At 34.3% G+C, this 144179-nt stretch overlaps 5 protein-coding genes, 1 long non-coding RNA gene and 3 pseudogenes across 14 annotated transcripts in view; 4 read left to right on the top strand and 5 right to left on the bottom strand.

The window, feature by feature from the left end:
• Positions 1-17926: 17926 nt before the first annotated feature.
• Positions 17927-20581, bottom strand: LOC132629116 (heavy metal-associated isoprenylated plant protein 9-like; annotated as a pseudogene).
• Positions 20582-36432: 15851 nt separating this feature from the next.
• LOC132627900 (uncharacterized) lies at positions 36433-44742 on the top strand. Of its 2 annotated transcripts, none has more exons than XM_060343510.1 (10): positions 36433-37317; positions 38396-39547; positions 39676-40824; positions 40911-40952; positions 41840-41916; positions 42400-42484; positions 42593-42676; positions 42851-42952; positions 43043-43141; positions 44253-44742. In XM_060343510.1, the coding sequence occupies exons 1-10, from the start codon at positions 36643-36645 to the stop codon at positions 44364-44366; spliced, it is 3579 nt and encodes a 1192-aa protein (XP_060199493.1). In that variant the 5' UTR covers positions 36433-36642; the 3' UTR covers positions 44367-44742. The 2 variants fall into 2 exon arrangements, with proteins under 2 accessions (XP_060199493.1, XP_060199494.1); XM_060343511.1 differs by having other exon boundaries at positions 37179-37317; positions 38439-39547.
• Positions 44743-45513: 771 nt separating this feature from the next.
• LOC132627904 (probable inactive heme oxygenase 2, chloroplastic) lies at positions 45514-66703 on the top strand. 3 transcript variants are annotated; one of them, XR_009577994.1, is made up of 6 exons: positions 45514-46255; positions 46977-47200; positions 48679-48786; positions 48885-49018; positions 65387-65454; positions 66355-66703. XR_009577994.1 is itself a non-coding variant. In XM_060343513.1 (5 exons), the coding sequence occupies exons 1-4, from the start codon at positions 45643-45645 to the stop codon at positions 48978-48980; spliced, it is 1041 nt and encodes a 346-aa protein (XP_060199496.1). In that variant the 5' UTR covers positions 45514-45642; the 3' UTR covers positions 48981-49018; positions 49449-50034. The 3 variants fall into 3 exon arrangements, 2 of the variants coding, with proteins under 2 accessions (XP_060199496.1, XP_060199497.1); XM_060343513.1 differs by lacking the exons at positions 65387-65454; positions 66355-66703 and adding an exon at positions 49449-50034; XM_060343514.1 differs by lacking the exons at positions 65387-65454; positions 66355-66703 and adding an exon at positions 49549-50034.
• Positions 50270-53270, bottom strand: LOC132627903 (alpha-amylase-like; annotated as a pseudogene).
• LOC132623424 (sugar transport protein 1-like) lies at positions 54646-56647 on the bottom strand (annotated as a pseudogene).
• Positions 57621-70744, bottom strand: LOC132627901 (uncharacterized). The gene is made up of 16 exons (XM_060343512.1): positions 70437-70744; positions 69216-69594; positions 68906-69131; positions 68327-68572; positions 68106-68221; positions 67665-67763; positions 67467-67554; positions 63553-63782; positions 62080-62264; positions 61400-61599; positions 60014-60346; positions 59826-59927; positions 59367-59664; positions 58903-59051; positions 58524-58808; positions 57621-58146 (listed from the first exon to the last, which is right to left on the bottom strand). The coding sequence occupies exons 2-16, from the start codon at positions 69512-69514 to the stop codon at positions 57946-57948; spliced, it is 3057 nt and encodes a 1018-aa protein (XP_060199495.1). The 5' UTR covers positions 69515-69594; positions 70437-70744; the 3' UTR covers positions 57621-57945.
• A 13664-nt stretch (positions 70745-84408) lies between these two features.
• LOC132623435 (uncharacterized) lies at positions 84409-85622 on the bottom strand. The gene is made up of 3 exons (XR_009576236.1): positions 85223-85622; positions 84661-84778; positions 84409-84552 (listed from the first exon to the last, which is right to left on the bottom strand). It is a non-coding gene; the product is annotated as an uncharacterized LOC132623435 (long non-coding RNA).
• Positions 85623-90162: 4540 nt separating this feature from the next.
• LOC132627905 (polyadenylate-binding protein RBP47-like) lies at positions 90163-96831 on the top strand. The gene is made up of 6 exons (XM_060343516.1): positions 90163-90617; positions 92949-93429; positions 95133-95197; positions 95276-95406; positions 95495-95591; positions 96421-96831. Exons 1-6 carry the CDS (start codon positions 90249-90251, stop codon positions 96583-96585), a joined length of 1308 nt encoding a protein of 435 aa, XP_060199499.1. The 5' UTR covers positions 90163-90248; the 3' UTR covers positions 96586-96831.
• A 40471-nt stretch (positions 96832-137302) lies between these two features.
• LOC132627906 (uroporphyrinogen-III synthase, chloroplastic) overlaps positions 137303-144179 on the top strand; it is an 8498-nt gene continuing 1621 nt past the window's right edge. For 2 of the 6 annotated variants that reach the window (XM_060343517.1, XM_060343518.1), the window contains exons 1-8: positions 137310-137582; positions 141037-141124; positions 141960-142029; positions 142422-142540; positions 142713-142808; positions 143198-143253; positions 143483-143568; positions 143846-143980. In XM_060343517.1, the coding sequence (XP_060199500.1) occupies positions 137379-137582; positions 141037-141124; positions 141960-142029; positions 142422-142540; positions 142713-142808; positions 143198-143253; positions 143483-143568; positions 143846-143980 (854 nt within the window). In that variant the 5' untranslated portion in view covers positions 137310-137378. Of the gene's footprint in view, positions 137583-141036; positions 141125-141959; positions 142030-142421; positions 142541-142712; positions 142809-143197; positions 143254-143482; positions 143673-143845; positions 143986-144179 lie in introns of those variants that run through there. The other 4 variants (XR_009577995.1, XM_060343520.1, XM_060343519.1 and 1 more) reach the window with 4 other exon arrangements.

The raw sequence follows: 144179 nt of genomic DNA on the forward strand, positions 1-144179 counted from the left end.
GACTCCTTGTTGTCCTGTGATAGAAAATGACAGAACTCTTGTAAATATCTCAAGTAGTGGATGTACATTAACTATCTTGTGCTCATCTTGGAATTCATACGTGTAAGTTTTATGAGTTTACTTGGTGACTAATTCTTTGTATGTTGCTCCTATAAATAGGAAGCACACATGAAATGTTGAGCAGTGAAGTAATATTAATACAAAGAAATAGTTACGTACTATCTTGCCTATTTCATCATTTAGTACCTTTTGTACTTTATGAATTAAGTTAGTCTTTATTTTATATCACGTTATCAGCACGAGACTCTGTTATCTCGAGCTAATACTTTAAAGGCCTCGAAGGTATTGACTTTCTTTTTCCCTTTACTAATGGAAAATCTTACTAAACGTGAATTTGTAGCCTTAGATATATCCGGCAATAGCTATATTGTCATACCCCATTTTAACCGGATCGATTTAGGGGGGTATGACGTATTGGTGATTCCTATTTATTGTTTTTAAAGGAGTCGCCACCTAATTAATTTAACGGTGAATTAGGACACCTAATTTATTAACTAAGGTAAAGCTAACTAAACCTCTGTTAATAGTCTGCTTAACCAGTGTGATTCTAGGTAAGGGCTCTATATTATCCTAAAGGGAAGGGGTTAGGCATCCTTTAGAATCCGTTAACTTACGGTTATCCGACCAGACTTAAGTTAATTAATTGGGATTAAATGTGGATATAATACTTAAGAAAATAATTTCGTAAACTATTACTAAGGTTTAAAAAGGATAAAAATATGATAATGCTATTTTAAAATAATGCTTATTACTAAGGTTTTAAATGAGACGAATAAGATGAATAGAAAATATGATAATTTGTATAGGAAGGGAATTTCAAAATGCCATTTAACAGAGAAGGTTCGAAATGCTAAGTAACACTTAGAAATATGTTGATATAATTTTAAATACTATTTTAAAATAAAACCTGTAAAAAATAATTTGCATATGAGTAATAGTTTTAAAAGAAGATTTCGCGAAAAAATTGAATTTTTTGAATAATGTGATATGAATATGAATATATAGAGAATTTAGACTACTCTTTAATGGAGAGCAAAAGGAAGTGAGTTTTCTTTCTCTTGTATTAATTCTATTTGACTACATTTGATTTAAAACATGTGTGGTTAGAAGAATCTTGGAACAAAGTTTATACGATATATTTAAATTGTTATTTAGTGACGTTTTGAAATTTCTAATAAAATAAGAATAGAAATGTGATCTTAATCCAACGTATATGTTAACGACTTCACGTCTTTGAAAATCAATTGCTTTAATATAGATAAATATTATAGGTACTATAAATAATTTAATGTGAAAAATGAAACTACGAAATTAATTATTGGTTCTTCCTACTCATTTTAATAAAATCAACCCCATTAGTTCCGCTAAGGTTCACCTAATCTAAGCAAATAAAAAATAGGTGAAGTGTTAGTTATGCAATTACAAATTAAATGCACCAAATGGAATAAAACAGAAGAGTAAATGGGCTAAATGGGCTCAGCCGATTTTCAGAATTGCTGCAGCCTGCCACTGATGGACTTCGGCCCAGCGGATTTTATTCATATGTTGCTACAGGCTGTTGGGCTTTGGCCCAGGTGTTTATTCTCCTTGTTTGGCCGCAGTTTGGGCTGATATTATATGGCTGACTTGAGAGAAAATATGTTGTCTTTTAGCCCCACACCGAATGCAGGAGATGACAAGTCCTTCAGACTCGTATGCGATGGTCATGCATAAAAGATACGAGGGGAAAAAGATTAGTATACGATGAATAAGACTTGAACAAGCAAAAGTACGAATCCAAAGCAAACTCCAGAGATTATATATATATATACTATGTATATTTGATGTATACTAACACTTGGACGAGGCAATTGTCTCATTCATCCCTAAAGAGAGCTGAATAATTAGAACAGTAGGGACTGACAAGGAGATGTTGTTCATCAAACATGAGTATAGGCAACATTAAACGAACATAGGCAAAACCAGTAGTGTAAACTTTATTGCACTTAAACATGTTTTTAAAAAAAATCAGATATGTCATGTGGTTCAAACAAAATGAGCACACCAATCTACACATATTTAACAACTTGCGGATTAAGCATGATATGATGAACAATCGCAGAATCTAAGAGAAACAACACATTCTTAAGTGGACAGTTGGAGATGCATAGATGGATATTACTATTTTTAATGTATCAGGCAGAACCAAATCTGGACAGAACTGGTAGTATTCCTCAAGTTATGCTTAATCAAATCATCTTCATTTTTTGGCGAGAAATGACACTAAAGCACACTGATCCAAACAATGCCTATTAAACTGAGATTCACTAAGCTGTTGATTCCTGACAAACTAGGCTCATAGCCATCCCACAACATTAATAACCGATACTGATGTAATTATATCACACGAATAACATTCAATTAAAAGAAATCTAAGACTATCCTACACCTTAAATAAGGAAATTGAGCTAACTGACAGTCATACTAGTAGTGCATCAAGTTCATTGTTTAAGCTAGAATGGAATCAACAATATGTGGTCATACACCTAATGCAACAATAAATAAGCCAGATATACAAAATCCTTCAAAATAAGGTGGCAGTTCAAAGAGAAGGCAATGCTGATTTTAAACAAGAAAACATACATGGGATGCAGACATAACTAGCATAATGGTCAAACCATGTAGATACTTTATCTACAGCAAGAAGTCATGCTTATCAAATAGTCTTATATTTAGGCTGAAACAGGATAGGGGCTTGACAAATTACAGTATAGATGATTAAATGCATAGTGAGAGTGGTTTCAGATGAGGGGTCACACAAGATAAACAAGTGTGCATGAGCAGGCAAGCTGAGATGCGAGAGAGAGGAGGCAGGGTTATTTATGTTCGACTTGACAGATCCTTCATGGCAAATATTTCTCTTTTAGCACAGCCAAAGGGGCAAGGAGAATGGATGGTGCAGTTGCCAACATATAACTAAACAAGATTAAGTAAAAATCTCTAAACACGATAACACCAGTGGATATCCCTATCTGTTAATCAATGCTTATCAACCAACCAAACTAGCATACACAATTCTGTTTAGGATAAAAACTGAGCTGCGCCAAACATAGCTAACATACCTAAGCGACTGAACTGGTGCAACACACATAGACACGTTAATCTACTTAAATTTAACAACAACGTACCAAAGCAGTCAGCTGAACTAACACAGAACATGGCTCAAACTGTACAAAATGAATCAACATATTGCAAAAGCATATCTGAACTCAATATGAATCGAACTTAGCCTACAAACACACGACCACGCGTTAAACTGCTAAAACTGAAATCAACTAAAGGAAGAGTAGCTCACATACTTGAACAAACCAACTACACTATCATAGTTAAACACGCTTAATCGAACAAACAGACCAGTCCAAACATATCTATCAAACTAAAATAATTTATCTAACAGGCTTGAATCACAGAACAATGAACTAAACTAACACAGGGCAACAGAAAAATGCAGCACAGGTAAAAAGAGGGAATGGTGAATTACCTTCTTCGGGCGCAGCGAAGTGAGACCTCGAATCTTTGATCTACTTCGAACACTATCAAATTCGAACTTGCGATGCTCGGATTCGCAATAATACCAAGATAAACGACAACAAAATTGATTCGATATTTTGACTTGATAACAAAACCAGATAAAAAAAACTATTAATCGAACTCGAATTTTATGGGGGTTATGGGCGGTTAAAGGATATAACTTTTAAGGGATTTGTTGCGACTCCTACTTAGTTCGAATTTTTCTCTGTTTCTTGAAGGTAATTTCATGAACCTCAAAAATTCCCCCCCTTTTTTGAACATAGAAATCAATATTTATAGGGGAGATCTAGGGTTTCTTTGTGAAGGAAAGAGAGAGCGGCGTGGGGAACAAAATTGAGTGGGGATGACAGTGGTGTGGGTGTCGTGGTGTAGTGGAGGGTGTCAGAGGAGTGGTGGGAGTGGCGTCAGACGCGTGGTGTAGTGGAGTGATGGGTGTGACAGAGGTGTCGGAGGCGAGTGGGATGTCGGTGGTGAAGTGGGGATCACGTGGTGAAGTGGGGGTATGGGTGTAGTGATGGAGGATGGATGGTTACTGGTGATGGAGGTGGGTGGCGACGGAGATGGGAGATGACGACGAGAGAGGGAGGCGGAGGAAGGTGGGGGGAGGTGAAGCGGCGGTGATGAGGTGGGAAAGAAATGAGGGGAAACCCTAAAAGGGTTCCCCTTATTTTCACTGAAATGGGTCAGACCCGGTTCATTTACGGACCGGGTATTAAAAGAATGGGCTAACGAATTAAAACACGGACTAGTCTAAAAATTAAGGTAAAAAATATAGGCTGGTTAAAAAATATTTATGAATTGATTGGACTTTGATTTGGAATCCGATAAATCAAAATACGGACTGAGTGCAAGAAATAGTTTGGCTTCTAAATTTAAATAAAAGACTTGTTTAAATAACTTCTGTTAAAATATTGCTCAATATGGAATATGTCGTCATTAATGCTTAGATAAAAAATGGCGTTGTAATAGCAGTGCAATAATATTGCGAAAAATCCACAGTAAAATAAATACTATTATTTAATTATGCAAAGATAAATGCGATGCGTGTGCGTAAGCTGGTAAAATACTGAAATGATAAAAATTGTGAACTATAATAATAATAATAATAATTATTATTATTATTATTATTAGTAACTGTAATATAATAATGAAACACCAGCTTTGATAAAAGGCTAATAGTTAAAATATAATATATATATTTTTTTAATTTTCCATAAAAATGTTAGAAACATAAATAGGTATTTTGGAAGAGAGGCGGGACAAAATTGGGTGTCAACATATATGTCTTGGATTCTTGATGCCGAGATTCACCTTAATGCGATGGGTCTGGCAGACACCATCAAAGATAACAATGAGACATCAAACCAAGACCGTGCCAAGGCAATGATATTCCTCCGCCATCATCTTGATGAGAATTTGAAAATGGAATATCTCACGGTTAAAGATCCTCTTACGCTGTGGAATGATCTGAGAGATAGATATGATCAACTGAAGATGGTCATACTACCGCAAGCAAATTATGATTGGCTCCATTTAAGGCTACAAGATTTTAAATCTATTAAGGCATATAATTCTGCAATGTTTAAAATTATTTCTCAGTTAAAATTATGTGGTCAAAATGTTACTGAGCATGATATGTTGCAGAAAACATTCTCCACTTTTCCTGCCTCGAGTATGCTCCTGCAGCAGCAGTACCGAGAAATGAGGTTCAAGAAATATTGTGAACTCATTGCACATCTTTTAGTTGCTGAACAACATAACGAATTATTAATGAAAAATCATGAAAGCCGACCCACTGGTACTGCCCCATTCCCTGAAGTGAATGAGGCAAATTTTTGCCATTCTAGGCGTGGAAGAGGTCGTGGCCCCAGTCGTTGTCATGGTCGTGGTCGAGGAAGGAATTTTAATCATGATTCTCGTCTTGCACCAAATAATACCCTTCACCACCAGCAGTGTAAAAGGAAGGATGAAAAGCATGAAGCTGTGCAAAAGAAAAATTCAGAAAATAAATGCTTCCGATGTGGAGGTAAGGGGCACTGGTCACGTACCTGTCGTACGCCAAAGAACCTAGTTGAGCTGTATCAGGCCTCCCTCAAAAGGGCCGAAAAGAATGCCGAAGCAAATTTCATTTCTGAAGATAATGTTGAACTCATGCATCTAGATGTGGCAGATTTCTTTGAACAGCCTGAAGGGAAAATAGATCATCTGATCGGTGATGGATCTGTAATAACTTAGATATTTCATACATGTTGTTTGTATTAGCTAATGTGGTTATGTTTCCATAGTTATGTAAATGAAGTGTGTGTAATGCTTTGTTTAATAGTAATATATGTAATAAAGCGTGTGTAATGCTTTGTCTAATCATAATATCTACTTCGATGTTTACTTTGTCTATTCTTTCGTGAATATATGAAAAATCCTCAAATATTATTTGGATCAATGACCAATCGTGAAGATATTTGTGTGATTGATAGTGGGACAGCACATGCCATATTCAAAGATGAGAAATACTTTTCTCACTTGCTTAAGAAAAGGGGAAATATTAGTATAATTTCTGGAAATTCGAAATTAATTGAAGGCTCCGGAAAAGCTACTATATTTCTACCTAAGGGGACGAAACTTGTTATAGAAGATGCATTATTCTCTTCTAGATCCCCAAGAAACTTGTTGAGTTTCAAAGATATCCGCCGTAATGGGTATCACGTCGAGACATTAAATGAAACAAATGATGAATATCTTATTATTACAAAGAATGTCTCCGGCCAGAAATATGTTTTGGAGAAATTACCAACTTTGTCTTCTGGCCTGTACTATGCAGAAATTAGTACAATTGAAGCACACTCAATCGTAAACCAGAAGTTTAATGATTCAGGAACTTTTGTGCTTTGGCACGACCGAATGGGTCATCCTGGATCAATAATGATGAGACGAATTATTGAAAATTCAAATGGGCATCCACTTAAGAACCTGAAGATTCTTGAAAGTAGTGAATTTTCATGTGTTGCTTGTCATCAGGGCAAATTGATAACCAGGCCATCACCAATGAAAGTTGACGTTGAATCCCCTGCTTTTCTAGAACGTATACATGGGGATATATGTGGACCTATTCACCCATCTTGTGGGTCATTCAGATATTTTATGGTTCATGCGTCTTCGAGGTGGTCTCATGTATGCCTCATATCGTCTCGCAACCTGGCGTTTGCGAAATTATTGGCACAAATAATACGCTTAAGGGCACAGTTCCCAGATTATCCTATTAAGGCTATACGTCTTGATAATGCTGGAGAATTTACATCCCAAGCTTTTGATGATTATTGTTTATCAGTTGGGATAAAGGTTGAACATCCTGTAGCTCATGTTCATACCCAAAATGGCCTTGCTGAGTCATTTATTAAGCGTTTGCAATTGATAGCAAGACCATTACTTATGAAAACACGGTTGCCTACTACCGTTTAGGGTCATGCTATCTTACATGCAGCATCCCTTATTCGCCTCAGACCGACTCATTATAATAAATACTCCCCGTCACAATTAGTATTTGGTCATAAACCAAATATTGCTCATCTCCGAATCTTTGGTTGTGCTGTGTTTGTGCCAGTAGCACCACCACAACGCACTAAGATGGGCCCCCAAAGAAGGTTAGGAATATATGTTGGGTTTGAATCACCCTCTATTATTCGCTACCTTGAACCATTAACGGGAGATTTATTCACTGCACGATTTGCAGATTGTTGATTTGATGAAACAAATTTCCCACAATTAGGGGGAGAGAGAAAAGAAGAAACCAAAAGAGAAATTGTGTGGAAAGTTTCATCACTATCTTATTTTGATCCACGTGCCCCTATATGTGAGCAGGAGATCCAGAAAATCATCCACTTGCAGAAAATAGCAAATCAAATGCCAGACGGATTTACTGATTTGAAAAGAATAACTAAGTCGCATATCCCAGCAGAGAATGTGCCTATTCGAATTGATGTTCCAAAGGGGCAATCTACTAGTGTCATAGCCTCTGAATCTCATCCACGCCTGAAGCGTGGTAGGACATTGGGCTCCAAGGATAAAAATCCTAGAAAAATAAATACAAACAATGATCAGAATGACACTATGAAAGGATCTCATGAAGAGATTCAAGATCTGATTAATCCTGATATTCCTGAAGAAATCAGCAAACCCGAGACTCCAGTGAGTAAATTTGAATCGTTCGAAAATTGTGGTGAATAGTGTTTTTGCATATAATGTTGCACTAAATATTATGAAAGGCAGTGAGGATCAGGAACCTCAATCTGTTGAAGAATGTCGACGAAGATATGATTGGCCAAAATGGCAAGAAGCAGTTCAATCAGTTGAATTCACTTGCTAAACGTGAGGTTTTTGGACCTGTAGTCCAAACGCCTAATGGTGTAAAACCAGTTGGCCACAAATGGGTCTTTGTACGAAAAAGAAATGAGAGAAATGAAATTGTGCGATATAAAGCACGCCTTGTTGCACAAGGATTCTCTCAAAGACCCGGCGTCGACTATGAAGAAACGTATTCACCAGTTATGGATGCTATAACATTTCGATACCTCATCAGTTTAGCTGTATATGAAACCCTTGAAATACATCTGATGGATGTGGTTATAGCTTATCTTTATGGCTCACTTGATAATGAAATTTATATGAAAATTCCTAAAGGATATAAAATGCCTGAAGCATTTGATTTAAAGTCTCGAGAAATGTATTCAATCAGATTACAAAGATCGTTGTATGGTCTAAAACAATCAGGGCGCATGTGGTACAATCGCCTCAGTAAGTACTTGGTAAATGAAGTTTATATAAATGATGTCATTTGTCCATGTGTTTTTATTAAGAAAACAAAATCAGGATTCATTATACTTGCTGTTTATGTTGATGACATAAATCTCATTGGAACACCCGAAGAGCTCCAAAAGGCGATTGAATATTTGAAGGAAGAATTTGAGATGAAAGATCTCGTAAAAAAAAAAACTCTGTCTTGGTCTACAAATTGAACATTTCGCAAAAGGGATCTTTATCCATCAATCTGCCTATACTGAGAAAGTTTTAAAACGGTTTTACATGGACAATGCGCATCCTTTAAGTACTCCGATGGTTGTTCGCTCACTTGAAGTGAGCAAAGATCCGTTCCGACCTCAGGAAGAAAACGAAGAGCTACTTGGTCCTGAAGTACCATATCTTAGTGCAATAGGTGCACTTATGTATCTTGCTAATGCTACAAGACCTGACATAGCATTTTCTGTTAATTTGCTAGCAAGATATAGCTCTTCTCCTACACGGAGACATTGGAACGGGATTAAGCATATATTGCGATATCTGAAAGGAACTAGCGATATGGGTCTGTTTTATGCTAACAATAGTAGTACAGATCTAGTTGGTTATGCAGATGCAGGTTATTTATCTGATCCACATAAAGCTCGATCTCAAACGGGTTATCTATTTACGTGTAGAGGTACTGCCATATCGTGGCGATCTACAAAGCAGTCTATTGTAGCTACTTTATCAAATCATGCTGAGATAATAGCTATACATGAAGCAAGCAGAGAATGTGTGTGGTTACGATCAGTGATACATTTCATTAGAGAAAGATGTGGCTTGAAATGTGATACCAAAATATCCACGATATTATATGAAGACAATGATGCATGCATAGCTCAACTAAAAGGGGGCTTCATAAAAGGAGATAGAACGAAGCACATTTCACCAAAGTTATTCTTCACACATGATCTCCAGAAGAATGGTGATATTGATGTACAACAAATCCGTTCAAGTGACAATCCTGCAGATTTGTTCACCAAACTTCAACTCTTGAGAAGATGATATTCAAGATTGGAATGCGAAGACTCCAACATCTGAATCGTGGTCTTGATCAGGGGGAGTAGAATACGCGCTGCACTCTTTTTCCCTATGCCAAGGTTTTTGTCCCATTGGGTTTTCTTGGCAAGGTTTTTAATGAGGCAGCCCCCAAAGCGTATTACTAGATATGTGTATTTTTTTTTCCTTCATTGGGATTTTTTTTCCACGGGGTTTTTTCCTAATAAGGTTTTAACGAGGTACACCATCTATTAATGGACATCCAAGGGGAAGTGTTGTAAATATCTCAAGTAGTGGATGTACATTAACTATCTTGTGCTCATCTTGGAATTCATACGTGTAAGTTTTATGAGTTTAGTTGGTGACTAATCCTTTGTATGTTGCTCCTATAAATAGGAAGCACACATGCAATGTTGAGCAGTGAAGTAATATTAATACAAAAAAATAGTTACGTACTATCTTGCCTATTTCATCATTTAGTACCTTTTGTACTTTATGAATTAAGTTAGTCTTTATTTTATATCAACAACAGTTTTAACGCTTTAGTTTTTTGTTTCAACTCCTAGACATCACAGTAATGTATATATTGGATTTACTGATAGATTGCTACTCCCTCCGGATTAAAAAAAAAGTTCATTTAGCCATTTGCACTTTAAAAAAATACTAACTCCAAAACAAAAATAGATAATTTGATTAAACCACCCCTAATTAAATAAGCATTGAGATTTGATCATATAACGCTTAGCAAATCTAGAAAAACAAGGTTAATTCTTTCTTGATTTGATAAGTAGATACTTTTTTTGACCCAAGAAAAAAAGGCTAAGTGAACACTTTTTTTTTATCTGGAGGGAATATTACTCTCCGTCTCAAATTAGTTGTCATGTTTCGATTCTCAAAAGTTAATTATACTTATCTTCGAAGTAGATCAACAACATATCCAGTGTAGTTCCACAAAGTGGGTCTAGGGAGGATTGAGTGTACGCAAACCTAACCCCTATATCGGGAGATAGAGAGGTTGCATCTGATAAACTCTCGGTTCAGAATAAAGCAATAATAAAGCAGGTGAAAACTTGATTAGATCAATTCAATATTTTATAATTAGAATTTAGACATTCAAAAATTTATATAAACAATAGTATAAGTTGCAATGTTTCTCGTGTCAAGTTCGTAAAAAAATTAAAATGTTGGTCAATTTGACTCTAATACAGTTAAACATGACTGCTAATTTTGAACGAGAGAGTAGTAAAATTGTAGCTAGAAATTATACTTGCATTATGTCCACATTAATTGGACATAATGTCAACAAATAGTTAGTAGTGTTTTTGTTTCAGCATAGTGCGGCAAATTTCTAAGATTAAAAGTTTATAAATTTTTATACAATAATAAATAGGTTTAAAATAAAAAAACTTTTAACACATACGGATAATTTGGGCGAAAGCTACTGAATTCTCGTAAATTGAAGCTCTAATTTGGATTTGCCACTATTTCAATAGTATGATGTACCCATATATTTTTAGCATATATGATGAAGTGGTCCAGAATATATGGTAACTACCTTATTATAGGTTCTTACCATTAGTAGCTACCCTTTTCAATATTACGATATGGAGCTACCATTTCATTAGTTTATGTATTTGGACGCGTGTATTTGAAGGTGTTCAAATACACAACTAATTTGTAAACAATAACCAGATCCCTTAAACTTAGGCATTAACGGTGGTGCTTATTAATAGACAGAATTATATATTTTTTTAATATCTTTCTCTCTTCTCTTCTTTTGGTAAGGTAAATTTTGTTTCATAATTTTAGCTTCCATTTCTTTCTCCAATCATTATTTTCCTTCTCAATTCCTTTCTTTTTGTAACTAAATTCAAACTTCAAAAACATTAATAATAGAAGGAAACACAAAAATTGAGACTACGATTATTTGACCGGTAATTCAAAAAATACATGATTTGTAACTTCAAAACACTTAAAAAATAATTGTATTTAAGTTTTTATTGAAAAATTCAAATACACAAATACATTTAAACATTCATAAACGAATTTAAATGACTGTGTATTTGATTCGCAGTTCATCACTATTTCAAATACACAAATACATACAAACAAAATACGTCACTCATTGGTTCAAATACACAAAAACATGCAAACATATACATCACTGGTTCAAATGCACAAATACATAGAAACATTCATAAACAAATTTAAATGACTATGTATTTTATTCGCAGTTGATCATTATTTCAAATACACAAATACATATAACAAAATATGTCACTGTTTCAAATACACCACTACATAATACATTCATATACAAAATTGAACGTATGTGTATTTGATAAACAGTTAATCGCTGGTTCAAATACATAAAAACATGCAAACATATGCATCACTGGTTCAAATACACAAATTACATGCATATTAATTAATGAAAACAAAAATAATTAAGGGTTTAGGGTTTAGCAGAAAAGAAGAAGTTAACAATGATAGCCGTTGTTGAGAAGAAGTTAGTGTTTAGGATTTAGTGGAAGAAGGAAATGGAACACGGTTGAAGAAGAAAAGGGAATAGAGAAAGAGAATCATGGTTGAAGAAGGAAAGAGAAGCTAAAATTATGGAACCATTTTTAATAATAGTCAATGCCTATTATTAAGGGATTTGTTTAACCATGTATGTGTATAGTTATTGATATAGCTATGGATGATAAATTAGAAAAGTATATTAGTTACTAAATATAAATAACTAAAAGGGTAGTTATTATCAACAAATAGGTCTTATAAGAAGTTACATCAAGTAATTATTCTAAATTTGAATCTCTTCTACTACCATAATCTAGAATAATAATGAGCGATAAAAGACTAAGAAAGAACCCATTTTTTTTTTTAAAGTTTGGGTCTTCCAATGGGAACTAAAATGGAGATGGGGTGAATATATTATGAGGTTTCAAGATCAAATCTTAATAAAAACAAAAAGCATCAAATGATGTTTTTCTATACGCTCGAGTCCTAGTGGACAGAATTACATCATACTTAGATAAGTGATAGATAGCATATATCTGACGGAATTAATCGAAATATATACGGAATGACTCAGACACTATCGTCATAAAACAACAATAGAAGGAGCTTTCCAAAGCAAGACTGTAAGTTTTTCTAATTTGAAAGGAAGGCAGCATTAAAGATGATTCCTATTTCCTCTTTATTTAAGGATTTTGGAAAATTTAGTCCTTAAATTGATGTCTATTAACTTATATATTAGAATGTAATGTAAGAGCGTAATTGTTGTAATTTCACTTTACAACTAATTAAATGGTTTCAATTTCACCGATCGACCTTCTTCTCTTTTTGCTTCATTTTCACTATGTTCATGAGCTCATTCCTCTCCCAAGCAAGGATTTAAAAGAATAAGTTGGTACATTGCAAAATACTACTCACTAATTAAGTACACTGCCTAAAATGGTTCATAAACTATAGTGCTTGAATGGAGCAAAAATTTCGTTTGACTAACAATATCTTTCCAAACTATCAAATCTTCTTTAAGTTTGTGACCATTACTTGTTAGAAATCTGTATATTTGTTTGCTTCCTCCTGAAATAAATAATAATCGTCTTGATAATTTTCAATAAATATTTATAATCTTCAATAATAGTTGTAAAAGAATAAAATTATATGTCACGCGTACATGACCACTCGACTAACTTTGGGAGAATCTTATGGAACAAGGAGGGCATCTTTTAAAATTCTTTCCCTGGCTTCAAAATGAAGTCCACTCGACTAACTTTGGGACAATCTTATGGAACAAGGAGGGCATCTTTTAAAATTCTTTCCCTGGCTTCAAAATGAAGTTGAGACACATTTTTGGAGCTAATGTGGAGTTGTGGGGAAATGTTCCAAAGGAAAGAGACACATCTCTGAAACTTAGAGGAATTTTGATAAAATCCTGCCCAATGAAAGAATAAAGGACAGATACATCTTTAACTTCTCAAGGTTTCAAGTATATTGAGTTTATAGCTTTTTATAAATTTATTTTTAATTTTACGTTTTCTTTTTTTATTAAAAGATTTTTAACATATAAAGTATTTGGAAATAATACTTAATAAAATTTTACATGATTCTTTTCTTCTTTTTAAATTATAAGGTGCGATGTTTGTCCACTTGCTCTTTACTAAGGAACCTTTAAAAATGATAGAAGACAAACACAGCAGATGCACTTGGGTAGTGTGCTGTCTACTTGTTAAACTTGGAAATAGCGGACCACAAGCCCAATTTAAGATTTAAAATGCCAAACTTGTCGGGTTCACGATGAACAAAAAAAAAAAAAAAACGAAATTCGGATATAATTCGACTCTAAAAGTTAGATTAAAAGGTGACTATTGTTTAAAGCCCTGATGGGAGACTCAACACTCCTACTTGCCCAAGACTAGACACATAAAGTGTAGAGAATATTAGGGGACTCCTACTTTATTCATGTCATTAGTACGCTTTCCATCTACTTTATTCGTGTCATTAGCATCAACTTTATTCGTGTCATTAGCACCCTTTCCATCTTGAATGAAGATGTTTGCCTGCTAATATCACTTTGATGTGATTTAAGAGTGACGACAATGGAGCTAACTTACAAGTTGACACGTCGCTAGTCTCAAACAGTTTGACCATATCAGTCCCTTTTCGCTTTAGATTAATGTGATTATTTTTTTAAACTAAACTAGATTGGATTAATTTAATAATTTTCAAATTATAAAAGAAATATTTAAAAATTATATGAAAAATATTGTAAATTGCAATTGTTCTTATATTAAAATGATAATTAAATTAAATTAAATTTATTTTCACAAATTAAATTATGTAACTTAATCACATTCTATACGCTACTAGAAACACACAGGGGCGGATTTAGCAAGGGTGCAAGAGTGTCATCCGACACTACTTGGTTGAATTTTCTTACTAAATATGCATATAAATAATACGCAAGAACTTAATCAAACATAGATATATTTTGAAGGTGACACCACTTGAGACTTGAAGCTTCTTACCGCGGTGGCTGAGCTTTACTTTTCGGTGAATCAATTCACGAGTTCGAGCCTCAGTGGCTGCTTAATTTTTTGAAACTTCACCTCAGTTTACAGAAAGATAGAGGTCAGTTTCTATCAATTAGTGGTACAAATAAAATCATTAAACCCGAAATTGCTTTAATCCGATAATCCAAAAAAGAGTTATTAATCATTACAAAAATATTTGTAAATGAGGTTTTTTTTAAGATAGATTTATAATCATAGTTGCTTTATGCTTAAATTCTTATGATATGAATTGTGGTTTTATTTTGTTCATTTTTTATTTTTTTGAAATGTAGCGGTAGATTCAAGATTTCATCTTTATGAGCTCAAAATGTAAGATTTTTAGTGTTAAACCCATTATATTCATATATATCACTTGTTGCAATTTTAACGGATTTTTACGTATAAATTATGCTCCACGCTGAAAGTGCTGAGTTTAGATGAACCCGATGACAACAATGCTTCACCTTTATTAAAATGTCCACTACTTACAAAAAAATCCTGTGAACGCCACTGGAAACACATGGAATTAGCTACGTAATTTGTCGGCAATCTTCAGCTAATCCGTCTTAAATAGCTTCTAGCTAATTGAGTTTTTTTATGATCCGTTATTAATCTGTAGCTAAATGAGATTAGTGTAAATTTTTATTGTTTAGCTTTTTTGTTCATTGCTAATTCCTTATTTTCTAGTAATAGTTACCTCTACTAGTTCGTGACAAAGGTAAGATGTCGCAAGTTGAAATCTTAAAAGGGCAATGATGTTTTTATTTTTTTAAGTAGAAAGGTGAATATCTTTTACTACAAAAATATTATTATGGAACAATACAAAAAGCGCATCTTAAAAAAAACATATTTATCCCATTTAATTATGCTCCACGATACGTAGTATTTGGCTGGCAATGAATGATATATATGCTCAATTAATATTCTCCATTTGACACCAACTGATCAATGATAAGAACCACACAATCACCCAAAAAGATCTTTTCAAAAGTATATGTACCCGAAGATAGAAAGTACTTGGTACGACTTGACTTTTCCTCAGATACTAACCTACAAAAAACATTTTCTACGCCATTGACTATATACTACATGAGTATGTGGATAAAATCATAGCTTTACCAGGGGCAGAGCTAGATTGGGCCGAGAGAGTTCATTCGAATCCCCTTCGATAAAAAATTACACTATATATAAAAGGTTGAAATTATTTTTATGTATATATAATAGATGTTGAAATCCCCTTGATTTCTTTATGTGTTTACCTCTTTATATTTTTTAACTCTCTTAATAAAAAATTTGGCTCCGCCACTAACTTTATCAACACTTCTAATTCAAGTTGGGTTCTTCGAACTGAAGTGATAAAGAGCTACAGCAAAAGGGCCGTCGTACTTTTCAAGCGCAATAAAGAAGTTGGGAGGGGATTGCGATGAGAAGAAATGTTAAGAAAATATGAAGAAGACTATAAAATATTTAAGACTTGAATCTCTTAATTCTTCTGAGATTGCTATGTGATTATATGTAAATAATTATGGAAAAAGGATATTATGTGTCCAGTCAACTAAACTAATCCCACATTTGATCAATATTTGAGCTTAATACCGCAGGCATCCGGGCGGCCCAAATTAATGCCAAAAAATAGCCAGTCGGCCCAAAATAATGCCAAGGCTGGCCGGCCCAACAGCCCAGGAGCTTTAAAAAAAAAGACGTCACAAAAACGTTGCCACTAAAGGGCTGCTACAGAAAATCAGGCTTTTTAGTGGCAATTAAAAAGTCGCTACTAAAGGTTAAATATCTCAAAACATGTATAATATGTGTATATTTAGTAAGAAATATCCCAAAATATGTATAATATGTGTATTTTTATTAAGTATATACAAGAATGATACATTTTTATATGCATATGTTGGAATTATATATACACTTATACAAGAATGATACAGTTTGTTTATATACATATGCTGGAATTAATTATACATTTTATATACAAGAATGATGCAGTTTATACATATGCTGGAATTAATTATACACTTTATATACAAGAATGATACAGTTTATATACACATGCTGGAATTAATCATACATTTATTATACAAAACTATACATTAATTAACATTTATTATACACATATTATACAATAATGATATGATATTTTTTTTACATGTACAATAGTGTTACATATTATATACTACAATGATACAGTTTCTATGATACGTTTTTTATACGTATGATACACTTTCTATACAAGATTGATACGATTTATATACACATGTTGGAATTATATATACACTTCCTATACAAAAATGATACATACTATATACAAAAACGATACAATTTTCTATTCTATAATACACATTATATACACAAATGATACATATTATATACAAAAATGATACATACCTTAGTGATTCATATTTTATACAATTTCTATACATTACAGATAGGTACTGATACATATTTTTATACAAAAATGGTACATATTACATACAAAAATAGCCTCAGAGTTTTTTGGGATATTTCCTACTAAATATACACATATTATACATGTTTTTGGGATGTTTAACCTTTAGTGCCGAATTTTTTAATTGCCACTAAAAACCCTAATTTTTCTGTAGCAGCCTTTTAGTGGCGATTTTTTAAACTGCCAGGGCTTTTAGTGGCGAAATTTCAAATCTTTTGAGGCGAGTTGCTACAGATTTTGGCTAGCGGATGGAAATAGTTTATGGGCTAATTTTTGGGTTTGGGAATAGATGGGCCAGCACGTGAGATTATTTATGGCCCAGCAGCCATTTGTGTCCTTTTCCCAATAACTATAGCGGATATGACAAGCTTTTGTATCTGTACGCTAATAAATAGTGGAAAAAATTTGTCACGACATGAACAACTTTCAACGTTATCTTTTGAACGTAGATTCAAATCCGACCCGACTACGACATAGGATTCAACCCCAACTCAGGACCCGACCCCCGACCTGAACTCAGGATCCTACTCGAGACCCGACCCCAAATTGGGTCCTAGGTTCGGTGTCAGGTCGGGGGCATCTGGGTGAATTTGGTGGTGGCGGCAAAGGTGGTGAGGTTGAAAGATAGTCCCTATTTTTGATATGGAAGTCATTTTCCTTAAATTGGATGAAAATAAGTCTATTCGGAAAATATTTTCCGAAAATTCAATTCATCCAAACACGACATAAATGGATTTTTTTTTTCCAAAAAATGATTTCCATCATACCAAACACACCCTTCATGTACACTTTTTCTCCACACACTCGTGAGTCGAAAACAACTACTGTACTAATTTAAGCCATGAGAAGACTAAAGAAAACCTCAATTGTCAATTGATCATGTTTAGAATTACACCAAGTAACAATTACTAGAGCACATAGAAAATTGGAGAACTAAAATTAAACTTGGCTAATGTTACATGAGTGAGCAAGCATGAGGATTCTCATCACTGAATATCTGAGGGGAATAATTAGCATACTCCATATTACTATTGTAGTAGTACATTTGAGGCAAATATTCACTTCTCTTGATATCTTCTCCTTTTCCTTCCTCTGCACCTTCTTTTTTCTCTTCTTCTTCTTAAGTACTACTATCTTTTTCCTCTTCTTCCTTTTTTTCTTCAATATTATTCTTTACAGCGGAAACTTGTTTCCCGGTCCTCTTATACACATCAGTAACTAGCTTTTCTGGGTCGATCACATCTTTTACAATTACTTGATTTTTTCTAAGATCTGTCGTAACAGATTCTACGCCTGCATGCACGGCGTTATCAAATTAAAGACATCGCCACAAAAGGTATGCATATTAGTTACTAGAAGGTTGTGTATATTTAGAAGCGGAGCTAAGATTTTGAGCTACGATTTTTGAATTTTGAAAAAGAAAAACTACGTTTTGAATAAATTATTATACTATACCTTTGATTTTGTGGATTCGTTTCTGCAATACCTGAGCACAACAATCACAATGCATTTGAATGTTCAACACAATTGTTATAACAGGAGGGGGCTGCCACATAAATATGGCACTTCCATGTTAATTCATTTAATCAATGAACAAATAAAATTATCAGAAAATGTAGAACAGGAGAAGTTTTTGAAATATATATATATATATATATATACACACATATAGGGCAGGTTCTAGACAAAAATCATGATTAAGCGGAAGTACGTACATACAAATGATTAAATACATATATTCATTGCATTGTCTAAGATATAGGCCAAAATATTAACTCAACAACCAAAGAGAATGTACCATTTATTTTTACAGATTAAGTGTCCGTAAACTAACATGGCATCATGATCAAATTGATGCTTAATTTACAGTACCAATTCCACGCTCAAACACTCAAGGAAAAGCTTAGTACTATAATTTGCGCACAAACTTGCGAGAAACCTGAATCACAATTCCCATCAAGTTAGGGTAAACCAACCCAAATTGCGATATTATTCGTTTTAGATCAAAGCTGTAGAATTAGTAGTTTCTTTTTATCAGCTTCCAACATGAAATTTTGTTTTCGGGTGTCATCAGCCTACCAGGCCTTTCTATTGTTTTTGTTCACCTTAACATTTTCGGCCTATGTCTTGTGGTTGTAATTACTAGTACTTCTTATAGTGTGTATAACAGACACAACAGCCCCAAAAACATAACTGTATTGAATGTCGGTCCGACTTGTGAATTCTCCTAGGTCCCATCTCATTTGGCCGACCGAGGTGAATTCAGAATTTTAAATTTATGCATTTTAAACTTTATTATATATATGTATATATTTAATAATCTTCTTAATAAATATTTAGAATTTAGGTTAAATTTAGTAGGTTTGGCCAAACTCGTGTCTTACATTCTAGCTCCATTCTGCTTGACCCCAACTGTGAGGTCAAACTTCTTCACCGATTAACTTCATATAGTTAAACGTGCCCAGTGGGTACCCCAGCATATCCTTTTGCTAACTTTGACGAAAAAAAAAATCCTTTCGTACAATGGTCGGCAAGAAAGTTAAGTAACAATGGTAATTATTAAATTTTGTTTTTGTTTCCATAGCCTATTTCGTGTTCAATAATTTGTAATTTTATATCACTGTTATCTTAACTAAATCTGTCAACTTATAAGTCATAACCATAATTAGAAGTTTAGGGACAAGTATTTGGAAGCAAGTACCAAGGACGAGGAGCCACATTGGTTTGTTCCAGAAATGTCACCTCGCATGTGCTTGGTCGGCAGGTAATTTTAGTCTATTATAAGTACATTTTCCCTCATCAACCAAAAAGATATATGATATTATTACTAATTCCTTAATCAGTTGGTGATCCATGCAAAAACGTGTGTACGGAAATGAACTGAGTTAATAAATGGATGGATTATTAATACAAATTGGATAAGTTATAATTTCATGGACTAATTTTACTACTCCTAAAAATAACTAAAGGTAAATAATAATCTAACTTTGAACAAGTTAAAAGATTTCCAAGTTCAAGACTCAGTCAGCTAACGTATATAGGATTTAAAGTGAATAACTCATTCACGCAATATAGATTCAAGAATTACATTCTAAAGAAGAGATGGTTCTAGAAAAGAACAAATTATATCACTATACAAGCAACAAACTAATGAGACAAGTTATGATTAAATCAGAAGTACTATGGAGAAATGTGATAATAATTACTCAAGTTTTCGACCACTTTTCTTTTCCACCCTTTCACACAATTTAATTGGATCTGCATTTTTGCCTTTCATCACCACTTTACTGGCCTTGTAATCTGCCGTTACTCTCTCTACTCCTGTTTCATTAAGAGATATTTACAGCTATGTAATGCTAGCTTCAATTTAATACTGATAATATAAAATTATTTTCTATTTTCAATGTATAGAACTTAAAATCGTAAAAATTATACCCAGAAAAGCATCAATGTATACCACATAAAGACTTTATTTGTGGAGGCATCCTTCTACGATAGAGTAGAGGCACAGTAATTACAAAAGCCACATACGTCGTTTGACAACGAGGAATTTGTCTTGCATCGCGTCACAGCTGGAAGATTGGAATGACTCAATGGAAATAAAAATCATGTTCTACTTTTTTCACTCTTTGTCGTTAATTTTCTACTCTTTATGATTTATGAAATTCAGTTTTTATAAATGTTAGGGTAGACGTTTATTATTTAATGATCTCAAAAATGTATTCTATTTGTATGCCATAAAATTACATTAGGTGGTATACAATTTGGTGGCATGCATGAAATATGTGGAAAATTATTTTCAAGATAGTAAGATACTTGAAAATTATTCTTGAGATCATGAAAATATATGTATATAGCAATTTGAAAAAAATAATATATATATATATATATATATATATATATATATATATATATATATATATATATATATATATATATATATATATATAATATTAAATTATTTAAATATGTACGGGTTACAAAAGGGTCAGTTAAAAGACCTTTTATATGTATATGTTATTTACTTTCTATGTTGGGAAAGAGTTCCGTGAAGTGTTGCTTGCGGTGGTACCTTTAAATAAATAAGATGAAATTATTTCTGGAAACATATGCATCATTTGAATTGAGAATTTGGAAAAGAAGGTACTGTATGTGTCTAGCCCTTCCGTATTTTGTTTGTGGGAGACTAAATCCTAGTGATTTCTATTTCCGTTTTGGAGACTAAATTCTACGAATTTGCCATTCCACTGTTGAGATTAAAGTCTTCGTGACTTTCTACTTATTTTTTATTCGGTTAAGATATAAAAACTTCACCGAGTAAATGTATTTGGCTTGAAGATATGAAATTTTTGTTGTGTTAAAGTCTGGCTACGGGAATAGAGAGATAAAAAAATAAAAAAAATAAAAACTCTTTTCAACAGATAAAAAGTTACTCTTTTCAAAAAGAAAAAGTACCCTTTTTGGAGACTAAAATCTTTGGGATTTTCTACTCCACAGTTTGGAGATTAAAATCTGTGTGATTTTCTACACCTAAGTTACTACTCGATTCAAAGAATATAAAAAACTTTATCAAGTTAGTAAATTCAGTTTAAAGATTATCAAAACTTTAAATTGTGTTGGTTTGAAGAAATAAAATCTTTGCTGGTTCTCATCGTATATAAAAGTATTTTTTTCCTGAAATAAAAGTACTTTTTCCTGAGATAAAGAAAAAACCTACTTTTTCAGGAACAAAAAGTATTTTTTAGGAGACTAAAATCTTCAGATTTTCAACTCTAGTTTTAAGATTAAATTTTTGGTAACTTTCTACTCATTTGATTACTCGATTTGAAGATATAAAAACTTAGCCGAGTATATATAAATTTCTGCATTCGGTTTGAATATATTAAAACTTCACCGATTTATTAAATTTGTTTGTGTCAGAAATTATTTGGTTTGAAGATATAAAAACTTCAATGTTTTAATCTCTGGTTAAGAGAAGAGAAAGATTATGATCGTAAGGATGTTCATTGCACGGGAACTACGTGCATACATGTTTAATGATGATGTTGCACTGTGAAGGAACAATTTGACATAGATGGTAAATACTTTGTTAATAAGTTCTTGTTTATCCCAAAAATGTGAGGGGAGATGCTATCCTTACAGCGAGCCGAATACTTAATGAGTGCCCTATAGGAAAAGAGCAACCTATTCCATATGAAAAATGGAAAGAAAGAAAGCTTATTTTGGAATACTTCAAAGTATGGGGGTGTTTGGCCGAAGTGCAAGTTCCTAAACCCAAAGGGGTAAAAATAGGACCTAAAACCATTGATTGTGTATTTCATAGGATATGCCACAAATAGTAAAGCATATCGATTTCTAGTTCACAAATCAAAAAATCCCGACATTCATACCAACACGATAATAGAATCAGATAATGCCAAATTTTTGAAACTATTTATCCGTATAACGGTAAATGTGAGTCATCGGGCGAAGGATCTAAACGATCTCGGGAAGAATCAAAGGAAAATATATCAAGTAATGAAAATCCCAGGCATAGTAAACGTCAAAGGACGTCTGCATCCTTTGGATCAAATTTTTTGACATTTTTGTTGGAAAATGAGCCTCAAAATTTCAAAGAAGCTGTGACTTCTTCGGAAGCTCAATATTGGAAAGAGGCAGTCAATAATGAAAATGAATCCATATTAAACAACCATATATAGGAGTTGATTGACCTTCCACTAAGGAACAAACCTTTAGGTTCCAAATGGATATTCAAAAGGAAGATGAATGATGATGGTACTATTGACAAATATAAGGGAAGATTTATTGTCAAAGGATTCAGACGACGAGAAGCTCTATATTATTTTGACACATACTCACCAGTAACAAGAATAATATCTATTCAAGTGTTAATAGCTTTAGCCGCTGTGTATGGCCTTGAAATCCATCAAATTGACGTTAAGACAACTTTCTTAAATGGAGATTTAGATGAAGAAATCTACATGGAACAACCCGAAGGGTTTGAAGTTTCCAGGAAAGAAAAGAAAGTATGTCGACTTGTTAAGTCTCTGTATGGACTAAAACAAGCACCAAAACAATGACACGCAAAATTTGACCAAACGATATTGGCCAATGGATTCAAGATTAATGAATGTGATAAATGTGTTTACATTAAGAATACTCCGAATCATATAGTCATTGTTTGTTTGTATGTTGATGATATGTTGATAATGAGTAAAAATATTGCTGATATAAATGTCACTAAGCGTATGCTAGCTAGCAAATTTGATATGACAGACTTAGGAGTTGCCGACTTAATTTTAGATTAAGATCCATAAGACTCCTCAAGTTTAGCACTGTCTCAGTCTCATTATATTGAAAGATTACTTGAGAAGTTCAAGTATTTAAATTTCAAAACTGCAAAAACTCCAATTGACGTAAACCTTGCTCTTGTAAAGAACAAAGGTGAAAGTGAGTGTCAATTGGACTATGCTAGGGTTGGGAAATTTAATGTATATCGTGAATTGTGCGACCAGATATATCTTGTGCTATAAAGTAAACTAAGCCGATACACGAGTAATCTCAATCAAACGCATTGGATTGCAATGAAATGAGTTCTTGGATATTTAAAACATACCCTAAACTTTGCCTTGCATTACAATAAATATCCCGCAGTTATTGAAGGATACAGTGATGCAAATTAGATCACCGGATCAACAGAATCCAAATCCACAAGTGGATATGTATTCACGATTGGTGGAAGAGCGGTGTCATAGAAGTCGTCCAAACAGACATGTCTTGCTCGCTCTACAATGGAGTCTGAGTTCATAGCTTTAGATAAAGCCGGTGAAGAAGCTGAATGGCTCCAGAATTTCTTAGAAGATATTCCTTTCTGCCCCAAACCTTGCATACATTGTGATAGTCAAGCGGCAATAGGAATGGCAGAGAGCGTTATGTATAACTGTAAATCTCATCACATACGATGGAGACATACCGTTCGACAACTACTCTCTAGTGGAGTTATCACAATTGACTACGTAAAGTCAAGAGATAACGTGTCGGATCCATTTACAAAAGGCCTAACTAGAGAGGCGGTTGAAAAATCATCGAGGGGAGTGGGTTTAAGGCCTAGGATAATTCATTATGGCAGTAACTCTACCTAGTAGACTGGAGATCCCAAGAGCTAAGTTCAAAGAGATCAAACAAAGTTATGAATGACGGTTCAACATTGTCAAATAACTCGACCTATTCTCATGATGAAGACAATGTTCAGAAACAAGGATAAAACATTAAGGCTTTTTAACGAGTTAATAAAGCTTAAGTTTTTAATGGTTTCTAAGTTTGGCAGGTATGACCAGATAGTGTATCTACGGGATGACACGTTTAGGAATAACCTATGTGAGTGTGAAGTTTAAGCCGCTTCAAGGATTATGTTAGGTAAAGGCCCATGCTCTACGCACTCATGAAACCAGACGGTGTTCATGGCTGAAACGAACACAAAAGTGAGAATCAAAGACGGTTAAAGGGTTAATTGTGCTACATGTGGTTGTCTAGGTATACACCAAAGCTCGACGGTTCAAAGATATCAAATCTACCGATTGACTGAGTATATCCGACATATGTTCACTACGGAAAGTTCAAAGGGAAACCTACTTATCCAGATGCAATTAATTCTTACTTACGAATCACACATTTTTTATGCATGTTTTAATCATAGAGTCATTCCCCATTCATGTGGGGGATTGTTGGTGTTAGACCCCGTATTTTATACGTCGAGTTATTCGCGAAAGAATCGACGTGAGATAGAAACCTCGGATTTTTAATTTCTAAACTAGAACTAATCGGTTATAAATTTTACTTAGTATAAGAATGTTGTTGGAGATTAGGAACTACTTAATTGTGGTGTTAAGTAAAAATTAGTGGCAACAAGGAGCCAATATGAACATTAACGTGCCATGTCTAAAAGATGACTCAAAGTCATCAAAAATAAGTCTATTATGGAAGACATACAAATATGCATTTAAATGTTGATTCATCCACTACACTTTCATTATATTGTGGACAACTAAAATACACTTCATAAACAAAGTGAGGTTCGGCCATAGTGCAGGTTGTAGGGGAAAAAGTGTGAAACATGCATTATTTTATGAAGGTATCCATTATTTTATGAAGGCATGCATTATTTTATGAAGGTATACAAGTTGGATGAGTCATTGCACATTTAAATATTGTCCAGTCATCCTTGTATGATTGCAATGGACAAAGGTTAGTGTATGATTCATTCACTACATATGCAATTGTCTTGTAAATAATTAAATGGAAAGGAGGAAAGAAAGTGAGGGTCGGCCATCTAGCCGAAAGTAGAAGGAAAAAGAAATGAAATTAAATGCAAAGTTAATTGAGTGCTCAATGTCATGAGTGGAGCATGTGTTGTGTCCAACTTGTAGGCATCATAGTTTAACCAAATGATGACTAAGGAATCAGCCATTACATTCATTTCAACTTCACAACAAAGAAAGAAAACCTAGAGAGGGAAAGAGGAAGCTCTCGGCCAAAGGGCTGATTTTGAGCTCTTTGTGTGTTGATCAAAAAAATATTTCTTCAAGCATTTCAACCCTTTAGAAGGTCCCTAGAAACGTGAAGATAGTCATTGGAGCAACAAGAACCATTATCATTTCAATTCACAAACTCTAGACAAGTTGAGAAGTCGGATTGTCAAGGTAAGATCTAACTTTCTTTTACATGTGTTAAGGGTGATGTAGATGTGTGAATATAAGTTTCATGCATGAAATGATGTGTGTTGATGTTGGAACATGATAGTAGACATGGAATTATATATGTTGATGTTGAAGTATGGTTGTAACTTGGTGAACATGAATTACATGCATAAGATCATGAATGTTGGTGTTGGAATGTTAATGTGGCCGTAGGGACTGTTTTAGTGGCCATGGTGGACTGTTTTTATTTAGTAATTATGGATGATGCTATCATAGATTGCATGGTAAAAAGAATGAAAAGAATTGGAAGGTTAAAGGTGAAGTTGTGTTAGTATGAATATAAATTGAATCCATGAAATTTTGTGTGTGATGTTGAAGCATGTTGAAACCGTGTAGGGACTGTTTTGTGTGGAAGATAATGAACAAATTTTACTTGATATTTTGATTGTTGTTGTCATGAATTTTATGATGGAAATGAAGGTGTTTAATGGTTAGAGTTAGAACTAAAATCGTTTGTGGGTTGTTGTAAGGATTATGGTGATGACAAGGTAACTTAGTTGCGTATGAATTGATGATGTACATGGTGTGTGGTTGCTGGTCGTAACTTACTGAAATTATATGAAAATAAGACATGAAATAAAGTGTAAGAATCGTATGTGGTTCGCTTAATATGTTCGTAAACGTTTGCAAGAATTCTGAGCATCTTTATGTTGTTGGTTAGGGATTGTTTTGGATGTATTGTTATTTTTGTTAAGTTGGAAAAACTAATTATAATTAAGAGTATACATCATGTAGTCATAGTAATTGGGCTGTTATAGAATCATTTTGATGAAGTATTACGACTATAGACTAATGAGAATAAAATAGAGGTGTCATAACCGCATGTAAACTATTATCGAATGTTGTAAGGTATGGATTGATTTGAAATCGCATACGGACTGTTTTGACACGTTGTTGTTGTTCTTATTGAACTTGGAAGATTAATGATAATTAAGATTATGCATTGTGTTGTATGTTGGATGGGTTGTTATAAAGTTGTTACATGCAAACATTAAAGCTACGAACTATTAGGAATAACTTGAGAATGTAGTAGCCGTATGTGGATCGTTATTGAATGTTGTGAATGTGGGCTATTTGGAATGTTGTGTGGGCTGTCCGGATTGGTATTGAATGTATAATTATTGATGTGGGATTGGTTTTATGTAGTTGGTTTGGCTACAAGAGAAAACGTCGTCTAAACATCTAGAAAGGAGTTACTAACGTTAGAATACATTTTGAATCTCCCCGTAGCTTAACCGTAGTTGTTGGCGTCTTAATATAGGTTGAAGTATTATTGGGCAGCGTATACATATTGTGTGACAAATAAGCGCTAAAGGTATGTGAAGCTAACCCTTCTTTCTTTTTGGCATGATCATTGTGAAATGAATATACGATATATATATGATTCCAAAGGAATTCCTATTCCTAGAACCACTAGGATGGCTAATGATCTTGATTCTCATAACTTACATTATATATATATATATATATATATATATATATATATATATATATATATATATATATATATATATATATATATATATATATTTTGATATGTACATATGATTTCAAAGTTCCATTTTGATATAATCCACAGGGACATCCGAAAGGTAAATGATATGACTATTATTGAATTTGCGAACGATGGTTCGTGTTGACTATTCTATTGAGTCCTTAAAAACGTTTTGAATTGCATATAGTTTCTCACTACTCTGCTCGTGCATACCTCAATATATCTTTCACCGAGTCCCGAGCCGGATATGTTATCGTGCACAGTTTCACTGCATTGTTCACCGAGTCCCTCACTAGAGGGCCGGGACACGTTATATGTATATGTATATGATGATATGATGATACGGTGATGGCGGCCAGGATGGCATATGATGACTTTATCCACCGAGCCCCTCACTAGAGGGCCGAGACACGTTATATATATTTATATATATATATATATATATATATATATATATATATATATATATATATATATATATATATATATATATATGCATGATGATGATATGATTTTATTTACCGAGTCCCTCACTATAGGGCCGGGACATGTTCTATATACATACGTACAAGATGATTATCTAATTATGTTACTACGTCTCAAAACGGGTTGAGTATGATATATGATACGGACATGCATGATTTATGTTTCAAAGGCAAACATCTTGGTATTCTGGATATTGTACTCGTGTTCTGTACTCCTCATTTCAAATATGATCCTGTTTATTGTATTTCACGCTTTACATGCTCAGTACATATTCCGTACTGACCCCCTTTCTTCGGGGGGGTTGCGTTTCATGCCCGCAGGTACGGATACGCGTTTTGGAGAACCGCCAGTTTAAGACTTCCCTTCTGCTATCTTGGAGAGTTTCGTTGTTCCGGAGCCCAGACTTTGGTATAGATCCTTTTTTATCTAAATATATGCATATGTTGTTGAAGGGTACGACGGGGCCCTGTCCCGTCATATGTTACGTTACTGTTGATACTCTTAGAGGTCTGAAGACATATGTGTGGGTTGTGTATGGGTTCTGTTCAGCTGTGTCTATACGATGTGCTGTGGTATGATGATCATCTATAGTGGCAGCCTTGTCGGCTTGCATATGATAATTATATGTGATGGCAGCCATGTCGGCTTGCGTATTATTTCATGATATGATCAGTTGTGACTCCTCAGGAGACAGTGTATCTGGATAGACATATATGATAACGCTATGAACCTTCAGAGTTCTTTTGTAAAGTTCCATATTGCTCGTAGTTTCAGTTTGACTATATTTGATGGGTATGTATACGGGTGCCCAGTTCGGGTACTTAGTCACGGCCTACGGGGTTGGGTCGTGATAGTTGGGATTTTGAGTTGTGAATGAGAAATGAGAAAAGGTACCTTTTGGAGTGCACCCCAAAGGCGCCTTTTGGATTGCACTTATCCATCTCACCCTTTCATTGTCTATAAATTCAAAGGCTTGGCCTCAGATTTAAAACACCAAAAATCTGATTTTTTTTCTCCTCTCTAAATTGTTCTCCGCATTTGGTTTCTATACAAAATATTAGTAGAGTCGTGTGATTTGTTGCCAAATTTGCGTTCGACGAAGTTGGTGGGGTTTGAGGTACCGCTACGCCATCAATAGATATATCTGTTTTATCCTGGGAGGAAGTAATCCGTAACCTCGGGCACAGTGAGGGGATTAAATTCCTTAAGGACACACAGTAAATTCTGTGGACTCGGATATTTTCAATTTTATGCATTTTACGTTTTTTAAGATTAATTCATGTTTCTGGTTTACTGGCTTTGAACAACAAAACTTTCATCAAAAGGTACTTATAAATTATCTCTTAAACTTTAGTTGTAACATAAAAGATAACTGAAGTTGCTACTTTATTCACTAAATTCTTCATCAATGGAAAATTTTGATGCAACTTTTTGCTATTCCATTTTTCTCGTTGCATACATTTGTGGTATGTATGCAATTATAATTGCTACCCCTATTTACTTTTCGACTTGGACATACAATGTTTTTTCCATGTGTTATACCCTATTTAAACGGGTTAAATTAGGAGCACAACATATTGGTGATCCCTATTTATTTTATTTTAAGGAGTTACCACCTAATTAGTTTAATGGTGAATTAGGACACCTAATTTATTAACTAAGGTAAGCCTAACTAAACCTCCGTTAATGGTCTGCTTAATTAGCGTGATTCTAGGTAAGGGTTCTAGATTATCCTAAAGGGAAGGGGTTAGGCATCCTTTAGAATCCGTTAACTACGGTTTACCAGTCAAACTTAGGTTAATTAATTAAGGTTAAAGATGCAAATGTAGCATTTAAATTTTAAGAAAATGACTTGTAAATGTTTGCTAAGGTTTTAAAGGAAAATATAATAATGCTATTTAAAATGAGACTTATAAATATTGCTAAGGCTTTAAATAAAAATGCTATTAAAAATAAGACTTGTAGAATAATTTGCATAAAAGGAGACTTCAAAAAACATATAAGTATTGCTAAGACTTTAAATAACAAGGCTATTTAAAATAAGGCTTAAGAATGTTGCCAAGGCTTTAAATGAAAATATAATAATGCTATTTAAAAATAGACTTATAAATATTACTAAGGCTTTAAATAAAAATGCTATTTAAAATAAGACTTGCAGAAACTATATACTAATTTGCATATAAGTAAAGAAAATGCAGGTTTGTGCAGCGTTTTTATAAATATTTGAAGTAACTCAAATGGCGAGATATTAATTGATTTTTACATTTTAGGAGTATAAACAAAATACAAAAATAGCTAATAAGAGTTTTCTTTATCCTTTTTATTATTTAACTATACTCGGCTAAAAATGCATAATTGGGTGACTCTTAAAAAAATGTTCATAAAATGTACTTGAACTTATATTTACATATATTGATGACGTTTTTTTGAAGTTTCTAAGATGATAACACGTGATTCCTTTAACTCTAGTTATGTAGTCATGCTATTTGAAAAATCAATTATTCTAATGAAAATAATATTGTAGATACTATGAATAATTTAACAAAAGAAAGAGAGAGTAAAAAATCTTATGGAATTAACCATTGGTTTTTCTTAATTTAACTACCCATTATTAAAACTAAACCCCACTAATTTCGCTAAGGTTCATCTAAATTAACAAAACAAAGTGTTAGTCATACAATACAAATTAAATGCAAAAAATAAAATAGAAGAGCAAATAAGTTAAATGGGCTCAGCCCATTTTTTAAGACTGCCATGATCATGCTGCTGTTGGGCTTCGGCCCAGTAATTTTTTTCATTGTATTGTTGCGGACTGTTGCTGCTGTCTGGGCCTCGGCCCAAAATCATTTTACACAACTGATGGGGGGCTGACTCGATAAGAGAGTTTCGTTGGGCTTTAGCCCAACATCGAATGCGGAAGAAGAACGAGTCCCTCGGACTCGTATGCAATGGTCATGCATAAAATGAAAGGAAAAAGATTAGTATCTAATCAATGAATAAGGTCAAACATATAAATGTAAGCTCAAACAGATCAGTAGATTATGTATATACTACGTATATTTAAGTATACCTCATCCCTAGATTACTACAGATCTTAGTTACTAACCATTACTAACCAAACCTTATTAGCTTCCCTAGCAAGGGTCAACTAAAAGCAGTCAGAATGCCATTAAAGAATGGAACAATAAAACTAATAGTCAATTAAAGCAAGCCCAAAAACAACACTAAAAATTTCTATAAAAGTGCACAGCAATGCAAGCCCAGCAAAAAAAAAAAAAAGCAAACTGAATGTCATGCGTATGAAAATTCAGCAAACTATTACCGTGTTTATGAATGTAAGTTAGCAGTTTTTTCTTATACCATCACTAAAGATTCAAAACTAGAATAGTAAACTAAAAGATGGAAGTGTAAAAACTACACAAAAATCTTAGATTATGTATCGAAGGCGACAACTTTTAGAAGATGTACACTTAACTGATTCATGTGATTTCTTAAGTGGCATTAGTGAATAAAGACAGGCTCATACATAACAGAGAATGATTACTTCAGCATGCAACTATCATTTTTTAGTGAACCTCAATATTTCTAAAGGATTCAATCAGGGTACTATACATATGCAAAGATACTAAAACTGAATCTAAAGTGCTCTTTAAACTTATTAAGCATATTTTGTGGTTTATAGAACCATACCAACTATACTAATAACAAATCATTTGCAAGTACTTCATGGGTTGGACAGGAACATTAGAAGAAGCAAACAAATGGCCTGTTCAACTTACTAAATCAAGCTAAATACCATTTTAGTTCAATAAGCTTTATTAAATGCAATCCATGTCTAGATGAGTTCAAGCAAACACAGGGGCAATTTAACATCATGATTTCACAGTGATGGCACATAGACAGAGACTCCAACATTATATTTATTGACAAGATAAGCATCATGTTTGGACTACAAATTCATTAACAGAGGATCAATCAAATATCAGTCCATAACTCATTTAACCATGCTCAGACATTATCAACAGAGGATTAACTAATCTAACGGAGACAAACAAATGCTATCAATCATATACGAACTAATTAATCAATAAACATGCCACGCAAATAAGCATTCAGTAATAATTTTAACTAAATAGCATGCTAAACTTCTTTGTACTCTAATCATGCTCACTATTAACATTCAATAATCTTTCTAACCGAGCAATATAAACATATTAAGGTTTTATCCTAATCATGCTTGCACTAATAATATTAACTAACCAAACTAAACCATAGCAAGACAACACATAAAGATCCGACAAAACATAAAGTAACTAAAGGGAAGAAGTTTACCTTCTTCGGGTGCAGCGAACAGGATGCGGGGGGTATCCGATTCACTCGAACACTATCAAATCCAAGCTTGCGATACTCGGATTCGAAGCAGTACCAAGGCAAACGAAAACAAAAATTGATTTAGTATTTTGACTCGATATCAAAACAAGATTACGACTGCTAAAGGACTGATGTTTTAGGGTATTCTAGGCGGCTAAAACTTATATTTTTTAGGGAGATTTTTTGCAACTGAAGAACTCTCTTGTCCAGGCGGCTCAAACTTCTAATTTTTAGGGGAGTTCCGTGACCAAAAAGAACCTCCTTAAAATGAACCCCGGAAGGATTATTTATATCCCTCCATTAGGGTTTTGCTGGGGGTTCTAAAACGAAAGATTGGGCTGGATTTTTCTAAGTCAAACCCTCCGTTCAAAAACCAAAACGTTAGGATACTCTCTGTCATCGATCAGAAAACCAGAAGAAGAAGAAGACAAAAACCATAAAAACCCTTCGTACCCGAAAGTAAAAGGGAACCGATAAAAGACGATTTGGGTTCATGAACGAACAAAATTCATTAATTGTTTTTCAGATACAAGCAGAGGGAAAGAAGAAGCAAACAAAAATCTTACCCTTCTTCAACCGTTGAAAAACTGACGGGAAAGGGACAAGCATCAATTGCCCTTCCCGATATGGCCATGCACGGCCTGGGGGAATCGAAAGACGACTGCGAATTTGCGATTTTGGTTGTGGAGCGTAGGAGAGAGAGAGAGAGAAGAGGAAGGGAAGAGAGAGAAAGGGGAGGGGGTGCGGCGGATTGAGGAATAGAAACCCTACCTGTTTCATATTTTGTGAAAGGGCGGGTCGGGTCGAATGGTGGGCTGCTGAGTTGGGCCGGTTATTAATGGTAGTGGGCTGGGTTGCGGATTTTAAATTGTGGGCTGAGTTGTTCAAAGGGTAGTGAGTTAAGTGAATTTAAAATATGGGCTGGGCATTGATGGACTGGTCCGAAAATAATTATAAGTTGATTGGGCTTGGATTTGGGTTAGATGAATTAAAATATGGGCTGAATGAAAGAAATAAATTGGGCTTCTAAATTTAAATAAAAGACCTATTTTAATTAATTATATGCTAACGTGTGTTAAAATATTACCTAATATAAAAGTATCTATTTATTAGTAATCAGATAAAAAATAAAATTATATGACGTCGTAATAGCCGTGCAATAATATTTTGAAAGTCAACAGTAAATAAATGCTATTATTTAGTTGTGCGGAAATAAATGCGATGCGTGTGCATAATGCGGTAAAACTGCTGAAATGATAAAAATGCGAATTATAATAATACTGGTAAAAATAATAATAATAATAATAATAATAATAATAATAATAATAATAATAATAATAATAGTAGTAGTGGTAGTAGTAACGGTAATAAAAATAAAAGATGATAACAGTAGTGACTACAACAGGATAATGAAACGCCAGTATTAATAAAAGTTAATAATTATAGTAAAATATAAATAATTATTTCTTAAGTTGTCAAAAATATTAAAAGCGTAAATAGATATTTCGGAGGAAAGGTGGGACAAAATTAGGTGTCAACACCATGTCAAGCATATCTTTTTTATTTTCTTATTTTATTTGTTAATGATATTTGTGATAAAGAATAGGTAAGCAACAGGAGGAGTCAATATTTTTTTTATTTACATTTTGTACTAATTTTTTCTTAAATACCGCTCAATAGTCAATAAAATAGAATAAGATTATATCAAAAAAATTGGGTTTAAATCTTACTGGAGATAAAAGGCGTTGTGTAATTTGTTCACATATATTTAAGTTTTGATGGATAAAATTGTATATTCGGATAACGAGTGAACAAACCCAAACAACACAATTATGACACCAAAATAAAGAAAATAAATAAATGTATGTGGGTAAATACCAATTATTGTAAGAGAATACATTTAAAAACCATAATCATGTTCTCTTATTAAGACCCACTTATGAGCATGAATTATTCGACAAAATTTGATGTCATTTTTGCATTTCTCTCTTACAATTTCTAAATTATAAAAATTCTATATACTTTTATAACACTTTTGTATTGCTTTATTTGTAGCCATGTTGGTAATGACTCAAGTTCTCCCAACAAATGGATTATGTGAATCGCTAGTTCGTGGCCCGTGTAATCCAACAAATCCATTTTGTGAAGGTCCTTGTCTGATTCTGCATGGACCAAATCTTATTAAGACAGAATGTGTGGAGAATATAAATCACGTATTTTTTGTGCGTGTTTCTACCAGAGTGATGAACCATGTCCACCTCTAAAGATTCAGTAGAATTTGCATTACTTTCCGAAATGATGTTATGCAAATAAATAATTTTTTTAATTCCTATCTGATGATATTATCGAGTATGAATGAAAATATTTCAGCAAATGTGGGCTTTTGATTTTGCACCCATGGGTTCACGATATTAAACAATACTCATGTTAGGTTATATAAAAATTCATGTATTTACTTAGGATAGAATATGGACTAGGAATACATTATCGTTTGCCAAAAAACAAGAAAGAAAGAGAATAAACTAAGGGTCAAATTGTAATACATAAAGAATATAATGAAGATTACAAAATAATGTATACACTAGATTGAAAAATGCAAATTAAGAGCTCTGATGGCAAATGAATAACCATTCAATGAGCGTGATGCAATTTTATTCTGAACCATTTTGCACGAAAGTATAAACTAAGGGTCAAATTGTAATACATAAAGAATATAATGAAGATTACAAAATAATGTATACACTAGATTGAAAAATGCAAATTAAGAGCTCTGATGGCAAATGAATAACCATTCAATGAGCGTGATGCAATTTTATTCTGAACCATTTTGCACGAAAGTATATTGGCATAGCCTATTGTTTTGCTACAAATGAAATACATTACGTAGACTATTCGCTATTTTTTTGTTGTCTACATATTTTTTAGCAGCGTCTATTTATTGATTGATACTTTAATGAGAAACCAATGCTTGAATGGCTTGAAAATTAGATAAATAACTTTTTGTCAATTATGTGCTATATATAAAAAGAGCGAAATCAAATTTTGGTTGATGGAAGTATTTATCTATTGAATTTATATACGAGCAAATTGTATTAGAGTTGTGCTAAGAAAATTAATGAAGCATTCCTGACGCAAATAAATAAGCCAAACTAATAGATTGGTCTTCTCCTTATGCAAGTAAAACCGAAATTTAATATCGGTAGCGGCGTGAAGATTCAATTTGCAGGTGCGGTTTTTGGAGAATTTTTTAGCAAAAACCAAGAAAAGTTGATATTGAGATATTAGCGCAAGATGAAATCTACTTCAAGTCTAATTACATATTCGTGGAGCATCAACCAAGATCTCAAATTAGCAAAATAAGGGGTTCAAAAAATTCAGGAGTCGTTTGGTAGCTGGTTAGAGTTATGCGGATATTAGTAATATAAAGATTAATTAGTTACGAGAGAATCTATGTATTTATTTTATAGAGAGATTAGTTATGTAGAGTTTAATTATTTATATATTAGTTATTCCACCTTTTATAATGCATAAAATAATACGTAAATTCTTCCATAACTTAGAGACATGTATTAGTTAATTATGCGGGTTTCTAAATTATAAATCAAACACTTTATGAATTTTATACATGAATAACATATCACCAAACTAACTAACAAATGTGATATTACTTGTGAAAGATTTAACACCCGCATAAGTCACCTCCAAACAACTACCAAATGACCCCTCAAAATGTTGACAGACTGCCTATCAAACTTACCGAAAGAGGAGTCGTCCTCTTAGGGCTATTCTTGAAAACCATAGATATTTACTAACAAAAAATAAAGTCAATATCGATACACATACCAAGAGAGACAAACCAACGTGTCGATTTTTTAATAGAATGAAGGCCACAAACTTGAAGAAAATTTACTAATGACGCCTCAAGTAAATGGAGTTAATCCTCCTCGCATTCTTAAGTTATAACTTACGAAAGATACTACTCCCTCCCTTTATTCCATATTAGTTGTTTTGGTTCGATTTTCGAGAGTTCAGTTGAGTAATTTTTAAAACTAAATTTAATTAGATCAATTTAATATTTAAAAATCATAATTTAGATATTTAAAAATTATACGAGAAATACTATCAGTTGCAATTCTTTTTATATTAATTTGGTGAAAAAATATATCTAAAAATATTGATTAAAGTTTATATAATTTTTTTTTTAAAAAAATGAGCAAGTAATGTGAGACGGAGAGAGTAGTAAGAATTTCTTTTTATTTTTTTCATTTCAATGTACCATAAATAAGAGTAAACTTAATAATTTATTTAAACAATCCATTTAAAGTCATTTGATTAGGACTAATGCTTGACAATTTGAGATTACGTACGTCTCATCCAAACTAGTTTCAAGATTCCGCATAAATTCCCTCTCTTTCTAAACCACTCTTCGTTCCCAAATAGTCCAAATTCATAAACCACCGCTTTCTTCCACCATTATCGCTTTTGCTAATAACCCTTAATCCATAATCCAATAATTTATCTTCTTAATTATTCTTCTCTACAAACAATTAACTCAACCAAATTATGCTTCGAATTCTTTGCAGAACAAGTCGCCGGTGTTGTATACGCCGTCGTTCCCTCTCTTCATCTTCAAATTCAAATCATAGTAATCCCAAGAATATCCCTAACAATATCAATAATCCCCATATTGTCCCTTCCCCAATTAAGCAACCCTACATATTTGCTCTATCTGCAACTCTTTTATCAGCCATTATTGCTTCTTGTGCTGTAATTTCAACACGAGATGACGATGATATTCGAATTTACGATGAAATTGAGAATGTGGTTGAGAAATCGAACGATTCGTTTAAGAAAGTTGTGTATAGGATGAAGAAAACAGGGGCAGCAGCTTCTGTATTATGGAAATCGTTGAGGTCAGTTATGTCTTCGGCTAATCACGAAGTTCGGGTCGGGTTTGAGCTTCGGGTTGCGGCTTTGTTAGCCGACATTGCAGCCGCTAGTGAGAGCCGGAGGGCGGCGCTCGTGGCTGCAGGGGGCGGCGCGGTGGTTGATTGGTTGTTAGAGACAGCTGCGATGACGACGACAGGAGAGAATTGTTGGACACAAGCTGAGTCAGCTAGGGCTTTGGCTTATTTGATCGCTGATCCTAATGTGTGTGAGTATGTTTTAGGAAGACCTCATGCTGTTCCGTATCTTCTTAGGTTTATTTTCTCTGCTCAGCCTCGGAGATCGAAAAAGGTGAGGCGTTTTTCGTGGTTTTTTAATTTTGTTTTTTCGTTATGATTGAAAGGGAGGGATAAGGTCTGCGTACACACTGGTTGTGGTATTTGATTGATAAGTAGAGGGGAGATATATGGACATACTGCCCTCACCGGACCCCACTTGTGTATTACATTGGAATGTTGTTGTTTTATGATTTAAAAGTAGGGGTAAGATATCTGGACATACCACCCTTCACGGACCCCACTTGTGGATTACACTGAAATGTTGTTGTTGTTGTATTATGATTGAAAGGGATCCAAATAGAGTAGAATGGACATTGAGTTGAGGATTTATATGGCCAACATGCTGGATTGGGATTGAAGCACAATACTAGGTTCTTTTTCATCAGTGTTTAAATGCAAAGCTCCATTGAAATGTGGGATTGAAGGAAAATGACAGAAATGAAGGGTGTGTCTGGTATGGAGGAAAATGTTTTCTTGGAAAACAAGTGGGTTTCTCACTTATTTTCTAGTTTTTGATAACTAAGCAAAACAAACATTATTCCAAAGCATTTATATGTAATCCAGCGAAACAATATGAGGGTAGAATGGAATGGGGTGGGGAGTGGGGGTTCGGGGGTTCGGGGGTGGGATGGTTAAGGGGTGGGGTCGGGGGCATTGGATGGGTGGGGAGAACACAATGAATTTGGAATATCACTTATAGAACTTGTTTTCCCTAATTCTATTAAGGAAGTCATTTTCCTCATTTTAAGGAACTTGTTTTCCTGGAGAAAATGTTTTCCAAGATATTTAGACTGACCAACATGAAAAGATGTTTTCCTTGATACCAAACACACCCCAAGAGAAAGAAAATCTATATGTGTGACTAGAGAATAAGGCTGAACAATAATGATATGGAAGTAACTAAAAAATAGTTATCTATATGCGCAACACATATTATTTATCTATTAGTTAAAATTTAGTGAAATATATTTATCTATATGCACGACACATATAAAGTTCTTTGTGACCAGGCAATTAAAATTTATTGAACTGTTATCTCATTTTATAGTTTTGGTGTTTGATGTGGAAATGTTTAATTTTGTTGGAAGCAGCATACAAGACGTAGTTCATTCGATCTTTCTGATTCTTTGAAAGGTAGGAGCATGCTGGTTGCAGCAATTATGGATATCGTCACTTCCCATTGTGATAGTGCAGACAAGGTTTCATTCAAGCCTACACTACCCAAAGATGCTGAGATGAGAGATATTGCTGCAGCTATTGAAGTAATTGAGGAAGGTGGTATGCACTGGGATGAGCCACATGGGGAGGATGATGATGATGGTGGAGAAGGGATGAAGGGTATTGGGATGAAAATTCTTGAAGGCACGACTGCTGTAGGACTCTCAAGAACTAATGGGCTTGTAGAGATGGGGCCTCCTGACACTAGCCAGACAGTCAAATATACGCCTAGTAATATCTTGTTTAACAAAATAACTGATAGTTCATCAGCACGATCAAATTTGTCTTCTGCTGTGGTTCCTGGCCTTTGGGATGATTTGCATTCTGAACAAGTCGCCGTTCCTTTTGCTGCGTGGGCATTAGCAAATTGGGCAATGGCTTCGGAAGTTAATAGGTATCATATTCAAGAATTGGATCAAGAGGGGCATGCGGTCATGGCTGCTTTAGTGGCACCTGAGAGATCTGTGAAATGGCATGGAAGTTTGATGGTTAAACTGCTTTTAGAAGACCACAATCTGCCGCTAAGTACTTCTGTTTCTGATTGGACTTCTAGTCTTCTGTCTACTGTTTCACATGCAAGTAAAACTCAAGACATCCCCCTAGCTCAGATAGCGTTGTCTGCATTTTTGGTTTCTCTTGAGCGAAGCCCTTCGGCACAGGAGGTAGTAGCGGAAAAGGGTCTTCATTTGATGAGAGAGGCTGCTAAACAGACCACAAAGCATTCTTCGGTGCAAGAAGCATTGGCTAAGGCGTTGGAGTTACTCTGTGCTAGGGAATGGCATATGTCCCTGGAAGAAAGCCAGCATTGGTCTGGAGTTCTGCTCCCTTGGGTCTTTGGACAGCTATCCTCTGATGCATTACGATCTTCAGCAATAAGTATCCTTTCACGCATTCTTGAAGATTATGGACCATCATCCATACCAATTTCTCAAGGATGGTTAACTGTTATGCTAAGTGATGTTCTGGAATCCAAGAAAACAGCATTAAGCAAAGGAAATAACCAACCAAAAAGTGATAAAGTGAAGGTTTGTCACATTGATCTTTTTTTTTTGTTTCAGGACGGTGTGAGAGTATTCTCTTTTACTTGTAAGTATAAACATCTCGTGTCTCATTGTTTTCTCTATGGTTCATGAATATTCTTAATTTTTTGCAGACCCAAATTGATCAAGCAAATGTAGTTTTGGCCACACAGATTTCTAATCAGTTGGCAGGAGCAGTTGTCAATTTAGTGGGAATGCAACTAGGAAGAGTTGCCAATGCTGATGATACACATCCCTTGGCAGATCTTCTATCCCTGGAACCTTTTGCTGGGCCACTAAAAAATCTTAAGAAAGACAAATTGCCTAAGATCAATGTTGCAGATTCTGCAGTGGCCACACTGAAAGGGATCAAAGCGCTGACAGAAATATGTGCTGAAGATACTCTTTGTCTGAACAAAATAGCTGATTTTGGAGTCCTTTGTTTGCTTAGGCGCTTGTTATTGGATGATGATTATGAACAACTGGCTGCAATCGAAGCATATGATGCGTCGCGAGCATCGGAGGGACAGGATCGGTTGCCCACTGTTCCTGGTGAAGCTTCTACTACTGAGAATTCCAATGATGCATCCAGTCTACGTGTTCCACCTACTGGTCATATTCGGAAGCATGCAGCACGGTTGCTAACTGTACTTTCGGTTCTTCCAAAAGTCAAGAAAGGACTAGTTGGAGATAAAGAGTGGTGTGAATGGCTTGAAGAATGTGCTAATGGAAGGATTCCTGGTTGCAATGACCCTAAAGTTCGAAGTTATGCGAGGGCAACACTGTTGAACATATTCTGTGATGATGAAGCTGGTGAAGATTCTGTAAATGGTGATGTTCTTCATGGAAATCTTTCCAACAATGCACATACTTGCCCTCGTTACGCTGATATGATACTCCTGATAAATCCTGAATTACCGCACTGGAAATGTATGGAAAAGATAATGCCAAAATCATTGGATGGGTCATCTCCAGGTGCCAATGATTCTGCTGGGAGTGAGTGTACAACAGATGAAGGTATCAATAATGATATATCATCGACATCTGCAAGTGAATCAGAGAGTATCTCACGATCTGAAGTACCTTTAGTTGATGTTGTCTTTATTCATGGCTTGCGTGGGGGACCCTTCAAAACTTGGCGTTTGTCAGATGACAAGTCTTCGACCAAATCTGGCCTGGTTGAGAAAATTGATGAAGAGGCTGGAAGGGAAGGAACATTTTGGCCTGGTGAATGGCTTCCATCTGATTTACCTCATGCCCGTCTGTTTAGTGTCAAGTACAAGGTTGGTGCATAATCCGTCTATCCTTTTGAAGTTTATCAAAAAAGGTTTGCCTTGTTTTCTGACTTCAAACATGGAGTTTTATGCAGACAAATCTAACCCAGTGGTCCGGAGCAAGCCTACCTCTTCAGGTTTGTATACATCTTAAATTTTGTCAAATTATCTTGTGTGTTGAGGTTTTGGTCATTGCATCATGCAAAACAGATTTTTATGCTAAGCCATTATTTTGCTCAGCACTAGCTTTTTTCACTTTTCCATCTCTAATACTTCTGTTCAAAAATTATATTTTTGGGTGGAAGAAACACTGGCTTTCTCCCCTCATGCTCTCAGTTGTTTATATGGCTGGCTAGTGGCTATTACTAGATGTAACAAGGATACAGAATTGATACCTTAGGCTAGGGGAGGTGGGCCATATTGAAATTGTAATGCAAATCTGATGAGTATATACCGGCTTTTCCATGTTTCACTTGTAAAATCCGTCCAGTTGAAGTGTTGCACATGGCCTCTGTTTCCTGAAAAAGAAGGAACTAATTCTTAGTATGCTAATAAGTGAATAGAAATTCTATGCAATTCTTTCTGTGAGAAAATTCAGACATCTTTTTTTTATGTCATTTATGACATCTTTTTTAAACCCAAAAAAAGAAGCCGTAATGACATTTTTCTTTTCAGTTTAAAAAAAATGTCATTCTCACTTTTGGGCTGCAAGGTGCCGGATACATGTTTAAACATCATTTTGAGACCTGTAACCGACAGTGGTATAATTCATAAAGGTAGTTGATTTCTGAAATGTAAAAACGAAGCTAGGTAATAATAAAACTACAAACTTTCCATGTAAGGTGAATACTAGGACAGTTTGGAAAAAATATCTTAATTGCTAGAACAGGTTTCTTTATCTTGAAGAGTTCTGTTGGTGCAGAACCCCTTGCATGTTTTGTTGTTCAATTGGTTCTTTAATCTGTTGTGCATACAATTCAGTGGCATCAGATGTATTATGCATTTAATTTTCTTAAACCCGCAGGAAGTAAGTGCCATGCTGTTGGAAAAGCTTGTTGATGCAGGCATTGGCAATCGACCAGTTGTATTCATTTCGCATAGGTTGGTCCTAATCAAACTGCGTACTCTAAGCTGTTAGATTACTTGGAGCTTGTGATTATCTGTACACTCTTAATTGAAACTCCTTTCATTATACTTTCTGTTTTTGGGCTGCGTTAAGTTTATCACCTCCCATTGGAGGGATGTTTTAGTTCATGCTTACAGCACCTCTGCTGCTTTTTTCAAGAAACTTTCCTTTTGTATCCAACACCTAGGATTGCACAATTTTTTTTGTCTGGCCTGCACATGTTCGATCTAGCTCATAGTACACATTGTTAACTATTATCTTAATAATGGTATCATAACTATTTTATCCTCCTAATAGTGCAAATTCAAACTAAAGCAGTCATTTTTCAAACTTAGTAATGGCATCTGAACCTTTTTGCATCATTTTCTTAAATCAATTTTAAGCATCTAGTCAAGCTGATATCCTGTAGCTATATATATGTTTATTGACACAAAAACACTTTTGGTTGCAATTGGCAGCATGGGCGGCCTAGTTGTCAAGCAGATGCTGTATCAAGCAAAAACAGAAAAGAATGATGACTTTGTCAAGAACACAATTGGAGTCGTATGTTTGCTGCTTCCTATCAGATGATGAATTACACGTCATTCAATCAATTTTATATATTTGTTGAATTCGTTTATTCATTGATTTTTTTAAAAATAATTGGGTCAGGTATTCTACAGTTGTCCTCATTTTGGCAGCAAACTTGCAGACATGCCCTGGAAAATGGGTCTTGTTTTCCGCCCTGCACCTACTGTTAGTAAAACTTTCATGCTCCCTTTATTTACCTTGTTATCTTATTTCTCTCTTAAAGTTACCTTTTTTCCAAGAGTACTTCAGTTTCTTATTTAGAAAGATGCACATGAGATTTGAGATTCTTGTTGCGGGTGCATGTGGTTGTGAAATTTTACTACTTCTTGCCATTACTAGATTGGGGAGCTGAGAAGTGGATCTCCAAGATTGGTTGAGCTAAATGATTTCATGCGGCAGCTTCATAAGAAAGGGATGCTTGAGGTCCTCAGTTTCTGTGAGGTACTAATATTTTTCAGTCATTGAATTCCCTTAGAAAAATTTCACTTCTGTGGTTGCCATTCCAATATTGACTTGATGATTATTTTGTAGACAAAGGTAACTCCAATTGTTGAAGGCTATGGAGGCTGGGCTTTTCGAATGGAAATTGTACCATTAGAGTCCGCATATCCCGGATTTGGAGAATTAGTTGTAAGTTGCTCAAAGATGATTATCAGATACCTAAATTTGTTACAATAGCTTTTGATATTATCATTATAATTGCTTGCACGGTGTGGTAAAGTATATCGTACCATATTAGTGTTCTTTAAAAAGTTTGATGAGGCAGATCATATTATTTAAGTCTTTTCGCTGTTTTCTTGGGTCTAATGAATTTTTTGACTGTTGTATATAAATAAATATGGTAAAGGGAATGTGGAGTTAATTATCATCTTTAATAGAGATTAGAGGAGAGACACAGATGCTCCAGTGCGGAGGTGTGAGAGGTTGGCTATGAACGGTTTCAGGAGAAGTAAAGGGAGGCCGAAGAAGTATTGGAGAGAGTTGATTAGACAAGATATGGCACAGTTTCAGCTCACCGAGGACATGACCTTAGATAGAAGGTTGTGGAGGGCTCAGATTAGGATAGAAGGCTAGGTGGCTTATCCTTTCACCATAGTAGTTGTAGTTTTGCTCATTTGTTTATTGCCATTTGATTTCTGCATTTGATTGCTGCTTATATATGTTGGGCCATTGTACTTTGGTTATCTTATTTATCTATAGTAGTTAATGCTCCTTTCTTTTTGGACTGTTCTACCATGACTTTCTCGCTTTTGTTATTCCTTGTTTTCATATTGTTTTCGATATGCTTGGCCCTATCTGACCTTTTGTCTTGTTTTCCTCTCTTGAGCCGAGGGTCTTTCGGAAACAGCCGCCCTACCTTTCAAGGTGGGGGTTAGGTCTGCGTACACTCTACCCTCCCCAGACCCCACATGGTGGGATTATACTGGGCTTCTTGTTGTTGCTGTAATAGAGATTAGCTGACACACTCTTTGAAGTGGTTGTCGCTTTAATTGTTTCTCAGGCTACTAAAATTTTTGTGGCTGAATGGAAGTGAAGCTTTTCGAAAAGGTTTTCATTGTAGGTAGCAAACAAAACCTGAATTGATGGAGAATGGGACTTGATCTTCTTATGCTTGTCTTTAATTGTGAATTTTGATGGCAAGAGGGCCCTGTTTAAAAGCATGCATCCTCCTTAGCTATTGTACAATTTTATCCATTCTTATGGAGTTCTGTGCCTCATCTTTGTCCACATTTTGGTGCAGGTTTTGGAGTCAACTGATCATATTAATTCCTGCAAGCCTTTGAGTCGCAGTGATCCCTCTTATAAAGAGACACTAGAGTTTTTGCATAAATTGAAAGCTCTTAGTAGACGATGATAGCTGTACATATACGGGAAATTAAGGATGATAGAGATTTTGACATTCGATTTTCCTCCATGATTCACATGCAAATAGTGTAAGTAGTCGATATACTAGGGACATGGAAGCTCTTGTGACCTTGATTAGTTAGGTAAGGCTCCTATGGAGGGTACCAATATCATAGGTTGAGTTCAGAGATTACTTGTATAGTGATAGTTTCTATTAGGATGTACGTTAGGGAGAGCTAACAACAGTATACTAACCATTGATTTCTGCTAGCAGATTACTCTTACGTAAATCATTCTTGAGAGAATGTTGTATTACAATTTCTTCTGTAAAAGTTGTATCATTCGCTGTTATGTAGTATAATATTTTACCCCAAATGATGACTTTCCTTTCTTTGAGTACATCACTGTTATATATTGTTTGTCCCGTATCGAAACGATAAGTACATCCTCTGTTTATTGGTACTTGGTTAATAAGCTGTAAAGATTATTTTCCTTCGTTTTTTGATGTCTTGTTCTCCATTTTTATTTCATTTTTCATTATCTATAGCATTACCTATGGTTAATGGTTCTGCTCTTCTGCAGATGTACTTGATTGAACCAATCAGTTGAATATAATTCTTTTGTAGGGTCGATTTTCCTTATTGATTTTAGATAATTAATATGGTATGGTTTGAAAAAGGGATACTCTTCCAACAAGCAATTAATCCATAATATCATTTATTGTCGGTATTATTAATTATTTTGAATTTTCTTATGTTTTTAATTTAAATAAAGGAACAGAGAAGGGGAAATGAGTTAACATGCCTCTACAATGTATTTTTAGATCTGTTATAAAACAGACGTATAATTAAAAATAAATTTTAAGGCTAAAGGCCTAAGGCTACAAAATCAGTTATCTCGCAGTTAAAGTTGTTGACAACATTTCTGATTTCTCAGTGTGCATTTTTTATTTCTTGCTTATAAATTTATCATAATTATCAATTATTTTACCACCTAATTAGTCTTGTGATATGTTAAATTTGTATTATTAGAGTTGTATAATAGTCACTTATAACATATTGTCTTCATAAAAAATCAACATATTTCAATTAATTAAAAATTAATATGTTGCGCAAGGATTAAAAACAGAATGTATCAATAACTTTAAACAAAAAATGTTACTATTATCCCCGATGCTTTGGTGTAATCCTGGAAGCATTGGTCTGTGCCTCATTTATTTGAACAGAATAACAATGGCAGCAATCCAACAAAGCTAAACCCTTGACAGACAAAGACACTTCACAAAAATGGCAACACTGACATGCTACTCCTCATGTACTTCACCTCCAGTACCAAAACCCATCTCAAAATCTTCACTTCCTTTGCTCCTTAACATCCCAAATCCACAATTTTTTACTAAACATTCTTCTCCCCTAGCAATTTCCTCAAACCAAAAACGGACACACAGACCTCCCATTATTCTTCAATGTGCAAACTTCAACACAGCTTCCTCCTTTACATTTCAAGAATCAGAATTAGAAACCGAAAACGAAACTGAAACTGAAAATGAAGAAGATGAAGAAGGAGATGATGGGGTTACATCAATTTCCAAGATTCCAGTGAAGAGGAAAAGGAGGAGGTATAGGAAGCAATACCCAGGTGAGAAAAAGGGTATTACTGAAGAAATGAGGTTTGTTGCAATGAAACTTCGTAATTCTAAAGGCAAGAAAGTATCAGAGAATGATGATGAAATGAAAGATAGTGATGGGTATGAGTCACAAGAGAATGATGAGGATGATAATGGTGGTGGTGAAGAGACTTGGGAGCCAAGTATGGAAGGGTTTATTAAGTATCTTGTTGATAGCAAGCTTGTTTTTAGTACAATTGAACGTATTGTTGATGAGTCCAGTGATGTTTCATGTAAGTTTTTTACACTCAAATTCTCTATGATTTATCTGTTAGTTATGTTACATCCACCATAAAGTCTTCAACTTTCAGTGTTCTTTCCCTCTCCAAAAAGAGAAAAAGACTAAGGGTGTGTTTGGTTTGAAGGAAAATGTTTTCTTGGAAAACATGGGAGTTTCTTACTTAATTTCTAGTGTTTCGTAATCTGTAAGCAAAAAAATAATAATATTATCCGACAATATTTATATGTAATCTAGCAAAACACTATTGGGTTGGGACGGGTGGGGAGTGGGGATTCGGGGGTGGGATGGTCAAGAGGTGGGGGTTGGAGCATTGGGTGGGTGGGGCGGAGATAATGAACGTGGAATGTTACTTGTAGAACTTGTTTTTCCTACTTCTATTAGGGAAGTCATTTTCCTTAAAAACTTGTTTTCCTAGAGAAAATATTTTGCCAACCAAATATGGAAAAATTGAAAAACATTTTCTCATACCAAACATACCCTTAATTTTTGCTATTTTATTCTTTAGATTCTTCGCATCATGTAAAATCTTGTTAGGACTTCTTGGTCTTTGAATCTCATTTTCATGACAGAGGAAAAACAAAGTGTAATATGTTTGTGAAGGTTTGATTTTATTTTTGGTTGAAAAAACAAAAGAAACACGATAAAAGCCATTAGGACATATTGTTTGTTGAATTTCAAATGATGTTAGAAAGTTTGCTATTTGTTTAACCTAGATGCCTACTTCAGAAGGACTGGATTGGAGCGAGCAGAATGTATATCCAACGACCTAGAATGGTTTAGCCAACAGGGTCATGAAATTCCTGAACCGAGCAATGCTGGAGTCAGTTATGCCAATTATCTGGAGGAATTGGCAGAAAAGACTCCTCGTTTATTTCTATCCCATTTCTACAACATTTATTTCTCGCACATAGCAGGAGGTCAAGTCATAGCCAAAAAGGTACAACTTCCTTCTCTGTTTGTCATTATCCCCTGAATGTTTTTGTGGAGTTTTCATTTTTCCTGAAAATGATGAAACGAAATAATAAAATGTCTTCAAACAATTTCTTTGTGAAATCTCCAGTGAAGGGTTTATTACATGTTGGACTGGAGAGCTCTATGGTAGACTCATTTGTGAGCTGAAAATATTTGGCCCATTGTGATTTCTGAGCTTTATTTTAGTGTCATATCATGTTGCGTCGTGCTGAGATTCTTTGTATAACATATGTTCCCATTGATACATAGAAAATGAAGACCTTGCTCAGGAAATTACAATTGAAGCAAACAATTTATGAGCTAAGAAAATTTGGAAGGAGCACAACTCAATGCATCTTTTTTCCACCAGTAGATGCCTAGAATTTTAACTCATTGAATTCCAGCTTGAGCCTAATCTTTACTTCATTAAAACCATTTCTTTTGAAGAACGCATGGTATCTCTGACATGTTTGAATATTACTCAGGGATATATACGTCTTATTGAATGAACCGGACTATTTCTTCTCATTTAGGAGGGGAGAAGTGACTTGTTATTGTTAGTCAGTTCATGCTTAGTAATTATTATGTGGTTCTAATTTTTTATCTTGTCTAGGCAATGCTGAAGCTCAGAATAGTACTAGTGTATGACTTAGGCAGGACTCTATAAATATAAGGATGCAAATTGAAATTAAAGAGTAATCTAGACTGGCAAATGCAAATTCGTTGTTTCTTCTCCTCTGCTTCCATCAACTCTAATCTGGAAATGACTGGAACTAAGATGGAATTTGGTCCAGATGGTCTCTTAAGCTAGGTTTGGAAAAATGAACCAATTTGCAACTGTACATCTGTATGGTGCAGAGTTTGGAATAGCTGCTCGGTTTTTGAGCAAATGCTGAATAGCATCTGATTTTGTTTGACATATTTTTCTTGATAAAAAAAAAGCATCTGATTTTGATTTAGTTTTCTAGATTTTATATTTCAAATCTTTTATATGAGTATATCTACGTAAGTATATACTTGATCAAAATATATGCAATAGAATCTTTATTGTATTGTGATTTTTCTAGTTTAAAATTTAGGTAAATATTTTGTGTACCATCTCGAATCTTTGGTTTCTCACATGACTTATCCAAAATATAATAGTAATAACATTAAAGAAGGAAAACAAACTTTGGCATGTTCTATAAATTTTCTATTTGATAAGTTTTGGCATGTTATATAATGATTGACCGCTTCCCAGGGATCCCAGGGAAGATAAAGTTATCCAGGAAGAAATGCTTGAAATTAAAGGGGTTGGCATTTTTAAATACTGAAATTTATTGCACTTTTCTTTTCCTAATTGAATTACCGGTTTGTCAATTCTTGTCATCATATAGTGGCTCTGACTTTCAATATTTAAGTTAACTCCTTTAACTCAGTATTTATATGTTTGGTCATCTATTTTTACTGAATTAATGTTATTAGGCCTTTGAGAAACTCTTAGAGGAAAAAGAGTTGGAATTCTACAAGTGGGAGGGGGATGAACAAGAGCTGTTGCGAAGTGTGCGTGAAAGTTTCAACATGCTGGCAAAGGTAAATGCCCAAGATTTTTGCGTCATTGACTTTGTTTCAGTATTTCAAAAGCACCACTAACTGCTTTTCGTACTCTATCAATTGCATCTTTATTGCAGCATTGGTCTAGAGATGACAAGAATAAGTGCCTGAGAGAAGTAACCAAGGCATTCCGGTTTATGGGTCAGATTGTTCGGCTAATTATCATCCTGTAAACCATCCCAGTTCAAAGGTTTAACTTGGTTTCTAAATGGTGAGGCCACTTCAATCCTAAACTAACTGCTTTTCTAATGCGATGTTTATTTAATTCCATATAACATGTCACGTGAATATGTTCTATCAGTAGGAGCTGATTAGTATGCCGAGAAAGTGATTTAAATATTCATTATTGCTTCATTTTGTTGGTCTATGTTTTGGTTTGATTATCTTTTAATGGTACTAGTACATCCTGATTGTCATCTCTAGCGGAATGAATATGTTATTAATGGAAATCATTCTTTCTCTTATTAGTATCGATTTGGGTATTATTTTCTGCCAATTTAGAAGGGGCAGTGATATCAGTGAGAGCTACAGCATGTCCTTCAAGGGAATGGGGCTTACTTTGAACTTATATGCAATTCCCTCTCGCTGCTCCTATTTTTATGCACTCTAAATTTTTATAGCCTTTTAATCCTTTTCCATAGCTGCTGGAAAGCACGTGCTTTGGTTGGCTGATCCTCTTGCTAAGCTACTATAATTCCATTTCTCAACTTACTTTGTTCCTAATGGATGGCAAATGGGCAGCTGGCTCACAAGTTGCATGGTCACGAACAACTTTTGCATTTTTTGCATCAAATTGGATCGATTTACAACTGAGAGGAAAATTGTCGATCATGTTCATCAAGCTGCAGACGGGCTAATATGGCCCCATCTTTCCCTGGTCTTGTGGTTTTCATTTGCAGAGTTCTCGGGAGCATTCTATACTTGGAGATATGTACTTCTATAGAATCTCTTTATTTTCCTTTAGAAGAGGTCTCTATGGGAGTTAGGTGGAATGAATTTTATGGTATGTATATTGAAAAAGGTGTGCAGAATCCAGCCATGGAAGCATTTCAATGGAGAAACAGGAGAGAACCAATAGTATATGTGTTTCAAGGAGGTGGAAATCAAGTTCCAGGATGTAACCAATTTAGAGCCATTTATTTGGCAAATGCAATATTTGGGATTTGATACGGAGGAAGAGTAATTGTAATTGTGTTTCCTTTTACGCGGCTAAGTGTTCACATTGTCTCTGAGAATGCAATATTACAAGGTCTTGGAATACTTAGGGTACAAGAATTGCTACTATCAAATTGTTAATATTGATGTGTCACTCAGGGATTTACAAGCTTCTTTAAGAACAAAAAAAGGAAAAAGATATATTTTAGTTACTGAAAACAGAAAATACACTAACAACCATTTTGTCCATGGTCACTTTGAAGCAAAATAACGGAGAAAAGCAAAATATTTAGTTCAATCTGTAATAGACCATACTAAATCGGAATAGAATTAGATGCATAAAATTGTGTCCTCTCATTCATCAATGCTGCTTGTTGTCTATAATCTTGGGTGCTTCAAAACACCACACACTTACAATTCTTGGACATTGTCATCAACCTTATTTTTTTCATGATGTCTTAACACTAATATTATTATTCATATTGGGCAACCCCGTATAAACCTATGCCTTCTTTTCCCATACAGCATAGTCTAACCCTGATGTTGCCAACTGAAAATCAGATGGAACAAGGCTTCCAACATTGCCAGGTCCAATTTTTGCTATGAGTTTGTCATCAATGTTTGCCGCATACAGATCACTTTGAGCTGCCAAAATCCTCACTTTGCTCGTTGATGAAATCTCATTCCTCTTCCTAACTGCATACAACTCCTTAAGTTTCCTCATCCGTTGGAACAGGAAGAAATGGTCATAGAACTGCACAACACAAAAGAATAATTGTGCCTTTCAGTTAGAGAGGAAATATAGATGGTTGTTCTCTCATCCAATATAATCAATCAATTTCGCCATAATCCTAAACTAGTTGCAGGGGATGATATGACTTCTATGTATCCTGTCCTGTTCGAGCCCATTTTATGTTATATGAAAATTTATCATAATTTGAACATATTTACCTTAACCGTCAACGTATCACACCCCTTTTTATTAATTCGGACAACAGACCAATTATGTGGAGCTGACAAAAGTGAGTTCACAAAATTGGACCTAAGGTTCTTCTCTATTAGATGTAATAACAAGCAACCCATCCTGCCTGAAATACTTCTGCATGATTGATAAGTGGACGGATTTTAATTATATAATGACAAAACTAACAGGCTTTTAACCCATGACAGCAGGTTAGTTGCTTTTTTTACCAAGTACATATTGTTGTCATAAAGATTTACTTGTAATTACCTATAAGTGATTTGATCATGTAATATTGCAAGCTAGTGCATTGAACTTAAGTTCTATATGGATACACACCTAATCTCACTTGTAAGTTATTCTTATGAATTGGTCATGCTTTAATCTAAATCCTAGCATGTTTTGTCCCTTTCTATTAACTTGTATAGAAAAAATGCTTTAGCTGTAATAGATTAAAGAAACAATATTCATACCACTGATGGAATGCCAGGATGAGTTAAAATGTAAGCATATCCCTGAGTAACTTTATCATTCGGATCATCAGGGAATGGCCATTGCCGCTGTGAATAAGTATCATGATTATCAATAAAAGTCACAGCATTTTGAGGCAAAAGTCCAATCATTCCTAGAGGATTTCCCTTAGAATCTTTCAACAAATCAAACCTCCTATCGCCAACAGCAGTACCAAGAATCCCTTTTGTTGTAAAATCAAACGTTTGTCACAACTCCACCGGCATTGTGAACCCAATGAACTAAATCATTCCTGTGCTGATCATAGTCCGGCTTCCCATCCGGTTTGTTATTAAATTTCAAGAAGAACTCTCCGACAGCAAAATCCGGTTTAGTGTTATCCATGTAGATTTTAGTGAACCTAGGTGCATATCCTAGGACCATGTCAAATCACCAGCCATCAAAACCAATTTCAGCCTTGAGCCAATTCATCCATTCTGATAAATCTTTTTGTACTTGTGGATTCACATGATCAATATCCGGTGCAGCGCCCCAATCTAAACCAGTGTCCGTGTTTCCTTTGCCATCATAAAATACAGTGTCATTGCCACAAATGAAACTTGGACCCCAATCCAGCTTATCATCAGGGGTGCCACCTTCAAATAAACAATTGATTCCTCTGCTATCTTTGTTTTCAGCCCATCTGTGGTTTATAACTATATCAGCAAGACATTTGATCCCTTTATCATGAAAGGCCTTAATTAAGGCTTTAAGTTCTCGCGAATTGCCATAATGTGATGTATCCAAATCATACAATCTTGATGGCATATACCCTGTCAATTTGATAAAATCAAGTCCTCGGCCACTCACAGGTTGTAACTATTCGTAATAAGTAGAACTAGTTACGTGGAAATAAACTAGGCATCTTGCTATAACATGTTAAATTATATTGATAGTGTAAAATTTCTTGCACGGTATGTAAGTTAAAACCATTGAAGTAGTAGTAGTAGTAAAAAAAAAAAAAAATTACAAATTGAAAGTGGAAACAAATAAGTAGGAAATGTGTAAGAGTACCTTGGGAGTGATTTACAAGGGAGTTAGAGGGTGGGGGAAGCCAAACATGAGTGAAACCAGCATCAGCCAAATCTGGGACTAATTTGATAAGATGGTTCCACCATCCTCCATCTTGCCCTGAAGAACCCCAGTTAAATCCCTGTTTTATAAAATAAAATAAAATAAAAAAAGAATACATATCATAGTGGAATTTATATGACAACTGCCAAATAATACCATGGTACAGGTTCATTTTCACATGATGAGATGAGACTACAAAAATATGTCTGCAAAATAAAGGGATTTGTCTTATATAATCTCTCCGTTCTATTTTATGTATCTTAGTTTGATTGTGCTTGGAGTTTAAGATAGTAAACGAGACTTTTAAATCTTGTGGTTTTAAAATATAGTATAATGTACCAATATATCCTTTTGAATCTTGTTATTTCAAACACACTAAAAAAAAATTAAGACACATAAATTAAACGAATGGACAATCTATACCTGAAATAAGAAAGTTGAAGATGCAAATGCTGGCAAAAGAATCAGCAGAAGGCACACAGAGAAATTGGGGTTTAAGTTTGTGTTGGTTTTCATTTTTTCTGTTTGTTGTACACACTAATGAATTCTGAACTGAGATGTTTATATATATGGGATGGTGCGTAGCCTATATGGTAGACTTTTCCAATATAGTACTGAGTAGAAGCATTCACTTTCAATATTGACTAAATCGACAAAACGGTAGAGGCTGATATAGATTTTATTTTAAGGGCTAAATACTTCTTAGCTAATTATCCTTTTGTGTTGAAAATTATTTCTGCTACTATTCTCCTTGAAGTACTGGGAACTACAAACATCTGGCAAATACATACAGTATTTAACAAAGTGATAGATGCGTACTTTTCAAAGAGATCATGGACAAGGAAAACACGTAGCTTAAGAAATGTAAATTTGACTTGATGATGAAGTTTCTGGTGTAATTAAAATTTATGTTGCCCACTGATTTAAGTTATATACATTAAGGGGACGTTTGGTTGCCGGTTAGAGAGGGGTTATCCATGTATTAAAACTGACATAATCTTTCTGAAATTTATAGTCTTTCACATGTCGTAACATTTGTGTGGCCATAAAAGTTTATCATTAAGCTTAAAATGAAAGTTGCTAGAACGGAGAGAGTAACAAGTCAAATTACATAATGATTTAAGATTCATTGTTCCAAAAAAAAAAAAAAAATCTTCATTTCTGTTTCTTCATTATATTAGAAAATGAAAATATTATTCAGACTAATATAAGCATTTGGTTGATCATATTAGGTCATGTGATGGAGGTTCTAGATTTTACCAACCACAAGATACTACTTCTATCTCATAATGTGAAATGACTAAGGTAGTAGACAAATTTGCCTGAAAGAGAATAGTGTTATATTTAAAATAGAGTATAATGACTGACCAGGATTTTCCTCTTTTCTTAATTATGATCCCAATTGATGTTTGATTTGCCTTTTACAATCCTGTTTCTATCCCAGAAAACTGCCTATATATCAACTACCATCTAAGTACTTTAACCGACAACATCTGTACAAAATGACACTATTAGTAATCAAACAAGTCATTGGTTAAGTGACCCCTTCGATAGTTCTGAATCAGGTTTTTCTCTGTTCAATGACAAAGTGATAAATAATTCGCATGGTATTTACAGGGTCCTGATGAAGGGCCTTAGCCCTTAGCTCTCCATTTGCAGGGAACTTCTGGAGGTAACTTGGTTCTTGTGGGCCTGAGGCTGTTTTGACTGCCCATCCCAATTTGGATCCAATTTCCGCTCTTTTGGAACATGCAAAATCATACATTAAATGTAAATAGCTCATGTTCAATTCCCTGAAGTAGTTGTTCTCTAACAGAGAGCTTCAAGAATCGATCAATAATGAGCTACCCCTCAATCTCAATAGGTTATTATTGGCTATATAAAAGTGTTCCAGAATTGGAAGCTTTTCTGGACAAGAAAAGTAGAAATCAGAATGAATCGAAGCCTAACAATCTTTAAGAATCATAATTATATCCGTCAGTTTATTACCTTTCCTGAACTGGCAACCTTTCCGTTTTGTAGGCACAAAAAAATTTCACTTTCTTAAACCAAATTATTACTGTTATTCAGTAACCTTAGCCTAGTTAGTCCCACTTTTGGTAGCCTTAATGGGAATCAAAATAAATCAGAAACAAGAATATATTGAATAGAAAGAGAACACACAAGTACTATGAAAAAAATAACAAAGTCAATTGTACCAAAAATTCCAAAACATTAAACTTTGCTAATCCTATAATACTACTCTAGACTATCTCCTTTGCGGTCTTCCCTTGTGGCTTGGATTCTGCATTGTCAACATCATCCACGTACGTCTTCCAGTGCCAATGCTCTCTCCAGACAAGGGACATCTCTTCAATGGGTATATTCTTGGTTTCGGGCACTTATAAGAAAACAAACAGAGTCATTATAAACACAAATGCCGCGAAGAAGATGAACGGACCGAACTTCATCCAACAGAGCATCTTCAAGAAAATCTGAGCCACACCAAACGTGAAAAACATGTTCATGGAGACGGTAACACACTGTGCTGCAGATCGAACTTCGAGTGGAGATATCTCACTTGGAACCAACTATCCCAATGGACCCCATGAAAATGCCAAAGCAGCCGCGAATACACAAATGCAGAGAACCACTAATATTGCATACCACTGAGGCTAAACTGTTGCGCCCCCCGATATTCCGAATTTCCATCCAATAAGAAATGCCACTAATCCCTTGGATACACACATTAGTAAGCCAGCCAAGAGGAGCAGTACCCTCCTACCGTACCTTACGTACCTATCTGTACAATAGACTGAAACAAAAGTTGCACCAACGTTAACAGCGCCGGTGATGACAGCGGACATTAGGGAAGCATTACTCTTAAAGCCTAGAGTTTGGAAAAGCACCGGAGCATAGAACATGACCACGTTAATTCCCGTGAGCTGCTGGAAGGACAGAATTAGAGTCGATAAAATCAACTGGGGTCTGTACTTTCGGACTTTCAGAAGGTTTTTCCACGGCTTTTCTACTTTCTTGGATGCTTTGCTCGCCTCCACAAGGTCATCGAATTCAGCCTTGACATTGTCTACTCCCCTGATCTTTTTCAAAAGTTGTTCTGCCTCCTTTGCCTTTCCCCTATCTATCAGCGATCTTGGACTATCGGAGAGAAACATGGACGAAAACAAGATGACTTGTGCTGGCACGGCTGCACCTCCTAAGCTGACGTACCAGCCCCAACCTCCAGAGATCTTGTTCGTTAGGAAATTGACTATATTGGCTATCAAGAGATGGCCAATTGGAACAAGACGTTGAAAGTACCCCTGTACTTGTAGGGGGCAATCTCGGACAAATAAATAGGGACAGACTGATTAGAAAACCCGACACCAACACCAAGAAGGATACGACCCAAGACGAGCATGGTAAAGTGGACAGCAGCAGCGTTGAGAACGGCGCCAATCAAGAAGAAGAGACCTCCAAGGAACAGAGTCAGTTTCCTGACGTGTTTCTTACACAACCGAGGCGACCAGGGCAGCCACATAGACGGAAAGGTAAAATGGGCGAGCAACTGGCTATCGAACTTGCAGTACTGGTTGGTGGATGTGTTGAGTGCCTCTTATTCCTTTCGATAAACAGACATGAAGAAGCGTTGGAGAAAGGAGTCATAGAAGTAACTCCGCCAGAAATACCAATGTCGTAACCAAATATCAACCCTCCCATGGCTGCCATGATACAAGTAATCGCCACGTAAGTCGTAACGTGTTAGCTTCCCCGGGTACTCGCCACCTTCGGGGGCGATAAAGTTCCCACCAGCCATGATAAATCAATTGTTTGAACAGAGAAGAAAGATTTATTTATTTCTTTAATTAAGAGAAGACGATCAGGCGTTAGAGATTAGATGGGTATATATAGATGTCAAAAACCGATAGAAAAGGTTTATAATTACTACTCGGCTTACGATTTACGTTACACTTCCTAAATTCTGTAGTATTATGATGGTCTTTCTTTTCATGTCGTACATAATGCGGCATTAATATCCCTGTTATTGTCTAATCAGGATAACTTATGTCATGACTATTTATTTAATATAAATAAAATATATTTTAAAGAGGAAATCAGAATTAAGGTACATTAAGCATGTAATTATTAAGTGTCTTTCTCTAGCTTCCTCTATTTCTCTAGTTTCCTCTAATTTTATGAAATTTATGTTCGTTATTAGTGATATTGCAATATACCGGAGTATTCCCATGTGTCTATTCTCTTTCTCACATTTCATCAAATCAAATATACAACAACAATAACAACATACCAGTGTAATCCCATAAGTGGGGTCTAGCCGTCTGGGGAGGGGAGGATGTACGTAGACCTTACCTTTACCTTTGCGGGATAGATATGTTATTTTTGATAGACGCTCGGTTCTAACATAGTCAAATCAAATATACAACTACTTTATATTTTTTGTTTTGATTTGTCTTTAATTAGTCCATTTTAGTATATTTAGTTTCATATATAGTCTATATTTTTCAAATCTAAACACTTAATGCCCTCGTAAACCTAAAATATTATTCAAGCTCATTGTGTAATATTTCCTCAATACAGGAGTGTACTTGTTTGATTTTAAGATATAGGAAGAAAATTTGTAGTTAAGTAATAATATAAGAATGTTTAATACTATTTACCCTATTTCCCCGATAAACTTTATAGTGGAACAAGGTCATGATATACATTTGGTTTTATCAAAGGTAAAACCTCAATTTCTTCCTTTATTTTGCGAAAGAACACAATAACATTGCAGTGAAATAAGTGCCATATTAAACTTCTCCAGAAGCTTGAACCTTGAAAATATTTTACCCTATGATCTAAAGAATTCATCACTAGTAACAAGGTAGTTGTTGAATTGGCATTTTGCATTAATACGCTTCATTTCTATGAGGGGCACAAAAAGAAAACAATTTTGATAGTAGTTACCAGCATAAAGCCAAACCATCCAGTGTAATGACGATTTCAGCACTGGTTCTGAACTTCTCGTGCATACTGACGTTTCCTCGTATGCTTTGCCTCAATAATCCGCGGGGAAAGCACATAGGTGAAGAATGACAAAAGTGGCGTTAAACTATGAACAGACAACTCGATCTTTAACAAGTTTCAATTAAGTCTTGTGATGCAGGTTCTTGATTTCACCAGCCACAAGATGCTACTACTATCTCATAATGTGAAATTACAAGACAATAGACAAAATTGCCTACAAAGATAATAGTGGTACATGTAAAAGAAAGTATTATGACTGACCAGGATTTTCCTCTCCTCTTTTTTCATTTTCCCAACTATGATCCCAATGGGTCTTGGATTTGCCTTTTACAATCCTGTTTCTATCCAGCCAACTTCCTATATATCAACTACCATCTAAGTACTTTAACCTACAACATCTGTACAAAATGACATTTTAGTAATCAAACAAGTCATTGGTTAAGTGACCCGTTCGATAGTTCTGAATCAGATTTTTCTTTCTGTTCAATAACAAAGCGATCAATAATTCGCACAGTATTTACAGGGTCCTGATGAAGGGCCTTAGCTCTCCATTTGCTAGGGAACTTCTGGAGATAACTTCGTTCTTTTGACTCCCCGTCCCAATTTGGATCCAATTTCCATTCTTTTGGAACCTGCAAAATCATACATCAAGCGTAAATAGCTGATGTTCGATTCACCTAAAAGTAGTTCTCTTCAAAAAAGCTTCAAAAACCAGTCAACAGTGAACTATGCCTCAATCCAATAAGTTGAAATCGGCTACATAAAAGTTTGTCCAGAAACTTGATTGGACAATTTTTTTCAGGAAGATTACTTTTTCGGAAGCTTTTGCAGAAAAGGATAGTGGAAAACAGACCCTAATAGACAAAGTGGCTTTGATAGTATCTACCACCTGGCAAAAACTATTCCTTATAAAGTTACACGCTTCATTATAATTAGGAAAAATAAATCAGGAAATGTTGGCAATTGTCTAAATGTTCAACTGCCACAGACTGGGATGGCGATATCTCACCTTATCGACTGCAAGGGTGAAAACTTCAAGATCGCCTTTGCTATTGATATGGAACCGTGTAAATGCCTTGTAATTTGCAATGCGGAGTGATGAAAATGCTTCATCGAAATGCATGTGAAGCCAATTAATGGAAATGTATAGGTAGCTTCCAAGTATCAACGAAACCACCGGAGTTGATAAGACCCAAAAATAAAGGAAGACCGATGCATAATAGATTACAGCACTCCCTCGGGAGAGAGAATCCATCCCATTTTTGCAAATATTACTCCTGGTAACGGCCATTACCTGAAAATTGCATGCATGAGATTAGAGGAAGACGGAATATAACAGATCAACAAAATTGTCATGGAGCAACATCGTCTATCATATGATTTCTTACCTCGGGAACATCAAAACCAGACATGAGATACTTAATACATGCTGGATAAAGGCCAAATGTCCATTGTTCTATACGTGCCCTGAGGCCAGTTGGATCCGGAAAATGCTCACTCTCAACAGACCGGTACCATTGATATAAAGTGTGATAACCTGGATTACAAAGTTTAGAAGTTCAGCATAAAGCAATATGAATCAAAGAAACATGAAACAAGGAATCGGGGCTGAGTTCAGTAAATTCCATTTAACAAGTTACCCAGAGAAGCTATCTATCAAGAAACAATCAAAGAATTAAAAGGCATAATATCAATGAGCTTATATAAAGAATCAGAATTGGGACAACAACTGAACATTGAAGTTAAGAAAAAGAAAAGGAAAAGCACTTGAATAAATTTAAAAAGAGAACTATGTGGACCAAAGAGTAAACAGATCGACTGAATCACACATAGACAATATACAAAACCTCACCTGAAGTGGCAAGTAAATTATGCCGAATACAAGTCTCAACAGCTAACTCCATCAACAGCATGAGAATTAAGGCAGCAGCCAAGTGCGCAGACACATGAAGAATCCCAATTAGTAGTCTCTTTTTCCAAGACACCTTAGAAGGCACAAAGACTATTGCAATTGTTAAAAGTAATATAGCACCAGCTGCTGATACATATGAGCATCCTAACATATACATAAAAGCATCCCACACTGTGCCGAAGAAAGTTCCCAAGCGTCCCGAGAAGGTGTCGTCTTTTAAAATGTGATCTAGCTGACACTAGAAGCAGATGGGAAATGATTAGAAAAGTTGAATACAATATACTGCTCACAAAGACTTCAAATTAACATGCCACGGTCTAAGGAGGCATGAGGCAGCGAGGGAACTGATGCTTAGAACAAATCTAAAAGAATAGATCAAAAATCTGAAAAACAAATTACCTGTGGAAACATAGAAAAGACCAACATGAAATATATCATGCCACCAATAACATCAAATTGCCAGTTTTTCTTCCTAAATTTCAATATATTGCCCAGCGCAATCTGCAAATGTTAATAAGCTTGTAAGCACCCAAATAATATATCCGACCAGAAATTTCTCTTTTGATAGGATATTTTAAATTCCATACCCTGCTTGAATCTTCAAAAGTTGGGTAAGAAGCTTTGGTCTCATATGAAGTTCCATATATCTCGTTGAAATTCTTGAAGACATGCGTAGGGTGCAAAAAAGCACCGCCACAACCATTAACAAGTAAATGTTGGACATAAACAGGCTTATTTGATGGAACATATGAATGTCGCATATAGTGATGCACATCTCCAGCAATCCGTAGTCTACACCTTCCTTTTAAATGGTCTCGTATCAAGTAGGTAATATTCTTTCCAGTCTTTTGATTAAAGTAGCAATCAAGAAGCCAGTTCGGCTCGTGCGTCATAATGATCACAGAATCATTCTCCCCGACCTGAACAGAGCATCCATTAAGCAAGAATTAAAACCTTAAAAAGCTGTGGGTCATTAAGTGCACTATAAGCTCGATAATCTTCATTTCATATTAAATTAGTAGCTTAAAGTACAACCCGAAGGAGTAAATACATGAATCCTGAACTAAGAAGCACTAACAATTTAGTCAAGGTCTTGTTCACTTTTTAATTGACAGCTATCATTCACAAACTAGCAAAGTATTTTCCAGGTCTGATCACCAAGAAAAAACTGCATGGAGTTACAATCCCTAAGAGATGTAAGTGTAACTTGGAACTACTATTGAGAAACCACCCTCCTGAAATTACAGGTTACAAGCATTCTCACATTATTCTCATGGAAAAGTTGGAAATCTGGGGGGTAACATTTTCTCCATTATATTTGAATGATAAAAAGTTTGAGGGTAACAAGGCAATTCTAGATCTTCCCATCATAAGAGAAGTGTATAAATCAATAAACACAACTGAAACACATCCCATGATTTTGAAGTCGTATCTCACTAGTAGGATTACACTGAGTTTGTTGTTGTTGTTGTTGTCTAGAGAACAAGTATCTCAATTAAACTATACCATGGACTTTCATACTTTCATCAACTTATATTGCTTTGGTCTTTTGGCTTTAACCCAGTGGTGAACTATACCTCTTTCAAGACACCATTTCCTCAACACAAACAAACTACGGTTTCGTTTGTATTTATTATGATTAAGATGTCTAAATTTTAATAAATATATGATTACTAAGATGTTGCCTCCAAATCTGAACGCTGAATAATTACAGACTGTTTGTTATAAATCATCTGACTGTGTATAATTTGACTTATCTAAAGACTAACAAATACAGACTTTTAAAAAAGTAACAGTTAATAATATATCAACAAAATATTAGAGAAACCTTAGCTGATTTGGTGTTGTAAAATCTGTTTGTATCAATAAAGAAACTATGATCTTTGAACAACCAGGAAATGTTCCAATATTCAGCAATAGAGATAGAAGGGAAAATCAACATGACGACTATGCTCATAGCATAGAGGAGATACCTTATCCCTTACTAATTCTGAGAAGAACTTGAATTGGTATATGTCAATATCACAATGGAGAGCAAGATCAAGACCAAATACCCACCACCTACTGGGGAGCTGCAGCGCAAAATAGCTTTTCTTTTGAGGCATAAACCAACCACCCAACCAGCTCTTGTGACAAATGTACCTCATATACGTCTGAAGCCCATCAAACCAGTCTGCAATTCAAGAATGGACTTCGATTATGATAAAGAATATCAAGCTTAAAAAAGCCATCCTGCTTTACTGAAACTAATAGCATGTTTGGCCAAGCTTCTAAAATCAGCTTATTTTGGAAAGTGCTTTTCGAAAAAAGTACTTTTGGTGAAACTGCTTGGCTAATCAAGTTGAAAAACAGTTAAGCAGCAATTAGTGTTTGGCCAAGCTTTTAAAAAATACTTCTAAGTGATTTTATCAAAAGTGCTTTTCAAAAAATACTTCTGGGGAGAAACTGCTTTTTTCCAGTTTCTCAAAAACAACTTCTGCTTCTACTCAAAAGCACTTTTTCTTCCCCTAAAAGCTTGGCCATTCACCTCAACTTTGAAAGAAAACACTTTTTAAAAAATAAAAGCACTTTTGGCCTTGGAGAAGCTTGGCCAAAGATGTTGTAAGGAAGTAAAAAAAAAATCAGGAGGTATAGGCTAAGAAACTATACTGACCATGGTTTCCAGGGATGACAAAACACTGAGGTCCATCATACTGCCTAAGTTCATCCACCTCAGGAGGCAATTCAGGCTTACTTACAGCAATATGCTCTTCCTTATACCACATAGGAGGCTGAAGAGCATATTCAAAGGGACGAAAAAGACGCTTCTCATATGTAAATGATGATGGATTAGGATACCTATACAACATGAGAAAAAAGAAATAATTATTAGTTTAACAATTTCAACAGCATTCTGTCGTCCTGTTGTTAGTTCTAAATGAAGTAAAGAGGCGGAACAGTTTTTCTTTTTTATGAATAAAGAGGCAAAACATATTGAGTTCTCTAGCACAAAAAGTATAAGTATTGGCGTCACAGATAGCTTGCTCGGTAATATGCCCAAAACTTAGTGGATTCAACATTTATGCATTTAAATGCTGAAGAAATGAAATTGCTTCCATACCAATTTACTTGATCAAGTAGATGCATAATTACAGGGGCGTAATTACAGATAGGCAAAAAAACAAAAGAGAATTGCAGGCCCCTTATACATTGATTCCTTCTAAAGTTAGAGTACTAATAAAATCTAAGAAATGTTCAGTATCAGATACTGGGGACAACATTGTCCAGCAAAAAAGATTAACTAAGCATTTGGCTTTAAGAGCTTGAATAGGAATTGAGGTATCATGAAAACATCTCTTGTTCCTCTCAGTCCAAATACACCAAAAAATTGCAGCAGGAATCATATTCTATTTACTTCTACTTATCTGAAATCAATTGAATAGGAATTGAGGTATCATGAAATCATCTCTTCTTACTTCTACTTATCTTAAAATTAGGACTTTTATCATTACTAATTTCTCTATTTATTTAATTATAATAGTATCTTTTCATTATTGTACAATATATGATAGAATATACTTCTACTTATCTTAAAATTAGGACTTTTATCATTATTAATTTCTCTATTTTATTTATTTATTTATTTATAATAGTATCTTTTCATTATTGTATCATAAATGATAATCAATCTGACTAGACAAGCCTCACAAAAATACCATATCCTGTAAAGATCTCCTCAGCCTGCAATTGATGCGAGGATAAAGAAAAGTATGTATCGTGTAGTCACTATATGCTATCATTAGATGGATCAGAAGCTGCATTAAATAGATAGAAAAACTAGTTTTGGAGACTAACTTCATAAAATAATCATCATGAATCTTTATCTTTGTCTAAAATGAGAAACTTCTACGCGTAACTTGGCAAATTAACAGAATAAGTAAATAACAAAAGCTGCTCCAGGAAACATAAACTGTACTAGCAGAATATACATAGTGCCAAACACATTATTACCCCAGGTAAATGACATGGGTGCAAACTTGGTCAGTGTAATTAATTGGTCAGTTTTAAGACATAAGACAAGGCTATCAGAATGTCTCAGTATTATGCAAAAGACCAACTAATGGTACAGAGAGAAGTAGGATCTTACGCAAGGTCACCCCCAATAAGAAGCATGTCTCCACGTGGCAGTTTAAGCATTGAACCATTGACTTGGAGACGGAGTGAAGGTTGAGCAAGAAGCCGAGCCACACTGTAGGAAGAATTTCCACCATCTCCTGTATCTGCCATGAAGTCAAACCACAGACCATCCTTTTCACTAAACTGATCATACAACAGATCCTCCTGCTTAGCCCCATCTTCAACCCTGCTCATAGCCGCCTAACCATCGGAGAATTTTAGGACAATGTAAGGTCAACCAAACTATATCAATTATAAGCACAAGGAGAAGTTAGCAAGATCAATTAAATTCATGGAAAAATCTTTTCATTCCATTTTTAGTAAAATAATGAAGGATATTCCATTAGTAATGAAAAGGGGTGGAAGGGGTCCGTATGTTATACCCCGTATATTTATACGTCAAATTATTCGCAAGCAAGTCGAATCAAGTTAAAGGCGGAATTATTTTCGGACACGAAATAGAAATCTTTAATTTTTTTTAATTTTAATTAAAACATAAATTGTTTATAAATTTTATTGGTATAAAGATATTATTGGAGATTAGGGGTAAATTAACTATGATTAGATTATTAAGTGGGATTAAAATTTAATCACTTCATTAATTAATTAAGCCTAAGGGGCCATGTGGGCCCCACCCGAATAAAAAAAAAAAGAAAAAAAAAAGGGGGGAATCAAATCTGAAAATTAAAGAAACAAGGTGCAAAAGTGAGTCCTCAAAAGAGGGAATACGTGTAGCAATATGGGGAATAATATATAAAATAAGGCATAGTGCAAATGACACTTTCCAACTCCACTTGTTGAAAAATCAGCTTTCAAGAACTAAACAAACCAAGAAAAAGAAGAGTTGAAAGAGAAGGAGGTCACGGCTAGAGTGGAGAAAAAAAAAAATCAGTTTTGTGATTTAATAAAATTCTAAGGAGAAGACAAGGAGAGGGAGGTGGAGAAGCAAGAATAAGTATAAGAATTTAAGACACAAATTGGAGCCAAGTATTCAAGGTAAGAATTGGTTATTTCTTTTACATTTATAATGAGTTTGGATACATTATGAACATGTATAGATGATGAATTGAATGTATATAATTTTTTTTGCATGTCGGTATTGGATTGTTGTTGTTGAAGTTGAAGTGAGCCGTGAGTGATAGGTTTAGATGGAATCATGCTTAATCTTCTTGTACATGTATTGGGAGTAAATTGAATGTGTTGTGGTGTGGATAAATGGATAAAAAAAAATCATGAAGTTGTCGTAGTTGTGTTGAAGCCGTGTAGGGGGCTGTTTTGAGGCTAGTTGTGCGTTTGACGTAAATTGTATATTTTATGAAAATCATATCGTTATATTGTGGATTGTGATACAAAACATGACTTAAAAATAAGGAAAGCAACGAGAGGGCTGCTCACAGTTTAGGGGACTGGTTTCGGCCAGCTTTGGGAAAATTTTTGGATTGTTGGAAAAAAATTATGTGAATGGTTTAGAAGTCCTCTAATGTTGTTAGTATGGATTTGGGTTAATAATCGAATGTACGAACGATATTGTGGCTTGAAAGTAAGCCGTTGAAACGAATATTTGGAAAGTTGTTGAAAGATGTAAAAGAGAGCTATTAATGTTGTTTTGCCTTTCGAATTGATTATTGATGTTGCTAGCTAGGTTGGTTATTGTGGTTGTTGTTGATTTTGAGCGAGATAAATTCTCGGGATGGCCTATTTATAGGGGAAGTGCTGCCGAATTTTCTGTAGAATTTAATGATTAGTTGGAAAGAATGGCTCAAGTGTCCTTAACTAATGTTTGGTATTCGTTGGCGTATTTGTAGACCTTGGGGAGCCCGAGGCGTAGATTGGAAATTTACTTTAGATTGGCTATTTTGGAAGTGCGTAAGAGGTATGTAAAGCAACCTTCCTTCTTTTGGCATGCCTTAGTTTCACATAGGCTAGATTAGAGCTTTAAGGGAATTCCAAATTCGAGATCCGAGCATGTTATGATCCATATATATATTCTTTGACACTCTTATGTATGTTTTTATGAAATATGAACCATGATGTATTTGAAGTAATCGCTTTCCGAAATTCGCATAGAAAATGTTCACTTTAAGAAATTTTGTAATCTCTGAATGCCATATTTTTCGCATAGAGGCTCGGATCGCTCCAATAATTTTTATAGGAGTTTGCTTGATGTATAATGGGTATGTTTTTCATAGGCGGGCTCAGTTCGGGTCTATACTCGTCCGTGGGTCCCACGACGCCCTTTATGTAAATTCGACAACTTTGAATCAAAAAGTGATAATTATTACTCCGATTTCGAATATGACTATTTTACTTATCCTTCGGATTTATAATAATGATTTTATGCATATGATTCCTCACTACTCCGCTCGTGCCTACTATGATATCGTTCGCCGGTTCCCGGGCCGGTTCTGTTGTCGTGCGCTTTTTGATACATTCCGGTGTTATGCTGTGTTTATGGTTCACCGTGCTCCTCGCTCGAGGGCCGGGTTCCACTTATGTTTGGCGTTATGCTGTGTTGTGATGTGTGACGGGGATTCGGAGATTTGAAACTTTCTGGTGTTATGCTGTGTTGTGGCGCCATCGACAGGCGGGCGACCACATTTTCCAGTGCCCTATGCATAATTTATACTTTGGAAATAAACATTTTGATATGTATTATTTTCTATATATCTGATTCGATTATTATTCAGATTTATTTCTGTACCTTCTGTTTTGCATACTCAGTACATATTTCGTACTGACCCCCTTCTCCGGGGGCTGCGTTTCATGCCCGCAGGTACAGACGCACAGCCTGGTGATCCACCTGTTTAGGACACCCTTTCTGCTATTCGGAGTGCTCCTCTCTTTCCGGAGCTTATACTTTTGGTATATATATTTTTATTAGTGCATTTGTATATATTCGTTCATGGGTACGGCGGGGGCCCTGTCCCGTCATATGATTCTGTCGGTCTGTTTAGAGGTCTGTGGACATGTTTGTGGGTTAGGGTCTTTCTGTATGGATGTATGTACATGTCGTTTGGGCGATCCCATACGCCGAGGCGGCCGGTCCGCATATGTTGTTTGGGCGATCCTATACGCCGAGGCGGCCGGTCCGCATATGTTTATATATTGCTTGGTTAGCCCTGTGTGGCTTTTGTTGGTATTTTCTGGGTGCAGGGTATATTGGATAGTCCGTAAAATAAAGGAAACTCTGCCGAAATTTTTCTGGAAATTACCTAAATTTGAAATAAAGCCTTGTCGGCTTCCGCCATATACTAGGATGGGTTGATAGAATTTGAGATAATATTTGATAGATGGGTTCGGGTGCCCAGATCGGGCACTAGTCACGGCCTACGGGGTTGGGTCGTGACACCGTATATGTTGTTCAGGTCAATTAGAAGGTGCAGAAATAACTAGAACTGAATGCGGAAAGTATGGAAAAACATCTCGTAATGTATTTAACCAAAAAATATAATATGCTCCTGCGGAAGTATCTACTCGATACGGAATCTCAGGTGTCAAAGAGTGTGGATTTCAAATAGTAAAAAAAAAAATGTGTGTGTGTGTGTGGGGGGGGGGGGGGGGGGGAGGGATACATGCTGTATCCGGAACGTTCAAAATATAGTAAATATTGTAAAGGCAGATGAAGTAGGGGCCGCAAACCATAGTTGATTTGCTTATCAAGTCCGTTGTGTTGCCTTGTATCATCAAAAATACAAATCCATTGTACACTCATCATTTCATTAACATGTGAAATGAATTTTTATCAAAAGGAGGAAACATTTTGATACTTGATCATTCTAAAATCTTAAAAATAAAAATGGCAGCATCTCGTAAGTTATCGCAATAGGAAATTCACTCTGAAAGTTGAATATATTTTGAAGGAATTTAGAACATCATATATGTTACCTGCATCATTCGCATATCAAAGCGTCCAACAAACAAAGTTACGGATACCAGCAGGTCAAACATTGTCTTGAATAAATCGGCAGATGTCCTGCAACTCAGCGTGTTCTATTAAGAAGATTGATAAAGCTTTTTTTCACTACAGAATACTGGCCCCGCAGATGGAAGGGGAAACGTAAGAGGTATAACGAAAGAACATACCCTGAATACCAAGGAACCATATCCAAGAACTCAGGTTTCATTTGCTTTTTCTTCAATTTCTCGAACTCTTTGAGTGACAAAGGACGCGAGAGAGCCCACCTGTTAATCATTATAGGTTGAACTGTTAGCAGACAAGTAAATCTAGCATAATTGTTCTTACAATTCACTCCAAGCAGGCAAGATTTCAGATTAAAGTCGGCAAATAAAATTATTATCATAATTTACTCAAGATTTGCTTTTATATTAAAAGCTTTCTGATTTTGAATAGGCTGATGTGCCTTATCGAACCAACCAGGTAGCATTAGTCATAATTGCAACCAGAATATAGGTGACTTGCTTTTCTATAATGACACAGTAATGCATTTGCCCTCATAAGCAAAGTATAGAAGCTCTTCATCTTTACATGACTTTATTATGTGAACAAATATTCGAGCTACTCACCCTGATGACCTTTCCACAACGTAATTTGCAATGTAGAGGCCTATAAAAGTGGCCCACAACGAATATAACGGAGAAATTTCATTTGACGATTCTGCACATGAGCCGTTGCAAGTTAACTGAAAGGTAAAAGTTCAGAAGAAAAAAAAAAGGCAACTGCATAAGATCCTCTGTTATATCAAGTGAAAAAAAAAATGAGAAACAGAACTGTGTGAGACAAATACCTCTCCATAGATGACCCACTTGGACAAAAAGGGGTAATCACTGGCTGACCCAACTGGAGCAAACCAAGATTTGCAAACTTGATCTTTCAACTCAGTCATGCCTACGAGTTTTGTAAGCCAAGTGTTCCGCTCTTCCTTGTTCCACAAGGAAAACCAACCAGAATTCCTCCGGTCAAATGTCTTTTCCCTCACTACAGCAAGGTTACCACAGTGACTATAAAACACACAGCATGCTATGCTTAAAACCTACAGAGATGATGAAAAATAAGTCAAAAGGCCCCAGTTACTTTATACTCCCTCAGTCCCTCCGTTTCAATTTATGTGTCTTAGTTTGAATGGGCATGAAGTTTAAGAAAGTAAAGAAGATTTTTAAATCTTGTGATCTTAAACAAAGATATGTATAATGTACCAAAATGCTCTATAATCTTGTGGTCTTAAACATGCAATGTGAGATATTAAAATTAAGGAGTTGCAAAATTAGGAAACAGGCATTCTTTTTGAAATAGACTAAAAAGGAAAGTAAGACAAACAAATTAAAATAGAGGGAGTATCATCTTACAAAGTTTTCCAGAAACTTACAGCACAATTTTGCATAATTGTCAGGATCTCAGGCCTCTTTCCAGCCACACGAGCAACAAGGCCAAGATACCAAAGTCCAAGAAATATAACATGGAAAACGAGAAGAAACAAAATGGACGAGACAAATAAGGTAAGAAACAAAGACAGGTTCATCCTGAGATCAACTCCCATAGATTGAAAACTGGGAAGATGATAGAGAGCAGCGACAAGTATCCAAGCTATATACCTGCAAAAAGGCAATTCTCTCAATACCATTTTCATCAATTTATTTTACTAATTATTAAGCCAGATATAGAAAGAAAAGACTTACCAACGACTAAAATTTGAATAACTTGGTTTGATTGTCTTCCCTATAAATGGAGATGAAAAGAAGTAAAAGAATCCAAGCAGACAGGCGTACATTGACCACCACTTGACATTGCTATCTAACTTCTGAATAAGTGTATGAATGTTATCTGATGATATAAAAAATAAGCATCCCACAAACACTGCGATGAACAAATGCCGCGAATGCTCGTGTGGATAAGAATAAGAGTGAGTTAAGATTGTCCTAACTCTCTCCATTTTTAGAGTATCAAGCAGACCACTGGACTGCTTATCAGACCCCATTCAGCTAGCAGTAAAATTAGATCCCCGCCACTTTGCTGGATCAAAGTTCTTCCCAGTGAATTCTACTTCACATGAACCAACTGCAAAGAAGAGAAAATACAATATATGTTAAATTTTAGCCCCAAATTTAATCAACTTAACACTGAAAACTCTATTAAAAGTACAAGCATTAGGTGCACAATCTTTTAAAAGAACCAAATTTAACTACTCATTGTAACTAAGAAGGAAATTACTCAGGGAAGTGCTGATTTTTGAAGTAGTCTCATAGTAGCAGCCACTAATAAAGATTCAAAATTTAGCAAAAAGCTACAATAATTCAATGAAAAGCTGATTCCTAGTTTCAAGAAAGGCACAAAACTTAGGGCAAGCGGGGGAAAAAAAAAACAACTGCAAGGAAGAGAAAATACATTACATCTTAGATTTTAGTCAATAGTCATGATTGAAGCATGTATCTAGCCCCCATAAGTTATCAACACAGAAAACTATATCAAAATTACAAGCTTCGCAGATGCAGAATCTTCCATGGAGAAACCAAATTTAACTCCTCAATGTAACTAAGAAGGGAACTACACAGTAAATCACAAACCAACCAATGGCTGGTACCAAATATCGCATTGATTTGAAGTAGTCCAAAAGTAGCAGGCAATGATAAAGATTCAAAATTTAGCAAAAAGGGACAATAATAATTCAATGGAAAACTGATTCCTATTTTCGACAACAAAAATTAGGGCATGCTGGGAAAAAAGAATTCTTTAAAACAGAAATGGACATATATATAACTCGTGAAACAGAATGACAATCTAACAGTAACATCAATATAACTGTCAACAACTACTTCATACTATCTTCAAGAACTGGAAAAAAAACACACACACACACACAATTATATCAAATATCAACACTAAAAAGAAGAAAAAGTAACCTGATTGAAGAAAGAGCCAGAGGAGAGAGCAAAATGCCTATAGGGTCTGCCTTTATATATGCAATGATCACAATTCAGTATAGTACATATAACAAGATTCTCAGATTAAAGAACCGACATCAGCATATTATCTGAACCTATAAGGAACCATTTTCTAGCAAGAAGCATATTCCTTTATTAATCTAAAGACTAAAAACAAAAACTCCACTAGCCCTGTCACTCTAGATGTCCTGTCTTTAACGACGTTTTGTTACAGAGACAGAGCCAAAATGCAAGTACGAGAGATTGAAAATTCTATTTAGGACTGTGAAATTATAACGACTGTCTTATGTGATGTGACCAAAAAAAGATTGTTTTTTGATTGGCAACTTGGGCAGCCAAACAATCCAACAGCGACTTTGGTTTTTTTTTTTTTTTTTTTTTGAGGTTTCTTTTTTCTTTTCAGACCTTGTTGGATTGTAGCATGCCACGTAGTTCAACACGGGGCTCAAAGACCAGTAGGGTATTGGACACGTGTTTCCTCTGCTGTATTTTGTTGACTATCTTTTGTATATTTGTGGTCTAGTCACTCTCCATTTGTTTTCTCACATAACTGCACCTTACACTTTACTTTTTAAGTGACTAAACTCCACAGGAAAAAGAAGTACCCCACTTAGAGCCCGTTTGATTGGCTTATAAGTTGCTTAGAAGTTGTTTTCAGTTTTTTTGAGTGTTTGGCCGGTCAGTTTAAAGTCATTTTGTGCTTAAAATAAGCTCAAAAAATTAATTGGGTCCATTTGGCTTAGCTTATCTAAGTTGGCCTATCCAACTTTTTTTTTTGGCTTATAAGCTCCTTTTTTTAAACCCATCCAAACAGGCTCTTAGTTATGTCTGATTTAACATTATAAATTGAGGATTAAACGATTAAAACTCACACAAATAACTACCTTTTAATAGCTTCTAACTAGTTATAGCTACAAGTTGAAGAATTACAATTCGTAGCTGATTTTGGTTGTATTTCAATTATATCTCGCATTTTTGAAACACAGTGAAATACAACGAAATACAGAGAAATACAAAACATGTTAGAGTAATTTTAGGCTCTATTTTTGGAACATATTTTTAAAAAAAAATCTGAGAGAAAAAATAGGCTATATTTTTGGAACATAATATTCTTTTCCTTTTTAAATAGTAAGTCAACTTAAATCAACCTTATTTCACACAAATCACTGAAGAGTAAAATCAGGCCCTATTTATGAAACAGTTTTTTAAAAAACAAAATTATGGGATTCAATTTAAACCTTCCCATAAATCACGCATAACAGTCGTTCTTCCATAAAAGCTTACGAATCTCTCTCAACTTTTATCACTGAAAAATATACATTGAAATATAATGAAATATGGTTAATTGTTTAAGAAATATAAAGTTGTAGTATGCGTATATACAATGGAATACAATAAAATATATCAGAAACTGTTTCATAAATTAGAAATACAAAATGCAGAAATACATTGAAATACAGTGAAATACAAAAGTTGTGAAAACAAAGTGTAGTAAAAATCAGCTCTATATTGGATAATTCACTATATTTACACCAAAAAAAGATAAATACATTGAAATACAGCGAAATAATATACTGAAATATACTGAAAATTAAATATATTGTTTGTTAATACACAGAAATTCACTGAAATATATTGAAACATTTTATCAAACACTTGGTGGGCATGAAGCTCCACAACTCAGCATGAAGCTCCACAACTCTCATCATTGGTGTTCTCACGGGAAAGAAGCGAGTCATCTCAGATTGCTACAAAAAAGACGTTATCCGGAGATAAAGACTTTCAATTGGACTAGTTAGAGGCGTGGGATGACTTAAGTGGATATAAATTATGATAGCTCATATCTACTATGTCCATCAACTGTTTTGAACTCAAATTTACCTCAAACTTTTCCCAACAATCTTTAGATCTTTCTATCTTTGATAGAAGTCCAGCAACTATAACAACAAAAAGAGTAAGGCCTTGACACTTTTCTGCAATTATGTATCCAATTTCAATTAGTTCTTCCAAAGGAAAATTTTCTTTTGGGAATATCTTCAAGTGGAGCAATTCCCAACATTCTTCTTTTGAGAGGAATCGAAGGAGATGAACGCCATCGCGATTAACTTGTGAAGCCACGTCTTGGAGTCTGCTTGTGAAGAGAATTCTACTTCCATAATCTCTGTGTGCGCCAACAGAGAGAGAAAGAGGGGTGAGGGAGAAAATCAATTTAAAACACTAGGAGATGGAACGGAAAGAGAAAGAGCAGTGACGGAGAAAATAGATTTGATAGGTGAGAGAAAAATATTTGAAAAAAAATAAAAATTGTGCGTAAATAGGAGAGAGGTACTTAGTTTTAAGGAAATACACTGCAGTTACGAAAACAAGTTATAGATGATAATTTGATAAATAATTAAGCTACCAAATATAATTTTTTTTTAAAAAGGTAGTTATTACTAATAAATAAGTCTTCGATGTAGTTATGGGCTGTAAAAATTCCATTAAACAATCATAATTTGTACTAACGTAGATGGTTGAGTAATGAATGAAAAGGGTCCATTCATGAAACATGATAGTCACGGAAGATTTATATAATTATTGTTGTAATCAGTGGCGGAGCGAACTCCCTTGGCGGAAAAAAATACTGTTTTTACAAGGTTAAAATTATTTTTTTTATATATATAGTAAATGTTGAACCCCCTTAGGCTTCTTCGTATGTTTACTTTTTTATATTTTGAACCCCTTCGACGGAAATTCTGGCTGCGCTACTGGTTGTAATTGAAGATTGAGATATAGTTATTATTATGGAAAAATAACACTGTATGTCTATTTGGGGAAAATATTTACCCGAAATTGCCTATATTTACCCTAATGATCCTTTTATACACTGTGATAAACTTTTATACAAGGTCGATACACTATCTGCAATAAGTTCATCATGTTGTATATCGTGTGTATAAACACTTTTGCAAAAAAAAAAAAAAAATGCTATGCAGATTTTAATCAAAAATATGACTATGTGGATGTAATATTTTATGCTGGATTGTATATTATTGAAATTATCTCTTATAACATTCTCCATTTCTGGTTTATTATGTGTGAAAAATAAGAAATATCAAACTTATATCATAATAGTGCATACCAGTAACGAGCAATGAAGTAAATGCAATTTTTTATAATTAAGGCGAAATAAAATTATAGACGTTAATCATAACATAGGAGAATGATGGTGATGGATTATAGTAATGAGAAATGCACATATAGTCGATTTCAAGATTCATATTTACGTATAGTCAATTTTTTTAATATTTTTGTAGTTTATCACTTTAAAACAACTTTAGACACGCGATTATAATTAATCCGATGGTGGTAGCCGCCAGCCGGTAGGTGTCGGCTTGTAGAAATAACGGAAAAGGTTCAAAAATACCCCTGAACTATTGAAAAAGGCTCATAAATACCCTCCTTCCACCTTTTGGTCTAAAAATACCCTTAAGGTTTGTTTTTGGCTCAAATATACCCCTCAAACTAACAAAGTTAAAGTTAACTCTTTTAAAAAGCCAAATGGCATTTTGTGATTGGACACATATATTATTTAATTTAAAAATTAAAAACTATGAACAAAACTGATTTTTTTTTTGCATTTCGTGAATTAATCAACGAATTTTTTTTATTTTTTTTTGCATTTCGTGAATAAAAAAATGAAATAGGAAATTATAATTTTTTTTTTGCATTTCGTGTATTGAAAAATGAAATAGGATAAAAAAATTAATTTTGTTCATATAAAAACAAAATTGGAAAATATATTTTGTCCAATTTTCCAATTTCGTTTTTATATGAACGAAAAAAAAAAATTATCCTATTTCGTTTTTTAATACACGAAATGCAAAAAAAATTATAATTTCCTATTTCGTTTTTTTATTCACGAAATGCAAAAAAAAACATATTTCGTTGATTAATTCACGAAATGCAAAAAAAAAAAAAACAGTTTCGTTCATATTTTTAAATTTTTTAGTTTTTAATTTTTAAGTTTCCACACAATTTTTTTTAAAACAAATATGTAAATTACGGAATTTTATTATTGGCAATTTTTTTTTTAAATCTGGAATTTTAAATTACTGGAAATTTATTATTGGCAATTTTTTTTTAAAATTTGGATTTTTTTTTTAAATTACGGAATTTTATTATTGACCAATTACAAATTTCCATTTGGCTTTTTAAAAGAGTTAATTTTAACTTGTTAGTTTGAGGGGTATATTTGAGCCAAAAACAAACCTTAAGGGTATTTTTAGACCTAAAAGGTGGATGGAAAGGTATTTTTAGACCAAAAGGTGGAAGGAGAGTATTTATAAGCCTTTTTCAATAGTTCAGGGGTATTTTTGGACCTTTTCCGTAGAAATAATAATGGAACAGAAAGGGAGTAATGATGTCAAAGAGACAACTACTAAAGTTTAAAATTCCCTCAACATGGTAGGTACGCTTCTGAAATTTTTAAATCTATATGCCGTATGTAACTAGTACTAATTTTAATGCATTAATAAGCATCTGTGCCACGGTAAAGGGACAACATGACATTTATCTCAATATAAAAAGGTCATAAAGTAAATTCTACATTTGACAAATCTAGCAGCATTTTCCAATTAAACTTTGATTCTTTAAATGCAACTTGCAATTAGTAAACACTACGAGAAAGTACAGAAATGGCAACAATTTTTTGGTAACAAAAATAATATTATTGGTAAAATTTAATATTTGACAAAATTTAGTTTTATTGTTGGAATATATGGTGAAACTTTTAAAAATGAACTTTTTTTTTTTTGCCAAACAATTTAATTTTGTTGTCATATATTGACTATTGTTGCAAAAAGTACTTTTGGTAACAACAAAAGAGTGTTTGCACGTCGTTGCAATAACAGCGATGGGGAAAGTTTATGCAACAATAAAAAAATGTTGTTGCCAAAATTACTTTTCGCAACAATAGTCAATACTGTGGCAACAAAAAAATTTGTTAGCAAATATCTTCTTTCTTGTAGTGAAATAAGAAGAATCGCCGAAGGTCATGGTGGAATATAGTTAATGAAAGTCTCGAGTTTGAAATTTGGGCATGAAATCGTCTTTAATAGCGAGCAGTTTACCTTTAAAGTAGTACTTTCAGAGATGTGTGTGTATTAGTCGTACCTGAAATAAATATCAAACACCACTTGGGAAACAAAAAGAAAGTAAATGAGAGGAAAATGTATTGATCAATCCTTGGAACCCCTTCTATTATTATCATCCCTCTCCTTGCTCGCTACTTAAGGTATCCTAATTTGCTTTAATTTTGATGGTCAATACCAATTTTTGGGTGAACTTCGACTTCAATTTTAAAAATTAAAGAAAATCACGTGTAAATTATATTATTCGTGTCAAAGTAGGATAGGGATGTGGTCTTCCACAAGATATACATAAATTAAAATGTTAACTTTTGTTTACAAAAGGCACTAAAACAATATTAAGAGTAATTCTATGTCAAACTAGACATTTTTGACTATCTAAATTAACTTAGTTGATTTGATTAAAATAACTTTAGAAGATTAGGAAGCTCCTCTAAATTTTGATTAGAAAAATAAATTTAGGAAACTTCCATTAATAGAAAAACCAATATTACAGATATGCATATCCACGAATGGAGAAAGATTAGTTGTGTAAGAACAATTTTACAATCAAAAAACCCATTAATGAAACAGTAATGGCATCATTAACGTACCCCATCATTCATAGAAACTAGAAAGCTTATACTCAAAAATATAACGGGAACCTTTGATACTCAAAGGCTTCATCAACACACTATATTAAACATATCCTCCATTTATGTATGTCACCTGCATTTATACTGGTCAACCAACCACTAAAATGATACAAAAATAAGGTTGAAACTTATCTGCACTCGATGTTTATATCAACTTAATGAATATATGACACATGTCTTCATATTCCTTAATTTTTATCATTTAATTTAACTGCAGTTAATTAAACACATTTTCACCTTAATTTAGGATGAAAATCATTTACACCCCCAATTATGCTTTAAAAATCAAACTCCCCCTCAACTTTAAACGATAGACATTCTCCTCCCTTTATCCTAATTGACTTTTTTAAATGCCTATTTTATCCTTACATTATCAACTTTGGTCTTCTTTTTTTTTACTTCTTTAAAATTATGATATCTTTCATTTTTTTAATTTATGTACCAAATTTCTTATAAAAAATAAATATTATCTTTTAGGCGAATAAAAAAGTAAAAAATACTAATTGAGTATATAAATTAATGATATTCTATAATAAAATAAATTAGCAGAATAAACAAAAAATTAATTTTATTAAAAATAATCAAACTTTAATACTCCAACACGCCTGCGTGCTTTTGTTGTGTGCTTATTCAAAATGCTTTGCTCAATTCTTTTTTTTTTTGGGAGGGGAGGGGGGGGGGGGGGGGGGGACATCAGGCTCGGCGCACATCAGCAATCTCTGTTTTGTGATTGCCACGTTTTGCTTATGTGGACCCTCTATTTTCTTCACTTTTTAGACCAATTTGGTTCATCGCCACAAAGTAGGCTTAACCTTTTCTTTTTCTTGCCGTGTAAACGAATTTTCCGCATTTGTTTAATACTCCTTCCGTTTTAATTTATGTGAATTTATTTAACTGGATATGATATTTAAGAAAGATGAAGACTTTTGAAATTTATGGTTCAAAATAAATCTTGAATATTTGTGTGGCTGTAAATCATTTCATAAAGTAAATTTGTTTCCAAATTAGGAAAAAGATCATTCATTTTGACACGAATTAAAAAGAAAATAGGTTCACATAAATTGAAACATAGGGAATAGTAAGAACCAATCAACTCAACATGTAATATTAATTAGTTTGTATATTATCATACCTAATAAACTGAACATGTAATATTGATGTATTTTAAGGAAAATTTCACACTTTGCTCTCTGTTGATTTACTTGTGTTGACTGCAAAATTATTTTTACAAAGATATAAATAGCTGGAAATACTAATAGAGTAAAAATTTGTTTCTTGAAGAATAATCGCACTCTCAAAATTTGTACTTCAATAATATCAAATAAAAGTTGCTTATATATCAAATCTAATATTCATAAAAAAAAGTTAATCATCAATTTTAACATTTTCACCTGCGCTTGGGCCCGTGCACAACACGGGTTTTTATAACTAGTTTATTTATACAAGTGAAAAATAACAGGCCATAATAACTTTTAAATATATTTCTATATAGGTAATGCAAAAGCAATTTTAAAATAGAGGCAAATTTTTAAAATGATTTATTTATACTGTAAATGAATTTTATTACTATAATTTAAGAAATGTTCCATTAGTGACAACCAAAACTTGTTTATTTATATAACAATAGAGAATATATGAGAAGTGCAATTTAAATATACATACATGCATTTACAAATTACATATATACATACTTACTGCATATAATATTGAAATAACAATCATAAGAAATAGCATTAGATTTTGTTACAAATTCATAAAAGTATTATTCTACTTATAATGTTAATGAACTAAAATAAAAACCGATAAATACCTAGATTAAATAAATAAATATTATATATAATATAAAAATGTATTATATAAATGGAGGATTGAAAAAATAAGGGTGAAATAGTCATTGCATAAGATAACAGGGGAAGAATTGTCTATTGTTCAAAGTTGAGGGGAAAGTTTAATTTTTAAAGCATGCATTAAATATTATAAGTTTGTGTGAGTAGTTGTAAACATCAGGTGCGGATATAAGTTTTTGCCCAAAATTAATTTTTAAAATAAAGTACTCTGCAAGAAACATATTTTCGTCTATACCAAACTTACCGACCAAACTGAATGAACCACTTTACGTGTTAAATTTTGAGTTTTGAATGTGATTAGCCAAAAGCCGTATTCAAACTTTTTTACCATGATTTGATGTATATTTGACCAGTACTCCTTTGTCGTAATTGGTACGACTTAATTCGCATGAGTATCTAAGCTACTAACGTTTTGTTATTCGATCACGTTAATATCATTGCATTAAAATGCTAGTGATGTATTCTGCGGTTGACATATAGCATAATTCTATATGTCTAACTACTTGTACGTTCTAACATAAATTCTTAAACCTAAAGTAGCCATGCATTAAATATTATCGCCAGACTAATACTACGATTGCAAAGGAAGACGTAATTGGATTTGAGAATAGCTTGTGAAAGTCAAAGTTCTTACATTGGGATCAATAGAGATCCTTTTTTTCCTAGTGTTAGGGGATAGAGGTGCTCTTAGTGTTTGAAATTGGTTAAACCGTTTCATTTGAAAAACAAAAGTACACAGATTTTTTTTTCAGTGTGTTGTCTTTATTTATTTGGCAGCAACTATATTAAGTATAAGGCATTCGGGGTAACCCACACTTACGTACATTTGATGAAAAAGTTGACTATAAGTCTATAATGTGTAAAGTAACTCAGTTCTTCAACGTACATATGTATGTTGACATAAACGTGAAGGCCATTTAAGAATTCGTTGATGTTTTTATATGGGTTAAAATCACTATTTGCTTTAGTGAGAAAAGGTGAATTCAATTTAATAAAGATAACAAATTAATGAATATTCGAAGTTAACTGTTGCAGTGCAACCATAACTTGGTTGGAATTGGTTTCGACGTAAAAATAAGAGAGCCTCCAATAGCAATAGGAGTGATTTTTTCAACAATTGATCCCATTTTTTCGCATACAATATCTTTTATTTTAAGAAATAACTAACTCTGTTTTGTGAACTTTGAAATCGGGATTAATTTAATCCAATCCTATTTTATAATATACTTGAAGTTGATTTAGTTCAAGTTAATTTGCACTTTGAGCTTTGTTTGATGAAAACGTTTTTAGTAATTTACGGATATTATACAGGCTGAGGCAGCTTACGTGTATTACCAATCATTCTGCAAAACAGAAACTTTGGGCCTGTAGAAAAGGAAGAACTTTTGGGCCTGTAGAAAAATAGAACTTTGGGCCTGTAGAAAAGAAGAACATTTGGGCCTGGTCCGTTAAAGATGTACACAAAATTTCGGTGATTGGGCTTATGGAATGAGTCCACTATATCAACATTTTTTTGCGTGGATTGTACTTCGAAAGCGCTGGTCTTTAATTTTTGTCCTTCACTTAAAAAAGTGGCCGAAAATACTCCGAGATTTTGGTTAGAACCCCACTCAATGAAAAATAAATTAAAATTCGCAATGGCTTTCGCAAAACCTCTGCCTTAAGGCCTAACATTTGCTCAAAATTAGGCCTATTCGGGTAAAAATTATGCCTGAAGGCCTAATTTGGGAAATTTTTTGCCTTAAGGCCTAACTTTTGCTACGAACCTCTGTCTTGCGATTTTTTTTAACTGAGCTGGAGTTCGCACCCAGAACCTCAAGTTATTACACAAATGACAAAAATTAAAGACCAGCAATTTGAGGCCAAAAATTAAAGACCACCCCCGAATAAGGAAAATCGTGCAATTGATTGTGATTCACTAAACATTGGAACGGGTCCATATTTGTCTCGACCTGGTATACCGCAGTTGCTTTTCTTTCATTTTTTTGTGCGGATTGTCCTTCTTTTGGAGCGGTTTTAATTTTACCCCTCAAATTGTTGGTCTTTAATTTTTGCTCTTCGCCTAAAAGGTGGCCGAAAATATCCTCAGGTTCTGGGTTCGAACCCTCGCTAGGCATAACTAAAAGTCTGCCTTATAAGGCAAAGTTTGCCATCTCCGGCAGACTTTTAGTTATGCCTTAAGGCAAAGTCTGCCGCATAAGGCAGACTTTTTGCAAAGCCTTGCCTTGCGATTTTATTTTTATTTTTATGACTAAGCTGAGGTTCGAACCTAAAACCTCGGGGTATTTTAGGAGAAGAGCAAAAATTAAAGACTAGCAATTTGAGGGACAAAAATTAAAGAGCACCCCGAATGAAGGGCAATCGTGCAAATTACCCCTTTTCTTTTCTTTTCTTTTCTTTTTTCTCACCAAAAGCAAAGCTCTCCTTGGAGGACCACAGTGGTACTGCTTGAAGCTCCTATCGGAAATAAATCAGTAGGGCCATGTACGAACGATTGAATGTGCGTTAGAAAGGGGAAAAGACCATACCTGAATGAGAAAAAAGTTCTGTGTGCTTGGCACTACAATATCAAAAACTGCTAGAAATAAAGCCGCATCCTGATTGTGACTTGTAGAAGCTGAACCCGAACCAAATAACAAAGTGCTTTATGGTCTTATGGGACTTTATTTAGTCATAAGAAATTAATTAAATGAATATGAATAATAAATTTCGAATCTAATAAATTAAACAAAATATAATAGAATTTCAAATTCATAAAGTTCAAATCTTCTTTGCACTTAGCTCGAAAGAGCATTGAAGGGAAAATTATTTCACTTGTTTGTTGGGTATATCCAAAAGAGAATATTACTCATTCCGAAACTATTAGTCTCTAATGAATATCAAGGGACAAAAGTCTTGAAACTGAAAGATAATAAGTAACCTTTGAGTACACTAGTACGCAACCATCCAAAGTGCTTCTACATGGGACTTTATTATTTTTTCTTCAAAAAATTCAACCTAACCTAACTCCCACACCATGGGCGGACTAGGGTGCGCAAAGGATTCATCCAAATCCCTCTCGTCAGAAAATTACATTGTATATATAAAATTAAACTTAATTTTGCTTATATACAATAAATGTTAAATCCCATAACTTTTTCATCTCTTTTTTTTATTTTTATTTTATATTTTGAATACCTTAAAGAAAATTTTAGATCCGTCGCTACTATTGCCGTATACAAAATTCAATTCCTTCCCAGGAGGAAAAAAAAAAGGCAACTTGAGAGTATGTAACATTTGACCTAAGTGAGTACCATGCTACCTAGGAAAGTGCATATCCTTGTCAAAAAAAATCATGATGAAAATAGAAAAGATTGAACGAATGTCAGATACCCAAAGGCATAAATAGAGAAAAAGTGCCCATAGTTTATGGGATTCAGCAGTTGAATTAATTGGATTTTTGTTGTTTGAGTGTCGAATCTACTTCCCCAACTTTGGGAGCCAACTAGGCAAGATCCATTTCTCTTGAAGAATCTTCCTTTAAGTGGAAATAAATAAACACTAAAATTATAAAGCTTGAAACTAGTAGGAATCTTTGAGAAAATATTGAACTCAACTAGAAAATTTTCCAATCCTGTTGAGATACGTGACCAGTTTGTGATGATCTCCTAGTATCCACTATGAATTATTCCACTCAAAGTACAATTTGATGCTCCCACTTCAATTCACTACTTAAAATAGAGCCAATTCCGAGAAAAACCCGATCGAACGCCGTTGTTTTTAAAGGATTACCGACCAAAAATTGGTCAGTTGTTCGAAATTTATTTACCCGATCTAACGCGGTGAATATATCACAAATTACAATTAAATTACACTTGAAAAATAAAGTGAACAAAATGAATAAAAATAAATATTCTTCATGTTGAGGTGCGGATATCTCGCTTTCTTTTAGGAGATTCAATTTCGCTGCAGCATAATCTTCACCGATTCAGCAATAACCTTCTTGACTTGTCTCCTCCTGGATACAACAGCCCGTCAACCTCGTGTGACTCAAATAACTCCGGACTAGTTGAAGAGTCCAAAGCTCCACCAATAAGAACACCTTCCTTCAACATAAAAATATTCTCTTTTATAGTGACTAAGTTGCAAACTTAGAATATTTTTTCTCTCTCAACTCTCTCTTTCACTGCACCAACCTCACAATATTTACCCACACTTCTCATATTTCTCATTACACAACTCACGGAAGAAAAACACCTCCTTATATAGGTGTAGAAATCATCCATAGAGTAAATTAGAAAGTAATCGGTAATTAAGTGAGGAAGAAGATGGAGGTTGTGGTTACAAGAGTTATGCCTTAGCGGGGTAATTAGTAGGATAAATTACACCACCACTTTCTGGTCAATTTATGGCCACTAACATGACAAGATACAATTCATTTTAATATATTTATTTTTAATATGAAAATGCACAAACTCCAACAATTTGTACACAGTGTTCTAATAGTGTGTGATCAAAATCATTTTTTTCAGGTCAATAAGTATTTAAGACAAGCTTTTGTTGGTTGCATGGTAACCTATTTGATAGATATAATTTATTGGGGTTTAATTCTATGTATTGAAAGTGTAAAAGATGATTATAATTAGTCATTTAAAAGGTAATTACAGTTATTTAATAATATATATTGGTGAAATAGAAAAACCCTGTTATAACATGCTAAATTGCCATGATGGTATAAGAAAATTATTACATTTGTAAACTAATAATAATAATAATAATAATAATAATAATAATAATAATAATAATAATATAATATAATATAATATAATATAACTTAAATCCAGTTATGTTATTGTGTGACTTTTTTGTTACCTTACTAATTATGTGGGATGCCAAAATCATGAAATATATTTGGGCATTATATATTATTTGATTAATATCTAAAATATGATTTTGTTAAGTCCTCTCGCACAGTCTCACTATTGTTTATTTCCTTTTATAAGTTAGATTTCTACTTAGTGAGTTACTAAAATATCTTCCCAAAGGACAAATGATCACATTAAAAAGACATTAAAAATAATAAACATTTTAAAGGACCTTTGACTCGTGGGTGCATGAACCAAGTTGAGTAGTTGACTACATGAGCACATGGAAAAAATTATAGTACTACGTATGGTGGACATACTATTTTTGCAGACAAAATTTTATATATTGAACTTGTACCAGAAATGTCTCTCTCAATACTAGCTAGTGGGAGTTTCTAGCATTAGTAAGCTCCACACTAACGTACCGTCTAAAACTTGAACAAGTTGATAAAAAAACACGAAACTCCTATTACTTGTTATCAACAAAAAATATAACACTCTTTTTTATCCTATGTGCTAAAAATGCCTAAATTTTTGAACTCCCACAATGGCATTATCGCATGGGTCTTAAGAACAGGCAATATGATCTCAATAATTGAACATAGTTACTACTAGTAGAAAATTTCTTTATGACACGACATTATTCTGTTTAATAAGTGTTTCTTTGGGGTGGGGTGGGGGGGGGGGTGGGGGGGGGGAGGTTTAGTATTGCTCCAAATTGGACGGCGGGCATGCAATGTGGTCAAATAACTCAAGTAAGGTAGCTTGCGCATGTAAACTTAGTACAAGGAAGGTTGATAACATATATCTTTCGGTACATTTGAAATCAATAGCGGAACTACACTTGTCGAAGGGTAGTCAATTGACGGTCTTTCATTGAAACATTATGCGTACTGTGCATACAGGTAAAAAAACTTTGGTCTTATAAGTGTGTATATTATATTTTGAATTTTCTTACTGAAAATTCTGACTCCATTACTGATCAACGAATAAATAACTTTCATAAAACCTTCCATAAGTTTCTTAAATCTGTCAAGAGAATAAGCTCCATTTCTTCGACCGCAACTTCCCAAATTATTAGCAAATCTTCATGTTTATACCCTCCGTTTGCCAGAAAAGCGGGTAATTAAGTTATGTATGACTTGTTAATTGTTATTGACCCATATGCATCTTAACTCAACCCATTTTGAATTAAGCTAACTTTGACGAATAAGTTTTTAACCCATTTATTGATTTGACCCATTTTCACTAGCTTAAACTTTGACCCAATTTATTTGCCCGAGTCCGGAGCCTAAAGAGTATAAAAATACACGGTCTTTACCAAAGGGGATGACAAAAAATTAATATACCAAAAGGGGTATATCGTGGATCAGCCCACGATATACCCCAAATTTTTTTTTCCGTGTCAGACAGAAATCAACGAAAAACAAAAAAAAATAAAAATTTATTGTATAACGTGGACTGATCCACGTTATACAATTTTTGTATAACGTGGATCAGTCCACGTTATACAAGTTATATTTTTTCAGGGTCTTTTTCAAATGAGAGAGCTATTTCATCCAAGACTGGAGCAAACTCCTCACAGTATTTACACCCAAGTCGATAGAACTCTAGCAGTACTGCAAGGGAGAACAAGAACAAAATGTATTAGACAATTGGCTGCAGCAGAAATCCTGCAAAATGATAACTACTTCTGAATTTTTTCTGCTTAAGAGAATAATACAAACCATCTTTCCCGGAGTTGAACACCATATCCTCAAGAGTCTCTGCAACTACCACCTTGACAGGTTCATTGTTTACTTCTGGAATAGGCAGCGATTTCAAGTATGGTTTCAACTTTCCATCCTGTAGTCATACAGATTGAAACAAATTGGAGGAAGAAAAAGAGATTTTGAAAAACCAAAACAGCTTGAAGTTTGATTGAGTAGCAACAGAATACAGGAAAATGTGGACTGTATAACGTTTTACGGGAAAAAAATATAACTTGTATAACGTGGACTGATCCACGTTATACAATATAAATTGTATAACGTGGATCAGTCCACGTTATACAATAATTTTTTTTTCCGTTGATTTCTGTCTGTTACGGAAATTTTTTTTTGGGGTATATCGTGGGCTGATCCACGATATACCCCTTTTGGTATATTAATTTTTTGTCATCCCCTTTTGGTAAGACCGTGTATTTTTATACCCTTTAGGCTCCGGACTCCTATTTGCCCCATCTATTCATAAATACTTTTTAAAAAGGTCTTTGTCCGTTAAACTATAGCCTCCTGCCTCTATATATACCTCAAAGGAGTATCAACTTCCAGAATCATACATACCACCAACCCGCGTACAAAGAAAGAGACATAGAGAGAGAGTTAGCACTACAATTGGTTTTCCTTAGGAAATGGCTGAACCAACGATAGTGTGCACTTGTGCTTTTTTCCTAACATTGATCTTGTTCTCAAATGGTATTTTATTGAGTGAGGGAAGGGTCTTGAAGAAAGAGAAGAACAACAAAACAATAATAAGCCATGGAGAAAATAGCCAAAGAAAAGTAGTGGCAGAGAACTACTTCAAATTTGGTCATGATAATGATCATAACATGCATGGCAATGTTAATGTTTCAGAAGATGGAGGTCCAGGCCACAGCCCTGGTGTTGGTCATGCAGTTGGACCTCCATGATGAAAAGAATATACATAAGCCCCATCAGTTGATTGATTACAACTGCTATATATTGTACTTGAATTTATTGGATTAGGAAGTTGGATATACATAGTATATCTATAGACTATAGTTAATGATATCCTTTTTTTTGTTTAGCTATCTTTTATTCGAAGCTTACTAGTCCGAGCCGCATCCTAAAAAGGGAAGTGGTTCGTATGAAAAGTTTCTCCATTCCATCACACTCCACGGTAATATTAGTAGTATTTTTCCCTTTCTGCCACCTAGTTTAGCATTTAGATATATCTAAAATAGGGACATGCGTCTCTATTGTGATTTTTATATATATCAGTATGTAATTAAACTACTATGTATAATGGTTTGTATCTTACTTTATTATTAGTCTGTAAAGTGTGAATTGTTATGTATTTAAGTTTTTGTTTAATTATTTTAACTTCAATTCGTACTATATATAAAGCAAATGGGATGAAGCATATCCATGTTTAAAAGGAACTAACCTGTGCATGAATTAATTAAGGAAATTAATTACGATTTTGCAAATTAATTTGAAATCTTAATTAGGAAAGACAACTGAGTTTTATATCTAAAATTTTGAATGATGATTTAGAAACTAAATTGGAAATTGCCACTGTACACTCTTAAAAGAAAAAATCCTAGAATTTTGTTATAAGCATGGTTTACATAAGATATGCATTAAGAAATAATCTTGTTAACGTTAATTATTTAACTAATCTTTAATATGCCTTAATCTTGGAAGACTCGGACATAAAAATCTGAACACAGTAGTTATTTTAAGGGAAAAGGGTCAAAAATACCCCTCTATTTTGGGAAAAGCGTTAAAAATATCTTCCATTATAAATTTGGATCAAAAATACCCCTCCCGTCATGAAAGTTTCACATATACCTCTGCTTTAACGGAAATCCCCAATATAACCGATTTCATTTTGAAGCCCGCTCCATTTAAACCCAACCCAACTAAATAAAAAATCCATATGGGTTACCCGCTCCTGTGCCTAGTGGCTCCAGATGTAGTACTCGGGAACAAGTTGGTCGCATATGAGTTTTTTATGTAGTTGGGCCGAGTTTAAATGGAGCGGGTTTAAAAGTGAAATCGGGTTATGTTGGGGATTTCCGTTAAGACAGGAATATATTTGAAAACTTTCATGACGGGAAGGATATTTTTGACCCAAATTTGTAATTAGGGTATTTTTAGTTTTTTCCCAAAGTAGAGGGGCATTTTGACCCTTATTTTAAATGCTACTATTGGAGTGGAGAACTTTTAACAGGGATGTACTTTATTTATTACTCTCTAGTCCCTCCATTTCATAATAAGAGGCGTTTTTAGCTTGAGTACACCTCTTAAAAAAATTACTCACTTCTAAAAAGTAATGAGTGTGTTTTTACTAACTTACCTTTAATTAAATGTCTTGAAAAAAAAGTATTCTCTCCGTCCCATTTTAAGTGTCATATTTTTTTTTTTGGTTTATTCCAAAAAGAGTGCATCTTTTTATATTTATTAGTAGGTTGATAATTCAAACCTCCTACATGGCGAGTTTATAATTACAAGATTCAAAGAACATTTTAGTACATTACACACATCTTTAATTTAGGATCACAAGATTCAAAAGTCTCTCTTTATTTCTTAAAAGTTGTGCTTAATCAAACTAAGACACTTAAATTGTAACGGAGGGAGTAGCTTTTTAATGGTTTTCCGATTATGTAAATATCCACTTATTTAAATAAAGATAAAATTGAAAGAAAAAATCAATACCTTTTGATTTTATGAAACACCACTTATTTTAAAACAAAATGAAAACACCACATATTTTAAAACAGAGGAAGTACGAAAATGTTATTTTATAATCCCCGTTCACTTTACTTCTCTACTTTAAACTTTTCATGTTGTTTAAGAAATAATAAATGGTGTATATAATTTACCAATGCACCAATATTAATTGATGCATATTTTTATTGAATTTGAAAAATGATTTGAAGTGAGTAATTAATACTATAGGTAAAACAGAAAAAAATAAATTGTCTTCTCTTGATATTCTAAAAGTGACAAGTAAAAGTGAAAATCTATTAATAGAATACTGAATAAGTAAAAGTGAACGAAGGGATTACTAGTATTTATTTTGTGGTTACAGTTTCATTTTTCATATAAATTTGTGACGAACGGACAAAAAAAAAAAAAAGACAAGGCCAACCATAGTTTCAAAAATCGCTGCGTATCTATCCCTATCTAATTTTGGTAACAATTAATGCTTGCACAAGACATGGCCTGAAATTAAATTGAATGATCAATCCAAGGATGAATTTATTACAACGTGGTCGTCTTTGTTAGCTCCTCCACTAGCTCGAAATTCCATACTACACACGATGGAGCTCATATTGGAGACGTTCATGATTTCTCATTCAGTAGTATATTTAATTGAAGCTAATTGATATTCCCTCCCGTCTCATATTACTTAGTCACTTTCCATTTTACATGTCTCTTAAGAAATCATAAATGAAAGATGTATTTCACTATCTTACCTCTATCTCTTTCCAATAAATACATTTTAATTGATTATTTTCAAGAACATTTAATATTTAGGGTAAGATGAGAAAAATTTAATTAATTCTATCTTGGTTTCGTAAATAAACAAGTAATTTGAGACATATAGTTTTAATAATGTGGCCAGATAATATAGGACGGAGGGAGTACTACTTTATTTCTCAAATTATCTGTCATGATTTCTAAAATAACTACGTAGTATAGATCAAAATTAATTAACGCCATAATCTAAGATCAAACGAGTTGGCATAAAATATAGAGCAGTAAGACAAGTGATATTTATTTTAGGGTTGGTCCCTTAATTATTGAAATTTTACTTTTAATTCGTATATATTATCTGACAAAGCACATTTAACCTTGAATTATTTTAAATGTGCCCTTCTGATAGATGTATTGTAATTTATGCATTATACAAAATTAATCTTGATTTTAAATTTTTATGTACTTTGAAATACCTCCAAATCCTTTTAAAGTTTGAGAATTTTAAAAGGTTTAACTAACAGTTCAAACTATTTCTAAAATATTCGAGTTGTCTTATATTTGTCCTTTTATCTATCTTTAATTTGATTCATGGGAGGTATGCACGGGTAATTTATTTTATATTTCTCCCTCATCCAACTTTTAATTTGATTTATGAGAGTTATGCCCCGTTAGTTTCGTCTCATATTTGACCTTTCCTTTAACTTATGTCCAACTTGCTTGACATTTAACACGATAAAGCCATGTAGACAAATAAAAAGCCAAAATTTACCCCCTAATGTTCCAAATTAGTTTATACGTGCCCTACACAATTAATAATTTGATGCTTATATTTGAATAACTAAAAAGTTCTAACTTAATACACTTCTGAACAATCGAAAAAGGGTCCAAATTAAATAGACTTAGTTGTGATTTTTACTGTATCAACTAAATCAAATTAACTTTTTATAGTGGAAAATTATTAGTAAAAGGAATTATATTTAAAATGAAAGATAATAATGAGGCTCCTATGAACCGCAAAGTAAATTTGAGACATATTTTATACTCCTATAAGATAAATAGCAAAAAGTATGGCTATACTTGAACCAACTTCCACGAGAAGATATTAAGAATGGTCCCTTATGTTTGAAGGTAGGTTCAAAATAGTCCCATAAGTATGCACTTAATGGTTTTGGTTCTTTAAGCTTTTCAAAAGTTAATACTGTTAGTCTTTATCAAATATTTTTTGAACTCTGTCTGTTTAACGTGACCGTAGCTATGGAAAAAAAAGAAAGAAAATTAGCTTGAACTCACATTTAGAGGTACAATTTTTGTAGTTTTGCCATTTTAAGTTATTTCTAGAGTATGGTGTAACTTTTTGCGGCATGTTTCTTATATTTTTTAGAGTCTAGTGCAGATTTTTGTGCTGTATATTTAAAATTTGATGAGACTTTCTTGGAGTTTATAATTATATTTATTTTTTAATTATTTTCATTAAAAATATACCGGACTAAGTTCAGTAAACATTTCATGGAGATTAAAAGTGTTAAATGCACACTTAAGAAACTATTTTGAATCTAACTTAAAAAATTTAGGATAATTTTTTGTCATTTTCTCAAGTTTCCACATGTACAATAAAAAAAAGGAGAAATAGTAACGTGACAGTACATGTCAAAGAATTGCCAAATCCAACAATACTACTGCTAGTACTATTAACAATTTCTGTCACACGTCTATCACTGTAAAACCCATCAGAGATAGGACGTAAAAAATTCTCACTTCAGTAACTGTAAAAAACCCAAAGAGGTGCAAAAAGACAAAGTCAAAAAGTAGCCGACTAAATTTATACGAACTAGGTAAAAACTTAGTAACTATTTTGGTATATATCCAAAACATTCTTAAAGATCAACGGTAGATATCGATAACCACCGTTTAATCTAACGGCTAATATATCATACAGGGCTTCACTGAACCCGTCATCCCTCCCCCATAAATCTTCCTGTACACCCATATCTATCTCTATATATAGTATATTTTTTTTTTAATTATAGTAAGTATATAAATAACAGTTTTTTACGTGTGTGTATGTGAGTTAGTTTACTCTCTAGGGTTTGTGTTTGAGGTAAAAGATGCAGAGTGAATCTCAAGAAACTAAGCCGCCAACAGCGCCGCCGCCAACAGAGGTGAGTGTAGCGGCGGCGCCACAGCAGCCATGGGTGGCGATGCAGTATCCAGCGGCGGCGATGGTAATGCAGCATCCAATGATGCCGGCGGCCCCACATTATGGGCCCCATTACATGCCTTATCATCCACATCATCACCACCAACACCACAACCACCATATCCTACACGCGCCGCACTCGCCGTCGCCACATCAGCAACAACAACAAGGTGGAGGAGGATCTAATAATACTGAGAATAGAACGATCTGGGTTGGTGACTTACATAATTGGATGGATGAGGATTATCTACGTAGCTGCTTTGCTTCCACTAACGAGGTTGTTTTTTTCTCTTTTCTTTTCCTCATTTTTATATAGATGTATATATATATATATATATTGATAGATATGTTCGAGTAGGGGTAAGGGCTGCTTACATTTTGGGTTACACCGAGTATGTTGTTGTTTGTTGCACATATATATATGGTCGAGGTAGGGGTAAAATTTGTGTATACTCTACCCAGACCCCACTTGTGAGATTACACTTGCTATGTTTGTTGTTGTTTGTTATTCCACATATATATACGCGGTTGAGGAAGAGGTAAGGCTTGTGTAAACTCTACTCCAGACTCCACTTGTGAGATTATTGTTTTTTCAACACGTGATGAGTATGTTGTTGTTTGTTGCACATATATATATATGGTCGAGGTAGGGGTAAGATTTGTGTATACTCTACCCAGACCCCACTTGTGAGATTACACTTGCTATGTTTGTTGTTGTTTGTTATTCCACATATATATACGCGGTCGAGGAAGAGGTAAGGCTTGTGTAAACTCTACTCCAGACTCCACTTGTGAGAGTTGAGTAATGTCTTGGGTATTTATTATTTTCGGTGATTAATTACTGTTGCTGAGCTCTTGTAGATTCTTCTTCTGCTATTATCTATTGTTTCTTATATTTCGATTATAGTATTATTTTGTTGTAGTAACTGTTTTTTTTTTTTTAAAGCATGTTTTGTCATGCTATATTTAGTATTTTGTCGTATACACTACCCTATCCAGACCCCACTTGTGGGATTACATTGGGTGTGTTGTTGTAATTACCGTTGCTAAGTGTGAATCTGGATTTGTTTTCTTATGTGGATTGAGTAGAATGATGGTAGCTACTATAGGTAGGAGCTGTCCCATGCACTTTCTTGAAGTAAAGTTCACTTTTTTTAATTAATTTTCTTGTATGTTTTAGTGACGGGTCCTCAAACGGAATAGTTTGCTTGATTAGTCCATGCTTCACTGGATATCTTGTTTTCCTTGCTTATTATTTAGGGGGGAAATTGCAGATTGTTCAAAGTTTATATGGTATTCCTTGTATGTTTTCTAGAGAAAATATTCTGTAATGGGAAGTTACAGATTCTATTGTGAAATACGCAAGGCAATAATTCTACTAGTTTAACTAGAGTGTAATAATTTTAGCATTTCATTGCCAATTAAGGAGACAATGTTGTCTCGCATTTCTGTATTCGAGTTAAGAGCTCAAGTTGGAAGCTTCTCTATGGCTGCAAGAGATTATTGTAAAAAATTATGTTCAAGATTGAAACTTTTGCTACTGAATCCAAATTTTAAGATGTGTAAAGCTCATGTCAGCCTTAAGTTTTCCACATTAAATATCATAACAGCTTTGGAAATTACTAAAAAGGTATAAGCTTGACCTTTTGGTTAATATGGATTCATCATGTAATCTCCTTGTAACCTCTCTGATACGGTAATCATTGTTGTTTGATATGACTAGACAATAATACAGATAAGAAGATAGTTACAAGGATAATATGGTACTGTCTAATGTTTCAAGGTAGTTGGAAGAATTCATGTTATAAAATCTTTAAGTACATCTTCTGAAGTTCTCGAATTTTGTGTATCAACTTCTCTGAACTCTCTAATTATGTAATCTGGAATTTTCTTAAAAGATATCGGAGTTGAGAGAAGATTACAATATAATATTCCTTAAATGTATGCTATTCTTTTACAGTCAGTGGGATTCTTTCAGTCTTGCTGGAGTATAGTTATCTTAATATTAAATTTCTAAGTCATGTTAATCTCTTCTCAATAAGCAAGCTTAATGAGGAGATAAATAAAGGCGTAAGGAAGTTTTTCCTGAAACATCTATTTTCTCTTCATTGTTTCCTTTTTGGTGTTTAGCAAATTTTGGATGACAACCATTAAAATTGCTAATATTATGTATCTATGATGTTATTGAGAACCTTCTGAGAAAGCACGTCGACCCTGCATTCTGTTGGTGCACAAGGCTACTCTGTACTAAGAACACAGTACACATTACTTATGTTGTCGCCCATGTCAATGAGTATGGCAGGTCATGCCACAACCAAGTTGGTGAACATTAAGGCTCTCTAGTGCTCAAATTAAATGACAAGAGAAGACTAAGTAATTAATGACAGTATAAGGACTCCTGGTAGCAGTTTAACATATATTTATACCGGAAGCAAAGCAACTCTTGAAGATGAAAACCATTTTAAATTTCGGATGTTCTTGGAGATGGTCATATAGTGACTCATTGCTCCACCCAAAATTGACTTTGCTGCATGGGGAAAAAAGGACGAAAGTGAAGTCTTTGGCTGCATGATTTTCTTGTCAGCTTATATGGCTCTTGTTTATGCAGGTTGCCTCCATCAAGGTAATTCGCAATAAACAGACTGGTTTCTCTGAAGGATATGGTTTTGTGGAATTCTTCACACATGCAGCTGCAGAGAAAGTTCTGCTGACATATTCTATCATGACAATGCCTAATGTGGAACAACCTTTCCGTCTGAATTGGGCTACATTCAGCATGGGTGACAAGCGAGCAAACAACGGTTCTGATCTTTCCATCTTTGTAGGAGATTTAGCTGCAGATGTTACTGATACCTTACTGCATGAAACTTTTGTGAAAAAATATCCTTCTGTTAAAGCTGCTAAAGTTGTCATAGATGCCAACACTGGTCGTTCAAAAGGATATGGTTTTGTAAGGTTTGGAGATGATAATGAGAGGACTCAAGCTATGACTGAAATGAATGGTGTGTATTGTTCAAGCAGGCCTATGCGAATTGGTGCCGCCACACCACGGAAATCATCAGGATACCAACAGCAATATTCTTCTCAAGGTAATGAGCGATGTAATTTAGATCTCTGTCTTTGCTGGCATTAGTTGTTGATATCTCTCTCAAGTTTCTTTTAGACGAAAGAAAATAACACCCCTGTGGAAGGAAAGAAATTGAGTAGCCTAGTTAGTAGTAATACCTTACAGCTTGATCCCTTAAAAAATTGGGGTCTAAGAACTTTATTTTCACAGATTTTCCTTTCATGAATTCTGTTAAGTCGGTGAAAGGCAGTGTTATCAAAAGCGAAAAGCGCGAAAAAAGCTCTAAGGTCAGCTGGGGCTTTAAGCGCCAAGCGCATGTAAAGCGTGGGCTTTAATGAAAAAAAGCGCAATGGTGCAAAAATACAAATATATATATGTTTAGTCCAAGATTAATAATAATAAGCATGAATAACAAATATATGGACAAAGAAATTGTAAAAATATTAAGGTAACGGTGAAATATCAATCATCTTGTGTTACCTCCTCAAGAGAGGCTCATTGGCAAGGAAAAGTATGTCTTAGAGCCTTGATGATGACACTGAAGCGCACATAAGCGAGGCGAAGGGCTCAACATGTTTTGAGCCTCGCTTTAGGGCTTAAGCGCGCTTAAAGCGCGCCTTTGATAACACTGGTGAAAGGGTAGACAGACTGGAAGAAAATCAATCTAATTGCAAAACGTTTTTGAGCATATAAAGTCAAAATTAGTTCTTTCTTCTTTTTCTGATTTAGTAACTTCAAAAGAGCATCATTGAATCTGGTGCCACTATCATTTCTGCTATCAAGACAGATGCACATATTCCCCTACCCTGTAGCATTGGTGATATTTTAGAGGAAATTAATCACTTGTGGACTTACTGATTTATATGCAATATCATGGTATTCCCATCAATCGTATTTCCTCTTGTTACAGGGTGTTTAGAATTTTGTTTTTCCTTCCTAGAATTTTCTTTATCATGTTATGTTCGCATGTTTCTCTGACCATATGCCTTTCTTTTATGACCTTCCTTTAATCATTTTCATGCCTTGTTTTTGATATTTGTATACTCATTGAAGTGATGACTTGGACTAAAAAGTGGTAATTTCGTTCTTCAAGTCAACTTTCTAGGATACATGCTTTCTACATTCTACAAAGTTTAGCTAACAAAATTTAATCTTGAGTGGGGGGGGGGGGGGGGGGGGAGAGATGACCACATTTCTCATTCAACTAGCAAATGGATTGCAATTTAATCTTGAGGGGGGGGGGGGGGGGGGGGATGACCACCTTTCTCATTCAACTAGCAAATGGATTGCAGGCACCTAACCTGGTTGTTATGTAGCTTCTTTCTTGAGGTTGTGTTTGTAACTGTCATCTTTGCTTGTAGCTGTTATCTTTAGGTGATATTTTCACAACATTAGTGATTGTTTTAGTTGCAACCAATATGTACCAGGTTGTTATTTGGCACCTAAAAGTGAAAGCATGAATGAGATTTGTGTTAACTTTATAGGTCTTTATAATTGTCTAAAGCAGGAAAGTAAATTAATGTGCTTCCTTCCTTATTAACCATTAAGGTTTTGTTTCCAATTTCACTTCATTTGCAAGTAGTTGATTTTCTTTTGCAGTTTTTCTGTAGTTGTAGTGTACATCAAACATAATGGTTTGTTATCTCAAACAATTATTGTGGATGTTGTGGCAGTCAAATTGACAGTTTTAGTATTTATTACTTGCTTCTAAACTGCATTTGGTAGGTGGATACTCCAATGGTGGACCAGCTCAAGGATCACAACCTGATGCAGATTCTACAAATACCACAGTTTGTTAACTAACACTATTCTTTCCTTTCCTCTTTTTCTAATTTTTTAGTCTTTTTGGCTAATCAATATCATTATAGATTTTTGTTGGAGGTCTCGACCCCAATGTCAGTGATGAAGACCTTAGACAACCTTTTGCACAGTATGGTGAAATAGTTTCTGTAAAAATACCAGTTGGGAAAGGGTGTGGGTTTGTGCAATTCGCAAACAGGTAGTTCGTCGTTGGTGATTTTTAAGTCGTTAGGTATCTTATTAGACAGCAAATGTTCGTAACAAATCTTTATAATTTTTTGTGGCAGGAATGATGCAGAGGAAGCCTTACAGAAGTTGAACGGAACGGTTATTGGCAAGCAAACAGTGCGCCTTTCTTGGGGACGAAACCCTGCAAATAAACAGGTATTATCTGTTTCTTTCTCCATCACCTCTTTGGCCCTATTGTTGCTTCTTTGAAGTCTATGTCTTTGGGAAAAAAGAATCTCTAAGACAGGCGAACAATGCTTTGGACAAGTTATAAATTACTGGGTTAGCATCTGTCGACGCATCTCATAGTTATTCTATTGTCCAACATTTGCTTGATTATGGAAACTCCTAGCTATGCTTGTTGGTATAAGTGGGAATATCTATCATCAAGCTGCATAAGCTATCTAGGAAGAATTAGTGTTTTTAAATATGGTTTTACTGCAAGACGATCAAAATAGCTGCTGCTTCCTCCCCCTCCGCTGAGGGTGGTAATAGGCTCTATTGGTATGCTGTCTCTGATAAATAGCATCTTGCTCCAATTAAGCTGTTAGACACCAGGTTCTTTTAACATGCTCTATTTGTGATTGTGTTGCATCAAGTCTCTGTCTGCTCTCTATTGCTTCTTTGAATTTTTATGTCTTTGGAGATAAAAAGAATCTCCAAGACAGATGGACTAATGCTTAGAACAAGTTTTCACTGGTGGCTGGTGTCCGTCATGTTTCATAGTTATTCTTGTGTCCAACAGTTGCCTGACTTACAGAAACTCTTTAAGTTATGCTTCTTGGTAGAAGTGGGAATCTATTACACGCTGCATAAGCTATTGAGAAGACACAGGTGTGAGATAACTTTTGGTGGTTGGGACGGTATTGATATGTAATCTCTGATAAATTGCATCTGGCACCAACTAAGCTGTTACATGCCATATTCTTTAACATGTCTCAATCTATGCTTGTATTTATCAATATCTACCTGTGGAATATTGCAGTCAAGATCTGATTTTGGGAACCAGTGGACTGGGAGCCCATACTATGGTGGACATTTCTATGATGGTTACGGGTATGCATTCCCACCACCACACGACCCAGGGATGTATGCTGCCGCCTATGGGGCTTATCCAGTGTATGGTACTCACCAGCAACAAGTGAGCTGAAAGTCTGCCACTGAGTTCCACTGCTTGAATAGTGAATGTGCTTAATCTATTTGTTTCAAGCTCGGAATGTAGAATTTAATCAAAATCCCTCCAAATGAGGAGTGGAACTGAATTTTGACTTGATGTGTTAGTCTCCTAGGGATTCTATTAAACATTTATTTAGAAGTTTGGACTTTAGACATGAAACTTCTTTAATGGAATAAATCATCCTACTGTGGTACATGTTGTGTACTTCAAAAAGCAAAATGTCGCTTGCAAAATGTTTTCAGATATGCTGGATGCAAATCTATCTTTCTGATATGATTTTTGTGTTTTTGTAATGGCAATGTGTGCAATGTTATCTGCAATTCCTACGAGCTATCTTCTGCTTTTGTGAAGAAAAGGTCCTACTTGGATTGCCAATTTTTCGGAATCTTGGTTTCGTTTCATGAATACTTATGTTTGAGCCGGAGTTCTCGGGGTTTAGTCTAGGGGTACGAGTGCATATGTGATGTGTTGGTTATGCGCATATTATGGTTTTGAACCCTACTGCTAATAGAAAGCTTGGCAACTTCCTTATCCCAAAGGCGGATGCAATACTATAGCATCGGATTTATCTGAACTCAGTACTCTCAATATTTTTGACGTGGGATATAAATTTATTTAAGAACTTATTGTCATTGCAACAAATAGCAGGTTTGAACTCAATATAGAAGAGTAGTTAGTCAAAAGTATGGATAATAAAATACATATCAACTTTAAACTTTATACACACGTCTATATATAGGAATTTGCAAAAAATGGCAGATTTTAAAGATACTCATTGATTGGCGAAATAATTGGTTTGAAATAATTTAAAGGAGCTAAATAATATTATTAATGTTGCTTTTATCATGGCAAGTATATCAATTATTATTGTCTTCATACATCTTCACTTATCAAATGCTTAGTCCTTGGTCACATGTTTAAAAGAGAGAACATTTTCACGTTTAATTATTGTCTTCAACTTATGTGTTGTAAGCGCATAATTTCACTCAGCGATTTGCATCACGTAATTTCAGTAGGCAAACTTCCTCTTCTATCAAACAAGAAAATGAATCCAGAACAAAGTTGAATAAGCACAAGTATAATATAGGAATGGCCATCGAAGTTTGTGGTGGAGTAGTAAATACTCTTTTATCTTTAATTAGAGTTTTCGGATTTCCTGAAAATGAAGTTGCTTTTACTAGGGAATGTTTTACTCTAAAATGAGACATTCTGATGAGAATCCAGACTAATCGAGCTAAAGAAGAACGAATACGAGATGAAAACCTAAAGAAGCCCAATGTGGATGGAGGACCTGGTACAATGTGATGAACTTCATCAATGACGAAAACCTTTTATTAGTATTACAGAAACAGGGAATTAACTTAAATCAGTGTTTACTAAAAATAAATACTGCTGAAAAACATTCCACACAGATTAGTTATAAATCAATTGCTGACAAATTTACCACACCATTTAATTAAAAATCAACTGCCCTATATTTTATCAGATGCAACGCACTACCTACCAGTCACCACAATGTGGTATTATGAAACGGCTCCCGAGATGCGTGTGTTTGCCATGAATATATATATATCTATATAATCGCAGAACATATGCCGGGGACATGCATTCTGCAACAGAAATGCAATTATATTTTTCCTCAGAATTTTGCATTTTTGTTTCTCTTTCCCCAGAACTCAGACGAATTCCACAACCCTTGAACCCCATAACGCAGAATCACTTCCCAGGTTAAACACCAACAATTATCATCAGCCGCACACAAAATCAGGCTACTTACTCTGTCTTCCCCTGTCGTCTCCCTTCTTTAGGCTCTGCTAATGTCTTTGACAGCCAGCGGTGACTTTACAAAACTGCAGCGGCAAATCCGACAATTACCTGCAAAACGGTTCACACCAACCTATCAGCGAAAATTTCAGCCTTAACTACTCGGTAATCTTTTTCTTTCCCTTTTTCTCTCTTTATTGATAATTCTCATAATTGAGTCAAATTGATTTAGCTTTTCTGCATATTCGTATTGGCGAGTTTACTAAGGGGATAATCTTCGTCTTCTCTTGAAAAATGACTAACAGAGAGAACAATAATATTCTAATCCCAGTTCTTAGACATAAAGCTTTATGAACCCTGACATGTTTTTTTTGCAATCAAGAAACAAATGACTGTTGAATGGACCAAAGTAGAGGAAATGAAATAGGAAGAAGGCTAGAAAATTTGATTCACGAGTTCAAAAGTAGAATAGTCAGAATTATATCCATACCTCGTCTGAAGTTTAGGATTGTAACACATACATTCCAAGTTTTGTGTAAATATACTAGAGATAATACATCAAATCCCTTGCACTTGTCTTTTTATGTGGTAAAACTATATTATCATTTAAAAAAACAAGCCACATTGTCTTATTTTATAGGATCATCTATATAATTGTATCAAATTTCACTCAATATATGCAAATAATCATTGCACAAACCAAAAATGTTGCAATTGAGAAGAAAGAAAAAAAGACAAGTTAACATATTCATTGCTTGCTGGGCAAGTGCCCAATTACGGAAACTCAACGCAGCAAGTGGTAAATTACCTTATCTGCCTGACTGCCTTTAATACTATTGATAATGTTGCTGGTTGGGCCATCATCTAGACTCAAATAACCACAAACAATTGTAAATAGTCTTTAATCTTCGTTCTACAAGGCCAAATTGACTTTAAATGAGATTTTATACTTTACTGTTGTAGTAATAAAAGTCATCAACCATACGTGAAATTGACTGTAGTGACAGCGTACAAAACTCCTTCACCTAGCCAAAACTTTTGTTGAGATGCAATATCTTTAAAATTCATATGCCGCTTCATTAAGAAGTCAATACATTTGAACTTATTAATTAAGTTTTAAGTTGTCACCGTGTATAACCACAAGATTGTTTTATCAATCTTCTTGACTTTTGTTTAATTTTAAGTTGGTTGTCGCATCAAAAGTGTGCCTACTTAGCGCTTTTTATTTCTTTAAATAATGAGACATGACTGATCATTTAGTACTCCATAAGTTTTCGTCTGTGGAAAAAGGATAGAGGATGCTTCCTTTTTTTTGGAGTTAATTTCGGCTTATCATCATAAATTTCATGTTCCAAATATCATAAGAAAGGTAAAAGGTTAAAGGTAAAAGGTAAAAGGTTTTTCTGATATCATTGTTACGTGACACTTCGAAATTGGTGCAGGTAGAGAAGTATCAACCACTGTCAGTATACCAGATATTAATGCTTTGAGATAGTGTTGGACAACATCATCTGCATATCTAAATAATTTGTCTCAGTGTACTAACATTCGTTGTTAATCCAAGTGTAAATTTAATGATTCGATCTTTTAGTTATACATGTTGTGATACCTTAAAACATAATTAATAGATTTGTATGTATGAATTCTTATAGCATATGAATATTAACACCTTAACTTGGTCCAAAGGCATAGAAGTTTGCTTAAGACTACTAATTCATGAAATGAACCTTCGAATAAGAAGCATGTTTGGTAGTCTACATTATAACTGTTCCTATACCAAATGAAAATTGATTTACTACTTTTTAATAAGTACTAACAACTTCTCAATATGTGAGAGCAGATTGGTACTGAGGACATGTGGATTTTGTAGGTGGCCCTTTGAAGTTTATGCTCATGTTTTTCAAATGTAGGGGTCGCAATTGAAGATCCGCATTGAGTTATCACAAATTTGTTTATGGTACAGAGTTTAGTTGACAAAGAAAGTGTAGCTGGCGGTGTACACGTGGAGGTTTTTTTTTTTTTTTTTTTTTTTACTCTAAGAAGATAATCCAGATCTGATATTTTCTTTAATTTTTCTCTCCTTCTTCCGTTCCTATCCTTTGTACAATTTCTCAAACCAGTGTATCCTTTTGACTCCTCAAAGCTTTCATTAGTAAAGTGAAGTTTATGTTTTTAGTTTTAATTACTAAAAGAAGCTATTACTATAGTGTTTTCATTTTTTAAATAGTTTACATGTATATAAATAGCTCTACTTTTAATCACTTCTTCTTCTTATAAAGTGGTGGAATCGTTTCATTTAAGTTGGAGAACATTTGGCTCACTTTTGCTTTTACTTTCAGGTACTTAAATTGAAAGATAATGTATAGCTACTACTGATTTTGTTCTATCAATATTAGAAACACTAGCTATTTAGCATATTTTGATTTCTTTTTTAAGTAATTTCTCTAGTGTCTATTATAATTTTCGTTCATTGCCTCAAATGCCTTATAGTAATTTTCGACTGTGCCTCTAATTATGAAGTTATTTGGTTGACTTCTTATTTTTTCTTTGGATTAATTAGCAGAATATACGTCATATAAAAAAGTGAAATGACAAGATTGTAATATCAATGTTTCTTTGGAGTCGTGCAATTCTTTATTATTGTTGTTTTTGGTGAGAAAGACTGACGCTTGGGTGTTATTATAATTTTTCAATTTTTAAGTTCAAGAGTACTTCCCATAATCGTATAGATAAACATATATTAAAAGCTTAGCTCCGAATACACAAGCTAAAAGCGCAGTGGATTAATGAATCCCAACTGCATAGGCAGACTCTAGCATTGTGAACCAAGTATCATAAGTCGTAATCATATATGTTACCAAACCATAAGAGAATGTTCTTTTGAAGCTATATTCATAAATTCAAGTTAATTATATTCTTAAAAAATAATATAAACTGGACGATTAGAACAACAGACTGTAGATACCGAAGAAAAACATTAAAAGATGAAGATAATAGGTGGAAGTTGTATGAGAGACCAAGATGATGCAATTTAAGGACATGAAACTTTATCAAAACAATATGAGATAATATGTCATTTTCAATACCTGAAAAGAAAGCCAAGATGATATTGTGCATCTTTTTTTCACCTGTTCATCATAAGATCCATAACCATCAGAAAGAAAAATAACATTGGAGCTTTCCACTCTCTGAATTTTGAAACAATCTTTATTAAGTGTATAATAATATCATATACTATCGGGTGAAAAGGGATAAATCAACAATATATAAAAATTTACGCTTGAGAGCAAACAAAAACTACAAAAGCCATGTAAATTCACGTAAAAAAATTGGCATCTCAAACAAAATTGGAACTTATGAATCCAACTCCAGTGATCTCAGTTTAGCCTATGCTAATCTGCCAAGAAGAATAAAAAAAATAAGGAAAGATCAATATTTTTATCTTAGGCTTAGCAAAAAAAAAAAAAAAGAAACTTAGAAGCCTAGTAATATTCACGATCGGACTGCTGCCATATAAACAGTTGAGCACCTTGGACAATCAACTTTACTTAATATTACTATACAGCGTCTTTTTCTCTTCCTAATTTCTTCTCATTAAATTACATGAATGATCAATGTCTCTTCATTTGCTTTAACACTATTTGAACTGTATGTGTAATTGTTAAAGGGTATATTCCTAAAAGAATATAATAATAGCAAGAATTAATGAAAGAAATTCAATTGTGCACTGTTATAGTAATATTAGGGGTATTTATTAGGCAATGTCCTCCTTTTCTCGTTTTCCTACATCACTATTAAGGAATAATTTAAGCTTAAAGGTCGTAAATCAATATTTGAAGGTAGTAGTATCATTCAGTTTTATAGGGTTATTTTGATTTTTCAATGTTTAAGTTCGGGCCTTCCCACTTAATTATATATACGTACTTCCATGGATAAAATATATAATTCATTAAATAATAATTTAATAGTATGTCTGCTAGTATTCTTTGGCAAATAAGCATATCCAATAGCATGATGAGTAACGGTTTGTTCAATTATAACTTCTATTTTCATTAGACGTGTAAATGCTTCATCTGTAAAGAATCCCAAAGGACTTGATAAAATCTGAGCATTTCATGTGTCCACGTTTATATTTTTCAAATTTAACTGTTTTTTTAATCTTTATTAAAATGTATATTAGATGTTTTATATTTTATTATATTTTAATTTCAGACAGGGGCAAAAAGGTAATCCAATTTTGAAGGTAGGAACTTCTCATTTTTAGTATAATATGATGATAACTACTCCCTAACTTCAATTTGTTTTACGGACTTTTAATTTTAAAAGGCAGAATATATAAGCAGCCTTTTACATTTGTCTGTTTTTTTTCATTATGATACCTATACTAAGAATATATACTACCTATTAAACACTTGTATTTGTGCTAAAACTAACCTCCAAGCATGTAAGATTCACTCTCCAAATCGACTTATTCTGCCACATTACGCAACACCTTGTTATGTACACCGCCTTACCCTCGTACAAATTACCCTTCCAAACCCCACCACCCCAACCAAAATATCGTCAGCCTCACATTTCCGCTCATACTTGTAGGAGCCAACAAGAACACAACATTGAATTCTTCAATCACTATCAAGAAATCAAAATATTCTTGGTCTTTTTTTCAAAAAAGTTAATCAAAGTGAAGCCTAAAAGACAATCTTTTGACAGAAAAATTATTTTGAATTTCCACCTTCTTCGCCATCTTCTTTATTGTCAAAATACCGGAGAACATATGAAGTTCAATTATTTCTACATGAAATACAAGCAAAATGATTGAATTCAACCACACGGGGCAGGCCTACCCTATTAGGAGGAGGTGCACGGGCACCGTTAACCTCCAATAAAACTTTGTATATATATGTGTATATTTCTTGAATAACTATTATATATTTTAAAGAGAAAGCAGTCAGATGCCCCTCAACGTTTGGTCGGTTTAATTATGATGCACCCAACCTTTGCGGGCGTCCTATTACCCCCCCCCCCTCTCCCCCCCCCCCCCCCCCCCGAGCATTTTAAAAGTGGAATAATTTGCCCCTAAATGCTGAGGTGGCAAAGAGAGTGCATTTCACTCTCTCAAAGAGAGTGACACACAAAAATAGTTTATAAAAACTGTATTTTTATTTAATTTTCTGATTTGTTTATATCTTTCTCTTTCTTTTTCGTTTTCTTTCTTTTCTTTCTTCTTCTCCTCAACAGGTCACCAGATTTTGGTTGCCGGAAAAATTTCCACCGGCAAACTCCATTTTTCTCATGACAACAAATAAGATCAAGACGACCCATCAATCTAAATGCCAACATTCAATAAAATAAGAATCAAATCAAGAATTTAGCTAGATAAGAAAACTTCATATCATGAACACCCATAACAAACCTGCAAATTTGAGTAAAACTAGACGAATCTCTACACTAATTGCTATAAAACAGATCAGATCTTGAAGTAAGGAAGGAAATTGTGACATGAAAAAGGAATTAAAAAAATGAAATAATCCGGTGACCTCCGTCATCTCCCTCTTCAACTCCGACGACTTTCTTTTTTTTTTTTTTTTTTTTAATTTAAGCTAGTGCAAAGTTTTCTCAATGAACCAATACTTTGTCTATTGATTTTTGGTAGCCTTTGAATAATGGGTTTCTATTTTTCTTCAATTTGGAGCTCTAAAATTGTTTAATGGTGAAAGTATGTTAGAAAGAAGAACAATTAGGGAAAATGGGTTTCTATTTTTCTTCAATTTGGAGCTCTAAAATTGTTTAATGGTGGAAAAATTGTGGAAGTATGTTAGAAAGAAGAACACTTAGGGAAAGTGGGTTTCTATTTTTCTTCAATTTGGAGCTCTAAAATTGTTTAATGGTGGATAAATGGTGGAAGTATGTTAGAAAGAAGAACACTTAGGGAAAAATTAGTAAAAAAAACGGATTTAAATAAAAAATACATGTGTTAAATGCTGGTTGGCGCGTGTATTTCACTGCATACTTAAAATCTGGGCATAGCGTTTCAGGGGCAAATTATTCCACTTTTAAATTGATCAGGGGGTAATAGAACACCCGCAAAGATTGGGTGCGTCATAATTAAACTGGTCAAACATTGAGGGGGCATCTGACTATTAACTACTTCAACGGCTTTACTTTTTTTTATTCATAAAATTGAAAACATCCAGTTCCATAACATCGTCACATGATTAAAAGTATTTGTAATAAACATATTTATACATAAAAGAATTATATAGCGATAAATGTACTGTCAGTTATAATTCGATTAGATATCGATTCAATTTACTTTGTTTAATACCAAAACAGTGAATATTGTTTTACGTTTAAAAAGCACCGTACACCAAATGATCTCTCATTGAGGTAAATAATATTACCATCTGGCTTTTATTACGGCAAGTATATCAATTATTGTCTTCAACCCAACTTCACTTATCGAATGCTTAAGCCTTGGTCACAGGTTTAAAAGGGAGAACATTTTCAAGTTTAATTATTGTCTTCAACTTATTTGTTGTAAGCGTTTAATTTCACTTGGCCATCTGCATCATATAATTTCAGAACTCGGAATTTCACTCCTCCTTTTTTCAATTTTCCAGTGGCATACCTTAGACAAAAAAAAAAAAAAAAAAAAGTAAATAGAAATTAAAAGAATTAACTCGGAACAAAGTAGAATAAGCACAAGTATACCCTGGATGACCATCACATCTTGTGGTGGAGTGGTAACTACGCTTTCGTCTAGGGGCGAAGCTACTATACCAAGTATGGGTCCGGAAGAATCAATTTATTTTAGCTTAAATTCTGTATTACTATTTTAAAAAAAAATCATTAATTGTGTATAAATATTTAATTGAGAACCCAGTAACTAAGACGAGCTATGGATTCTGTGCCAAGTTCAGCATTCAAAACTTTAAATTCTGGCTCCACTTCCACTTTCATGCTTAATCAGAGTTTTCGGATTTTTCTTAAAAAAATGCCGTCTTTAGTAGAAAGCGATTTACTCCAAAGTGGGACTTTTTAGTGCAAATCCAAATTAATAGAGCCCTGGAACGAATCATGTGCCGGATGAAAAACCGAAAAGATACACTACGGATGGAGGAATTGGTGCAATGACGACGAAAACCTTTTTATTAATTTTATTATTACAGAAAACATGGAATTTAATTAACATTATTGATAGTTTACCAAAAATAAGTACTGCTGAAAATATCCCACATCGAGCAGCTAAAAATCAATTGCCCCCTATTCTATCAGACACAACGCAATAGTTGTCACCACAATACCACAATGTGGTATCAAGAAATAACACCCAACGTGGGTGTGTTTTCCATGAATTTTGATTATGAAGATATATGCACACCCACCATGGGTGCGTTGGCATTTAAATTGGAATCTTGAATGTGATGAAATCGTGGTGGCACTCCCACAATGCGCGCATCCACCATGGTTGGGCTAAATTTTTTATCCATCCAAGTGTTGTTGGGTAACACCGACTAAATTTGAATTCGTAGGCAAGTCAAAGTGCTTCATAACTAACATGATTCTAGACTCAAGACTCGAATTTGAGACCTCTGAGTTAAGGATAAATTGAAAGAAGTACTTACCACTCCACTAGAACTCTTGTTGTTTGTTATTACTACTTTGTATTCTTATATAAATATTATTAATTTAAATCATTTTTATCCACAGTGATTCCTTGTTAAGAAAATAATATGTTTAACCATTTACTACTTCCATGAGTTTACTTGTTCTTTTATTAAACAAATTAGGAATATCCAGTTCAATAACATCGTCACGTGATTAAAAGTATCTGTAATAGCAGACATATATATACATAAAAGAAAATTAGAATTTAGAAAGCGACAAATGTACTGTCAATTGGATTAAATACCTATTCAATATACTTTGTTCAATACTTACCAAACAAATGAAACATCATTTTAAATTAAAAAAAACACGTATGCTTTTAAATCAAATGATCTCTCATTGAATTACTAATGATCGGTGAATGGTGATGTCAAATGTGTAAACTCTAAGTGAAAAGTGGGTGATTTTTTAATAACCAAGCTAAGTTCGCTAATTGATTAATTAAGTAAACGAGTCAAGCTCAAATTTATACTAGAATTAAGCTAAAATATAGTTTTGAGAAAGTTATAACTAAAACGTAATAAAAGAATTAAATTGTTGTTGAAAAAATTACATTTGCTCTAATTCCATCACCAACTCGTAACTTGGAGATTGTAGTCGTAAAGTAGGTAAAATAAATGAGAAACAATTGGCCTTGTTGAATTGGAACGATGGTACATGAGCAAATGAAACGGGAATTGGGAATAATTGAGCTACAAGAAAGATGGGCATAGGGGAGGTTTTGTAAATTTGGTGGGTTGTACTAATTTTCGTTTTGATTTCTCATCCGTTATTCGTATCTATATTAGGGTTTGATTAATTTGAATTTGTGTCATGTAAGACTCATTTAAGGGGAAATGCTCCCTCACATTATATTTTCATCTTTAGAGCGAGGGATAACAATGACCAAACTAGAGAAGCTTTCCGTTGTTGGAAAGTGGTGTTACTATGAAAACTGGATTTTTCATCAAAAAAGGAATTTGAAAAAGAGAGAAAAACGTGAGTTTTTGAAGCTTTTGGAGTTAAGAAATTGATTTTTAATTTTAGGTTTTTAAAAACTATGAGAATGAGAACTACAGTATTTTGTATGTTTAAGCGAACTATTCTATTATTTTCAAGACTTTGGTGCTAGGTTTGACAAAGTTTTAAACTTCTTTTACTGATGTCATAAAAAGTGGACATTTTTCCAATTTTTTCAAAACTTGTGGGTTTTTCACCAATTGAAGACTCAAAGTGAGCATTTAGCCAAGATATCTGAGTAATTGGTCACCTTAAAAATAAGAAAAAGATTTTCGCTTATGTCCTACTTGAGTAGCTAACACGTATTGCATTTGCTGTCTATTGTAAGACAGCTATACGACCAAGAGCTCCTCCTGTTCCACTAGAACTAGAATCTTCAACAAAAGTAGCTCCTGTTCTATAATTAATAGGTGTCGTTTGGACATGGTTTGAAAACATGATTTGAAATCTCAAATTATGCATTTTTGAATAATTTGGAATTTCATCCTATGTTATCAAACTATGGGATGAAATCGCATGTCCAAATCATAATTTTAAATTGCATGTCCAAATGCCTATTAAATTCCAACTCTGCCACATGACTCATATGCGGTCCAGCTAAATATATGTGTAATTTTTTCTACATTAACACACTTTCAACATTGCTATTTGATGGTAAGTAATAATAGAGTAGTATAATTATGCTTCTTCGCTGACTAGCTTAATTCATAAAAGATTGTTTTACTTCTACCAGGTAGCTTTATATGTTAGTCGCCGTTCAAAGTGGATGACATCGACTTGGCCTTTTTTTTTTAAAATATAAAGCAAAAGAGTCATTAGGGGATAAGAGGACTCCTTGTCCGTACAATATGGAACTTTCTGAAATTAAAAAAAAAATGCCAACATCTTATACTCGAGTGGCCTGAGGTGATTTCTACTGCTTTGCTAATGAATCAAATTCCGAGTTGATAAACGTCAGAATGTAGTTTCCCTGATACTATTTCAAGTGGCAAGACCATTTAAAGGAGTTTCTAATTGACTGTAATATGAAATTTTGATTTTGTCTTTTAATACGTGCTGGCAGTGAGTTCCACTTAAAGAATCAAGTCAAATAGTTAATATAAGAGTTTTTTTTTTTTTTTTTTTTTGCCTTTAAGAGCTCTTCAAGAATAGCTTAAGGGTGAAGGTTGTAAAACGTTTGCTTTAAGCTCACATACTTTCGGGGCCCCCAAAAACATTATTAGTGAATTTTATATAAAAAAAAATTAACTTAAAATAATATTGAAGATTGTAGAAGAAAAAGGTACAAATTTATTAAAAAGGAAAGAAAGAAAGCTAAGTATCTATTTTTCACCAGAAATATTCTATACTTTTGAATGAAAGAATTCAAATATTCATATTAATAAATAAAGTTTTTATAATAACATCCAAAGTAATGTGTTGCAAACAAATGTCTAACATCTTATAAACTAGAATTAATCATTACTTTTATAATAGCAATATCACTATGTGAAGTTAAACGCTTGATGTGTTTTAAAATATTATACTAAAAAATAAGTAATATGTTAGAATAAAAAGACAACTTTAAATTACTAAGTATTATTTTCGTGTGTATTTACATGGAGCATATTTAAGACCACTTATTAAAAGTTGGTTTTAGATCACTAAATTCATTGAGATGCTTTTTGAAGCTCACATGATAATATGGTCGCCTGCCTTTGTTTTGTTGTCTTATCATCATTTAAGAATTTCCACTTTAATACGAAGAAGGATGAGAAAATTATAGGGGTTATCATAACCCGCTCTAAGTCAAAGTAGAGTCCTTCCAAGACAACTCCAATTTAGCCATTTGAGTATCACCCCCAACTACTTCCTTCAAATAGCGTATTAAGATCTCATATTTGTCATTTGTCCCGTGCAGTTTTAACGCAATAACGAGATAATCACAAGATAGTGGGTCGTTGTACATCTCTTGATCTACCTGAAAACTTTGAGTTTTAGTTAATGACGTTTCACCATCATGAAATTAAATGATAGTACTAATTACTATGTAAGGCTTATATAATTTGGGTGATCTAACCCATCCACGAGCACTTCATGGCAATGTACACCAACTCAAGCTCAGTTTTCAACTAAAATAAAAACAACCAAATCCATAAATTTAAGAGTAAAATTAACTATGTGAAGAAAAACAATCAAAAAATGTACCAGAAAAATGAAGTTGGCTTTTAGGCGACCCCCAGCTTCTTTAGGAAAATGATGAATTCGGACAAACTTGGAGAGACATCTATTCTCAATGTGAATTTTCATACGAACAAAACTTTCCAACTCCTTCAGTGGAATTGATAAGTATTACTATGGGGTATGGATTAATTAATTTGGAAAAAAAAAGTACATGAATAGTTAATGCTATTGTAGGGAGTATTACATTAGGTGTGTAGCAAATTCTTCCAATAAATTAACCCGTTATAGAGATCAAATGAGAAATTTTAATGACAAAGCAATATCAAAATACCTATGATTATTATTTTACACCTATTAAATCACAAACATCTCACACCTCTAGGTGCACACATTGTTAATGATTGAGTGAATTAATGATTCACTTATTTATATGATCAGTTCATTTTAACCCCTCAAACTTCAGCTAAATATCCCAACTAACACCTCACGTTGGGGGCGGATCCACGTTGAACGAAGGGGTGTCAAGCGACACCGCTTCGTCGGATTTTTTTTACTAAGCATATATACTAATAATTTGGATAAAGATATATTGAAAGAAATGACACCTTGAAACTGAATGTCGCTTGGCGTGTTGGTTCAACGCCCGATTTTGCTCCTTTAGGTTGGGGATTCGACCCTCAATCCAATATTTTTGCAAAATATAAGTTCTCTGCTTGAAATTGTTGTTATGTAGTATTGAACCCAAGCTCTCTTCTAGTTTAGAATTAAACTAAACCAATAGGTCCAGACAATCTCTTGCTTTTAAAGTCATAAAAAAATTAATATATTTTGTCCTTTCTATAAATAGCGACACAATTTTTTTTTTGTAAATTTATTTCCCACCCGGTGTCCGGCACCCATATTGGAGCTCGACTATATCCGGGTTCGCGCCGCGTAGGACTCATTTATGGGGAAAGCGCTCCCTTTCAAGGATTTGTTCATACTCAGAGCTCGAACTCGAAACATTTGGTTAAGGGAAAAACAACCCCATCTACTTCACCACATCCTTGGGTGTAGCGACACCGCTTATTAAAAATCACGCCCCTAGGTGCGCAAATTGTTCGGAGAGAACTTGGTTTACATTGCAAACTTTGCCATGTCGGATGGACTTCGTGCCTTTTTCTATTTTTACTTTATTTGATTTATCGTGGTTAATAAGAATAGATAGTCCAAAATAGTTATTATTTTAGAAAATCAAAATATAATTAATTATTAGTTTCAGTTTTAACTTTACTTATTAAATGTGAAGAGAGATTAATGTGGTGAAAAAAGAATATATTAAATTGAGATTAAAAGAATGAAGATAATTTAGTCAAATCACTCTTTTAATTAATATTTTTGTAAGGGTCGTGAAAAAAATATTAACATTACAAGTAAAGTGTACCTGAGGAAGTATCAGGCTAAAAATGATGCAACTCTCTCATTTTGTCCATCAACACTCAAAAGTGGAGGAAAAAGTAACTCCAAATTTCAGGGCCTGATCAATAATTTCCTGTGACATACATTAATGAAAAGTAGACCACAAAAAATGGATAAACAAATTCGGAGTGATGATAAGCAAGATTAAATTATTCCAAACATAACTTTTTCCTCACTAAAAGAGGAAAGAGGAAAGAGGATACTACTAGAATCACTTTACTTAAACCCCTTTATTAATGAATGCCCCCACATTATTGGCAAAGAGACAACCGCCCCGCCCCCTCCCCCCCCCCCCCTTTAATTTGCTGTACTTTTGCTTGTTGTTTGAGAAAAAAGAGGAGTCATGTTTAATTAATGTATTTAAATCTGTTGCATCATGGGGCACCCGCAATTAGAAGATCTTGTTCCTCCGACTCACCCCAAACTAATAGTTTTCACCAGTAGTCACTCACACATTTATTGAAGCCACATCCTGAATTTACAACCGTAGATGAGACGTTTGATTATAGCTTTATTCGGATCAATGGTTTAGATTAAGGTTTGGTTATCTCCGTAAAACAGCTGATCATTACCGTAAAGTAGAAGTGTAGAACACCATCATTGCCTGCAATGGTTGGGGCAAAAAGTGGGCCCCACTTTTAGGACACCTGTCACAAGCAGAGTTTTTATCCTATCAGCTACAACCACGTGTCGAAAATCACCCCACCATTCGGTAGTTTTAGATTACTAAATTGATTAAAAACAATTAAATTAAATAGTTTAAAGGTTTTTAGATTACTTACGCCTTTGTTTGGATGGTGTCTATTATTAGTTTAAATAAAATGTTTATTTTGATTACTATTTAAATTTTATTATATTGTCTCGCTAGGTTTATCATCATATAACGATGAATAATTTTATTTTATGTAACGATGAAGTTGCTTTTAGTAAGGAATGTTTTACTCTAAAATAAGACATTTCGATGTGAATCCAGACTAATCAAGCTCAAGAAGAACGAATACGAGATGAAAAGCCGAAAGAAACCCAACATGGATGGAGGAATTGGTACAATGTGATGAACTTCATCAATGACGAAATCCTTTTATTAATATGGAAACAGGGAATTAAATTAAATCAGTGTTTACTAAAATTAAATACTGCTGAAAAATATACCACACAGATTAGTTATAAATCAATTGCTGACAAATTTACCACACCGTTTACTTAAAATAAACTGCCCTATATTTTATCGGATGCGACGCATTACCATTCACCACAATGTGGTATCATGAAACAACACCCGACTGGGGTGTGTTTGCCATGAATTGTAAGGAAATATGTGCACCCACCCAATTAAATTTTAATTCATGTCGTATACAAATTGTTTGTCTAACCAAAGACAACTCCAAATTCATGTCGTATACAAATTGTTGTCTAACCAAAGACAACTCCAGAACAAAGACATGAATTCGAAATTGATTGTTACTATCATTTTGTATTCTTATATGATTATTAGTATTAATTAAAGTTATTATTATCCGTCGTGATTCTTTGTGAAGAAAATAACATGTTTAGCCATTAACTACTTCAACGGCATTCATTTTTTTATTCATAAAATTGAAAATATCCAGTTCCATAACATCGTCACATGATTAAAAGTATTTGTAATAAACATATTTATAAATAAAAGAATTATATAGCGACAAATGTACTGTCAGTTATAATTCGATTAGATATCGATTCAATTTACTTTGTTTAATACCAAAACAATGAGGATCGTTTTACGTTTAAAAAGCACTGTACACCAAATGATCTCTCATTGCGGTAAATAATATTATTATCTGGCTTTTATTACTGCAAGTATATCAATTATTGTCTTCAACCAACTTCACTTATCAAATGCTTAAGCCTTGGTCACAGGTTTAAAAGGGAGAACATTTTCAAGTTTAATTATTGTCTTCAACATAGTTGTTGTAAGCGTTTAATTTCACTTGGCAATTTGCATCATATAATTTCATAACTCAGTATTTCACTCCTCGTTTTTCAATTTTCCAGTGACCTACTTTAGAAAGAAAAAAGTATATAGAAATTAAAAGAATTAACTCGGAACAAAGTAGAATAAGCACAAGTATACGGTGGGATGACCATCACATCTTGTGGTGGAGCGGAAAGTACGCCTTCTTCCAGGGGCGAAGCTACTATACCAAGTATGGGGCCGGAAGAATCAATTTATTTTAGCTTAAATTTTGTATTACTATTTTTTAAAAATCACTAATTGTGTATAAATATTTAATTGAGAACCCAACAACTAAGACGAGCTATGAATTCTGTGGCAAGTTCAGAATTCAAAACTTTAAATTCTGGCTCCGCTTCCGCCTTCATCCTTATCAGAGTTTTCGGGTTTTTCTTAAAATAAAGTCGTCTTTAGTAGAGAGCGGTTTACTCCAAAGTGGGACTTATTAGTGCAAATCTAAATTAATAGAGCCCTAGAACGGATCGTGTGCCAGATGGAAAACCGAAAAGATACGCTACGGATGGAGGAATTAGTGCAATGACCACGAAAACCTTTTTATTATTATTACAGAAACATGGAATTTAATTAATCAATATTGATAGTTTACCAAAAATAAGTACTGCTGAAAATATCCCACATCGAGCAGCTAAAAATCAATTGCTCCCTATTCTATCAGACACAACGCACTAGCTGCCACCACAATATGGTATCAAGAAATAACACCCAACATGGGTGTGTTTGCCATGAATACTGATTATGAAGATATGTGCGCATCTAAATTTGAAATTGCCCAACCAACCATGGTTGGGATAAATATTTTATATTAAAAAAAGGTAAAGCGCACCCTAACAATAGTGATTGGGCTAAACCCAAACTTGAGACCTCGATCTCATCGGTGTCTAGTAATCGCACTAAATTTGAAATTGCACTGTGGTGGCACACCCACAGTGCCCAACCATGGTTGGGCTAAATTTTTTACATTAAAAGGTAAAGCGCTCCCTAAACCCAAACTTGAGACCTCGATCTCATCGGTGTCTAGTAATCGCACTAAATTTGAAATTGCACTGTGGTGGCACACCCACAGTGCCCAACCATGGTTGGGCTAAATTTTTTATATTAAAAGGTAAAGCGCTCCCTAACAATAGTGATTGGGCTAAACCCAAACTTGAGACCTCTGATCTCATCGGTGTCTAGTAATCGCATTAGGGTTTGATAAAATCAAAGTGTTCTCTAACTAACGCAACTCCAAACTCGGGACTCGAATTTAACACCTCTGAATTAAGGATAGACCGAAAGAAATACTTACTACTCTATTAGAACTCTTGTTCGTTTTTACTATTTTGTATTCTTATATAAATATTAATGATTCAAATCATTTTTATCCACAGTGATTCCTAGTTAAGAAAATAATATGTTTAACCATTTACAACTTCAATGGGTTTACTTGTTCTTTTACTCCTATTAAACAAATCAGGAATATTCAGTTCAATAACATCGTCACCTGATTAAAAGTATCTGTAATAGCAGAAATCTACATAAAAGAATACAAGAATTTAGAAAGCGACAAATGTACTGTCAATTCGATTAAATATGGATTCAATTTACTTTGTCTAATACCAAACAAATGAAATATCATGATATTTTAAGTTTTTTTTTTTTTAAAAAAAAGCCACGTACGCTTATAAACCAAATGATCTCTCATTGAATTACCGATGATCGGTGAACGGTGATGTCAAATGTGTAAACTCTAGGTGGAAAGTGGGTGATTTTTCAGTAATGAAGCTAAGTTCGCTAATTTATTAATTAAGTAAACGAGTCAAGCTCAAATTTATACTAAAATTAAGCTAAAATATAGTTTTGAGAAATTTATAACTAAAATGTAATAAAAGAATTAAATTGTTGATAAAAAAAATTACATTTGCTCTAATTCCATCACCAACTTGTAATTTGGAGATTGTAGTCGTATGGTAGGTAAAATAAATGAGAAGACAACTGGCCTTGTTGAAGTGGAACGATGCTACGAGAGCAAACAAAAAGGGAATTGGAAATAATTGAGCTACAAGAAAGATAGATGGGCATGGGGGAGGTTTTGTAAAGTTGGTGGGTCGTACTAATTTTCTTTTTGATTTCTTGTCCGTTATTCGATATCTATATTGGGGTTTGATTAATTTGAATTTGTGTCGTGTAAACTCATTTAAGGGGATATGCTCCTTAACATTATATTTTCATATTTAGAGCGAGGGATAACAATAAATAAACTAGAGAAGCTTTCCGTCGTTGGAAAGTGGTGTTCCTATGAAAAGCCTGGATTTTTCATCCAAAAAGGAATTTGGAAAAGAGAGAAAAACGTGAGCTTTTGAAGGGAAGAGATTGATTTTTATTTTTAATTTTGGGTTTCTAAAAACTATGAGAATGAGAATTATTTTATATTTTTCAAGACTTTGAGACTGGGATGTAAGTCTTTTAAGACTTTGAGGATGGGAACTATTTTATAATATTCAAGACTTTGATACTAGGGTTGATAAGTTTTAAACTTCTTTTACTGATGTCATAAAAAGTGGACATTTTTCCAAATTTTCAAAACTTGTGGGTATTTCACCAATTGAAGACTCAAAGGGATTGTCATCTTAAAAATAAGAAAACGATTTTCGCTTTGTCCTATTTGAGTAGCTAACACGTATTGCATTTGCTGTCTATTGTAAGACAGCTATCCGACCAAGAGCTCCTCCTGTTCCACTAGAATTTTAACCAAAGTAGTTCCTGTTCTATAATCAAAATCCGACTCTGCCACGCGGGGCCGGAGCTACGGTGTTAAAAGGGGGGGTTTGGGCGAATCCAGTAGCTTTTGCGTAGACCCTTTTTGCGTAGACCTTACATTTTTGTTATAGAAAAACAGTAAAGGTAAATATTATTTACTTGCGAACCCACATACACAAATGAGCTAACGGTTCAGTAGTAATGCAGAGGCTAGAGAAATTCTCTCTTTCCAGAGATGTGCGTTCGAAACCCCACCAGTGCCTATGTTTTTTTATTATAATAAGCAAGATTCTCTTTTAATTCACTTTTTAAAATTAGAAGAACGTATAAATTGAACTTGTGCAGTTCTTTTCCTTTGAGAGTAACTTTTTCCCTTTTTGCTATCATACAGAATATTATACAGAATTTCTTTTAACACTTTATATTTTAAAAACAAAATATAAAATTGACAAATCAATAAGCAAAAAGCAAACCGAATTCTCCCGATACTTGTTGCTACCGTTCTTTTTCATCGTTTTCTTTCACAAAGCCAAACCCAAAATTAGATTCCCAAAATATATTAAATACTGATACTTGTTCGTTAATTTGAAGGTTGTTATCAAGGGTGAAGCTAGTAAAATCTTTGCTTTAGCCCCCCAAACTTTTGAGGCCCCAAAATTTTTACCGATGAATTTTATGATTTTATTTTTTCTTAAACAATATTGAAGATTGTAAAAAGAAATTCAAAATTTATATGATAAAATAAGGGAAAAAACTATCTACTTTTTAAGAGATATATTTTAGAACTTTGAACTAAATTACTCAAAATCTTCATATTATTAAGTAAAGTTTTTACAACAACATCTAAGGTAGTATTTAAAACACATGACTAACATCTGATTAACTTGAATTAATCCTCACTACTATAAATATTAATAATAATGTTACTATGTGAAGTAAATGCAACAATTATAAAAAAAAAAAAAAAAAAGGCAAGACTATATATATTTTTTTATGTATGTGTATATATTTAAGGTCTCGGATTAAAATTCAGCTTTAGACTATTAATTTTATTGAGACGCCCTTGGTTGTTATACATTAACTTGAGATCGTTGTCATGTCTTGAAATTACGAACCCCCATACCTCAAACCCTAACTTTGCCTCTACTACCACAGGGCTCATGTGCGGTCTAGCTAAATATATGTGGGATTTTATCTACATTAACACACTTTCCACATTGCTATTTGATGGAAAGTAGTAATGGAGTATTATAATTATGCTTCTTTGCTGCCTAGCTTAATTCATAAAAGATTGTTTTACTTGTACTACGTGGCCTAATATGTTAGTCACAGTTCAAAATGGATGACATTGACTTGGCCTTTTTTTTTAAGGCAAGAGTCATTAGGCGATAATAGGACTCCTTCTCCGTACAATACGGAACTTGCTGAATTTTTTTTAAAAAAGTAATAGCATCTTATACCCGAGTGGCCTAAGGTGATTTCTACTGCTTTGCAAAACACACATGAATCAAATTCTGAGTTGATAAATGTGAAAATGTAGTTTCCCTAATACCGTCTCAAGTGGCAAGACCATTTGACAGGGGACATTAGGTAATGACTCGTATACAATTGTTAGGCTGAAAAGTAGTGAGCACTAATAATGTCCACTTTGATATCGTGGTATTTCGAGAAATTTGAAAATAGTAATCTTCCTCTGGGGACCACTTCAATTTCCCAAGTTGCACAAGCTTGTATAAGCATGTGCAAGAGCATCCTCAAAATCCAAAAAATAGAAAGGAAGAAAAGAAAAGAAGTCAATAATTTTTGCTTACAATTTGTAAAAAATCAGGTAATTTCAATTGTTTGAAGGCCTCTGTGCCTATGTTAGGCACAAATGCTAGTAAAGCGTCAGCAGCAACAATTGTGGAGGGTCTCATGTTCACCAATTTTTCCGCCGTTAAAATTAGACTTTAAAAAGGAAGTAAAAAACGTAAGCAAAGGAAGAAGAGCCAAAAAAAATAGTAATTATAAACAAGCTAATCAAATCATTTAAAGGAGTTTCTAATTAACTGTAATCTGAAATTTTGATTTTGTCTTTTAATGTGTGCTGGCAGTGAGTTCCACTTAAAAGAACCAAGTCAAATAGTTATTATAAAAGTTTTTTTTTTTAACCTTTAAGAGCTCTTCAGGGATAGCTTAAGGATGAAGTTAGTAAAGCGTTTGCTTTAGGCTCTCATAATTTTCGGGCCCCAAAAAACATTAACAGTGAATTTTATATTAAAAAAATTAACTTAAAATAATATTGAAGATTGTAAAAGAAAAAGGTACAACTTTATTATAAAGGAAAGAAAGAAAGCTATCTATTTTTTACCAAAAATATTCTAGAATTTTGAATGAAAGAACTCAAATATTCATATTAATAAATAAAGTTTTTATAATAACATCCAAAGTAATGTATTGCAAACAAATGTCTAACATCTTATTAACTAGAATTAATCATTACTTTTATAAATAGCAATATTACTATGTGAAGTTAAACGTTTTATGTCTTTTAAAATATTATACTAAAAAACAAGTAGTATGTAAGAATAAAAAAGACAACTTTAAATTATTAAGTATTATTTTCGTGTGTATGTACATGGAGTATTTTTTTTTTTTGACCTCTTATTAAAATTTGGCTTTAGATCACTAATTCATTGAGATACCTTTTGAAGCTCTCATTATAATATCGTCTGTCTGCCTTTGTTTTGCCGTCTCATCATCATTTAAGAACTTCCACTTTGATATGAAGAAGGGTATGAAAATTATAGGTGTTATCCTAACCCACTCTAAGTCAAAGTAGAGCCCTTCCAAGACAACTAACTCCAATTTAGCCATTTGAGTATCACCCCCACCTACTTCCTTCAAAGAGCGTACTAAGATCTCATATTTGTCACTTGTCCCGTGCAGTTTTAACGCAATAGCGAGACAAACACAAGATAGTGGGTCACTGTACATCTCTTCCTATACCTGAAAAGTTTGAGTTTTAGTTAATGATGTTTCACCATCATAAAATTAAATGATAGTACTAATTACTATGTAGGGCTTATATAATTTTGGGGATCGAACCCATCCACGAGCACTTCATGGCGATGTACACCAACCCATTCTCCAACTCAAGCTCAGTTCTCATCTAAAATAAAAACAACCAAATTCATAAATTTAAGAGTAAAATTAACTACATGAAGAAAAACAATCAAAAAAATAACCAGAAAAATGAAGTTGGCTTTTAGGCGACCCTCAGCTTCTTTAGGAAAATGGTAAATTTGGATAAACTTAGAGAGACATCTATTCTCGGTGTGAATTTTCGTAGGAACAAAACTTTCCAACTTATTCATTAAAATTGATAAGAAAAGTATTACTATGGGGTATGGATTAATTAATTTGGAAAAAAAGTACATGAATAGTTAATTCTATTGTAGAGAGTATTACATTAGGTGTATAACAAATTCTTCCAACAAATTAACCCGTTATAGAGATCAAATGAGAAATTTTATTGACAAAGCAATATCAAAATACCTATGATTATTATTATACACCGATTAAATCACAAACATCTCACGCCTCTACGTGCACACATTGTTAATGATTGAGTGAGTTAATGATTCACTTATTTATATGATCAATTTATTTTAACCCCTCAAAATTCAACTAAATATCCCCAATTAACATCTCGCGTTGGGGGTGGACCCACGTTGAACAAAGGGGTGACAAGCGATACCGCTTCGTTGGAATTTTTTTACTAAACATACATGCTAACACTATGGATAAAGATATCTTCTTTCTTTTCTTCTTCTTATATAGAAATGGGAGTTTGTGGAGTTTGTCATGGACAAACAAGGGCAAAAGTGGAATTAAGCATTTTCTCGTGCTTAACAATGTTGTACTCTTTGCTTTGGATTTATTTTAATTCATGTTTTATCTCTCTTACTCTTAGTGTGGGACCAATTTTTCTTTTTAAAGGTGACACATACTTTCTTCCATTTTCTCCTTATCTTGGGACCTTCTCTTCTTTTAGGATTTTTAAGTCTTTTTTTTTTTAATCTTTTTAAAAAGGAATCTAATTATGTGGTATAATTTTTAGGAAATAGTGTGCATATACTCTAATCACTAAATTTTAATGATAATTATTCTTCAAAATAAAGCTGATTCAAATTTAGAATAAAATAGGGGAATCAGATTAAAATATTTAATTAGGTGTAATGACTTTTGTGGATTAGAATTTGATAGCAATAACTCTAATTTACTATTTCATTCTCACATGATTAGAAACTCAACAATGATACTAACCATATCAAGGGCAAATTCTATAATTAATCCTTTTTAAAATGTATTCTTTAGAATATAATAAGTTAATGATGATAAAATAAACTTTAAAGTCCATACTAGAAAGAGTAGACTATTTGAAAGTATCTTACAAGAAAATTAATACTCCCTCTGATTAAAAAAGGATGTCCACTTAGCCTTTATTTTTTGGTTAAAAAAGAGTGTTCAGTTACCAAATCAAGAAAGAGTTAATCTTATTTTTTCAAATTTGTCCTAATTAAGTTGTTAAGTGACTAAATCTCAATACCTATTTAATTAGGAATAACTTGTCAAATTACCTATTTTGTCTAGGAATTAGTATTTTCTCAAAGGCGTGCATATGGCTAAGTGGACACTCTTTTTGAACTGAAGCCATTAATGTAAAAAGAGAGAAAAAAAAAATTCTTCCTATTTTACAACATATTGCATTAATTCTGAAATAGAAATTATGTGCATGAAATAGATGAAAAAAATATGACTACATATTCATGTACTTTATATATAAGCATGAAACAGAAATTCATGTGTATGTATTTATTAAGCAAGTGAAAGAATATTGATGATGATGATGTATATAAATAACAAGAATAAATATGAGGGGATTGCAATATGCATGTGCATATGGGTTGTCAAAGAGTTTGAATAATTTTTTAAAAAAACTTTTATTTTTTGTTTAATTACAGAGGGGTAGGGAAGAGGGAAATGGGGAGCGGATTACAATGTGGGGATTCGAATTCTCACCAACAAGGTGAAAATTCAGATAGCCAACCAACTGAAGTATTTGATAATGTTATTACATTACTCCACTAGATTTTGTATGTGAACCAACCATTATTCTTGTAAAAGAAGCAGCGAATGAAGGGCTTTGGGATGAGGAGATGCTTAGAAGAAATCTTTCTGCAGAACTGGCTGATCACATTGTGCAGAATATTAAACCTCCAGATGAGAATATGCAGGAAGACAAGGCATACTGGAAGTTAGACACTAGAGGCAAGTTTACAGTAAGTTCTGTTTTTCAACTTCTAAGACAAAGAAGAGAATCTAGCATTCTTTATAAGCACATGTGGTTGGAAGGACTACCTATAAAGATTTCTTTTTTTATGTGGAAGTTTTGGAAATTTAAATTGCCTCTGGATGATAAATTGAAGAAATGGGATCATCAATTCCCTTCTAGATGTTACTGTTGCCAACACCCTGAAGTGGAAGATTTTTCTCATGTGTTCTTAAAATCACCAACTGCTCAGGCTATCTGGAAGCATTTTTGTAATCCAGTTGGGATAAATATTGATAATCTACAGGTTACTCAAATAATTAATAGTTGGTGGGATATGCCTGGAAAGCCTCATGTCAAATGTATTTATCAAGCTGTCCCTGCTATTATTATTTGGGAACTTTGGAAAAGAAGAAATACCATGAGACATGATGGGAAAGTATCAATCACTAAACTCATCTATCAAGTGATGCATACTTTGATTCAGTTTATGAAAGTGAGAAGAAGGAACTTCAAATATGCACCTTATAGATGGAGTGTTGTTGTGGAAGCTCTACAGAGATACTCTTCAAAGGTTAAAGTTATTCAAGTTCAGTGGAAATTACCAGAAATGGGTTGGATTAAGGTTAACACTGATGGAGCTTCAAGAGGAAATCCTGGGAGAAGTGCATGGGCCTTTTGTGTAAGGAATGAGATGGGTAATGTGGTGCAAGCTCAGGCTAAAGAAATGAATGATCCTATGAGTACTAATACAGAGGTAGAAGCGCTGGCTATTCTGCAAGCTCTTAGATATTTGAAGAACAATCAATTGGATAAAATCAGGATTGAAACTGATTCTTTATTGCTAAGAAACATCATTCAGATGACTTGGGAGGTACCTTGGCAAATTGTTACCATGGTAGAAGAAATTTGGAAGCTTATGGAGGGTAAAACTGTGGTGATTGAGCATATATATAGAGAGGGCAATAAATTAGCAGATCATTTAGCTAATTTAGCTCTGGATAATGGAGATGTACTTTTCAATTCTTTTCAAGAGATGGACTGCCAAGGCAAAAGAATAGTGAACAGTGACAAGTTGCAATTGCCTTACCTAAGGATCAGGAAATGTTAAAGCGGACAGTCTTAGATAAAGTTTGGAGCAGAGGAATCTATTACATTCAAATCCTATGGGAGGAGAATGGAAAGGTGGTTTATATTAATTGTTTGTTAATGTTTACAGGTAATTCAATGTTAATAGAGGCATCTGCAGCTCAGCAAGTAATGAAAACAATCCCATGGAAGGTACGCAGCAGAGAACAATTAAGTGGAGGAAACTGATTATCTCAATGGATCAGAACAACACTAACAAAGCCAAGGATAAGCAACAACAACAGTGCAAAAAAGTCACAAGAAGCAACAGAACCAGGAAAGAAAATCAAGAAGCACCAGAACCAGGTCCTAGCACAAAAAAGCATCTAAAAAGGAAACACAAATGGAGAAAACTGATTATCCCAATGGATCACAACACAAATCAGTATAATAACAGCAAAACCAAGGAGAAACAATACCAACAGTGTGAAGAAAGGCACGGATACTACACAAGAAGCAGCAAAACCATGAAAAGAAATCAAGAAGGTTGCACAAGGAAAACCACGCAACATCGACCATAAAAGCATGGGAATATAATACATCGGAAGGTCAATGAACAAGGCGTGGTATTAGTGTCGAATGATGCTCATTCCCTTGCTCAAACACCTATTGATTGTAGTATAATCTCAAGCCAGGAAAAGAAACTTCACAAACGGAGATGGAAAATAAAACCACTTACATTAGAGATCTCCAAAGGAGGACATTTCAAGAGGAAAGATTTCAGCTTAAAAGTACAAGAATCCATACATCGAACATTTGTTGACACAGAAATGAACCTGAACCGGTGAAGATATTTAAGATGGAGCTCAAATGCCATCTTTGGAATTGAAACCGGTGCAATAGTCGTAAGAAGGAGAACAAATTACATTTGGTTCTTGGCCAACATTTACCCAGGAAGTGAAGATGAAGATTGTGAGAGAGAAGAGTGATAAATATTTTTGCTCAGGTGAAGCATGGGGTTGGCGTAGAGGACATAGTGAACCACATTTTACAAGCTTGGGAATTGCAACCGGCAATAAGAAGCGTGAAATGTTCAGCATTACTTGAACTTTGTGGAACTTTTGGCTTCTCCAATGCTACCTGCCATTCACTTTCCATGTGTCCCAGACACATATAAAGAGACACAGTGGACCTGGTCAAAAAGAAACAAAGGAGAAACTGAAGTATATAGCTAGCTCAATTTGTTTTTACTTTTTAGTTTGTCTCTTTTGCTTTGTTTCAGACTATCTCTGTTTTGGTGCTTTATTAAATTAATAAAATAAGCCATAGGTGATAAAAAGCCTAGTGGCCTTTATTAAAAAAAAAAAAAAGTATTTGATAATGAGGAACTCAGAAAGACAGAAAAGATACGTGTTATTTGATAATTTAATTCTAACAGTATGAGAAGACAACATACTAATTAATTTCCCCCATTATATTACATATTTATGTTACAATTGTACGGTTTATTTTAGAATATCTTCACATGAGAAAAAGCACGAGCTAATAGGAGTAGTATAGAAGAAGCAAGGCTTAGATTACAGCATCCTACACTACTTTGCATATTTCATTTATTGTCTACGCATTTTCAACTCTTTTTATCCTTAAAGGATTTGCAGTGACATATTGATTTGACAGTCAAGACTGAATTGTGGTATAAAATACTTGAAGATGGGGCTGCATCAACCTTTTAAGAGTCTATTTAGTTTTATAGCTCACAATCTTACGTAAAATAAAAACTAGAATAATTGTATACGTTACTTTTGTTGAGCTGCATCATGTTGTTATACATTTGTGACATTCAGTTATGATGCTTAAGTATATTATTGTTACTTTAAGAGTCGCTAGTTTGCTGAAAATACTAGAATCAAATTGTGTAATTGAATTTTTTCTCATGTTGGGCCCTGTGCGCAGCACGGGCATACCATATTAGTAACATATAAACATTGACTGCATTCCCCAACATTGTCAGCATTTTGTCTTTCATAAATCGGCCATAAAGCAATAAACAATTCAGAACCACACTAAGCAATATAAAATTATAGAGAAAGTATAAAAAACATAAAATTGTTTATCCCAAAACACACACTTGACATGGAATTGTTTAACATATACATATTGACTACATTTCCCAGCATTGACAACATTTTTTTACATACACCTGCCCAAACCTTAAGGAGTATGACCAAAAGAAAAAAGAAAAAAAGGAAAAAACCCTAAACAATACCACTTTTTATTATACCATCAACCCTACATTAATATCGGGACCACAAAAGAACCCTAAAACCACTATAACAAAACCCAAAAATCGGAACATATTAATCAACAAACAAACCCAGAAATGGAAAATATTTAAAAACATTAAACAAACCCAAACAACAACTTAAACACAAACATGGACAATATTTGATGATGAAAACTGTACCTTTTGAGGCTTCAAATCCACTGAGATAGCGACGTGAAAGAACCTAATTTTCTAATGTGGTTGGCGATGAGAGAGAGAGAGAGAGTGTGTGTATTTAGGAGGGAAATGATTTTTAAGGGTTAACGAGTTGGGTGAAATTATTTCGTCTGGGTCGGATTTGGAGAATTATCTGTTCCGGATGAAATTATTGGGGGAAATGGGTTGGGCCGTCTAAGATTAGGACACGTGGCGGTCCGTTTAGATTAGGGGTGAATTTGGACCATAGTATATCGGTAAGGGCATAATTTGACCAATAGTATAACAAAAGGTATGAATAAAAAATTTCTCAAAGTTCAGGGGTAATTTTGGCCCTTTTCCGTTAATTCAATTATAGCCCCAAAGGGCTAGTATTAAAAGAAATGACACCTCGACACTGAATGTCACTTGACGTATTGGTTCAACGCCCGATTTTGCTCTTTTAGGTTGGAGGTTTGACCCTCAATCCAAATATATTTTTGCAAAATATAAGTTCTCTACTTGAAAGTGTTGTTATGTAGTATTGAACTCAAGCTCTCTTCTAGCTTAAAAACCAATAGGTCAAGACAATCTCTTGCTTTTAAACGTCATAATTAATACTTCTTCCGTCCCAATTTATGTGATATAGTTTGACTTGGCACAGAGTTTAAAAATAAAGGAAGACTTTTGAATCTTGTGGTCTAAAATAAGCCAAAGATATTTGTGTAGTTATAGATCATCTCGTTAAGTGTAAAAGGTAAAGTTTAAAGTTAAATTGTCGCTAAATAAGGAAATGTATCATTCTTTTTGGGACAGACCAAAAAGGAAAGTGTATCACATAAATTGGGACAAAGTGAGTATATTTTGTCCTTTCTATAATAGCGACACCATTTTTTTTTTTTATTTCCCATCCGGTGTCTAGTACCCGCACTGAAGCCCAGCTATATCCCGATTCCCGTCGCATAGGGCTCATTTCTGGGGAAAACGCTCCCTTCCAAGGATTTTTTCATACCCAGACTCGAACCCAAAACCTCTGGTTAAGGGAGAAGCAGTTGTATCCGCTGCATCACATCCTTGGTGGTAGCGACACCGCTTATTAAAAATCTTGCCTCACGCCCCTAGGTGTGCAAATTGTTAGGAGAGAACTTGGTTTACATTGTAAACTTTGCAATGTCGAATGGATCTTCGTGCCTTTTTCTATTTTTACTTTATCTGATTTGTCGTCCTTAATAAGAATAGATAGTCCAAACAAGTTATCATTTTAGAAAATTAAAATATAATTAATTATTAGTTTCAGCTTTAGCTTTACTTATTAAATGTGAAGAGAGATTAATGTGGTAAAAAAAGAGTATATTAAATTGAGATTTAAAAAATAAAGATAATTTAGTAAAGTGTACCTGAGGAAGTATTAAGCGAAAAATGACGCAACTCTCTCATTTTGTCCATGAGCCCGGAACCAAAATGCCCAAAAAAATCATTTTGAACCAAAATACCCCAACAAAAAAAAATGTTACAAAAGTACCTTTAGCGCAGTAAAATAATGCGCTATAGCACTTCACGGAGACGGAGCCGTTAAGTGCTATAGCGCAGTATTTTACTGCGCTATACAAATGTTTATCTCACCTATAGCGTAGTAAAATACTGCGCTATATGACCCAACTAAAACCCCGTCGGGTTCCACCACTGGTCCCTCAAGTGGCAAAATTATTTTTGAAACGCCATTGGAGGCGATACCAAGGTGGTCCCCACATCCAAAAAAATGTCGTTTTCTATTAAATTTCGTCCGGAAAGTTTAGATTCTTGATATATTCAAGTCGAGGAGCAAGATTCTAAGTTCGAATTTTGAGAAAAAGCGGCGTACAACTCGATTAAAATAACTCTACAAAAAATCTTCTATTAAGGTTTTCTACTATGAACTTTTGTTATTATTTTGTTATATACATTATATTCTAAGCATGCTTAACATTTAATCCTTGCTATTTTCCAAAATAAAAAAAAAACAATTTTTTTTTGCTCTTGTTCGGACTGGGCAGTGGCTTTTGCCACTGTTCCGATTTTTTTTTTTAATTCATTATTTGTTAAATGTTTATGAATTGTTAATTTGTTAAATGTTTATGAATTGTTAATTTGTTATATGTTTATGAGTTGTTAATTTGTTAATTATTTATGAATTGTTAATGAATTATTATTTTGTTTATTGATTATTTGTTAAATATTGATTATGAACTTATTAGTTGTTAAATATTGTTTATGAATTGAAAGAAGTTGATTGGTAATGAATTATTATGTTGTTAACACTTTGTTTGGATGATTGTTATGTATTGTTTTGACATTTATCGTATTGTGTTGTATTGTATAGGACCAAATCAGTGGTTACATAAAATAGGACCATTCGTCGTTACATAACAATAAAATTAAAGTAACAATTAAAGCAAACATTTTATTTAAACTAACAACATAATATAATACAATAGGTAGCAACCATCCAAACAAGTTGTAAATGATTATGAAATGTTAATCTATATAATTTTAAAAGCGTGAATATATATGTTAAATAAAAAAAATTATCTTAAAAAGAATAGTTAAAGTTCTTCTTTTCATAAATACATAAGCTAACGAAAAAAATGTAAAGTTTGTAGGAAAATATGTGGTCGACGAATATACTCTTTTAGTTTAATTTTATCGTAGTTGTGTTGGTTATTTGGTCAACTAAAAATATATCACATATTCAAAATAGAGTTCCAAACAAATATTACTGCTGAATTTCGATTCCCAAACTAATTAACTTAACAAGTCTTTGCCATCACATAATTCAAAAGTAATTAACTTAAAAATCTTTGCCATCACATGTGTTCTTACTATCACATATTAAATTTACTACATATCCCATGTTAATTATTCACAAGATATAATACTACATAATTCACATATTCCCTACAAATTATTAATTAGTTAATATAATTTATCTTTCATTTCAAGAATAATGACTAATTTAGTTTGCACAGACCAGACTCTTTCATGGATCCGAATGCTCCTCCTGGGCCAGATGTTCCCCCGGCGCCCGATGCTCACCCGGGGCTCGATGCTCACCCGGGGCTCGATGCTCACCCGGGGCCCGCTGATAGATCAGTATTGTCTTTGCAAGACAATCATAGGTCAGAGTTATTATGAGCCGGTACTATAGGGATATCTTCTAAGCTCCGTCCCCGTAGGCTGCAGAGAGCGTGGGATCTTTTACGCGAGCACCCCCCACACCCTCGCGTGTTGGAGATATTGTTTCGGGGCGGCATCTACCGTTGCGTGTCCGTTGGTCGGGTACAGCATGATTGGGCGCTCATCACGGCCAGGGTCGGATCCACCCTTTCGGGTTGGGGTGGCATGGCACCCCCTCGATCAATAAATTTTTTATATACTTATGTTGTAATTTGCTTAAATTAGGTTAAATATTTGATTCTGCCACCCCCAGTTGTAAATTAGACAAAGGTGCCACGACTGGTAAACACAAATTTGAATGTATCTTGAACATTTTTCGACTCTCATTTTTCTTTGCGCTTTGTACTTCCTTTGTACCAGTAATTCCCTTTTCGGCCCTCCCAATTTTCTATTTATCTTTTTATTATTTATATTGCTTCCTCTTTTCTATTATTTTATTTGTGATCTCTAGCGAGAACACACAAATAGAAACTTCAAAATCCCTTAAATTAAGCATTTCTCTTAATCTCAAATTTGTGAGCATTTAAATCGAAAAACTTGGGTCTCAATGGGAATTTTGGATTGAGATCAAACTTTAATTTTATTTTTTTTAATTTCTTTGTTTATTACTCCCTCCGTTCATGTTTACCTGTCTATATTTGACTTGGGACACTCCTAATAAGCAATAAATAAAATGAGAAATGAATTGGAGTACTTAATAATAAGGGTAAAATAGGTATAAAATGGTAAATTATGTCTTGATTTTTCAAACTATATAACTTACAAGTAAAAGTGGACATATATTTTTAGTATAATGGACAAATAAAAATGGACGGAGGGAGTGTATATTAAAAATTTATGCTATTCTATAATTGTTAAAATCAATTTAAACCACTTTACTACTTAAATTGTGATGGAATTTCGTAAGCACTGCTTAGAAAAAACATGAAATTTATGATTTATTTTTGAGAACTTGTAGTTTATCTACTTCTACATTTACTTATGGGGTGTATTTACCTATTGAAGAGTTTTTCTATTATTTTTCTTATTTTGATTGGTGTAATTTGAAGATGTTATTTTACTTGTGCAAATTCATTTTTTAATATACATAAGAGATGCAAGTCCTTTGGTGAAAATGTTGATTTTACTTCTTGTTAATGAATGTTAATGAGTGCAATTCCTTATTTAAGATGCTAATTATGTTCGTTTCTTGATTTTTGAGATGTAATTTTCATATTTGCAAATAAAAAAAAGCCTATTAAGTCGACCCGAATAAAATAAAAAGAGATGAACCCGACCCAAATACACGTTCCTAACAAGATGTACATTGAAAAAAATTGTGGCACCCACCACCTTCAAATCCTAGATCCGCCTCTGATCACGTCCATGGTTGAGCAGTGGAGGCCATAGACACATACCTTCCATCTTCGCACTGGTGAGGCCACGATTACACTTCAGGATGTGGAGGTCCTCTTTGGATTGCGGGTAGATGGAGAGCCACTATACACTCGGTACGAGCCTCCTCCTGGTCAGACGTGGGTGACAGAGTTGACTAGGCTCACCCACTTCGTACCTGATGCCGCGGCCCAGATATCGGGACAGAGTCGGGTTCAGTTTAGTGCACTCTGCATTTATTTGGAGAGTCTGGATCCGGTTGTGGACGACACCCCGCAGGACGATGTTGATCGTCATGCCCTGTTTGTACCTGCTTATTATATTCGAGGGCATCTTGTTCCCGAACTCATCGGGTGCCTTTGTCAGTTTACGTTATTTGGTTTTCTTGGAGCATCTGGACCACATGGGAGACTACAGCTGGGGCGGTGCTGTTTTGGAGTATCTTTACAGATGCGTGTGCCGAGCGTCTATTGGTGCTATCAGAGATGTGTGTGGATTTTTTGCTCTTCTCCAGGTAATATTTTAAGTGTGCGTTCCTTTAATGTAAACAAACCTCTTGAAAGGACGACTAAAAAATCGTATTTTCTAATATCGCTTACAGTTATGGGCGTGGGAGAGGATGCTGCCTTTTCATCCCGTACCTAGGCATCACCTCGAGATTGACATGCCTTATGCGAGGAGGTGGACAACAGGTTTTGACCGGGATGTGGATACTCACCACAATATTCTTCCATTCCGGGACCAGCTTGATCACATGACGGACGATGCGGTAAAACTATTTAAATTTACATTAATAATTTAATTAAACGTCTTTTCTATTTGGTGATCACTGATTTGTATTTATATGTTATGCAGCTATTTATATGGACACCGCATGCTACTATATTAGATGGTTTGCCGCCTTTCTGTAGGGTAGGTCAGGGGGTTTGGAGGTCGCGGTGTCCATTGATACACCTGGACATCGTAGAGGATCACATGCCCGAGCGTGTCTTACGACAGTTTGGGCATACACAGAGTATACCCCCTCATGTCCATCATGAGCTCCGACACTACCAGCGGGACGATCGGGCTGCCGTTGATGATGATTTTCTGGCTTTCATGGATGTCCAGCTCCATCGTTGGGAGAAGAGGTTGGGCACTTTAGTGGTGGTCAGCCATTTGACTCCCATTGAGCATTACATGCGCTGGTATCATCAGATCACACGCCGATTGATCGGCAACCCAGCTTTGCGTCCCCCTAGGGATGTAGGATACTCAGCACTCGCGGGGCAGTACGAGGCATTGGTAAGTTTATCGTATTTATATTTATTTAATTGCATTAATTGTTACTGTTTTAAAAAATAACTTTTTTTTTCTGTTAAACACAAATGCAGCTGGTGGCCGTATAGCGTTTACGCATCTTGGGGTTAGAGCATATGCCTTACCCTGGGCTTACGGGGCTTGCCGCGGAGATGGTACGGATATCCGAGGATGGTATTCGGCAGGCAGGCGAGATTAGGCGCAGGGAGGAGCCTGTTTCGGAGGCTGGGTATCAGGCAGCACCGGGAGGAGGACCGGGTGCTCCCAGAGGAGGAGGCTGTGCTGGAAGATGACGCCGTGCTGCCGGAGGACGTCGTGCACGTAGAGGACGCGGCGCTGCTGCTAGAGGACCTAGTGGTGGAGGACACCATCTGGTAGATGAGGCGGATGAGGTCGATCCCATTCCAGAGGGCGTTCATGGTCTAGTCCATCCGCGGCCGTTCCAGGCCAATGGCAGCTCACCTGGGGACTCACCTACGTTTACGCCGGCACTCTTACTTGCTGAGATACCCGGGTCTTCATCACAGCCGAGCCAGGATGCATACATGGAAGAGCGTGATAACGTTGATTGGGCGACGTTACGCGCTTCATTAGCTGATGAGCGGCCTGTGAGGAATTTAGAGGGAGCCAGGATTCTTGACTTCGATGAGTTTTTGATCCCGGATAGTATTTAAAATACTTATTTGTTCCTTTAAAATTATTTATTTTAAATATATATATGTTACTCATTATTTAGTAATATTTTATATTTTAGGATTCGGTGCCAGCGGGTCCACCAGAGCCACCCACTCAGGCGTTTTCTCATAGGTGTGCCGAGCCAGCGGTGTCTTCCCATATGACTACCGAGCCACAGGTAAGCTTTTTATTAAATTTATTTTATTCAATATAAGGTCAATATTTAATATACATATTTGATTATTTAAGGTACTTATTTTAAATATGTATGTTACTTATTATTTCGTTTTTTTCATATTTTAGGATTCGGCGCCAGTGGGTGCACAGGAGCTACCCATTCAGGAGCATTCTCATCAGCCTGCCGAGGCAGAGGTGTCTTCTCATGAGACTACCGAGGCGCATGTAAGTTTTTTACTTAAAACTAATTTTATTCAATATAAGATAAATATTTATTTAATTTTTATAACCTTTGCTTGGACTTCGAACAGCATTTCGTCCAGGAGACTACCTCATATTCACCACCACACCCATCTTAGGAGTCTACAGACCCATCTCAGGAGCCTACTCAGGCGCCTGTTGACACACAGATTTGATTAAATAAATAACGTTAATGTATTCAATATAAATAAGAAATGGTACTAATATTTATATACTTTTCAGGTTCATCCTTCGGCGCTTGCGGTGGCGACTCCCGACGAGGAAGAGGTCGAGTTTCCAGACCCAGCTTAGCCTGAGGTTCTGAGCGTGCCAGCGGGACTAGATCCCAAGAAGAAACTCGTTCTAGTTAAGGGCGCAAGGGCTAGGGGAAGAGGAGATGATCATGACTTGGAGCGCCCGGTTATTAAGAGGAAAAAGGGCGATGGAGACGATGGCGAGGGCGGTGGGGATGGTATGAGCCTTAGGCCTAGGGATAGTCTCCGGCATACTACATGTGGGACCCATCCTCGATAGTGTATATACATTAGTGATGTACAATTTATCGTAAATATTATCTATTTTTTGCATATTTATAAAAATTATCTTAGTCTTTATTATTGTTTATAGTTTCACATCCTAAATTGATAATAAAAAAAACGTGATACATTCGAGATAAAGTTAAGCATTAACTTAAAAATAACACGAAAACTAAAACATAAATAACTTAAAGCTAATGACTACAAGTCTTCAACAAAAAAAGGACTTCGAGCACTTTTCAACCACTAAAATGACAATCCAAAGTATTGCGTATTCTTGATGTGTTGAGCCTATTTTATTAATTGTACAAATATAACTAGAGTTCTATATAAAATATTGAAATTCCGAAATCTCAAAGCATGATTAATATACGGCTAAACGATGTAAAAAAGATAAACTACGTAAAAAGGAGTGAAAATGTAATGTTTTGGAAAATGGCGGAGTCCTATAGCGCAGTATTTTACTGCGCTATAGGTGAGAGAAACATTTGTATAGCGCAGTAAAATACTGCGCTATAGCACTTAACGGCTCCGTCTCCGTGAGGTGCTATAGCGCAGTATTTTACTGCGCTAAAGGTACTTTTGTAACATTTTTTTTTGTTGGGGTATTTTGGTTCAAAATATTTTTTTTGGGGGCATTTTGGTTCCGGACTCTTTTGTCCATCAACACTCAAAAGTAGAGGAAAGATTAACTCCAAATTTCGGGGCCTAATCTATAATTTCATGTGACATACATTGATGAAAAGTAGACCACAAAAAATGGATAAACAGATTGGGAGTGATGATGGGTAAATTTCATGAATGGTCACTTAACTATCATTTTTTCCACCAAAGTTACTTAACTATATTTTCTAATACAAAAGTCACATAAATATCACTTTTTTTCATCAAAGTTACTTAACTATGTTTTCTAACACAAAAGTCACATAACTATCATTTTTCTCACCATAGTCACTTAACTATGTTTTCTAACACAAAAATCACAAAACTTTTAGCTTACTAACACAAAAATCGCACCTACAGAAAAATTGAACTTCCGATGAGTAATATTTTTATATTTTTTTTCATCTAATAGATACAAACTCAATTAAAAAGAATCGACCCAATTCAAAACTCATGCAAATATTAAAATATTAAAGAAACAAAACCAATCCTTCATCAAATATACGATCCTTCTATGTAGGGTTCTCAAGCCAAAAATGTTTGAATTTTATTGACCCTTCTTTCCAATATATATTGAATATATTGAAAAGTGTTACATGATATCGTTATTCATATGATCAATTCATTTTAACCCCTCAAAATTCAGTTCAATAAGCCCAACTAACACCTCACGTCCCTACATGCGCAAATTGTTAGCAGAGAATTTGGTTTACATTGTAAACTTTACAATGTCGGATGAATCTCTGTGCCTTTTTCTATTTATACTTCATCTAATTTGTCGTTCTTACTAAAAATAGATTAGATGATACAAAATAATTGTCATTTTAGTAAATCAAAATATAATTATTATTAGTTCCATCTTTAGTTTTACTTATTAAATGTGTAGAGAGATTAATGTGGTGAAAAGAGAGTATATTAAATTGAGATAAAAAAATTAATAAGAATAATTTAGTCAAATTACTCTTTTATTTAATTTTTTTTAAGGGATGTGAAAAAACAATGACAAGTAAAGTGGACCTGAGAAAGTATATGGCTAAAAATAATGCAACTCTCTCATTTTGTCCAGCACTCAAAAGTGGAGAAACAATTAACTCCAAATTTCAGGGCCTAGTCTGTAATTTCCTTTCATTAATGAAAAGTAGGCCAGAAAAAAATGGATAAACAGATTGGGAGTGATGATGAGCAAGATTAAACTATTCCAAACATTAACTTTTTCCTCACCAAAAGAGGGAAAAGGATGCTAGAATCACTTTACTTAAACCCCTTTATTAGAGCCGTTTAGATTGGTTTATAAGTTGTTTTCAGCTTTTTTGAGTGTTTGGCTGACCAGCTTAAAGTTATTTTGTGCTTAAAATAAGCTCAAAAAAATAATTGAGCCCATTTGACTTAGCTTATCTAAAGAATCTTATAAGCTAAAAAAAAATAATTAGATTACCCTAACTTATTTTTTTTAACTTATAAACTGTTTGCAGCTTATATGCATAAGCTCGTCCAAACAGGCTCTTGATGAATGCCCCCACATTTTATTGGTAAGAGACCCCACCTTTCATTTGCTTTACTTTTGCTTGTTGTTTGAGAAAAAAGAGGAGTCATGTTTAATTAATGTATTTAAATCTGTTGCATCATGGGGCACCCGCAAATTAGAAGATCTTGTTCCTCCGACTCACCCCAAATCAGTAGTTTTCACCTGTAGTCACTCACACATTAATAGAAGCCACATCCTGAATTTAAAACTGTAGATGAGATGTTTGATTATAGCTTTATTCGAATCAATGGTTTAGATTAAGGTTTCGTTATCTCCGTAGAACAGCTGATCATTACCGTAAAGTAGGACACCATCATTGCCTACAATGGTCCATAGGTCACAGCAGAAAAGTGGCCCCAGCATTAGGACACCTGTCACAAGTAGAATTTTTATCCTATCAGCTACACCACGTGTCAAAAATTGCCCCACCATTCGGTAGTTTTAGATTACTAAATTGATTAAAAACAATTAAATTAAATAGTTTGAAGCTTTTGAGCTTACTTACACCTTGTCTGGAGGGTGTCCATTGTGTTATTAGTTTAAATATAATATTTATTTTGATTGCTAATTAAATTTTATTATATCGTGTCGCTAGATTTATTGTTATGTAATGATGAAGAGTCTCATTTTATGTAACGATCGATTTGATTTGATTTAGTTATTAGCTTACTTTTTTTTTCTTAATTATCTAATAATTCTATTTTATTTTTTTGCAATACCTTTTTTTATAACCGCGTTACCCGTAAGCTATTTTCTTGTAGATTTATCCTTTAAGTTATTAATGTGTGACATTATGTGACGACGAAAAATGAAATAAGCTATCCAAATATTAAATATATCAAAACAATACTCCCTCCGGTTCAAAAAGAGTGTCTATTTACCGAATAAAAAAAAATTAATCTTATTTTTTCAAATTTTCTCTTATTAAGTGTTAAGTGTCAAAATCCAATACCTATTTAATTAGGAACAGTTTAGTCAAATTACCTATTTTTATCTAGGAGTTAGTAGTATTTTCTTAAGGGGTGTATAAATGACTAGTTAGACACTCTTTTAGAATTGAAGGTGGACGATACTCCCTCCTAATAAAAAAAAAAGTGTCCACTTAGCCATTTGCACACCCATTAAACAAATACTAACTAACTCCTAGACAAAAATGGTAATTTGACTAAAATGACCCTAATTAAATGGTATTGAGATTTCATCACTTAACACTTAATAAGGATAAATCTGGAAAAGTAAGGTTAACTATTTCTTGATTTGATAAGTGAACACTCTTTTTGAACAAAAAAATTAAGGCTAAGGGCTCGTTTGGTTGGAAACAACTTATCCCAAGATAAGTTATCCCGGGATTAGTTATTCCACCCTCAAGGTGGGATAAAAAAACACTCTAATCCTGGGATTAGTTATCCCGACTTTTTTTTCCAACCAAACATGAGGCGGTACTAATTTTTATCCCAGGACTATTTTGCTTTATCTATCATACCAAACGAGCCCTAAGTGAATAATCCTATTAATCCGGAGGGAGTATAACATAATGAAAAACAATACAAGAGTATAATACTATATATAATCCAATAGGTCAAAGTCATAGATGGACCTCTGAACTTGTCCTGATTTTTTATTTAGACCCCTTAATTGAAATGTTGACCATCTGGACCCTCGAACATAAGATAAAATGTGTCATTTGAACCCATCGTGCCAGCTGAGCACACGCGTGCAGTCCACTTGCAGTGACATGGAAAAATAGACCAGTGACATGTAAGCCATGTCAAAAAAAAAAAATTAATTTAAGAAAAATTAATTTTAAAATCTATTTAAATAATTTTAAAAAATCTGAAAAACCCAACCCATCCTCTCCGATAGCCCACTTCACCGCCGTCACTGCTGCCTCCGCCGCCGCTTCAAAATATATTTAAATAATTAAAAAAATTGTGCCTTTTTTTGTCGGAGATTTATTTAAATAAATTTTGAAGTAGAGTAGCGGCGGAGGCGGCAGCGGCAGTGGCGATGGCGGAGGCAGTGGTGGCAGCGAAGTGGGCTATCGGAGAGGATGGGTTGGGTTTTTATTTTTTTTTAATTATCTAAATAAATTTTAAAATAGAGTTTTTGTTAAAATTAATTTTTAATGATTAAAAATTAAAAAAAAATAAAAAATTTGGTAACTCACGCTCTGTTTAAAGCAGTGCACTGCACGCGAATGCCCAGCTGGCACGAGAGGTTCCAATGGTACATTTTATCGAGTTTTGGATTAAAATTGTCCCTTATCTATGGGAGTAGATTCATTTTGGTCCCTCAAATATTATCCTGAGCATATTTAATCCCTTATATGTGGGAGTAGGTTCATTTTGGTCCCTCAAATATAACGCTAAGCATATTTAATCCCTTAATTATGCTAAAGTGGGGCACATTTGATTTTCCTAATAGAACCCGTTTAAAAAGTAACGGTGCTAAACCCATGTGACACTCACGTGACTTGTAAGAGGCTAAACCCATTAGAAAAAAATACTAAACTCATTCGCCTTTCTTCCCAACTTCATATGATGAAACACTTCACTGGAAAAAACCCTAGCCTCTCTGTAGAAAGCTTCAATTGGCTGGAAGAAGAAGAAGCTAATTCTGTAAAACAAGCAGAAACTTTATCTAGTATATTGAAATTTGCATGCACATGCTTCTGAAAAAAATTGGAGCGGTTCCACCAATTAAGATAATTTATAATAGTTGTTAAAAAGAATTTTGATTTTTTTAACATTTAACCAAAAAAAAAAAAAACTTTATATTCACATGCTTTCAAAATAAGTGAAACGGTTCCATGTGTGCTATCAGATTACCGTTTAAGAGTTGGTTTACCAACCATATGATCAAAATATTATGAATTGCTTTGCTAATATCTTATATGAGTTGCATTTTTTAGAGAAATGTCATTACTTCGCTTTGCATTTTGTCTGATGGGTTTAGTCTTTTACGAGTCACGTGAGTGTCACATGGGTTTAGTAACGTTACTTTTTAAATGGGTTCTATTAGGGGAACCAAAAGTGCCCCACTTTAGCATAGTTAAGGGATTAAATATGCTTAGCGTTATATTTGAGGGACCAAAATGAACCTATTCCCATAGATAAGGGATCAAATATACTCAGGATAATATTTGAGGTACCAAAATGAACCTACTCCCATAAATAAGGGACAATTTTAACTCAAAACTTCATTTTATCTTATGTTCAAGGGTCTAGATGATCAACGTTTTAATTAAAGAGTCTAAATGAAAAAACAGGACAAGTTCAAGATCTTTAACTTTGGCCAATCCAACAACATATTATGAAATACCATCCAAACAAGGTTGTAACTGACTGCTGATTAAAAGGTACGGTTTTAAAATCGGTTACAGGGCATACAGCTGCCAGTCTTCACAGCAACACGTTTCACAAATGTCTAAGCTTTCTCTCTCCTTCTTCTCTCCTCCATTGACGACGCCGTCTCCTTCCACTACGCGGCGGAGCTGCTTCCGTCCTTCATTCAGAGCCGGCGGCGCGTGCGTTTCACTCTCATCGGTCACCATTTCGTGTTCGAAGGAGCCGCAAGTTGTTGTCACCAGAGAACGCGGCAAGAACAACAAGCTCATCAATGCTCTGGTACATAATAAATATATCTAATTCTTCAAGTTATTTGCTGGTTTTTTACTTCTGTTTGATTTGAATTTTATTTTTCTCGAAGTTCTAGGGTTTCTGTTGTTGTTTTGTGGTGGTCTACTGCTTCTGATTGTTGCAAGATATATAATTTTTGTGCATACGTACCATATCTGTATGTTTCTCGCAACTACATTGGTATAAAGGTTAGATGTTTGATGAAATGCTTAAGCAAGCTGAACATTTTAGCTGATGATCACTTGCATTTCTAGGAATTTTTAGGATATGGCGGAGAAAGGAAACAGTGAACTGCAAATTAGTCTAGAAATCAGGAAGTCTTTGGTTTAGTGATTCTGTGGAGGATTAGGCATGATTCTGGAAGCATAGATTGAAAGTGTGTGCATACAACAACATACCCAGTGAAATCCCACAAAGTGGGGTCTGGGGAGGTTAGACTGTACGCAAACCTTGCCCCTACTTTGGGAGGTAGAGAGGTTGTTCCGGTAGACCCTCGGCACAAGGATAAGCAATACAAAGTAGTACGAAAATAGAAATAACGGAAGCAAATAAGCCATATACTATAACAAGCATGATAGAATAGTCTGTATACATAAATTTGATTTAAAAAAGTCATTTGAAGGATGTAATTAGTAGCATTAAATCATGTGCAGACCTGTTTTATGATTCACTTCTTGCATTGTTGTAAATCCAGAATGCAAGAAGTGAATCATTTTTTTTTTTTTGATGATGTAAGTGTTTTTTACAACAATGTGTGTTAGTATGGAGGAAATAGTTTTTAAAAAAAAATTGGAGAATAGGTCTGTTAACGCGGAAACGATAAAAAAAGAACACTATTAAGAATTCATCACCAATTTAATTAATATCTAAGATATTTTAATGAAGAATCTAATATTCAAAGGATTGTAGAAAATTGGGAGGAGAACTCTAGAATGAGAATTCTAGAAGTGCAGTTCTAGATAAGGCAAAGAAGGAATAATCTAGAACTTCTAAATGAAGTAGCTGAGAAATAACTCACTAGATGGCTATTGTTGGTGGCTCAGACGCTACACCACCAATTGATGTTGAAGTAGCAAAAAGGTCGTAGGTTAAAGTTGGAAAGGTCATGCATCCTCTCACTCTTCTTGCTTGCTTGAGCACAAGAAACTACTCCAGAAGTATCTCCACAGAATAGAAACTAACCAAAAGGCGAGAAGAGAACCTGAATCAACTACACCAGAAGTATCCCAACAAAAGAAAAACAAGAATTCATGAAAAACTCGCTTGCGAAACTTCAAAAGTGTTGCAAGTAGAAGTCCAAGAAGCACAACGACAACAACATACTCAATGTAATCCCACAAAGTGGGGTCTGGAGTCCAAGAAGCACCACAATAACAATTAAGGAGGTCTACCCGACTAAAACTTTCAAACCCCAAGTATATAGATGCAGCATTAGCAGAGGTGTTCCAGATCAAGGAGACTACTACGCTTGAAGAAGCTTGAAAGAGCAGTGAGTGGAAAGCCGATGGAGGAAGAAATTCACAAAGCACCCGGATATCAAGATGATTGCAAAGTTTCTAGAATCTCTCAAAGGATGCAAAGAACGGATTAAGTTAGTGCTGAGGGGAGTGTTAAAAAGTCATCACCAACTTAACCACCAAGATAATGGAAAATCTAGAATATTCAAGGACTTCTAGACAGGTCATAGAAGAACTCTAGAATGGAAGTTCTAGAGCGAGAATTCTAGAAGGATTCTAGATAGTATAATTCTAAAAATAAGTGGAAGTTATAGTTCTAAAATATTATCTCCACTAGATCCTTCCATGGCCATCTATAAAAAGAGGTGTTCATTGGAGTTGTAGATAGATGTGCTCAAGCAAGAAGTAAGAGTAAGGTGTGCTCAAGCACCGAGTGATCAAGTGAGACATAATAGAGTAACAAATAGAGTTGCTAGGGTATAAGTGATTTGCCGAGTTGCCACTCTCTCTTTAGCTAGTGCGACCTATAACAGTCAAACCCTCACCATGGTCTTCTTTCTCATTGTTGTTGATATGACTTCACAACTCATTCGAATTCAAAGCATGTGTTACCATTTGTAACGTTGCCTCTTCCTTACTATATATCATTGAATTAACTAAAATGATCCTTCTCTCCACAACAAGGCCGTGATCATGATCTATATTACTTCACCCATAAAATTTACTGTTACCATCTCAAAAGAAAAAAAAAATTGCTACCTCAAACTTCCTAGATGTCATAGCTTCCTCACCTCCTAGATCTCAGGTTCCAAAAGCTCTGATACCAATTGTTAATGCAAAAATATAAAAACACAAGATTTAACGTGGTTCGAATCGACGTAATCCGTCGTCCACGTCAGGGAAAACACCTCAGGAAAAAACAATAATTTAGCTAGCATATATGTATCACTACGTTAAGGTCTCTCTTAGAAAATTCTAAAGCTCAATAACTCCCCAAGGGCCTACAAGAGAACTTTTTTTCTTTTAGCTTCGGTATACCTCCACTCCAAAGCGAGCTCGACTTCCCCTCTAGAGTGGGAATTCGCTGAAACTTCTTCTCAACTGCACAAGGTCATTTCTGATGTTTTGTTGTTGAAAGTATTTTTCTAGTTTTTACCAAAAAGAGGAAAATGGCATCTCATAAGTGAGTGAGGAAGTCATTTTTTTCCCAAAACAATCTGAACTCTTAATTTCATATCATTGGTTCAATCAACAATTAGACATTATTATCAATTTTAATACTCAAAAGTTTTATTAGAGTACTACATCAATCTTTAACAAATGTTTTTCCCCAAATATGTTTCCACTCTCCGACGACCAAACACTTTGAAAGTATTTTCTAGAAAGTTGTTTTTCAAAAATGACTCGGTCAATGAAGAGGGTTGAGCACCGTGAGATCTCAGGTTCAATTCCCTGCAGAGACAAATACTAGGTGATTTCTTCCCATCTGTTCGAGCCTTGGTGGACAGAGTTACCTGATACCTGTTGCTGGTAGGAGGTGGCTGGTATCTCGTGGAATTGGTCGAGGTGCGTGCAAGCTGTCCAGCACACCACGGTTATAAAAAAAATGACTTATTTGTTGGAAAATGTTTTATAGTGAATGCATTTTTGTTTGCTTTCTGGTAGAGGAAAAAAAGAAGCAAATGCGCTATAGAATTTCGAAAAAATTTCCGAGGTCACGTGGTTGCTCCTCGTAAAATAGGAGAAATGAAAAAATGAAGTAGAAAATAATGTATCTGTAAAAATGTACTATGAGAAATCATCACGAATGAGCAAAAGTGGGGCAAACAACTTCTCAATCAGTCCAAATTTCTAACATCAAAGATCACGGTGATCTAGACTTGATAAATGTGGGGCAGACCACTTTTTAGCTTGGATGTCTCTCTAGAAAGTAGTAAATGTGGCATCTTTGATAATTATGTGTTCCCTCCTTTTCATGCTTACAGGCCAGACATGGGATTGATTGTCTTGAGCTTCCTCTCATTCAGCACATGCACTTACCTGATCTAGACAGGCTCACTTCTATTTTAAGTGGTAGGTTCTTTCTGTCTCTGCTTTGTTTTGAAAATCCTAGTTCATATTTGCTTGCTCAAGACTCAGCTTCGAGCATCTGTGTAAATTTATTTCTATGGCATTACTTCTCTTCATTGTATGAATTTTAGATTCCTACAAATGGATTTGATTTGCTTTGTCACAAATATACTATCTAGAGGCGATTTGTTTTATAGGTTAGTTGGTGCTCTAGAACTCTAATATTAGAATGCTAATATTGATTGTTTCTCTTTCTTTACTATATCAACCAAAAAGAAAAGATTGTTGTTCTTAATATAATTTTCTCGAGTTCTCAAGGTCAAATGACATCTTTTTTATGGAATGTGTATGGTTATCCTTTTATTGAATGTGCAAAATTGGAACTTTTACTACCTATACTCTTAGAACTAAAGTTGTGCTAGATGATAATATAAGAATAACATTTATGCTTCAGTAAGATAACGAATTTAGGCTTAACAGAAAAGAAATTTCAATAAATATGAACAGTTTATAAAACAAGTAAAAAGGAATGTTGCTCTTTGATTTCTCTTTATTGCAGGCCCTACAAAAAAATTCCAATACCTAGTGCCTATGCTGTGATTAATATTCTAAGAATGGTTATCGTATCCCTCTCTCTTGCGTGAGTATCTTGCACACATCTGGCATCTGTTTTAGATTACTGTAATGGGCGTCCGATTATAAGTGATATCAGCAAACTTTATGATTGGCTTTCTAGACCTATGGAAGTCCTCACTAGATATAGAGAAATTAACAGATTAACTTGTTCTCTGTTGTCTGGAGTGGCACTAACGCTCTTTCCCCTTTCTTCTTGTGATAGCAGAGACATCGTATGACTGGATTATCATTACTTCACCAGAGGCGGGAAAGGTTTTTCTTGATGCTTGGAAGTAAGGATTAGGTTTAAAGTTACCATTGGAGAGGGTTAATCTTGTCTAAAGTTCTTCACCTTGTGATGTTGAATAACTAATTTATCCTTCTGACAAGTCTTTGGTACAGTATTGTCAGCGTATACAAAAAGCAAGAGTCGTTAGAGTGTCTCCAGTTATGTGTGTACTTATGTTTTCAAATGAAGTATTTGGACCAAAAATGGCAGAAGAATTACCTGTCAAAAAAAAAATGGTACAAGAAATAGTTCCCAGACAAGATGAAAGTGTACTATCTATGCTTTTCATTACTGTTATTTGTTGAAAGAAGACTCAGATTTTTTAAGCTGCCTCAATGATCTATATTTTCTTTTGCATTCTCTGGTCCCTCATACCTCTTCTGATTTGTTACTTAGAGCTGCTGGGACCCCATCTGTCAGAGTAGGGGTCGTTGGATCTGGTACAGCTAGCATATTTGATGAAATTGTTCACTCTTCAAAGCAGTATCTTGATGTGGCATTTGCACCGTCGAAAGGCACTCAGTGAAACTTTCAACTTTTGGTTTTGATAGTTAGAAATAGCACAAGGCACACACATGTGCACAGGGATGACACTTGTATTTGTCATAGATTTAAATCCCTTCTTTTATTTGACTGATGTTATGGTTTTTCCTCAGACTGAAATTTTCATTCTGATTGCATTTTCAGCAACTGGCAAGGTTTTAGCTTTAGAGCTTCCAAAGAATGGGAACGACAAGTGCACTGTTCTCTATCCTGCTTCAGCAAAAGCCAGCACTGACATTGGTGTGTGCGATATTGCTCCTTCTCTTTATGCTTCTGTCTCTCCTCATTCCCCCATCAATTCAATTTCGTACAAAAATCTCTTTTTCCATATATTCACATTCTGATTTTTTCTGTTGCTGTGGGGAATCTGTAGTTTCTGTGGCGATGTCCTTTTCTGTTGTCAACCATTAGCCAGAAAAAAGTGAAAAGAATAAAAGAAAAAGACTAACCACAAAAACCCTAGCTTCTTCTTCCCTTTCTTACAGGCCATAACCTGTACACAGATTTTGATTCATCCAATATTTTGCAGCTGTCTCACCTTGATAGTTCGCGTTTAGTATGCATATTTTCCTCAGAATTTGAAACTTTTTGGATTAGTCCTAAACTGACATACGGCTCCTTTATTTCAGAGGAAGGACTTTCTGAGCGGGGATTTGAGGTTACTCGGCTGAACACATACACAACGGTACTATATTTCTTTATTGCCTCGTTGGAGAAGGAAATTCGTTTTACTCACACGAGACTAGCATGCTTGCAAATTTGGTCAATAACACTTATCCTGAAAAGAGGGTCACTTGTCATTTCTTCCTGACAAATGGGCAAAGTTCAGATATCACACCACATCTTGGATCCTTAAGTTGAGATAAACTAATTAGATCTCATCTTTCTGCGTTTATCTTTGTCATTTCTTGCAGGCACCAGTCAGTCACGTTGATCAATATCTTCTTGAACTAGCACTCTCTGCTCCTGTTGTTACTGTAGCATCTCCTTCTGCCCTCGGGTAGGATGCCTCAAAATTGTTCATTTATAGCAAAAGTAAACGGATGAAAACTTGGTATCTGCTAATGGAATAAGCAAGTGGACTAGGTTCTATAGCTAATGACGGTAATTCCGCCAACATGCTAGAAAATATTAGACAGAAATGTTTCCAGATATTGTTCATTGAGCCAGAGTTAGAATTGTATCCTTATGCTGTTCATCCTTCTACCTTATTTTTAGAGGCTTTATTCTCTTACTTCTTGCTCATTCCTTTTTCATTCTGCTGAATTATGTGACAGGGTATGGGCTAATCTTATTCCAGCATCGAGGCAGTGGGACAATGCTGTTGCATGTATTGGGGAGACAACAGCTTCAGCAGCGAAAAGACTTGGGTTTAGAAATATATACTATCCAACAAGTCCTGGTCTTGAAGGGTAACGTGTTGATCCAAATCTCGTATTCTGTTATTTCTATTGCGTTTTCTCCCTTTCTGGTTGTGTCCATAAATTTAAAGATACTTTGGCTTCTGTCTTGCAAGAAGTACAGCGCTACTGCCAATATGACAATTGCTATTTTTAGCGCCTATGTTTGCTCTGTGTAGTTGGTATGATCTCTTTTGCAGAGAAGCAATTA

The sequence above is a fragment of the Lycium barbarum genome, chromosome 2 (assembly GCF_019175385.1).
Source record: "Lycium barbarum isolate Lr01 chromosome 2, ASM1917538v2, whole genome shotgun sequence".
Lineage (NCBI taxonomy): Eukaryota > Viridiplantae > Streptophyta > Magnoliopsida > Solanales > Solanaceae > Lycium > Lycium barbarum.

Excerpts from the sequence above, each read along its gene's own strand:
- LOC132627905 (XM_060343516.1), top strand. The coding sequence starts at position 90,249 with ATGCAGAGTGAATCTCAAGAAACTAAGCCGCCAACAGCGCCGCCGCCA. Across the intron at positions 90,618-92,948 it reads GCTTTGCTTCCACTAACGAG|GTTGCCTCCATCAAGGTAAT; the intron begins GTTGTTTTTTTC and ends TTGTTTATGCAG. Across the intron at positions 93,430-95,132 it reads ACAGCAATATTCTTCTCAAG|GTGGATACTCCAATGGTGGA; the intron begins GTAATGAGCGAT and ends TGCATTTGGTAG.
- LOC132627900 (XM_060343510.1), top strand. The coding sequence starts at position 36,643 with ATGCTTCGAATTCTTTGCAGAACAAGTCGCCGGTGTTGTATACGCCGT. Across the intron at positions 40,953-41,839 it reads GAGCAAGCCTACCTCTTCAG|GAAGTAAGTGCCATGCTGTT; the intron begins GTTTGTATACAT and ends TTAAACCCGCAG. Across the intron at positions 42,953-43,042 it reads AGGTCCTCAGTTTCTGTGAG|ACAAAGGTAACTCCAATTGT; the intron begins GTACTAATATTT and ends ATTATTTTGTAG.
- LOC132627901 (XM_060343512.1), bottom strand. The coding sequence starts at position 69,514 with ATGGGGTCTGATAAGCAGTCCAGTGGTCTGCTTGATACTCTAAAAATG. Across the intron at positions 61,600-62,079 it reads TGTCATCCCTGGAAACCATG|ACTGGTTTGATGGGCTTCAG; the intron begins GTCAGTATAGTT and ends CTTGAATTGCAG. Across the intron at positions 58,147-58,523 it reads TCACCCTTGCAGTCGATAAG|GTTCCAAAAGAATGGAAATT; the intron begins GTGAGATATCGC and ends ATGATTTTGCAG.
- LOC132627904 (XM_060343513.1), top strand. The coding sequence starts at position 45,643 with ATGGCAACACTGACATGCTACTCCTCATGTACTTCACCTCCAGTACCA. Across the intron at positions 46,256-46,976 it reads TGAGTCCAGTGATGTTTCAT|ATGCCTACTTCAGAAGGACT; the intron begins GTAAGTTTTTTA and ends TGTTTAACCTAG. Across the intron at positions 48,787-48,884 it reads GTTTCAACATGCTGGCAAAG|CATTGGTCTAGAGATGACAA; the intron begins GTAAATGCCCAA and ends TCTTTATTGCAG.